The following is a 144179-nucleotide window of genomic DNA, read 5'->3' on the forward strand; positions in this document are numbered from 1 at the left end:
TTTACCTTCTAGGCTTTGGTAGAATCGCTTTTGGTCTGTTTCAAATAGATGGTTTGTATGAAACTGATTCACTCTGTCAGAATATCTCTTAATCTTTGCTGCTGTGGATGTCACTCTCTGTTTAAGTTCCTCAATCACTCGGTCTATTCCTTTTTCCTTCAGCCAATAACCTTGCTCTATTTCTCTTGTGATGAATTGCCTACCTTCTTTGATGTTATTCATCTTTGCTAAATCTTTACATGTTTCCTCAAGTTTTCTTTCTAGTCTCATTTTCCATGCCGGTATTTGGGTTCTCCTGCCACCGGTTTTCTGTCCTTTCTGTAATCTTTCTATTACCAGCCATGCTCCTGCATATATCAAGTCGTTTGTACCTCCAATATCAGTGGTGTCAATAAACCTGATTGCCTGATTGATCATTCCTGTTTCCTTCCTGATCTTATTATCTTATATCTTTCGGTATCTTCTTTAATTTTGGCATGTTTCGCTTTTGCTCCAGTCCCTCAATGATGTCTTTGATGCGATTGATTATCTCTCTCTGTTCCTCACTTGCTGTTGGTCTTTCGATTGGCGTCTCTATTATCTCCATAGTAATGTCGCTCTCCATTACTTCTTCAACTGCATCAATATGTTTATTTACATTGTTCTGAATTAGAGCATTTGTTGGTGTCGTTGTTACTCTCTGTCTCATCTCTTCTATCTCCAAGTCGGACATCAGTCCGTTTCTTTTGATGACTCTGACTTGATCTGCTATCCTTTGATCTGTTGTGCTGAACAATCCTCGATCATTCCATATCTGATGCATCTTTTTCATGTATCCTCTCTTCTCTGGTTGACTTTGGTAGTAGCATTCCATTGCATTGATGTTGTTTATTCGTGTCCATCCTCTCCTCTTCTCATTGTGATTAGTTGTCCCAGTAACAGGTTGATGACTGCTCCCTGCCTGGGGTGGCACAGGTGAGCTGCCGGGCAAGAGTTGACAGGCTGTTCCTGTCCGCTTGGCGCCGTAGGGGTTTCTTTCTGTTTGTGTATTCATCATGGGTATGAGTGGTGATTTGTATAGGGTTTTCTCCCATAGCCTTAATCATTTTCCAATGCTACAAGGCAGTAGGTTTTGTGTAAGGTTAACTCCATTAGCCTTTGGTTGAAACATCAACCTAACCCACAAAGCATCACACACTACTATGAGCTTCTATAAAAGCCTTCTCACAGTAGCGGGTCCAATTAAGCGTCGGGCACCAAGCCGATATTAGTGGATCTTTACCAAGGTCAATCCACTACTGGCGCCAACGTTATTATTATTATTATTATCATTATTATTATTATTATTGAACACAGTGCTCTCAAAACTTTTAAGTAGACATATTTGTGACTTTCTTCAATTCTGAGGGTCAGGCAAAGGCCACAAAGGTGCACAAGTAGTAAATTTATCAAAGTCAGACAGTAACTAATCATAGCTTGGAAGATATTAGTCTGAACATCGTAGTTTGCTCGCATGTTATGTACCTGTTCCAAGAGTTGTCCAAGCAACTCACACCTTACTGACCTGTTGGTGCAGAAAACACTAAGGTGCTTCAGGCTGTTCATACTTCGTTCCTCATGACAGCATCCATGTAGAGTTTACTAACCTTTAGTGAACAGACAAGTCAACTATACGTAGCACTAGTTACCCTTTACGTAATATCATCATCGAAAAACTGAAATGAGAAAAGAAGAATAAATGTTCAAGAATACTCATATACATAGACATCACTCGAACAACGCATAGAATATGCAAACAGATGTAGTTTTAGGATAGCCAGCAAAGCATGACATACATTGTAACAAAAGTATTACCAGAATTCCAATAATATTTAATTAAATGAGTTACATACTTGTGGGAAATTAATCAAAGCTCTAAATTATTGCCATATATCTCAGAAGAGGTAAGATTGTATTGGCATCGTTCAACAATGCCGCTCAACTCATGAAAAGACCAAACAATGGATCGTCACATATGATAACCTATGTTTGAGTGGACCCAAAAGTCAATCAACATGATTTTGGAGATCTCTATACAACATTTTATGTATAGGCCTATATTTTTCCTGTAATATAAATTTTTACATTTATTCTCGGTGTAGTTTTATGTAAAGTAATTGTTTTAACATTATATACTGTATATCTATTTGGGAAACCACAAGTTTTAAAATTTCTGAGCATAACAACATATATTCTTGTAAAAATATTTTCTCCAATAATGATATATCTGATCAATGATATACAGCCCAAATTGGGGCTGTATATCATTGATCTGATATATAAAGCAAATACGTATAAGCAAGTTTTCATTGTAAATTTTCTTTATTGCTGCATATAAAGTTTGCTTCGAAGTTGTCCTTTCTTTTGCAGAAAAGACAGTTTTACAAAAAAGCGAATAGGTTAAGTACAAAGACCGTTACGGCTATATGGCGAGCTCGCAATAGCGATGGATCAGTTTCGTTTTCCGTTTTCTGCGCGGTAGTAGCGTTCTCTGAGTAATAAATGACACTTAACGAATGTTTCTTATTTAAAACATTTTTCATAGCATTTTGTCTAATTGGTCACAGTATTGAGTTACATATTAACTTTTTCATGTTCTATTTTTGTCTACAGTCGTTTTTATCCCTCGCCGCTGTCTGATCTACATGTCAATAATCGCTCCTTCTGCCTACGTATACTCTGGATATATAACAATAACTAGCAGTGCTACCATGTGGAATGGATAAGATACATAATGTAAGTAATTGAACATTTATGGTTGATAGTTATGTCTATCTTTTTTTGAGAATTCAGGCTTGCCTTCAATGACGAACAAGTGAAATTGGGTATGTGCTACTCAAGTGAGACCGTACACATACCTGCCAACTCTCACGCTTTGGGCGTGAGACTCACGCAATCACCCCAAAGAAAAAATGGAAATGCGTGAGATTTTTGCCCCAATTACCACAATTTTATATATACTATCATTGATACATCAATTGCCCCAAAACCAAATCTCACGCATTGCCCCACTCTTGGGTTGGCAGGTCTGAGTCCGTACAAGTTGAGCAGGCAAGATTTTGTATGCCGATCACTTATTTGTATCTCATTTTATATTCAAATTAAACTTTAAAGCATAGGTTTTAATGAGCTGTATCTTTCATCCAGTCCAAACAGTCAATCTTTCATAAAAATTACCAAAAACAAAGTCGAGGTATGTTGAGCATGGTTTGAAGTCGAAACATGTTGAGGATAGATAATACAGATTGCGAAGAAAAGGCCTTTATGAACAAATTGAATAAGCTACAAGTACAAAATGGTAAAAGTATTAGTCACAGCCCAATGCGTAACTGAATGAACACTTACTCGCTGGTCACTGATGAACTCTATCAGCACTTCAATGACATTCTCATTGTGTTGGATCCTGCGACCAACACGTAGAGGCGACCTGGGTCGGCTTACTCTACCGGTCTGCATTCACTCTCCACAGGGGCAGTGTAAGTGTTGCCCGTTGACCAACACGCGGAGGCGACTAGGTCGGCTTACACCACCGGTCTACTACACCCACCTTACACGGGGAATCGCTCCCTGAGTGATATTATGCTCGTTCGACAAGGTCGACCTGAGGTCGACCGGGGTCGACAGTGTTTCTATACTCTACTCCCAAAGCACAGTCCGTAGACTGAGGCTTGGAGTAAATAAGTGCTCAGTGTGATTCTGTTATTGCGCAAGGTAACAGAAGAGTGTGGGTCCAAATGCAAAGCATGTATTGAACAACTTATTAGGCCGAAACACGGCCTTAAATATAACCAGATATGCAAATGAGGTGGCTAGGGCCAACCTCCTCTAGGGGCGTGACTATATAAAATAACACAAGAGAACACAACTCTAATGATAATAACCAAAAAGGAGATGGTACTGCATGTTTCCATCACACACGCCGCCCCTATAGACGACTACCGGCTATATCTAAAAATCACAAGAAAAGAAAAAAAAAAAAAAAGAAAAGATACAAGAAATATAGGAACACACCAACTAGCTACAACAAAACAAACAAAGAAAAGGGGGTATAATAATATGAGAGACCGCAATTACTAAATACCAAGGGAAATACTGGTAAATCATGTCGACCGTGTCATCTAGGAGGTCGACATGCGATTTGCCAGGTCCTCCAGGCGACGAGCCGCCCGTCGGAGGTTGGAGGCCTCCTCTCGCAAAGCGTCCACTGTGACCCGGGGTCGTACGTCCCCCAGCCGGCTCTGGATGCTGCCTATTGTCGTCAATCTTCTAGGAGCTGGGACCGGTCGTTCCAGCTTGGGCGGACTGTACCACTTCTTCTTCGGGGGAGAGGGGAGAGGTGCCTGGGGTCCTCTTCGCGTAGGTGGCTTGGTTTTAATCGGCCCGTAGGGTGTAGGCTTTTCAAAGGCCGGAGGATTATTTAATTGTACCTTTTTGCTCCAGGCCGGGTAGCTATCTCGGTCGACCTCGTATATAGTAATTCCCTTTCCACCGTGCGCCTTCCGTACTTCGGCATCCTTGATCCGAGACTGATGTTTTGCAATAGTATCTCGAGATGTGGAGTTCCTCCCACATTTGCAGAAGAAGCGTGTAAAATGTTGGGCGATGTGGATTCTGCGCCGTCGAGGGGTAGAGAGTAGTTGTTGGCACAATGGACAGTTAGTACCTTTCTCTCGACATAGTTTCGAGATCGTTTTAGCTGTCCCCGCCGCGATCCATTTGGTCGGTAGTGGGGAGTGTGGAACGTGATTATCTAAAGAATCCGTTTCTGAGTCGTCCAGGGTTTCACCCGGCGCTGGGTGGAGCTCCAGTGGCATGATCTTTACTTCGGGCAACAGGGGTAAAGCTCCGATGATCGGTGCAGCCTTCTTTACGGTTTCCTTAGTGACTTCCATGTTGAGAAAAGATATAGGTGTGTGCGCCTCGAGTTGGTAACAAGTAATGAGCGCGTTCTGTCTGGGACCCAAAATGGCCGCCTTCCGACCTTGAACTCCGAGGGCTTCTCCCGATTGGACGGTGCTAGTGTCGTAATCGGCCAAGTACGCGGGAGGCCTCCTGATTCGTTGGGGCCGTGGTGCATCCCCAGCCCCGGTATCACTAGCCTGGGCTCCCATATTTTCCGTGGCCCTTTCCTCCTCGGGTATCAACTCGCCGCCAGGGTCGGGGTCAATCATCGAGGTAGGATTGTGTTCCCCTGGGGGAACCAAGGGATCTCCCCTGGGAAATCGAAGTGCTTCTGACCTTCCTGGCGACTGAGGTAGTCGCAACTCCGTTAGTTGGCTAGGCAGGGGCAACTCTGGAATAACTACTTCTGGGTTATCGTTTCCTCGTGCGACTTGCCTTCTGGGTCGGCCCCTCATGTTGGGACGGCGAGCAGGCTCGACCTCAACCGGGGCTCGTCCTTGTTGCACCGGACTGGGGCGACAGAGTCGTAACCTTCCCTCTGCTTGGATAGATCGCTGTCCATACTTCTCTATCTCGTAAGTGTGGTTTTCGTGACTTCTTAACACGCGATAGGGCCCCAAGTACTTGGCCGCTAGCTTCGGGTTTTCCCCTCTTCTCCGCCGCTTGCTTAGCAACCACACGAGGTCACCCTCATTGAATAACGGAGGCTCTCTCGCGTCAGTTGACACAATTTCTTTTTGCCTATCTCGGAGGAGAGTATGGGCTTGTATCAATCGGTCGTGGACAGTCTGCACATACTCATATATGCTTGCGAATGATTCTAGTCTATTCCCATACAGCAACTGGTCGGGAAGACGTAGTTCCCGACCCAACATCAAATAGTTGGGTGTTTCTTTAGTGGCGGAGTGTGGTAACCCTCGCAGCGTCCGCATGATTTGTGGCAGTAGTTGGTCCCAATCTTCCTGTCCTCTGCCCAGCAAGAGAGCTCGTAGGGAGTCACCCAACACACGATTGTTTCTCTCAACCACCCCATTCCCTTCGGGGTGGTACGGGGTGGTCCGAGATTTATCGACTCCCCACAAGTCGCATAGCTCCTGGAATAATGAGGACTCGAATTGGCTCCCCTGGTCGGTATGGATAATCTCGGGTAGCCCGAAGTAACTAAATATCCTCTCGTCTAGGATCTGGGCTACCGTTGGGGCTGTAGCGTCGGGGATGGCTAAAGCATCTGACCACCTAGTGAAGTGATCAGTGAGCACCAACACCTAACTATTTCCTCGAGGGGTCGGAGGCAGGGGTCCCACCAAGTCTACGGCTAGGCGTTGCCACGGCCTCCCGGCGTACAGCCGTTGTCTATTCCCGGAGGTCCGCCCCTTTCCTGTTTTGGCCCTCTGGCAAACTTCGCAAGAGAGGACTGCTCTCCGGATATCTCCGGCCATACCCGGCCAATACCAGTCCAATTGGACGCGTTTCAAGGTCTTCTCCACACCGCAGTGTGTTTGCTCGTGGGCTTTCCACAGGATTTCCTGTCTCAATGTTTTCGGGCATACCACCACCACCTTTTCTCGCCCATTCTGGGTGAGATGGAGGGTCAACACGCCCGACTCGTCGAGCTGGAGCTGGTGAAACATCCGGGCCAATCGCTGCAGCTCGGGGCTGCCCACTCGTAGCACGGCCTCTTCCACTCCTCTCCGGTTCCTGACGGCCTGGTAAATGACCCCTAGGTCGGTAGCGGCTCTCTGTTGTAGTGCCCGTACTTCATCCAGCGGGGTTTGTACCACCGCCAGTTGTTCTGGAACCTTTTGGACTACACTTTCACCAGTTCCATCAAAAATGTTGGTTTCGCCAGTTACCTTGACGGCTTGTAACTGAGGATCCTGAGGCCTTCTGGGAGGGTGGTCCAACACTCTGGGTGTTCCTGCCCCGCCCGGCAGCCGTACTGGGACTGGACTGGTTAGCGTGGGAGTCGGGAGGCCGTGCCCTAAAACAGGTCTGTTGCCAGGTAGTCGAGGCCATTCATCCTCATCCAACTGGCGGGGGTTGGGACTGGATGTTCCGGTGCCTCTTGGCGGCTGTACCGGAACTTGGTCCACTGGCATAGCAGTTTCCCAATTCGTTCCTGGGGTTACTAGAGAGTCGCATACTTGCGACCTCGTTGGCCCTTGATCCCGCCTCTCAATAGCAGCACACTGCCGGCAGTCGACGCACTGTCGTCGACTCAATCCATCGGCGTTCCCATGTTTATCGCCTTTTCGATGGATAATTCGGTACTTGTGCTCGGCCAGACTCTCCAGCCACCGGGCCACCTGGCAAGAGGGTTCCTTCCTCCTGTGCAACCAAACCAAGGAGGCATGGTCGGTTCGGATGGTAAACTCTCTGCCATATAGGTAGGGCCGGAAATGCCGGACAGCCTGTACTACTGCCAGTAGTTCCCTTCTGGTTACGCAGTAATTGCGTTCGGCGGAGGAGAGGGTCTTGCTATAGTAGGCTATGGGTCGCTCCGTGCCCTGCTGGACCTGGGATAACACAGCCCCAGTCCCTACGTTACTAGCATCGGTATCTAGCACGTAGGGCAAGGAGGGGTCGGGATATGCCAGTACTGGAGCGTGTGTCAGCGACCATTTGAGCCTAAGAAAAGCTTCCTGTTCCTCTTCTCCCCATTTCCAGGGGACCCCTTCGCTGGTCAACAAGGTGAGAGGTTTGGCGATCGAGGCATAGTCCGGCACGTATCTGTGATAGTACCCAGTGGTACCCAAGTATGACCTTAGCTGCGTCACGTCTTGGGGTGCTGCCCATCCACTTATGGCCTGAATCTTCTCAGGGTCGGTAGCCACCCCCGTGTTGCTGACTATGTGGCCCAGGTACTTGACTTGGGTCTGGAACAAGCTGCATTTGGAGGGCTTTAACTTCAGCCCGGCCTGCCTCAATCGCTCCAACACCTCGGCAAGCCTAGTGACATGACTGGAGAAGTCGGCTGACATGACGATGATGTCATCGAGGTACAGCAGCAGGGTTTTCCAGTGTAGCCCTTGGAGGACACGTTCCATCAGCCGCTGGAAGGTAGCTGGGGCGGAGGTCAGTCCAAAGGGAAGCACCTTCCACCTCAACAACCCACTGCGTGTGGCGAACGCCGACCGCTCCTGGGCCTCGGCGGAGAGGGGTACCTGCCAGTATCCGCTCATCATGTCCAAGGTACTGAAGAACCTACTGCCAGACAAGGCGTCCAAGCTCTCATCAATCCGGGGGAGGGGGTAGGCGTCCTGGCGAGTGACACTATTAAGTTTCCTATAGTCTACACACAATCGCCACGCCCCGTCCTTCTTCCTCACCAAGACCACCGGAGAGCTCCAGGCCCCGTGAGCGGGCTCAATCATGCCTTGCTATTCCAGGGCCGAAACCTGTTGTTCGATTTCGGCTTCCTTCTCGTGTCCTACACGGTACGGGTGTTGACGGATGGGTTGTGCCTCTGGGAGGAGGGGGATCTCGTGTTGTACCAGGGTGGTACGTCCCATGTCTTCACTCCCTTGGCTGAATACATCCGCATAACGGGTCAAAAGGTCTTCCATTCTTCGGTGCTCGGTAGGGGACGAGCAATGTGGTGCCGCCTGTCGGAGCAGGTTTAGCATGTGGGGAGGTACGTTGGAGACAGGAGGGGGAGTTTCTTTGGAAACCTCGGCTTCTCCCTTCGCTGTCCAGGGGGCCCCTATTTCGTCCGGCCCGACCCCAGTGTATTGCCCCACGACCGTTCCTGCCGTCACGCTGACGGGATGGTCGGTGGGGTTCATACAACGGATGGCCACTCTCCCCTTCTCACCGGGTTGGTGTAGGCTGGCGGCCACCATATATCCGTTCTTCGTTCCCTCAATTAACCCGACTGGCTGATAGGAGGAGGGCGTGAGACGTCCGGCAACCAGGACCTCGGTTCGAGGGGGAAGCGTCGTGGCTCGCATTATCTGCACGCTGCTTGTCAGAGGTCGACCCTCTCGGTCAGTGCAAGTCAACTTCTGTCCATTTAACACCAACGTGGGTTGCTGAAAGTTCATCTCGCAGTGGTGGTCGACCAGGAAAGGCATGCCCAGGATGGCATCCTCCTTCAGGGCACACACCACGAGAGACACAGTAACCTGGACACTCCTGACTCTGACCGGGAGAGTGATGAGTCCGTGGAACTGCAGCCGGGTACCATCTGCCATTTGTCCATAGTCCTCCCGGACCTCCAATTTGCTTTTGACATCTTTAGGTAACCGCTCAAAGACATGTCGTCCCAACAAATTAGAGGTACATCCGGTGTCCACGAGGAATTGGACGGGCTGACCTCCGATGCGACCTGGCAAGAAATAGCTGCTATTATGCGGCTTCCATGACTCGTCTCCGTGGGTCCGTCTGGCTTTGCTAGTCCTCTGGGGGCCCTTCTTGGAAGGCCGAGACGGCTTTGGCCAGACGTATGTTTCGTCCTTGGCTTCTGAGAGTGGGAGACCTGTACACTCAGGTAAGGGTTGATACTGGTTATGCAAGGGGACCGGTGGCGAGCAGGGGGGGAGCCTGCGTCGCCTAGTCCGTCGTGGCTGTTGCCACTGTCCTTGCAAGGGTATATTTGATCCACAGTCAGTACTTCCCCCTACTGCTGTGGATGGTAACCGTTTCCCGGCCTCGTGACTTGAGGCTGTTGTCCTTGGGAGGCTTGGGGGCACCGGCGTTGGGTGTGCCCTGCCTGGCCGCAACCCCAACAATTTGGTCCCCTTTTGTCCACTCCCCGTTGTCCCAACAGCTTTCCTTCCCTCAGTCCATCTGCTAACCCCTTTATAGCCATCAGGACGTCGTTCAAGGTGGCTGATGGGGGGTCCGAATGGACGGGGGCGACCGTAGCGGGGGTAACTTCTTCCTCCTCCACCGTCATTATTAGGGGTCGGGCACCAGGTCGAGGAAGAGTGGGCTGGATTTGCAGGAACTCGTTCCCCGCCTGCACTGCTTCCTCCAAGCTCTGTGCCTTCATCGCTAACAAGTGGCGTTGGAGGGGCGTATTTCCCAGTGTCAGAGAAAACGCATCCATGGCCATACTGGACTGGTAGGATTCTGGGAGGTCAGCGTATGCTATTTTCACCAGACGTTCCATCTCTGTGGCATGTTCTTGGAGGCTCGTCTTGGGTTCCCTTTTTAGGTGGAGTCTACTCCTCGCCTCTCTCGGGGAGAGCCCGTACTTCATGCGTAAAGCCAAGAAGATGGAGGCAGGTGAGTCCCCTCGACTGCAACCTCTGGCTCCCTCCTTCAGGGTCTCCCGCAGGTGGAGGAGCGTGGCCTTCTCACTCCACTCATTTGCTTCCGCAACCTCTTCGAACTGGGAGATGAATAGCTCCACATCCTCACTCCCATCGAACTTCGGAGGCTTGAAGCTGGCTCCCCCTCTGGGTATCTGTAAGGCTCTAGTGATAGCCTCTGTCAGTTGACCAATCTGGTCGACCTGCTGTAACTCTGCCTCAGCCAGATCTCTGGTAGCATTCCGTCGGCTGTTTGGCATGGTTACTAGATTCGTCTTATAATTCCTAATTACCGCAGTCTTATCCCACTGCTGCCACCAGTGTGTTGGATCCTGCGACCAACACGTAGAGGCGACCTGGGTCGGCTTACTCTACCGGTCTGCATTCACTCTCCACAGGGGCAGTGTAAGTGTTGCCCGTTGACCAACACGCGGAGGCGACTAGGTCGGCTTACACCACCGGTCTACTACACCCACCTTACACGGGGAATCGCTCCCTGAGTGATATTATGCTCGTTCGACAAGGTCGACCTGAGGTCGACCGGGGTCGACAGTGTTTCTATACTCTACTCCCAAAGCACAGTCCGTAGACTGAGGCTTGGAGTAAATAAGTGCTCAGTGTGATTCTGTTATTGCGCAAGGTAACAGAAGAGTGTGGGTCCAAATGCAAAGCATGTATTGAACAACTTATTAGGCCGAAACACGGCCTTAAATATAACCAGATATGCAAATGAGGTGGCTAGGGCCAACCTCCTCTAGGGGCGTGACTATATAAAATAACACAAGAGAACACAACTCTAATGATAATAACCAAAAAGGAGATGGTACTGCATGTTTCCATCACATCATACTCCAACTATCACACTTACTCGATACTTACTCGATAGTACACTTGTAATTAGCTCCAGGGGGCTTGAGAAAGTGCCTCAGAAGTAAAAATTTGGTTAAATTTTTGGTTCACCTAGATTCCAGCATTAGGCTGAGTTATGTTTCAGTCTGAGATTTAAGTCTTAAGTCTTTAACGGTTTTGGGTAAGAAACTGTTATGAAAGAGGCGAGTCACGGCATATATCAATGATATACAGCCCCCCATGGGGGCTGTATATCATTGCATATATTGATGTTGATTCACCACGGGCAGCAGCAAGTGTGATTATGGCAGTATCCTTTCTGTCAGTAGTAAGCTCATCATAAGCAGAAGCTAGCAAATTATGCTTACTTTCATGTGATATAATCTTCATCAGTAAAGCTACTCTCGTATTTCTTCTTCTGGATTCAAGCGATTGTAAACCTAGCTTTTCACGGGTGATGCTGACACTATCTCTACCTTTAAGATTGGCTATGAATTGTGTTGTTCGGTTTTGAACCATTTCCAAGTTATGTACTGTCTGTCTGTCACTCAGATCCCATACTGTACAAGCATATTCCAGCACAGGACGACACAAAGCTGTATAAGCAAGTTGTTTAGACTGTAATGGTGCATCGTATAGGGTGTGTTTGATGCATTCAAGAACCTTGGAAGCTTTGTTGGTTTTCTCAGTAACATGTGCATCAAAGCGTAGGTTAGACTGTAAGGTGACACCAAGATATTTTACAGTATCAACACATGTAAGAGTCCTATCGCCCAGTAAATATTGTGGCTGTTGTTGCTCCAAGTTTCCAAATATTATCAGTTCATACTTGGCTGAGTTGAAGGGCATTTTCGATTTAGTTAACCAATCATAGACTGCATCAATATCAGCCCAAAAATTTCTTTGGTCTTCTGCAGAATTTACTTCTTAGTAAAGCAGTGTGTCATCCGCGTACAGACTGACACATCCTTCTCTGGGTAGAAAATTAGTGTTTGAGTCCTTGAGTATATCAGCGCTTATGCTGAAATCAGATAGTTATGCAGACTATCTTATCATCTTCATCAATCATAGTCACCACATTAAAATGCTATTTTTCATATACCTCTTTCCTGCTACTACAACTGTTACATCATTGTCCACTCTCATTTCAATGGCTTTTGGGTAGTCTGGTTTACTTATTTCTTCTTAATTATCACACTTTCCGATTATTCTTCACTACTTTCACTGACAAGATATGGTATTCTTTGGCCTAGGCCTGGCAGATCTGTAAAAGAATCTACTGTGACCCGTTACTACTCCCCAAAGAACCACACCACTTTGTGTGTATAAGGCATTATATATTTTCGCAAATATGTATATATCTACAATGTATGTATGCTCAACAGACAACTGCATGAAATGAGTCATTCCGTGATCTCCAACCTCTGGTTGATGAGCTCCTTTTGTATCATAGCATTGGCAGGCTCTGCTCCTTTGCCGGGGAGGCTGACTCGGTGGCAGGTCAATCCTTTTAGGGGCTGGCTTGGTACCAGATCAGTCTTTCATCTGCAGACTTGTTAGCTAGGTGTTTTTTCATCAGCTGGCTTGATAGTTCGTCAGTCTTCATCTCTGCTGGCTTGGTGGTCAGCCTGGCTGTCCTTATCAGCCAAAGGCCCACCAGCTGCACAGTCTGTACAGCTGGTTGTGGGCTGACCACAGCCAGCTGTACAGACTGGCCAGCTGTACTTCTGGCTGGGTTAAGGGCCGGCTTAGTCTCTCTTTGTCTCGGCATGGTCGGACTGAGTCTCTAGTAGCTCAGAGGGGACCGAGCCATCTTCTTGTCTTTGATGCTGCTTGGTCCTTTGGCCTGACTATAATGGTCATAGGGTAATAACATGACTTGCTTGAAAATGCCAAATTAGCCCTTTTTATTGACTTGTTTTTGAACATCACATTTCTGTATTTTAGTGAAGCTTTACCCGAGGACCTGTCATATGCTGTCACGAGGGCCTGTCATATGCTTCAGCACCAAGATGAAATGGCCGTTTTGGAGGTATTTAGGTTTTCACTATTAGTAGTGATATGTTAGTAGTGAAGCTTTCAAAGCAGCCATTACCATAATTTCACCAAAGTTGGTTGGCTAGCCAGTGATTTGGCAGCCTATAATGCGCTTACATGAGGAGGTTTTGCAGTATTCAGCAGTCTTGAGTTTGGTTTGAGTTTATAGCTTTAGACAGTTCATCTAATCGAATTAATTATATTATTATAAACTCACCTTAAATGCTACCAAATTACATATAACATCACACAAATTAAATTTGCCTGATTTCGATTATTTTAATGCTTCCATTAAAATCAATGGCACGCAAGAATAATAATAATAATAATGTTTGACTGGTGACAATGATAATTATATTAACAGGATCTGTTCATCTGTAGCCAACCCTTTTTTCTGTATGAATCAAACACCACATTATAAATCGAATATTGAAATGGAGATTATCTTATACCCAGATCATACTGGTTGTCATTATCTTAATTCCTCTATGGCTACACTCACAAATCAATGGTTCTATTGCTTACAAATTTTGCCAAGCTTTGATCAATATTCTATTGAGCGTACCATCTTGTTTTTTTTTAAATGCGACTTTTGCCCATAGGTGATCATATTGCCAGGATTACCGCTTTTTCACTACCAAAGCAGCTTTTGTCAAAACTGATGTGTGAAGCTGGATAATAAACGTTTAATTAATCCTCAGTTTTCGTACAATCTTGACTACCTTTACTAACGCTATTGTTTTATTATTTTACAGCTAGACATGACACATGCAAAAAAATGGTCTTGTAAGTGATTACTCATCAATTCTCTCAATTTATTATTGTTTACATTTCGTCTTATTTTTTACATTTCCTATACCATGTTTGCATGTTTTTTTATTTTCTCACTACACTGCCCTCCTTTGTGGCCCTCATTTCCCTCTTGCCTGTCCATTTTCCACTGCCTCCTCAGTCCTCACCTTGTTTCTTTTTTTCCTATACTCTTTTTCATCTCTCCTCGCCTTCCTCCATTATTCTTTTCATCTCTCTTTTTCTTCCTCCCTCCCTTTTCTCTTCTCTCCTTTCTGTTGTTGGTCTTCTCCCACTCTTTTTCTTCACTCTATCTTACCTTCTGCCTTCTCTATGTCCCCTACCTATCTCTTATATTTGACCTCTCATTCTCTGTTTTCTTCTTTCCTCCCAGTCTTCTTCCCTTTCTTTCCTTCCCTCTATCATTTACTTTCTTTCTGTTCCAAATTTTCTCGTGACTCCTTGTCCCTTTTTCCTCTTTGTCTCGCTTTTCTTTTCAAATCTTTTCCCATTTTTTCTCCTCTCATAGTTATTTTTCTATCGCTTAGATTATTTCTTCCATAGTTCTCTTTATCTTTTTTTACCTTTGCTTAGTATATGTTATAAATAACCTATTCTAAGCGGCTTTTTGTTTTATGTGATTACCATCAGTTATGCATATTTTGTGTCTTCGTTTTATTTTTTCTAACAAAACTGCTTCAACTCTCAATTTTTAATTCATTCTTTATGTCATCTGCTGTAGCTCTCACTGGTTTGGAGTTTGACCCAGATACAGATGAGCTGTTTGCTGTTGACGAGCAATTTGAGGCAAATCCGTGAGTTTCTCTTTTAATATACCTCGTTAATAATTGAGATTAAAAGCAATGCTGTTGTAATAAAATAATTCATGACAGTAGGTTTTATAAATTCAAAAACTATTGTTATGGTTTATGGCATTTCCAGATTTAGACTTGCCTTCCTTATTTTGCCTATTCTGTGATAATTCTAACACCTTCACTGTGCATTTTTAAAATCAAGCCACTTTTATATAATGCAGTCAACAACAACAAGTTTTTGCTTTAGTTGTGTTTAATATTTTCATTAAAAATAATGAACTTCAATCAATTAGAGATTTTCCTAATATTCAGAATGTTTGGAAATGTTGCAATAGTGATATATTAATTTGAACCACCATTACCATTTTTTCAATCCCATTGCTGCGGATTACTGGGCAATACATAGATAGGAAATTCAGCTTTGTATTGCAATGTTTTATTTGCAATCGGAATCAGTGCTGTCACAGACAAATCACTGGGAAAACTTAAACATTATTTTAGAAGTAAAACACTTTAGATCATAACAATGGAAAATACAGTGTAATTCCTATTTTCGCAATCTGAGTAGGCCTATGTAGCAATACCAGTTCCTATTGCTACATACTCAGTATAACTCACTGTCTCTCAGTATAACTCACTGTCCCTCTGTATAACTCACTGTCTCTCAGTATAACTCACTATCTCTCAGTATAACTCACTGTCTCTCAGTATAACTCAATGTCTCTCAGTATAACTCACTGTCTCTCAGTATAACTCACTGTCTCTCAGTATAACTCACTGTCTCTCAGTATAACTCACTGTCTCTCAGTATAACTCACTGTCTCTCAGTATAACTCACTGTCTCTCAGTATAACTCACTGTCTCTCAGTATAACTCACTGTCTCTCAGTACAACTCACTGTCTCTCTGTATAACTCATTGTCTCTCAGTATACCTCACTGTCTCTCAGTATAACTCACTGTCTCTCTGTACAACTCACTGTCTCTCAATATAACTCACTGTCTCTCAGTATAACTCACTATCTCTCAGTATAACTCAATGTCCCTCTGTATAACTCACTGTCCCTCTGTATAACTCACGGTCTTTCAGTATAACTCACTGTCCCTCGGTATAACTCACTGTCTCTCAGTATAACTCACTGTCCCTCAGTATAACTCACTGTCTCTCAGTATAACTCACTGTCTCTCAGTATAACTCAGTGTCTCTGTATAACTCATTGTCTTTCAGTATACCTCACTGTCTCTCATTATAACTCACTGTCTCTCTGTACAACTTACTGTCTCTCAATATAACTCACTGTCTCTCAGTATAACTCACTGTCTCTCAGTATAACTCACTGTCCCTCTGTACAACTCATGGTCTTTCAGTATAACTCACTGTCCCTCAGTATAACTCACTGTCTCTCAGTATAACTCACTGTCTCTCAGTATAACTCACTGTCTCTCAGTATAACTCACTGTCTCTCAGTATAACTCGGTGTCTCTGTATAACTCACTGTCTCTCAGTATAACTCACTGTCTCTTCGTATAACATATTTTGTTGAAAAACTACAAGAAAATTGAGTAGTTGAAATAATATATTTTATTTTCAGTGGTATGACTACACTCGGTAGGTACTGTAATATTTTCCATATGATGAGTTACGAACCTTTAATACATATATGTGTGCAGATCTTATGTGTGCAAACATAGGTGATATCACGTAATATCATGTCAGTTGTGTAGTTGTTACTTGTATGTGCAAACATAGGTGATATCACGTAATATCATGTCAGTTGTGTAGTATACAAAATATACAGAAGTACACATAATTCTTAAATGTATTACATAAGTTCATTTTTCAAAAACTTCATAGTTCTGAAGTCTGCAGTTCTTTCTATCCAGAAATGTAATATAATATTCTTAGAGCTCACAATTGGTTTGTTCTTACTCGAACTTGCTGGCATGCTTTTACTGCTACGTTCAGGTGTGTTGTATTTTTTCATGATGCTCTGTGTTTTTACTCCTTAGATATGTCAGCTCTTTGTTTTTTTATGAAGCTGTTATTACTACCGTAGTTGTACGCAGAATATTTTCCACTTTGTTAGTTTTTGTAGAGTTATTGTTCATGATGTCTCAAATTGTATTGTTGCTGTGTGACTAAAGGGTGTCTTTCTCTTGTAGATCTCCTTTAGCTTCTCTGAACAATGAAGTTCGGCCGGATCATTTTATCTCAGCATTTTCAGATGGATTAGTCAACCATGCCTCAACTGGTAATTAGCTTTCAGTCATGTTCTATTCTTGTTGAAATGCCTAATGTGCACATTTCATTATTAATCGATATTACCTTTTGTGTTTGTTTTTTGAGATCGTTTTAAAAGTTAGTTTTTATTATTACTTATTTTTTTAATTGTAACTTTCCATTGTAATTTTAAATCAAAATGGCCATTTTGATTTAAAATATACCGTTACTCTCATATTTTCGGTTTCCGTAAATCTGTAAAAGCTAAATGCTTTTCATGCCGACAGTTGTATTATCTGGAGTAGGAATTGCCTCCACATTTTCTCTCCGTTTGGTCAGACAAAGTATCAAACAAAGAAAGTTCGATATCTCATTTTTATGTTTGTACCAGTATCGGCTATCAAAACTTTCAATATAACGAGCATCTGCTGCAACAGCAATCTTTTATATACACACTTTTCTAAGTACCCATTATTTCTCTTCCTAATTTATTGGAACTGCACAAAACTCTTTTCTCAAGATAAGAAGTTTAAAAGTTAAAATAGTAAATGTTGTACATATACGTTCAATAAAAGAAAGTTTTCTGCATAGACTTTTTTATTACTCGGGCAGCGCCGGGCATTCAGCTAGTGATGTAATATTTGAGGAATAATAATAATGCTCAACATATGACATCCAAAATTTTTAAAAAATTGTTTTTTACTTATAAGATTGTTAAACCTAATAATATGAAATTAATCAATTATGTTTATTTAATTTATATTTAGTATAAGTTGAAGTAAGTTGCACTAAATATTTTTATTCCTCATTAAGCTCTACCATTAAGCTCAAGCTATGCCAGTCTCACTCCCATTCATTAAGTTATGAGCGATCTTTATTGCGGTAAGCTATAATCATATTTTACTATATGTGTCATGATCACAGAAACCATGGTTAAGTCGGGATTATAAGATTTAGAGTTATCTGCATTAACAGAAGGAGAAAATTCTCACAATTATTTTGCAAAAAATATTTTGATTCTAGCTTAATTACAACAGATTTTATGGTCAATAAACTGAATGCATGTTTACCATCAGTGCGAAAACCTAGTTCCGAGAAAACTGGTGTTAAAGTCTGAGAAACGAAATCCGATGCACAGTTTTGTTTGCATTTCAAAACGTCATAGCAACCAATATTAAGAGGTTGTGATATTTATCTAGATTTCTGTATTTGTATCAAAAAAATTATGCTGAATTTAAAAATTTAAACAGATTTTGGCTGGATGTCATAGAAATGGCTGTATATCTATAAGAAAATGTATTACCTAATTTTGCAGATATTAAAAACGGCTTGGCAGTGCCGCGATATTGAGTACAACCGTAGTATGATCAACAAAATGTTAAAAAATAATAATAGCAGTAACATATTGCACATCATTGGTCACTTTATACTTTGATCTTGCAAATTCGAATTATTTTTCTTATAATCAAATCTTATAAAATCGAATAATTATTCTTATAATTAAATATTGTAAAAATCTTATATGAATGGTTAAGAATATATCATGGTCATTCCCTTTACTTACACTGCTTTTGGCATCAGTTGGAATACCAAAGTACTCATTATAAGTGTCCAAAATGTCAGAATTATCCCTCAAATCGGCAAAAAAGAAATGATTACGTTTTTTCGGACGCCATTTATCAGTACTTCCTGTTTAGCATAGCAACGGTTTTAAGGGGTTTTTCCGAGGTTTTAAGACATTTATTATCTAAACTGACTTCAGATTCAGAAAGATCACTCTTTGATTAGTCCAGAAGCATGTGTTATCAAAATCCTTTCCAAAATTATAAATTCAGTTAGTGGAACTTTAAAGTCGAATAACTCAACTTCGTGATTTGCGACTTAACCATGGTTTCTGTGACCGCGACCCATATGTTTTCCACAAAGTATCACAGCAAGTATACTAAAAAACAAGAATAACTAACTAGAAAATAAATAAAAACTAATAAATATTCTAACTAATATAATGGTGTTAGAACTGAAAGCAACAAAATATGTAAAAAACAAGCTTGAGAATTGATATGAGTGTTTAAACAAAAAAGGGCCAAGCGTAAGGTCTGTGGAAATAGCTATGCATATTTATTACAACAGATTTCTAATTATGAAAACAAAAATATGATACAAAAGTGTTAAAATAGTTAAGGCTATATGGTGAATGGTATTATCAGTCAAAAGATAGTAAACATAGTTTGAGTTGTTTTGAAAATTGCAGAGGAAAAGTTCTTAAACGAGTCTGAAAGTTATCAAATGATTTTAGTAGGTTAATGTTGAGTTTGTTATGATTTAGAGTTGTTCTAGAGTCACAGATGAGAACCCATTTTAAATATTATTACTTTACAATCTTGTTGTAAAACCAATTTAGGTTTTTTATTTAGTTTTTGCTTTGTTTTATGGAATGCATTTGTTTTAATGCTATTTGTCATTGCTTAAAATGTTCATCATTGCTTTTTCGTTTTGGAAAATTAAAAATTATACCTTGTGTTCTTATGGTATTATTTTCTATAAAGTTTGATCATATAAACTTTTGATCTCAAGACTTAGCTATATTGTTATTTTTTAATTAGAAGCTTCTATATAATTTATATACATTAATCAATATTTATATATGCACTTTATCCGCATAATCTAGTAACAGGCTGAGTGCATATTCTGTCTTAAACAACCACTAATATCGCAACAGCATATGTTGAGTTTTAACCATTCTTACCTACACTAGTACAGTCATACCTACACTAGTACACTCGTACCTACACTAGTACATTCGTACCTACACTAGTACATTCATACTTACACTAGTACATTCATACCTACACTAGTACGATCGTACCTACACTAGTACATTCGTACCTACACTAGTACATTCGTATCTACACTAGTAAATTCGTACCTACACTAGTACGTTCGTACCTACACTAGTACGTTCGTACCTACACTAGTACATTCGTACCTACACTAGTACATGCGTACCTACACTAGTACGTTCGTACCTACACTAGCACATTTGTACCTACACTAGTACGTTTGTACCTACACTAGTACATTCGTACCTACACTAGTACATTCGTACCTACACTAGTACATTCGTACCTACATTAGTACAGTCGTACCTACACTAGTACATTTGTGCCTACACTAGGCATCAATCCAGTTTGAATTCCAAATGTCAGAAATTCAAACTTTTAGTCTTCATTCAGCTGCAACAGCTACTCATTTGTTAAGTTTGCCCTCTCGGCATAGAAATCAATCGATTAGCGACTCCAATGCTTTTTACAAAAGTGATTTTTATTTTACTTTAGCAGCTTGTGATTAATTGCTTGTTTTGTTATAGCCGGAGCTTATTCAGGACATACTATCTCAGGTCTTGTGAGTATACCATCCTGTGTAGTAGGTTTGATTGCACTTGACAGTTTCATAGGTTACTGCTATGTCTGTTGGCTAGGTTTGGACAAGATTAACTTCCTAACTTGTCGGCGTGTGACATTTTATTCCATATTACTGGAAGAATCCATGTGGATTTGTTAGTTTATTTAAACTTTTTACTTGGTAGTGTAATAATAAAATGGCTGTTGATGACATCACTTTAGGAATTTCCCTAAACACACCTTATTTCCTGTATAATAATAATAATGGTTCTATATGGAATATGGTTCTATTCCGCTAGTACATCAGTCCTCCCAACTTTTAAGGCTGGTTCACACTATATTGCCGCCGTATGTCGGTGTTAATCGCACATCATTTTGGTGATAATGTTTAATAGCAATGTTCACACTATTAGAAACTCATCTGCACTGGCATCAGCGAAATGTTCACGGCATTCTCAACAACGAAATACAGTCAAACATGGATAACTCGAACTTCACGGGACCGAGCAAAAGTGTTCGAATTATCAGAGCGTTCAAGTTATCAGAGCACTGTCACAAGTCCATGTATTTACTTATTTATTAGTAAATACATGTACATATGCAAACCATAATATAAATCAAAAGCACAAATGGCTTGTTTCAAATTAAATGCTTCTAATGTAAAGTTTAAAACGTTTTTATTAAAAGGTATAGAGATTTTTCTATCACTTGAGATTGGTTTGTTGTTTGAGGTGATGTTATTGCCAGGACGTTTTTAGATTGACATTGGCAAAACTTGATCGTTGCTGAAATGCTCAAAAGAAAAGACATCTTTTTCTTTTGAGCGTTTTACCCACGATCAATTTTGCCGATTTTTCTTGAAGTTTATGCAAAGATTACCTTACTTTACCTGGGATTCGTTAAGAGCAACACTCCGAGGCAGTTCAATTAAAAGTTTTACGAGGTTTTACGGTACATTGTATATCACTCACACTTTTTGAATGGATACTTATTGAATGTACACACATATTCTGTGTTTAGGTCAAACGATGAATAGTTTTTTAGCTAAGACAACGTATACGTTTAATTACAACAATTTTTAAGACGTTTTAAACATTCAACGTTCCGACGTTGATTCAACACGGAATCAACGTCGGAAAACTATTCGTCACGGGCTAGCCGGATCACGCACTCAAGGATTTTCGCCACGCACATACAAAACAACATGCTGTTTTTGTTTTGTATGTGCGTGGCGTAAATCCTTGCGCGCGTGACCCGGCAAGCCCGTGCTATTCATCGTATAGCAGTATAAATCAAATTTGACCAAACCTTTAGAAAAGTCGTTGACAAAAATATTTTGCCGATGGTGGTAATAACAACGCTTATGAATTACGAAAAGATGAGGTTTACCTCTATGGCTTTGAATAAAGTGATTTTCTAAAGCGATAACAACCGTTTCGGTAGCCGTTGGACAAAAAAACAGTTCGAATTAACAGTGTTGAGTTCGAGTTATCTATAGCAATTTATCATTATATGGGAATGGACCAAAGAAACCGTTCGAATTAACCATGTGTTCGAGCTATCCGTGGACGAGTTATCCATGTTTGACTGTACTAGTTTCACAGCAGCTGTTATAAAAGAGAATATGGATCGAGCAATCAACGATGGCTAATCAAATCACCATTGCTGAAATGGTACACATTGCACAGGCTGTTGTGGAAGCTTGGCGAACTATCGGAAACATTTGACTGCTTTAAACTTTCCCGAAGTGCCCTTGTTACCTCGATGCCTTCGGTTTATGGTGCGCATAATCAATGAAAGGACAACCCCGACACGCGACGATATTGTGTGAACTGACCTTTTTGCATATCAGTTGACATGAAGTTAACATTCTATTGGGTAATTTTTTTTTAGTTTTGAATATCGACAATAAAGCTTTTTATATATCCCAAATAATTGTTCAACGTAATCTCATTAGCTGTGTAATATGAATTGTTGCTCAGACACGTCGGTCTTAATGAAATTCAAGCTTTCAATTCAAAAATGAATCAATTCAAATATTCTCACATCCGCTTTACATTTTTTTGTCATTATTTATTAAACGATTTTGCTGAATGGTTTTATCTGACTGCAGCTGCAGGCGACTATTGGTTCGGAAGATGCAAACAACGCACATCCTATGGAGTCCTCCCAGTCAAGGGTAATTCTTTATATAACTTTGGGTTTCTCATGCTTTATGTTATATAACTCTATGGTTTATTATGCTTTATGTTATATAACTCTATGGTTTCTTATGCTTTTTGTTATATAACTCTATGGTTTATTATGATTTATGTTATATAACTCTATGGTTTCTTATGCTTTATGTTATATAACTCTATGGTTTATTATGCTTTATGTTATATAACTCTATGGTTTCTTATGCTTTTTGTTATATAACTTTATGGTTTCTTATGGGCTCTGAAAAGGGTTGCTTTAGTTGAAAGTCTGTAAGTTAAGTGCTGATTAGCTCATACCTAAAATTTCCTTTTGCTTCTGTACTTGTACTAATACTAGCATGATAGTTAGTTGGAGCACTTGAGCAGTTTTGCTTGAATGTCCTTTCTAAAGCTACCAATGACACTACTTGCGTGATTTGAACCACTGACTTTTGTATTATTAGCTTTGAATGTTGCATTATTCCTACTCAAAAATCTGTTTTTTATATATAGTATTCGTTCCTACAATGTAAATGATCCCTTCCAGGAACGTTTATGCTATAGGGAATTTACGTTATAAGAACAGTAAAATACATATAAATTGCCTAATCCATTCCAAGTTCTTTCCAAAATCATCCATTTGGCCATGCAGAAAAAAAAATTGACGTAACTTTTTTAATGTGTGGGCTGTACCATAACTGCAGTACTATTGGTTTGCATCAAGACCTTTTCTCTTTTTTCTTATCAACTTCACTGGTTTTTATAAACCATAATTGCGATAATTCTATAATAGGTTGTTGGGTAGCGCACATCTTCGACGTTGATTTAAACGACTTGCTTATTTTTTTCTAAACAGCAAAGTCTATTCTGCACCACTAGTAACAACTATTTTATACTTCTGCAATAAAGCAGCCCAACAAAATATTTTTATTATAAAAAGCGGTACTACCTGTTCGTGGTCTATTGCTATCCAAGAACCAAGGTTAGGATAAAGCCGTGGTCACACGGGCACCGAACCGAACTAAATGACGCAAAACGACGTCGTTTTCAGTTCTAAAAAGTTCGGCTGAGGACATTTCTGGCCGAAACGAACTATTTCGGTACTGCTCGAAATTTCGTGCCGAACCCTTGCTCTTATTGGCTGGTTAAAATTCTAGAATTCTAGCGAGCACGCGTCACATTTCTTCTTACGTGCGTGTGAGTAAAGTTAAAAAAGAATTGGGACGATACTTTTATTTCATTAAATAAACAACACGAAGCAATTTACGTCAAGGTTCACCCGGACTTGTGATTGGGTTGCATAAATGTAAGATGTTGCACTTAAGTTTTGCATGAATGTAAGGGAATGGTTGTGATTTTCTTTCGTGTAGAGTATAAGTAATGTGTCATATTCATCCTGATGAACTATCATTGACTGATTTATTTATGTAAAACCACAGTACTATGATAAAGACTGTTTTTGTTTGTTATGTACTCAGCATAGAAAAACATTCATATGTTAATAAAAAATATAATTATGTTGATGAGAAGGGTTAGCAAAATATTTGTATCGAGTGATTTATTTTGAGCAGCCGAACGATCTTCTGATAAATCTGCTGTTTAATTATAATTTATAATTGTTCCTCAAAGTTTTTTTGTTTACAATAGAAATATTTAACTCAAATACATAACAACTACTAATGAAACCGTGTCCTGTCTCTATACGTATGGTATCTAGGAAGCGAAGTTACTTCGGTAGCCGTGTGACATGTGCCACGAACCGAACCAGCCTCCGAACCGATCCTACGTTGGTTCGGTGCTCGTGTGACCACGCCTTAACAGAGAACTTTTGATGATACTCCAACACGTCACATTTAGATTGACAGACCGATGCTGTAACACCAGCACTAATCGATCGCCTTTGTATTTATGAATAATTGTGCAACTATTCTATTATCTGTTTTGTCGACATATTTGACGATCTATCACGACGAACTAAACTGTCACAAAAGTTGTATATATAATAGATATAACGCTACACGCACCTCGTTTTTTCTAATGCCCGTGCGGCGAGATGGATTAACATTCAAATTGAATTTGAGAACTTGCCCGACTTGACATTTTACTTTATATGAATTTTTTACGTAGTGCGAAGCAAAAACGTCCCCTAAATTTTTTACGCTATCTGGAATTTACGTTGGTATACATTGTAGGACTTTCTTCTGTATATAATTTGGATATCCTTATTGAGAATGCAGATTTCAATGAGACCGCAACATAAAGTCTAACACCTAATGACCAACTTCAACAAGAGAGGCTGACAACAACACAAATAAAATCATATTTATTATTTTACCTTGTTATTTGGCATTAGCAGAATTACAAAAAGAAAGAAACAAAATGATTTATAGGTCAAAGTTTATATAAAGCGGACACCTTACCGTCTCAGAAATTGTTGCCGATTCATGGTACAAATATGATGCAATTGGCTAATGATGGCCTCTGATTTTAACACCCGCTTTTTCTACACGTCACGCTATTAATTGTGGGCAAAGTTGGGCAGGAATCAGAAAATAGCATTTGTAGTATTTGTGTGCAATCAGTCTTAGAATGTTACTTATTATAGTTTACTTTTATTTTATTTCAAACAAAAGCATTGTTTGCAATAATTAATTGCAGAAACTTTGTGTTTTTAACGATAAAAGTTGTCCATAAAGATGGCAGACAACGATAGAATGTCATCACGAAAAAACGAAGAATTAATATAGGTGCTGCTATGATTCCTTATTCACATTTCTAAAGTTTAACGGTTCTTTCTGTATTTATAGATGACTTTATCATCGTAATGCAAAATTATTTAATAACAATTACATAAAAATATTATTCAAAGACTGCAGTTTATAATTCTATCTTTTGCTCATAGCACATTTATTTCATATACTGTCAGTCAATCCTGCAAAGCTCGAAGGCTGTGTTGATTATTTTGTTTTATGCTTGTAGCCAATTCAAGAGATATTACCAAGTTCAACTAATAAACCCCTGAGATTGAGTTCACAATCCCGTCCTTCTCCGGTAAGTGTTTAAAGATAAACTCACCCAAAATTTTAGTTGATTTTATCAGAATAAATCAGAATTTTTCCATCGCGTGAGATTGCTTTTGATGTTTGAGGTGGTATGACTGCCAGCGTGTTTCATGAATAAATTCGACAAAACTTTATCATGGTTAAAATGATCGCATCCAATTGAAAGTGCATTTATGATGTCGATAGTTGCACTTTCGTGAAGAGTCTGACGGAATAGATGCACGCAACGCTGCAACTTGAACGCAATAGTCGATGTCAATAACGAAAGAGACAGGCAGCTGTGACATTAATGACATCACTTTGGCATGTATTTTTCTTCTAAGTCTTCCAAGCACTTGTGCGTGATCTGAGCATTTTAGCCGCGATCAAGTTTTGTCAATTTTAATCTTGCAGCATCCTAGCAGTCAGATTACCTCATACATAAAACACAATCACAAATAATAGAAAAATACCGATACTATTGATCAAATTTACAAAAATTTAGTGTTAGTTCACTTTGAAACAGTTCTCTTTTGTTATCAGTCAAACTGTTGCCATAGGAATTTAAAAGCATTTAGACCACCAAAATCCAAACATAGAAAAGGAAATTTAAACAATTACCATACTTTCATCATGAATCACTTGGCATACAAATAAATGGCTCTAAGTTTTCAGGTTTTTTGCTCCTAGTTATTTCAGCTGTTCAAACTGTTATATCAAACTGTTGCCATAGGAATTTAAAAGCATTTAGAACACCAAAATCCAAACATAGAAAAGGAAATTTAAACAATTATCATACTTTCATCATGAATGGCTTGGCATACAAATAAATGGCTAAAAGTTTTCCAAGTTTTTTGCTTCTAGTTATGTCAGCTGAAACAGGATATTAGATAATATTGTGTTTAAATTTGTATACGCAACCTCAACAAGTTAGTGAAAGACATGAAAAAGATAGTGGATTTTCTCATTTTAGAGCTCACCTGCGGCTGCTCAGGGAAGATTGCTCACTCAAACAGCTGTTCAACATCCAGTCTCGGAGCAAAGACCAGATAATGTGCATCGGCAAGCTGCGGGTCAAAAGCAGCAGTTGCCACCACAAAAGACAACTCCAAAGGAGAGTCCTGCGGTTGCCCCACGAAGAACACATTCTACTAATAACAGCGCTACAGGGAGAGCGCTAGGAAGCAGCTTAAATTCCCAACGTCAACCACCCAAACCTGCTCCTCGGAAGACTAAGATGCATACGCGGCCAATGTCTCCACAGGTTGCAGCGATAAACGAGCCAACGACTCCTCAACATGGCCATGTAAGGATTTGGTCTTGAAGCTTTACTTGCAGCAACATTCACATTCCAGTTATTTGCTATCAAAAGGTTCACTATGTCTTACTCTGTTGTGTTGTAGGTGCAAAATATATGGAAATGAGTTGAAAAGCTCTTAAAAGCTCAAAAATGAACAGCTAATTGCAGCTATCACGAAAACGCCGTAGTTTGAAATCTCTTTATTTGGCTGATGTACTCCAACATTTTTGTTATTGCTTTGACACGTGATGTTATCACATGAAATTAAAGGCCAATAAAACACTCGATATAAAACGTCTCGTAGCACTAGTTTATGACAAATACTTCGGGTTGTACCGGAAAGCCCGTATCAAATATAACTGCTCGCTACTTTTCAGTATCGTTTCAGCCTGGTCTAATCGTCTAGTCGTAATCTGATCATGTGACCCATACTTGCTGCCAAACCGCGCATACCGTTTTTGCAGCTTTTTCGACTATCGCCGGTGACCAACAAGGGCCTCATGTTTATCAGAGGATGATATGTACTCCTTTGAGCTAAGGTTAAAAAATTAAATGAATTTTTACAGTAGGTTTTGAGATTTCAGTGCTCAAAGTGACAGCATTACGGGGATAACAAAACAGATGCGTAAGGACAATAGACATGGTTTTATTAAATGCATGAAGTATATTTGTGAAAATATTTTGACGAATGAGGTTGCATGAATGTGTAAACAGAAGCCATTAATTTTGACCTAATGCATTACTCTTACTATTTCAACTGATTGTTCTCGTTGTATTGTTGGTGTCTTCATTCTTTCCACTAATCCAAGTTTGTGTGTGCCTAATATTAGTTACTGTAAAACCTCTAATTGAACGCCACCTCTATTTGAAAGCCACCTCTATTTGACCGCCACTACGAGAGAAGAGTTGAAAAATATAGCGCCACCCTTTATTTGAACGCCCCTCCATTTGACCGCCACTTTGACTATCTTTGATCTTTATAAACCGATAATATCAAGTGGTCAGAAGAAAAGTGTCCACAAAATCGTTTACATTAATAACAATTAATTATGCCGTTGTCAAACTCCAAAGCTTTTCGCTTTTTGCATAAAACTTTGAAAGCAGCGCCATAGAAATAATTACTGTCTAAGGCTAATAGTAGTTCCTTGTTTAACGCGGTCTTGCTACTTCGAAGTACCTGTACATATATAAAAAACGGTTTAAATCTAAGATGGTAGTTAAAGAATATTATGGAAAGTATTGGACAGCTAAAAGATGTTTGTTCCATCGAAAGCAACAATCAGAACGCAGCAATCCGAGCAAACGATGGAAATATTTTTATTTTAAAAACATTAACTTTTGTTTCTGCGTGTAATATAAATATGGTTCGTTTATGTCAATTGTACATATATTGTATATATTGTATATTGTCAATTGTATATATGTATATCATTTGATTGCTTATCATTATATAACTTACAAGTATGCAGATGTATAGCATATTATTTAATAGCACCCTTGTGGCTATCTTAACACGGCTTACAATGAATCGATGCTCATAACTCCATTTCTATTGCACACAAAAAGCTAGTTTTTGCCGCAAACTGTAGAAAAAATATCAATGAGTGCAATGAGCTTTAATGCATCAGTGTTACATATGTAAAAATGTAAAATAAAAATGTCTTCAAATTTAGAATAAAATAAAATTTGAAAATGCTAACAAATTGCAAAGAAGACACAGGCTATAATATCATTGCAAGTTAATTGCAAGCAATAGATATTAACTGGTAGAGATATTTCTCTGTTTCTCGATGCATATTTATAAAGAAATCTTTGACAATTCGGAGGTGAGTTAGCAGATTTATTGAATTCAAAAGGTTTAGCATCGCTCCACCGGAAAAGAGGGCAAAATATAGGCAACATTCGCTTTGCCCGTAATAGGTCTAAATTTATCTTCTCAAATTACTGACGATAAATACCATTTAAAAAATACAGCCCCAGCCTCTATTTGAACGCCCTCTCCAATTGACTGCCACTTTAGAGGAACGGTTTAAAAATAGAGCGCCATGGCGTTCAATTAGAGGTTTTACGGTATATACCAAATTATGTTTAATAGACGAAAAATTTGCATCAGCAAAATATTGCAATGTGTTTTTTGTTTTATAGCGTGCGACGGCTACGCAAGTGTCTGCTGCAAGACTAGACTTCCCTTTAATGGACATTCCCGATCAGAATGTTGTTGGGGCTGGAAATAACCCGGGAGCTGAATGCCAACGTGAACAAGCTACTGATATGATAGATGTGAATGAAGAGGTTTGCTAGAACATTAACTGGCATTCGTATATAACATGTATATACATCTTCTCTGAAGCCACCATTTTGTCTCAGTGAATATATATGGCATCTCTGAACATTAGGAAGTTGCAGAGGAAGTAGATTTTTGCGCTCTTAGGTGCAAAGTCATGCATTTTTGCAAGTTCACATATCATTATTGTGTATGTGTATGCAGCATGTGTGTCCAAGCATGTGTGTCCAAGCATGTGTGTCCAAGCATGTGCGTCCAAGCATGTGCGTCCAAGCATGTGCGTCCAAGCATGTGCGTCCAAGCATGTGCGTCCAAGCATGTGCGCCCAAGCATGTGCGTCCAAGCATGTGTGTCCAAGAATGTGTGCCCAAGCACGTGTGTCCAAGCACGTGTGTCCAAGCACGTGTGTCTAAGCACGTGTGTCCAAGCACGTGTGTCCAAGCACGTGTGTCCAAGCACGTGTGTCCAAGCACGTGTGTCCAAGCACGTGTGTCCAAGCACGTGTGTCTAAGCACGTGTGTCCAAGCACGTGTGTCCAAGCACGTGTGTCCAAGCACGTGCGTCCAAGCACGTGCGTCCAAGCACGTGCGTCCAAGCACGTGCGTCCAAGCACGTGCGTCCAAGCACGTGCGTCCAAGCACGTGCGTCCAAGAACGTGCGCCCAAGAACGTGCGCCCAAGCATGTGTGTCCAAGCATGTGTGTCCAAGCATCTGTGTCCAAGCATGTGCGTCCAAGCATGTGCGTCCAAGCATGTGCGTCCAAGCATGTGCGTCCAAGCATGTGCGTCCAAGCATGTGCGTCCAAGCATGTGCGTCCAAGCATGTGCGTCCAAGCATGTGCGTCCAAGCATGTGCGTCCAAGCATGTGCGTCCAAGCATGTGCGTCCAAGCATGTGCGTCCAAGCATGTGCGTCCAAGCATGTGCGTCCAAGCATGTGCGTCCAAGCATGTGCGTCCAAGCATGTGCGTCCAAGCATGTGCGTCCAAGCATGTGCGTCCAAGCATGTGCGTCCAAGCATGTGCGTCCAAGCATGTGCGTCCAAGCATGTGCGTCCAAGCATGTGCGTCCGTGCATAAGCCGAATCATGTGTGTATGCCCAAACATGCATGTTTGGGCATACAATTTATGTGAGCCTGCTCATGTGTGTGATCTGTCTGCCTGGTCTCACATCTCTACTTATTTATGCCCATAACCTTGCTAGACATGTGAATTAAAAATAAAATTTGATTTTAGCTCCGTAGTACAATCTAACAGCGTTTGCCCTAGATTGGAAAGCTAAGTTATTCTCTCCCTTTTAGACCGCTATGGACAGGTCCAGGTTTTACCTACAAAACGCTAAGCTAAAGCTGCAGAAAAATGAGTACACCGACTCAGTGGAATTTTTCAAGAAAGCACTCAAGTATTTGTAAGTTAATTCAGCTTGTATGATAAGTTTGACTACTTCAGTTTTTGACAGTTGAATTCTGAGTTGTTTTAATAACATTCTAAATCTCTTTTCAAGAATTCTTCTTTTAATCTAGACTTCACTAGACTTCATCTGAACCATTTACACGATACAATAAGTTACCATTTTTTACGCTAATACTTATCATGCTTTACACTTTTGTTTACTATTTATACAAAGGCAAGCAGTTAAAGGCAATAATTTCAGTCCAGCTTGAAGGACTGAATTAACAATTTTATCTTGATGTTTTTGCGTAAGTGCAGCAAAACATTTTTTTTTCATTTATTCACAAATGTGAATATGCCTTGACCTCAGTTTTTATTAAAAAAATCTGTGTTAATAAAGGTTTGGCATCTCTATGAGAAAACAAACTTTAACCCCAAAAAGTTATCATTCAGTAAGAAAATTAGGTATTGCTGGTAGTAACATAAAATGTGTCTAAATCTGCTATTTGCTTATCATAATAGAATAACTAACTAAATTTTCTTTTTGATCTACCTACCTATCAGGTTAGGTAGTTAGGTAGTTAGGTAGTTAGTTAGGTTAGTTAGTTAGGTTAGTTAGTTAGTTAGGTTAGGTTAGTTAGTTAGGTTAGGTTAGTTAGTTAGGTTAGGTAGTTGAGTAGTTGGATCTATCTAACTACCTAAATGACTTTTTGATCATAAGCCGGCGTACTAACAACGTTAGCCCCATACTTCGATCTGGTTTTTGGACTAATTGGAGTAACCTCCCACTCCATTTTAAACATGATGATGGACGATGACATGTATTATATTCAGTTACTATTGAATATAATAATTGCATGAAGTTGTCATATTGTAATATAATAATTAGGAGTTATCAAGTAATCAGATGATGGTTGATTCTCTCACTTGTTTTTTCAAGAACATCCGACTGATCATTATTTGTTGTCCTTTGTAAGTATAGCTTAGCGCTGATTCTCAGGAGGCCAGCCTAATTAACAACTTCTAATTACCTGTTATTTTTTGTCATTCGCTTTTCTTTTCATTACAAGTATAGTTTGATTGGTCATACAAGGCATTCATCTCAGGTGACCTTTCTCACACTTTTTTCATGTTTATGTTGGTTTATATGACTATTGCAGAATAATTGCTCACGGAGAAAACCATGTGGACGTCGCCGAAGCGCGTGCAACAATTGGGCGGGTAAGTTGATACATGTACATATATGTATGTAGGTTAGTTTGTTAGGAAGTGATGCTGGGTTCTCAAGAAAGCTTGCCATTTCACAACTGATTAGGACTGATGGAACTTGAAATGGAAGGGACTTCGTACTAGCAGATACAGACAAGATGTTTATTATATACTACAGTGCACCCCCGGCTTACGATGTCTCTATTAGACAGGTTTTCACCTTACAATGTGGAACACAATGTTTTTTTTTCGCCGCCGTATAACATTTTTTCGTCGAACCATATAAAAAAATTCTCTTGAATTTCAAAGTTGAAATTCGTTTCTGAATATGACGGAATAATGGAGATGCTGCTATGCTTGTCGTCAGAATCCATCCCACAATTCCTGAAAGAGGTACGACCTTCTTTCTTCAGCTCTCGGTTCAGCATTTTTCTTCTTTCGTAAATACTTGATATTGTCTGAGTGAAACAAAAATTAGTGAAAAGTATGCGAAAGGAAAAATGTATTGTGCGTGTTAACGTTTAATATAATATTTACTATAAACTTAAAGTCATTGTACGCGTATATAACTACATGTGTAGCTTTAATTCGTTAGCCACGGGTCCTAAGATTGATAACGTTGAAGGAATGAGTAAGAACCATAATCATAAGCAGATCATAACTACTAAATATATTGAAGTTACTGTACGTAACTATAGTTACTAAGGTTAATGTCCTATTTTATAACAAATTGTTAATATGTACTGGATATACATATTAACAATTTGTATATACTGTACCATTGACAAGATAAGAGGTGTTTATACCAGAGGTGTTCATGTTAGATAATTACTATTGGTTTCTACACCCCTTTATACAACATTTTCACCATACGATACCAACACTGGAACGAATTAATGGCGCTGCATTAGATGTAAGATATTGATTATATAATATTAGATGTAGATAAGATGTTGATTATATAATATCAGATGTAAATAAGATATTGATTATACAATATTAGATGTAAATAAGATGTTGATTATATAATATTAGATGCAAATAAGATATTGATTATATAATATTAGATGTAAATAAGATATTGATTATATAATATTAGATGTAAATAAGATATTGATTATATAATATTAGATGTAAATAAGATATTGATTATATAATATTAGATGTAAATAAGATATTGATTATATAATATTAGATGCAAATAAGATATTGATTATATAATATTAGATGCAAATAAGATATTGATTATATAATATTAGATGTAAATAAGATATTGATTATATAATATTAGATGCAAATAAGATATTGATTATATAATATTAGATGTAAATAAGATGATTATATAATATTAGATGTAAATAAGATATTGATTATATAATATTAGATGCAAATAAGATATTGATTATATAATATTAGATGTAAATAAGATATTGATTATATAATATTAGATGCAAATAAGATATTGATTATATAATATTAGATGTAAATAAGATGATTATATAATATTAGATGTAAATAAGATATTGATTATATAATATCAGATGTAAATAAGATATTGATTATATAATATTAGATGCAAATAAGATATTGATTATATAATATTAGATGTAAATAAGATGATTATATAATATTAGATGTAAATAAGATATTGATTATATAATATTAGATGCAAATAAGATATTGATTATATAATATTAGATGTAAATAAGATATTGATTATATAATATTAGATGCAAATAAGATATTGATTATATAATATTAGATGTAAATAAGATGATTATATAATATTAGATGTAAATAAGATATTGATTATATAATATCAGATGTAAATAAGATATTGATTATATAATATTAGATGCAAATAAGATATTGATTATATAATATTAGATGTAAATAAGATATTGATTATATAATATTAGATGCAAATAAGATATTGATTATATAATATTAGATGTAAATAAGATATTGATTATATAATATTAGATGCAAATAAGGTATTGATTATATAATATCAGATGCAAATAAGATATTGATTATATAATATTAGATGTAAATAAGATGATTATATAATATTAGATGTAAATAAGATATTGATTATATAATATCAGATGTAAATAAGATATTGATTATATAATATTAGATGTAAATAATATAATTATTATATAATATCAGTTGTAAATAAGATATTGATTATATACACTTTCATATGTAAAAAACAAACTTGACTCTATGTTGATACACATAAGCCAAGCGTAACTTGTGTTGAAAGGTGTATGCCAAGCGTAACTTGTGTTGAAAGGTATATGCCAAGCGTAACTTGTGTTGAAAGGTGTATGCCAAGCAAGACTTTGACAAAGAAGCTTTAGAGGAGATGCTTAAGGCACTCAAGATATATGAAAGCCATGGCTACTCCGCCTCAAAGGGTGCTGAAGAACTCTGGAAACTGCATGATGCCATCGCGCAGGCCTATGGTAGCCTTTCTAAGGAAGAAGAGAGCGCTAAGCACTATGTGATTGCAATTCAGATTCTTACAGAGTCAGACCCTACCCCTCCTGAGGTAGGGAGTCAAGTTGCTCCTGTTCAAAACAGTCTTCAACTGCTTTTTGTTCATAGTTCACTTCTAATGCCTTGACAAGAATTGGTTGCATCATCGGTTGCTAATTAGCTCTAGTTTCCTCTCTGGCTTGTCTCTTAGTAATTTTACAGTACCTAATGCAGCTCACAGCTGTTGAGTTACCACCAAAGTTTATATGCCTTTCAAATTTTTTTTATCTCAGCTTCCATTTGATCTTAAGTATGACTAGTTTTACATTTGTATAAATATTTTATATTTTAATAAATGTTTATTATTTTAATGTTTTAGAGACTCCAACACATGAGGAACAACCTTGGAAATGCCTACAAAGAAGTTGGTCAACTCGATAAAGCCAGAACAGTGCTGGAGCTGGCGAAGGAAGAGATGTTGAAGATACACCCTGAACCTTCCGAGGAAATGGCCAAGGTATGGTCTTGTTGGTATGGTGTTCTCCTAGAATTTCACCTGGTCATAAAATAGGTCATATATGGCCGATAGTCAATTTTTAGAAACTTATTGTTTTGCCATTCAGGGATTATCCAATCTGCATCAGCATGTAAAAGCTTTAGGTTAAGCTGGGTCGTCAACATTGCAGGTTCATTCAAGTTTAGGAGATGTGTACTCAGAACTCAAGCTAAATGAACTGGCTATAAATGAGCTCAGTACCTGTATTCGCATCAAAGAAGCATTGGATCCAGGACTGGATGGTGAGATAGAACGAAGTGGCACCCATAGGCATCTAGCAAGACTTTTTGAGAATATCGGGGTAATATACACTACATTGTATAATGCTATCGAACATCTTTAGTTCACCTCCCTCAACTCTGCCCCTTACCTTGGTTTCTCTTAGAGCTTATCACTGACTTTATATATCTTTGAATCAAAGTTTTCAGCATTGTTTTATGCTAAAATGCTTCCTCAGTAAATCAGGTGCATTGACAAGCTTGAAAGTCCTTATAACCACCTAAATCTAATATCAGCCATTTCAGTAACAATGTCGCATGAATAGGCCTTTGTACAGTGTAGTCAAGATTTCAAAATAAATATTCTTTGCTAATTGGTTTGTTTTCCATGTTTATCAAAAATGAGAAATTCATAAAGCTAAGTTTAGTTGTAAAGCTTTTATTTGCTTTTTATTTATTTAGTAAGTATTCTAGGTACAGGTAGCTTTTTAAGATGCATTTTTATTTGATAACATATATTGGTCTCTGTCGGACAGAACATGGTGAAGGCTCGGGAGCATATATCAAAGGCAGACTTAGATTTGAACACTATTTTAAATGACAAGGCCAAGCGGAAAAGTCTGATGGAAGCTATTGCTGGTGGGTATTATATTTCTTAATTCAATTCGTTCTTAATTATGCCGCAGATCACCAGGTTGTAAGTTAGTTGTAAGGGATGTATTTAGTTAAGTGTGCTAAATTTATACCCTGGCGTCTATACTTCATATTATAGAACAGAAACCATGGCAATTCTAAAATACAGCAGGTCATATAGAGTTGAAAATACAGATTATAAAGAATACATCTGGTAATATATAGATTAGCATTTAAAATCTGGCTAAAATTATTATAAGGAGCAAACATGATTTATAAGATAGTTATCACTAAACATATTTAATAATGATATATTAAGTTAAAGATTATAAAGTCTATAGTATAGAGCACATCACTTTTAGGATACTAACTATAATGCATCAGTTATCCATGTTTGACTGTATATATATACATGTATGTTAACGAAGAAATAAGAGATAAAACTCGCCAAAAGTCTTCCAAGTTAATTTTTCACATCAATCTTTTTCTTACGATTATTCTATATGCTTTCCGGATGTAAACCAATAAATACGGCAATAGATTTATCAGCCTGATTTGAATATTTTGTAAAAGTCATTAAAGGTTTGTTAGTCTCACTTATCTTCATTCTGCTATTTATCATTGTGTTCGTCTAAAATACAGTCAAAAATCAAACTTGTTTGTTTTTTTAAAGTCTTTTGTCTAGATAAATTGTGATTTGTTGTTACTTGTTTATTCAGCAAAGGGTAAAGACTCATCCAATTCAGTTGGTAAATATATTGTCAAGCTAATGGCTGATGACATGAAGAAAGCCAACGATTATCAAAAAGAAGGAGATCATCGCAATGCGATTATTTATTATGAGAAGGTGAGAGTAACCAACACCTCTTATCTTGCGGACAATCATTTGCTTATGCACATGTTAGAGCGAGTTATGCCATGCAGAAACACTGTTTAAAGCGGAACCTTTACTTATAAAATTAATTCGTTTCATCAGCAGAAAGTTTCCTAATTAGAAACGCATTTTACCACATAAATACCCTAATGAATTCCAATTCTCATAAAACTTCGACAAAATATTTTTTTGTGAATCATAAATACACATATTAGTTACAATCGGTAAGAAATACATGCCATAATTATATCACTACATAATGAATTAAAAATATTGCATGCAAATAAGAAATAACAGAGAGAATATGCATAAAAAATACGAACGGTGTGTTTATTCATTTACATTTGGCATCTAAACGAGGCTTAGGAGAGACCTCAGGGAGCAGCAAGTCAGCAGTCAGAAGATGTTGGAATTGTATTTAAATGTTTTAAGAGCGTAAGCAGAAAAATCTTTTTACATCAGCGCAAACTAAAAAGCTATGTTATCATAAAAAACACAGAATTTGAATTGCTAGAAACTATAGTTGTCCTACTCTGTACATGATAAATGATAACTCCAAATTATACAACGGCCGGAGACAGGTTGACAGCTGAGGTAAAATGTGATTTATGAGAGTGAACACGTTTACCAAATTGAAAGCATACACAATAAATTCAAAATGAACCCAGTAAAACGTACTTGCTTTTATTACACGCTTAACCTTTTTTGCTTTTCAAACAAATGAAACAATTCAGTCAAAATACGAAAAAAACTTTGAATTTGGAAACATCTTTTGTAAGTTGAAACAATATTCCTATGAAAAAATGTTTCATAACTTAGAAATTGCGTAGGTAGGGTCTTTTGTCAGTCGGGTTACACCGTGTAAACATGACGTGACAAGTTGCAGTTTTTTTAGGGAAGCTGATACCCACTACATGGAATATTATGCTCAATTGCAATTATTAGCACTAGTACTCTGTACTAGTGCATGTGTAATAACTATGTATACAATTATTCCACAATGTAACAAGATGGTTGCAATTATTAATACTAGTACTCTGGTAGTCTTGTGTGCTTCGAGACATCATCATGTGTAATAACTATGTGAACAATTATTCCACTATGTAACAAGATGGCTGTTATTATTAATACTAGTACTCTGGTAGTCATGTGTGCTGTGAGAGATCATCACGTGTAATAACTATGTGAACAATTATTCCACTATGTAACAAGATGGCTGTTATTATTAATACTAGTACTCCGGTAGTCATGTGTGCTGTGAGAGATCATCACGTGTAATAACTATGTGAACATTTATTCTACTATGTAACAAGATGGCTGTTATTATTAATACTAGTACTCTGGTAGTCATGTGTGCTGTGAGCGATCATCATGTGTAATAACTATGTGAACAATTATTCCATGATGCTACAAGATGGTTTAATGGTGCAGATGGTAGCACGCTTGGCTGCAATGCCGAATATCGAGTTGAATCCCTTTGTGGGGCAATTTATTTTTGCTAAAATTCTTAGAGTGGCTCTCAATAGTTGGACACAGCTATTATTATAGTAACAATTGCAGCAGAGGCCTTCTGTAAGCAGAGCATTTACACCACTAAATATTTTATTCTTACCGCAAAATACAGTAGTTGGTTCTGTGACATTGATGTGTGATCTAGTGCCATTGTTTTGATTTTATGCCATACTTTTGTAATCTCCCATTTCACAGTCTTAGTTCAGATACACACTAAGGCATTATCTACATATAAATTTAAGTTTCTGTCTGTCTTTCATCCTTCTCTTCAGTTATAGTGATTAAAATCTAGGAGCGAGAAACTGCTTTTCATTGGCATTGAAACCAGAAACACTGGTTATGTAGACAGGTGCGCTATCTACTATGCTACGCATCCACCTGGCCACACCATGGAATAATTGTAGTCATGCTTATTACATCTGCCAATATTTTTATGGCACAAAAAATGTGCCCAGAAATGCTTCACACTGCAGTTAACATGCTTGAACTACTAAAAAACAAAAATATGTGCCCAGACTTTCCCAAAGGGCTATAAGCATATGTAGGATATATGCATACATACCTATATATAATGTAAACATATGTAAACATAAGCATATGTATATATAATGTAAACGTAATTAAACTTATAGCACACAAAGAAATGAACAAACTCTTGTATTTAAAAGTCAGCATGGCGTATTTGTCGAATGAAAATAAATTTTCCGTGCAACAACTTTGTTTTTGTTAATCGTGCAATGCGGGGCACTTTCTTAGTATTAAATAGTGGAGTGGAGTAACAGATGGTCAAAGGACTTCAGTAAAGTATTTCTTTCAGTTAAATTGTGTTTCACTCTGTTATCAATCTGCTTATCTTGTTCCTGTTCTTTCATCACTGTTTTATATTTGGTGCTGGACTGAACATGTGCTGTGTAGGGGCTTCAGAGTAAATTGATATGTTAACATTTACAGGTTATAAATTTTATAAATCAGCAGTCAGCTGAAGCAAGAGAAAGTGAACAGATATTACGAACTCTTGCCAAGTGCTACAACAATGTCGGCAATGCTTATAGAAAAGTTGATAAATTTGACAAGGCTCAGGTGGGTGTCAATTTAAAAAGTTTGTTACGCTTGAACATCTAGAGTTCCATATACTAAGCCTCTACAATAACCATGGTAACACTGACCTTTTTGACTAAACAAAATTTATTGTTTTTCGAAAGTTTCTTGTAGAAATTTTTTTAAGTTTCCGGTCGAAAGTTTCTAGTAGCAAATTGATTGTTAGTCGGATAATTTTTTTCAAAGTGCTGCGGAGGATTTGTATTAATCTATAGTTTCAGCATGTTTCAAGAGATTAACAATGTCTATTGGCATACCACTTTGTTGAAAATTCTCCTTGAACAGCTGTTGAAATTAAAATGCTTATTCAATGTGGCTGAATAACTGTTAAATAATTCCTAGTGCTGCACGGTAAAACGATACCATTCGATGTGACGATATATTTCAGTGGATGATTTTATATTTGATCAGTTTTCAAATCGATATGAATATCGAAGCCGATATTTTGATATCGGTGTATTTATTTTGCAAAGCTTGAGTTGTCCACTCTCCTTATTGTAAAGAGGGGACAATCCTGTTTTCAACCTTTCAATCTTTTCATATCGATCATATTAAAGCCTAACACTATATATCGATAGAAGACAACTCCAACATTCGATATTTTCCAATATTCGATATATTTAGAGACTATATAATCAAATGCACATGCAAAGATATCGTGCAGCACTAAAATAAATCCTTCCTAAAACTTCCAAACCTCTAAAACCCACATAACTCAAATTTTGTGTTGTTTTTTTATTACCTCAAGAATACTCAGTACAAGAATTTCAAATTTTTGATCAATTTTGAGCTAAATATAAAAATTAAAAATATAAAAATACATCATAGAAATTAAATATTACTTAAAAAATACTCAACAAGATGTAAATCAAAGAATACCTATAAACACTTCACATAACTTCTGCTGTCAAACCAGTGATAAAATATTAAAATTCTCTTATGCAGCTGAGTTCTAAAAGTTGAAATGAAAGTTGGTAGATAAATTAAATACAATACCCCACTAATAATGTAAGTTAAAAGTATATTTCTTTTTATGATACTTCAATAATACATATAATAAATTTTAATATCCACTTCAGTATAAGCATTAAAAAATTGAAGCAATTATATAGCAGTGTATAGAAATTAATGTGTGGAAATAAAATTTCAATAGTCAAAAGGTAATTTATAAAACTGCTAATTTTAACGTGCAACATTAAACATCTTAATGGCATTGAACGCTCAGGAAATAAATTGTTGATAGCGCAGAAGAAACCTAAAAACTTGTAAATAAATTAAAACCTTTAATGTTTTATTTTTTATAAGTATCCACCTCAGACACAGAAAGTAGACCATTGTCACAAAAATAAGTGTAAAATTTATTTGTAACATTTTTGAAAAGTGATGGCTCATACAATACATATGCCATCGATATCGGCCGGAAGATTACGAAAGATGCATTTGTGTGTCGAGGAAGCAAATTGCTAGCTTTTTGAAGCCTGTTTTATAAAAACTGCAAATGTCAATCTGTTCACTGACAGCTGAGAGCTGGCGTTATCTTTGATAAACTACTTTCGCAGGTATTATATAATTCAGCTATTATTCGCAGGTATTATATAATTCAGCTATTATTCACAGGTACTATGGTATCTACAGGTATTACAGGAATTATCACTATATTGCAGATAGCGCGAAGCATACCAATCTTTCAATTCTGTTCATTATTGTTTCAGGTGAATAAGGTTGGAAATCTTAAACTTTTTGGCAATATTTTTGTGTACTTCATCAGACAAAACATTCGTAAGCATAGCTAACTAATCAATTTATTGAGTCGTCAGTGTAACTGTTCAGATTAGGATCAAGTCAGCAGTTCAGCAGCTGGTCATTAAGTCAGCAGTTCATCAGCTGGTCATTAAGTCAGCAGTTCATCAGCTGGTCATTAAGTCAGCAGTTCATCAGCTGGTCATTAAGTCAGCAGTTCATCAGCTGGTCATTAAGTCAGCAGTTCATCAGCTGGTCATCAAGTCAGCAGTTCATCAGCTGGTCATTAAGTCAGCAGTTCATCAGCTGGTCATTAAGTCAGCAGTTCATCAGCTGGTCATTAAGTCAGCAGTTCATCAGCTGGTCATTAAGTCAGCAGTTCATCAGCTGGTCATTAAGTCAGCAGTTCATCAGCTGGTCATTAAGTCAGCAGTTCATCAGCTGGTCATTAAGTCAGCAGTTCATCAGCTGGTCATTAAGTCAGCAGTTCATCAGCTGGTCATCAAGTCAGCAGTTCATCAGCTGGTCATTAAGTCAGCAGTTCATCAGCTGGTCATTAAGTCAGCAGTTCATCAGCTGGTCATTAAGTCAGCAGTTCATCAGCTGGTCATTAAGTCAGCAGTTCATCAGCTGGTCATTAAGTCAGCAGTTCATCAGCTGGTCATTAAGTCAGCAGTTCATCAGCTGGTCATCAAGTCAGCAGTTCATCAGCTGGTCATTAAGTCAGCAGTTCATCAGCTGGTCATTAAGTCAGCAGTTCATCAGCTGGTCATTAAGTCAGCAGTTCATCAGCTGGTCATTAAGTCAGCAGTTCATCAGCTGGTCATTAAGTCAGCAGTTCATCAGCTGGTCATTAAGTCAGCAGTTCATCAGCTGGTCATTAAGTCAGCAGTTCATCAGCTGGTCATCAAGTCAGCAGTTCATCAGCTGGTCATTAAGTCAGCAGTTCATCAGCTGGTCATTAAGTCAGCAGTTCATCAGCTGGTCATCAAGTCAGCAGTTCATCAGCTGGTCATCAAGTCAGCAGTTCATCAGCTGGTCATTAAGTCAGCAGTTCAGCAGCTGGTCATTAAGTCAGCAGTTCATCAGCTGGTCATTAAGTCAGCAGTTCATCAGCTGGTCATCAAGTCAGCAGTTCATCAGCTGGTCATTAAGTCAGCAGTTCATCAGCTGGTCATTAAGTCAGCAGTTCATCAGCTGGTCATCAAGTCAGCAGTTCATCAGCTGGTCATCAAGTCAGCAGTTCATCAGCTGGTCATCAAGTCAGCAGTTCATCAGCTGGTCATTAAGTCAGCAGTTCAGCAGCTGGTCATTAAGTCAGCAGTTCATCAGCTGGTCATTAAGTCAGCAGTTCATCAGCTGGTCATCAAGTCAGCAGTTCATCAGCTGGTCATTAAGTCAGCAGTTCATCAGCTGGTCATTAAGTCAGCAGTTCATCAGCTGGTCATTAAGTCAGCAGTTCATCAGCTGGTCATTAAGTCAGCAGTTCATCAGCTGGTCATCAAATCAGCAGTTCATCAGCTGGTCATTAAGTCAGCAGTTCATCAGCTGGTCATTAAGTCAGCAGTTCATCAGCTGGTCATCAAGTCAGCAGTTCATCAGCTGGTCATCAAGTCAGCAGTTCATCAGCTGGTCATTAAGTCAGCAGTTCAGCAGCTGGTCATTAAGTCAGCAGTTCATCAGCTGGTCATTAAGTCAGCAGTTCATCAGCTGGTCATTAAGTCAGCAGTTCATCAGCTGGTCATTAAGTCAGCAGTTCATCAGCTGGTCATCAAGTCAGCAGTTCATCAGCTGGTCATCAAGTCAGCAGTTCATCAGCTGGTCATTAAGTCAGCAGTTCAGCAGCTGGTCATTAAGTCAGCAGTTCATCAGCTGGTCATTAAGTCAGCAGTTCATCAGCTGGTCATCAAGTCAGCAGTTCATCAGCTGGTCATTAAGTCAGCAGTTCATCAGCTGGTCATTAAGTCAGCAGTTCATCAGCTGGTCATTAAGTCAGCAGTTCATCAGCTGGTCATTAAGTCAGCAGTTCATCAGCTGGTCATCAAATCAGCAGTTCATCAGCTGGTCATTAAGTCAGCAGTTCATCAGCTGGTCATTAAGTCAGCAGTTCATCAGCTGGTCATCAAGTCAGCAGTTCATCAGCTGGTCATCAAGTCAGCAGTTCATCAGCTGGTCATTAAGTCAGCAGTTCAGCAGCTGGTCATTAAGTCAGCAGTTCATCAGCTGGTCATTAAGTCAGCAGTTCATCAGCTGGTCATTAAGTCAGCAGTTCATCAGCTGGTCATTAAGTCAGCAGTTCATCAGCTGGTCATCAAGTCAGCAGTTCATCAGCTGGTCATCAAGTCAGCAGTTCATCAGCTGGTCATTAAGTCAGCAGTTCAGCAGCTGGTCATTAAGTCAGCAGTTCATCAGCTGGTCATTAAGTCAGCAGTTCATCAGCTGGTCATCAAGTCAGCAGTTCATCAGCTGGTCATTAAGTCAGCAGTTCATCAGCTGGTCATTAAGTCAGCAGTTCATCAGCTGGTCATTAAGTCAGCAGTTCATCAGCTGGTCATTAAGTCAGCAGTTCATCAGCTGGTCATCAAATCAGCAGTTCATCAGCTGGTCATTAAGTCAGCAGTTCATCAGCTGGTCATCAAGTCAGCAGTTCATCAGCTGGTCATTAAGTCAGCAGTTCATCAGCTGGTCATTAAGTCAGCAGTTCAGCAGCTGGTCATTAAGTCAGCAGTTCATCAGCTGGTCATTAAGTCAGCAGTTCATCAGCTGGTCATCAAGTCAGCAGTTCATCAGCTGGTCATTAAGTCAGCAGTTCATCAGCTGGTCATTAAGTCAGCAGTTCATCAGCTGGTCATTAAGTCAGCAGTTCATCAGCTGGTCATTAAGTCAGCAGTTCATCAGCTGGTCATCAAATCAGCAGTTCATCAGCTGGTCATTAAGTCAGCAGTTCATCAGCTGGTCATTAAGTCAGCAGTTCATCAGCTGGTCATCAAGTCAGCAGTTCATCAGCTGGTCATCAAGTCAGCAGTTCATCAGCTGGTCATTAAGTCAGCAGTTCAGCAGCTGGTCATTAAGTCAGCAGTTCATCAGCTGGTCATTAAGTCAGCAGTTCATCAGCTGGTCATTAAGTCAGCAGTTCATCAGCTGGTCATTAAGTCAGCAGTTCATCAGCTGGTCATCAAGTCAGCAGTTCATCAGCTGGTCATCAAGTCAGCAGTTCATCAGCTGGTCATTAAGTCAGCAGTTCAGCAGCTGGTCATTAAGTCAGCAGTTCATCAGCTGGTCATTAAGTCAGCAGTTCATCAGCTGGTCATCAAATCAGCAGTTCATCAGCTGGTCATTAAGTCAGCAGTTCATCAGCTGGTCATTAAGTCAGCAGTTCATCAGCTGGTCATCAAGTCAGCAGTTCATCAGCTGGTCATCAAGTCAGCAGTTCATCAGCTGGTCATTAAGTCAGCAGTTCAGCAGCTGGTCATTAAGTCAGCAGTTCATCAGCTGGTCATTAAGTCAGCAGTTCATCAGCTGGTCATTAAGTCAGCAGTTCATCAGCTGGTCATTAAGTCAGCAGTTCATCAGCTGGTCATCAAGTCAGCAGTTCATCAGCTGGTCATCAAGTCAGCAGTTCATCAGCTGGTCATTAAGTCAGCAGTTCAGCAGCTGGTCATTAAGTCAGCAGTTCATCAGCTGGTCATTAAGTCAGCAGTTCATCAGCTGGTCATCAAGTCCCATTAAAGATAAACTTGCACAAGATTGTAATAGAATTTATCCGAAAAAAATCGGTATCTTTAAATCATTTGCAATTGTTTTTGATGTTTGAAGTGATCTGATTGCCAGGATGTTTCACAATTAAAATCGACAAAACTCGATTGCAGTCAAAATGCTTAGAAGAAAAATACATGTGAAATGATTTCATTAGTTGCTATCATTGTTATAGCTGATATCGGCTATTGCGTTCAAGTTGCAGCGTTAATCTCTATTCTGTCCATCTCTTTACAGCTATAGTCATCCTAATCGCACTTTGGCTTGATCTGAACGTTTCAACCCTGATCAAGTTTTGTCGGTTTAATCTTGAAACATCCTGGCAGTCAGCTCACCTCAAACTTTAAAAACAATCTCAAATGAGAGAAAAATTCCGACTCTTTTTGTAAGCCATTAGTATAGTTTTTAGAGCGGAGGCGTGAAGAAAAGCTGACCAAAAATATACACAGCCACCTGCTGCACTGTTCAAGAATCCTAAATTCTTATAGCTACATGTAGGAGGAGGTGATGATGTTTATATGGAAATAATGTAAACATACTGAAACCTCTTGGATTGTTCGTGCATCATTTCAAGCATAACGTTTTATTACATGAAATTCAACAGAAGCGTGGAATTATGTTAAATTTTTGTCAAAAATCACTTAGAATTTTTGGTGAATAAATATTACTGATGGAAATCAGATATAGCTGTAGCTTACCGAAAATGTTTCAGAAACGACTTAGAGACGCATTACAAATCAGGCGCCAATTATACCCAGGTCGTGTGTGCGAGGAGACCGCTTCTACCTTGTTTAACCTTGGACACCTTCTTATTGGCTTGAGACATCGAAAATCAATAGAGGAGGCTTTGAAGCTACACCAAGAGTGCTTGGAGATGTATAAAGAAATGTCGAAAGACACAGGTAGGCGGTAACCTTGGTGCAGGAAGAAGCAAATAGGCTCAACTTTAATATCATGAGAAAATTAGGTTTTATTGAAGCAATACAGGTGTTTAAAACACGGTTGTATATTGTAAAACTCTTAATTTATTTTTCCAAAGCAAGGATTTCAAAGCTCCAAAAGTCAGTTTGCGTTTCCTCTTTTCTAGGGTGGCTATTGTATTGCGCACAGAACAACACAAAGTGATTATTAAGGTGTTTCTCCATTTTTATTTTCATTCATGAGATTTAAATCAACAAATCTAATTGTTGTGAGTATGAACCATCGTCAAGTCAATCAGAATATTTTTTACAAATATGTTGGTTTACAATTACATATATAATTTTATACAATGTTGGTTATATCCAATATGACAACTTACAGCAACACCTTTATAAAGAGAGCACAATGTAAGCTTTGAATATCTAATTTTAACTTAAAGAATAGAGAAAGCATAATATTATTATGCTTTATTATTCATCTTGAGGTGTTGACTGATGTTCTAAAAAAAGAATCAAGGAAATTAACCAACCAGAAGCTGAGATATAGCCAGCCAAACACAGGTCAAAAAACATAAGTGTTTTGGTAATCATCAATATATGACGTATGAAATCGACTTGTGTGCCATTGGTCAATTAAGCCAACTAATGCGCTCTCCTACAACAATCACGGCGTTTTAATTGGTTTAATACCTGGAAGTATAGAACAATCAAATTAGGCCTAACAATCATCGCTCCTAGAATTCCGAACCAGTTCCTCAGATGTGTAGATTAGTTTTAGCATAAAATAATTACTCGCATCTATTATTTCGCAACATTTCGCTATCTTGCTAGTTCAGCTCAGTTTTTTTGTTCTTCTACTTAGCTTCCCTATTCAGACTCATCTTTAGCGTTGTTCAGATTTTTTTTAACTATAGCTAATAAATGGAATCAATTAAATCAATCATCAATCTCGGTTATCATTTGGAATTTTCTACAAATTATATTAGTTACATCATTTATTCTATACGCAGTTATATTATTATTTTGTATAATATGCATTATGATTATTATATAAATCATAAAAAATAATCATAGTTAAGATAATAGATCAATAGAAAAATCAAATCAAAAGTTATCGTTTTCTTTTCTTATAGCAAGAGCAGCACTGTCAAGTTAGTCTTTTTAAGATTATGGCTGTAGTGAACTTACAGTCTGTTAATAGTGACGATAATCATGAAAATCAACTGAATTCTGCAGTAGATACACAGTAGAAAAATGCTGCAGTAGATACACAGTAGAAAAATGATGAAGGAACAAAAAGTCCCATTCCTATTTCTTATTCTAAACAAACTGCAACTCGCGGATATTGCATATAGACTATACACGTGCCGTTCGTTGAACAGATGATCTTCGGAGCATATCCGTGGAGATTGAGTTAAAATTTGAAGCACAATAGTCAAAATCTGCTCTTCTGCTTTGAAAAATCATGGTGAGGGGTTGTGGGCAAATGCCTTTACCACACAATGTGTGGTTGATTTTTCTGAGAAACCAGAGCTAGTCGGTAAATTGTTTAGTATCGCGAGAAGCGTTTCACATCTCGTAGCCAAAACAATCATTATACATAACGGCGGTAAGGGTGCGCAACTCCGACACATGACCATTAAGTCGATTTTATACGTCACAGTTTTCGGGATTTTCGAAGGGTTTTCCTCTGATTCTTTATTAGGTAGACCTGTGTTTGGCTGGCTATATCTCAGCTTCTAGTGGGTCAATCTCCTTGATTCTTTTTTTAGAACATCAGTCAACACCTCAAGATAACTAATAAAGCATAATAATATTATGCTTTCTCTATTCTTTAATGGCAGCATACACAGTACAGGTAACAGACTGCTAATGTAATCACTGAGAATTTGTTATTCACATGCGTCAAAGTACTTATATGGCATCTAAACATATTAGTAGAGCAGGAACATAAACATATCTTTCAGCTTTTTCCTTCAGAAGGTGGGCTACTCAAACAAAGATGTTTCATAGTCAGAAATTTATGCTGAATTCAATTATGTTTCTACACATGTGTTCGCACATTTCTGAGCTAGAGAGCACAACTCCAAGTTTGCTTGGAAAACCTTATATATCAGACAAAGAAAACTATTTTATAATCTCGAAAATTCATAAATGCTTTTATTTGAGATTAGGTGAGTCAACTCTCAGCATTTCTTAACCCATACCAAGAATGCAGCAAGACTGCTTGTTTCACTGTCTTGATCATATAGATATATCTAATCCGCCATTTAGCAACCAAAGATAATTAATTATATATAAAAACTCGACTATTTTGAAAATCAATTGCTAATAAAACAATGCAGCTACTAAAATAGCCTCGCTCCCCGTACAGAACTCTGGTGGCCGACTGCAGGGCTGATAAAGACCAAATTGCCAGAGCCATATATCTGGTTTAGTTTTTCTTATAGCTATGAAACGAGTAACACAGTCAATAGGAATTTTATTATGTGAACTCTCTGGGAGTTTCCAATTCTGCTTCAACCAATCAAATGCGTTTGAGCCCAATGTTTTTGATTAATCTATCTGACTGGCTAGTTACCCTTACCCAACTACCCATTTTTTCAGGCACTTTTGTTTTCAAAAATTTTCAGTAAGTTTTAGGTCAAGAAACAATTTTTTTTGAAATAGTTTAAAAATATCCCAAGTCAATGCTTTTATTTTGTACAAACTTACAAAGAACCTCTTCACTCCAAGCTTCAAAGAATACAAAAGCGCATTGATCACACAACTTTTACAACCCTATTCATAATTTCCTGCGGTGCTTGATGGAAACATGTCCAAAATAATAAAGCTACTATGATGACAAGGTTTCAGTGCCCACTTTGATGGACCTAGCTAACATGAGAGGCCACAAACCATGTGTAACGCTATTTTTTTGTTTTTCAAGCCAATAACTACCTGCATTTTAGGGACGAGTTAGACATTATTTCTCTAAACCATTTTGTCTTATATTTATTGATTGGAAGGATTTAGTAAAGCTAACTAGAGATGCCCCAATTCTAATTTCACCAGCCGATTCAGATACCAATCCGATATACTGATTCGGAAGGATTTAGTAAAGCTAACCATTTTGTATATCATTAGAAAGGAAACTTTGTGCTGAATAAGATGCAATCTTTTAGTCTGAAGATATACCAAGTACTTCTCAAGTTACGAAATATTACACATGGCCTTGTCAACTTTTGAAATGTTTCCGACTTTGAAGAGTTAACAATATCAGGCCAATTAATTTACATTAAACCTGCTCTGCGAGAGATTTTCTGCAAGGTCGCTTTTATAAGTATCAGCCAGACTTGTGTCTGCTGGTAATCTTGCTAGTTTTATATTATTTTGTATAATGTTCAAGTAAACCAAAGTTTTGATAATCCTTATTATAACAAGAGTCATGTCCATCTGTCATCATGGTGAGAGGTTGAGTTGAAACATTGCTATGAATGGGATTCGAACTCACAGTCCTCAGCTTGGTAGAATGACGCTCTAACTGTCTAACACTTGCACCAATTGACCATCTTCTAATGTTTCCGAATAATTTTGCACTTGTTGTTCTCATGGCATATAGACTGCATATGTACTAGCATTTGTAATAGTAGTTTCTTGACTGATAAAGGAATAAAAGTAAATGATGGAGTTAGTATAAATATTTGTTCGTCTTTGCTGATCCTTTTCAGTCTTGGCAGTTTTAATCCTCTGCGTTCATCAGACCCATTTTCAACAAATGTGTGGTGTGGAAAAAACAGAAAATAGCTGAAAAATACAGAGCAAAAATAAGCAGGCTTCTACAGCTATGTTATTTTAGTCTTTCTTTGTTTAGCTTACGAGTTAGAGATCATGTGACATCGTTTTAGTTCTGCAAATTATTTTATTACTGAGTTCCCGTAAAGCACTTATCGCTCCTTCAATGTAGGAAAACCACCATTTTGTATAATGGTTGAGACATGGTTCAATTATAATCTCTATCACTTGTCACAGAGGAGCACAAGACTTGGATCGTCAGCGTGTACAGAGGCATGGCTGAGGCTTACGCAAAATTGAAGGAGACCAAGAAATCTGTTGATATGTATGAACGCGCCAAAGAATTGCTGACGGAGGCCGATGATGCAGATGAGCTGCGAGCTATCTGTAACAATGTTGGCAACTCGTACCAAGCTGCTTCCGTAAGCTTGCCCAAAATCCTTGGAGGGGTCTAATAGCTATATCGGTTTCCTATCAGTAAATTTGATTCCCTATAATTTTTAAAGAACATTTGCGATCATCTAGCCTCTCACTTGAATTACGTCAAGTAAAATGCTATGCTTGAAATGACGTATAAATAATCCAAGGGGTTTAAAGATGTTTGCATTTTTTAAGGAAGGGTCATAACCCTACCCCTACATTTTGTTATAAGAATCTAGGATTCCTGAGTGTAGCTGGTGTAGCTGTATATAATTTTGATCAGCCTTATTCCTAACTTCTTCACTGGGGAAAACTGTGTCTAGTGGCACACCTATAGGCATGCCACTAGACGCATGGACATCAAGCTAAAAAAGGAAAAAGATAGTAGGTTATGCATCTGCAAAAAAATATTTAGTTGAATATTGATTTTATTAGTTACTACAGAATCAGGATTTTTTGCGCCTCATAGTTAATACATCAGCAAAATTTTAGACTGCTCTAATTACATTAATTAAACATTAATTACAGTTCCGTATCAATATTCATGGAAACTTTGCTCACAAATGTTTCATTCAACTTTTTATTGAAATTGTGCTAGTTTTGCAAGCATTGAATTTGCTTTCTTTTGATAAACCTTTATGAAATTTCGCCATTTCTTATAGCTGTTCTTTTCTTCAGTATGTTCACAATCCAACAAAAATTAGAAATGTGGTTGCCTCAAAAACCATGTTTATAAAAACAAACTACCAATCAGCTGGCTTCATGATGTTCAACAGTCTTCAGTTTCCCTAAACTGTTGTAATAGTAGAGATGAGTGTGATAATAGAGGCGATGGCTTAATTTGCTCTTGTATCCAAGTTATCACTTACATGTGTCCATCACCAGTCTTTAGGAGACTTCAAAGCTTCTTATTTTGAGAGTTGGGTTCTCATGCCAATAAGGCCAAGGTTAAACAAGGTGAAAGTAGACTCCACACACACTCGACCTGGGTATAAACTTAGCTTTACAGCGCATCCTCTGGGTACGATTTTAATCTTTTTCAATGTTGGCATCGTATGAGAGAGAACATCTGTGTTATTTTGACGTACGTAATAAGCGCACTCACTGCCAACATTGAACTCTGGCGAAAATTTCGTTGAATCCATATGGTGATATAAGATTTGTTAAAAAATTATGTACTACTTTAAAAAGGTGAACAAATCATATAACTGGGTAATCGTATCCCGTGAGTGCACTGTACAGTAGACGCTCCTATAACATAAATTCCAGATAATTAAAAAAATTTATGTAAAGTTTTTACTTCCTACTACATAAAAACATCCATACAATGTAAAGTGCCAAGTCGGGCAAGTTCATTTTATTTTGCTGCACCTGCAAAAGAAAAACCGACATGCATATATTGTTCATAAATACAACAGCGACCGATTGGTGCAAGTATTACAGCGTTGATCCACCAATCCAAATTTCACAAGTCGGAATATCGTCGAAAGTTTTTTTTATCCCAACCTCGACCCCTGGATGCAGATAAACGGCGGACAGGTTGTAACACGTTTTTGTAAAACATTTTGTTGTTTTGGGCGTATAAAATATTTGTTATTAGTTTTACTTTGCAGAGTGCACTTTGCTGTTTAGAAAAAAATCTCCCCTTCAACCTATTGTAGAATTACCTCAATATTATCACAATCATGGTCTATAAAAAAGTGAAATCAATCATAAAAAGGAGAAATGTTGTCGATGCAAACTGATAATGCTGTAGTTACGGTACAGCATATAAATTAAAAGAGTTGGGTCAATTTCTTTTTTGCATGCCCATCGGAGAGAGTTTGGAGAGGTCTTAGAACAGATTAGGCAATTTACATGTATTTTCCTGTTTTTATAATGTAAAATCCCTATAACGTAAACGTTCCTGGAATGGATTATTTACGTTGTAGAAGCGTGTACTGTATTTGGAATGCTTCCCGAAGTCGATTATGCAACATTCCTTTTTCTAGCTGTATTTTCTCCATATTCATCTGTTTATTCTCTAGAAGTATGTTGACAAGATTTAAACATTTTAAATAAAAGAACTCACCCACCAAATTAGATTTTTGGGTACCCAAAAGTAAGCACTGATTTTCAAGTGTCAGCTAGCCTTGTTCCAATATTCGCTTTAGTTCTAATTTTGTCATTTTTTCTTCAGATGGTTCTAAGGCACAGGGTGTAGATAAGATATAGGGATGTTTGTCATCACATCAGAGTAGTGAGATAAACAAACATAAACATTTACATCATATCTTCTGTTACCAGGATTTTCCGGAAGCTGAAAAAAACTTTTTAGAAGCAATCAGGATATCTGAAAAGTTAGCGGCGAGCCATAACAGCCCTACACTACAAGTAGGTGGAGAAATTTATAAATTCTATATAAAATGCTTGTCTCTACATGCTTCAACCAATCACAATCTTTTCTGCAGAAATTCTCCTTTGTTAGAAGCATAAGCACAATATTTCAGTGATACATTCACGTAGGCACTGATAATGGTTAAGCAGAGCTAGCGCTAGATTTGACCTTGAATGACCAGTTCTGCTTATTATTTGACATTGAATGACCAGTTCGGCCCATTGTTTGACCATGAATGACCAGTTCTGCCCATTATTTGACCTTGAATGACCAGTTCTGCCTGAATCCACGACTCTTTTACATTTTTGCAAGGCTAAGAACTCCTTGAAAAGTTGATACTATTTTAAATGATCAAATGAGATGCAAGGGTAGGCAACCCTCTATCTACCTCGACAAACAATTTACCTTTATTTAATGGGATAACTGAGAAACTCGGTTATCAATTTTTCAGGATCTTACGGTTGGTAACTTTGTAAATCTTCTTTGGAGTTGCACAGGTTACAGAGAATACTTGCAATTCTAACTATTGATTAGCATACGCTGCGTAAACTCTTAAGCGTTGGCTTATTTATAGAGTTGAAGATTATGGTTATTCTGTACAGAGTCACTAAATACCCTACATGATGAAATTAATCGCGGAGTTAAATTCCGCGAGAATTGGCTTTTCATGCATATTCGCGGACTAAATTATTCGCGGATGAACACATTTGCAAATAAATTAATCCGTGAAAGCAGCTAGCAATAGAGTAAAACCTTCACGTGCGTATACCACGTGTTTATGTTTCTATTTAGCTAAGAAATTTATGTCGATCATGCTAAGCTATAAATCTTTGACTGAATCTAGAGGTTTTCTTGAATATTCATCGATTTGGAAGCCTTTGGTGAACCAACAACTCGTGGTAAGTTATGAGTTTTTTCAATGTAAAGAACTGCAGGATAGATTTTTGCGATGATGAAGCCGTGCCGAATTCCGAATAACAACCTTGAATAGTTTAGTAAATAAGTGATGCATTGGTAATGGGCTTAACTCAAAGCCCCGGCGATGATTTTAAGAGTTTGGAACTCAGCTATGTTTACTAAATCTGTCTAGCTACTAGTTTTTAATTTGAGGTAGTAGTTATTCTCCCTTGTGTTAAAGATTAAACCAATTATTCGCAGATTTCAATAATTCGCGGAATCGACAGTACCCGAATTCACGAATTATTAAATCCATCGAATAATTTCATCATGTACAGTAGAATAGCTGTTATGTCAGTAGTTTTAGTTTTCAATGAGCTAGACTATTAAAGTTATACTCTCTATCCTCTGCCTGTATATTTTAGAATCATCTAGCAGCGAGCCACAATAACCTTGGTGTCATGTATCAGACGTGGGAGAAGTATCCCAAGTCTGTTGAGCACTTGAAGGAGAGCATACGACTCCGCGGACTGGTAAGGATAAATATTTTTCAGTCAAGCGAGTAAGATTATCGCATAAGTTTTTCATTTCTTTTTTGAAAGGAAATGCTTGTGTTCTTGGGTAGTGAGTCTCTTAACATGAACGGAACATTTTGCGAGTTACTTTTTCGATGGTTAATAATTTTTTGTTATGAACGGCAGCGTATAACAAACAGCCAACTGTTAAATTTCGCATAAGAAGCAGTCTAGCACTTGATAGAAATGCGTCAGACTGTATCACAAATCTTCCGATCCAGCCAAGTTTTCTGCCATGCGTCACCATTCATCTTTAATGCTAGCCACATAAACTCTCCAAGGAACACATTTAACAGATCATTTGTTAATGTTATATTACTAATTATTTGTAGCTGAGGGATAGTGATAAGCAGGCCGCATTCGATCTTCCATCCGGTTATCACAACCTTGCAAATACATATATGTTAATGGATTACATTCTTGAAGCAAAAGGTAAGTTTATGACTGTACAACTGTAGAAGTTGGTAGGTGTTTGCGCAGCTAGTCTGCAATGATAACAACATCGTTATTAAAGTGAGACAAGATGTATTGAGTGTTACAAAGGAATTGAAGAAACTACTGGCTGCAATCTCATTTATAACTCGGCAAATGAAATAGAGTAAAACGAGTCAAAACGATGTGCCTAATTTAATTAGCCTTATTGATTATGTTACTTCCATTTAATTCATCCCAAAAATTAATAACAAATTGGAGTTTTGTTGTGTTAACAACATTTGCATTAAGAAATATTTTAGCATTTTAACCGATACAAAAATACTGATGCTTTTTAATAAAATCTACTAAAACTTTGTGTCAGTTCGTCTTTATTGAAGCATTTATGACAATGCATTGTTTGTGTAAACGTTTACAGGAAATAAAAGTGTTTATGCTCGTGTAACCCGCGGGTTAGTCACACCTTTGGGTACGCTGCCACCAAAACTGCGAGCTGCTCTATTTTTTATGAAGATTGTTTTTGTGTTGATGGATAGCGAATGAGTAAATAGTATTTCAAACTATTTAAGTGTTCAAGTTTTAAACATTTAATGAGAAATCAACCCCTTAAAGATGTGGTTGCGTCAAATTTAAGTTGATCTTAAAAGAAAGCATTTTTTTTCTCTATCAGTTGATATGTTGTTTGTTGTGTTACGCGATCGCATTGCCAAGATATTTGAAGATTAAAACCGAAAAAATCTGATCGCCGTAAAAACGCTCAGGCCACCAAAACGTGCCCAGACTTGCCCAAAATGATGTCACGCGTTAGGCAACCTGTCTCTATCTCTCGTATTCACATTTGCTATTTGCGATAAAAGTCTAGTCTTACGCGGCTCTATTGGCATATATCTTATTTTGTATTTGCTCATGTTGGCTAGAATAAAATTTTAAATCCTGCTGCAGATGCATTATTATGAATGTTTCAAAGGTCTCAAATAACGAAAATTGAAAATTTGTTCTACTCACTTTCTCCAAATGTTGTGTAAACATTTGGGTACCGACTACCAATTCTACCGGTCTACGGTTCTGTCAAGTCACTTATGTAGAACGCGGTCTTTGTATCAGCACAGTTCTGCAGCTACCCATACTAATGATATACAGCCTCCCATAAGCCCCGCCCACATTATGTCTGTCGCCTATCCTTGGAGCGGGGCTGTATATCATTGCCTACACCGTCTACATACTAGTTTCTTACTAGTAGTATTCTTACCGAATACTACCTAAGTGAAATAAGCAAGCCACGTCTTTGAAAAGAATATAGACAGGGATAGAGTTTTAAGGATGAGAAGTCTGCTGCAAACTGGATTTGAACTCACATTCTCCAGTTTTGCGGACATCCATATACCATATCCAATTCACTACAATATTCTGCAAATCATGTTTTGCATTATCTTCAACAATATTATTTTATTATATAATTTTTACAAGCAAAAGTATTTTCATCTCGGCATAAAGCTTTTATTAAGAATATTCATCAAGTCGTGGCCACTCACATAGTATTAGCTGATACAATAAGACAAATTCATCTACTGCAACAAACTCAAACAAAACATCATGGCTTATGCAGCACGCATTCAAGTCTCTCTTTCCCCTTTATGACAGTTTCCACACTGACAAAGCTTCTTCGGCTGGTGGGACGACATAAACATTCTGTAATCAGTAAAACAAATGCAATAAATATGTCATTCATAGATATGCCATTCTAAAGCGTATCTATTGACAGCTTCCAAATTGGGAGTTAAATAGATTGCGAGTGTAATTTTAAAAACGAATAAACATTTAATAAAGGCACAAGTACGCCAAGCCAAAGATTCGAAGCTTTGGTTCTGGAAATTAAAGATTTGCAATGATCAATCGATTTTACCCACTTCCTACGAGTGAAAATAATTTGTAATCATGACTCTAATTTACCAAAGAAAATTCGAAAAAAATATTATAGCTAGGTAAAACGGCAGATAAGCTATGAAACGATGATTGGAGATAGCAAAGAATTATCATTTTATTAATTAGTATATGTATTTATGACTATAAAAATATTACATTTACTTAAGTATAGAAGACTCTAAGTTAATTTACCTCCATTCTGTCTTCCTCTGCAGCAAAACGCTGCTTACGCCTGTCAGCTTTGACCATAGGCTGTCTACTCCAATCTTTTACTAAAAGGTTCTCAGATAACTCTGAGTAGCAGTCGCTCGAACTTGAAGCCATTTTAAAACTATGTATAACTTAGTAATTGTTGAAACGCGTTGAATCAGTAACAATGAGAATGAATTCTCTAATTATGAGAATCTTCAAGATCACAGACAACGCGTTTTACGAGTGATAACATTTATTACAGCCTATATAAAAATTTCGCGCGCATGATTGGCTAACGAAGCGACCTCATATTTATTGCTCGTGGTTTCGTTTCAGATACCTTGCTTGTGACGTCACGAAATAGGCACCCGCTGGAACGTGAGCTTTTTAAAAGAGGGCCTCATTCAAACGCATATATCTCAGGACAGGGTTGGTCTACAAAGACAAAAATGGCATCAAATTGTAGCTGATGTTTTAGCCTTTTATGGGTCTTAATTTCATTAAATTGAATTTTTTGACGCAACCACATCTTTAAAACGTTTATTTGTCCTCATAGAAATCGACAAGCAAACCATCAAACAAATTAAAAAACATATTTCACCTTGACAAGTAAAAACAGCTAGAGTACAAAAGTGCTTCTCATCTATTAGGTAGGTCTATATATGTACACTCTGTGATATGAACTAGGTAGGTCTATATATGTACACTCTGTGATATGAACTAGGTAGATCTATATATGTACACTCTGTGATATGAACTAGGTAGGTCTATATATGTACACTCTGTGATATGAACTAGGTAGGTCTATATATGTACACTCTGTGATATGAACTACGTAGATCTATATATCTACACTCTGTGATATGAACTAGGTAGGCCTATATATGTACACTCTGTGATATGAACTAGGTAGGTCTATATATGTACACTCTGTGATATGAACTAGGTAGGTCTATATATGTACACTGTGTGGTATGAACTAGGTAGGTCTATATATGTACACTCCGTGATATGAACTAGGTAGGTCTATATATGTACACTCTGTGATATGAACTAGGTAGGTCTATATATGTACACTCTGTGATATGAACTAGGTAGGTCTATACATGTACACTCTGTGATATGAACTAGGTAGGTCTATATATGTACACTCTGTGATATGAACTAGGTAGGTCTATATATGTACACTCTGTGATATGAACTAGGTAGGTCTATATATGTACACTCTGTGATATGAACTAGGTAGGTCTATATATGCACACTCTTTGATATGAACTAGGTAGGTCTCCACATGTACACTCTGTAATATGAACTATATCGGTCTTGCTAGCAGTAATAATCACTCAGCTGTTACTTCCACCCATTCTATGCAGATGTTAAATTGTTTTCTCCATGAAAACTAACATATCAATTGTGTTACAGGTAAACCTAAATGTCAATGAGCATCTTAGCCCATTTTTGCTCACACATTTTGGCCTCAAGTCAATTTAATCCTTAAACTTTAGAGAGCAATGCGGCATTCAAATAGATTTCGCGGTAATGTCCGTTACTGTAAAACCTCTTAGGTTTTACGGTGATTAGGGTACCTGTCTACCGTAAAACCTAAGAGGTCTTAGGCTAGGTTTTTTTGCTGACTTTCTACAAAAGGGTAGTTAAGTTTGGTAACTTTTGAGTACAGCCTTTGCTAGATAGCAGTGGAACATTCAATCTTAGATCAATCCTGTAATCGAGTATACTTTGAATGTTCCATGTTCTTCTATCTAAAAATGTCTTACTCTATGAAAAATGAAATAGTTGTGCAGCTGTTTTTAACTTGTTTATCTGAACATTTTACTCATTGTTGTGCTAACCCATCCTGTATACCTTGTGGGACCTAGTTCAAATTCTCAACAATCCTGACAGCGAACATTAAACAGCAGTCACTCCACATATTGGCTAAGAGAAGACGATTTCAACTACTGATGATTACATTTTTCATACAAATAGTCCAAGACACTGTGTGACTGAAGAGTTGTAACTTTTTAACCTTGACCATTTTTTTAGCTTTTTCTAATTGCAGAATTTTATGAAAAGGAGCTGGAGATCAGACGTAGTCAAGGTTCTGATACTACCGGTGTGCGGGTGTCTCTATCCCGCATTTATGACAAACTCGGAGATGTAGACAAAGCTGAGGCACTTTTAGACGATTTATGACCATCAGCGTACTTCAATATGTGTTTTTGGGAATTAGAATAGTTTTTGATTTTATGACAAATTGTTTACATAGGTAATTAACTCGGTGCGAACTTTAGCTAAAACTTCTAATACAGTTTCATGTCACTGTGAAAAATTCTTTCTAACAGCGCATTTTTGGGCATAGCTCTACTATGTATTAGAATTGCACGAATCACTGTTCTGCCCATAATCGTACAGTTTTTTCTATTATTTTTCTATTTTAATTAATATTTATGAGTCTACATTTGTTTGTTAAATTTTTTCAAATAAAATATTGACAGAATAGGGTGCAAAAAGATTTCAGAATGCTTATTTCTGCTGTTTTTTATGCTTTACTGACTACAAGAACGGACACCATTACTCAGCTTGCATTGTTTACTAGATACCAACTTCACAGCAAGATTTATGAAAGCCGTATTATTGTTGATAATCTTGTTTGCTTTGTCTGCCCAGATGCAGATTAAATGAGAAGGGGCATTTTTGTTTGTCTCCTTCAACTATTAGTGTATTAGCCTAGAAAAAATAGTTTGAACATCTGATAAGTGCGAGATTGTTATCTTGGATCCAACGCTTTGATTTGTTCTATATTCTGCAAATACCAAGTATTTTGATAGGTGATACTTATATCAAGTGGCCGGACTATGGTCAGGAGAAAGTGTGAAATAAAAATTAACCTACACAGAAGATGTGCAAACTGGTAGAAAGTGATCAATACTAAATGAATTGAACATTGAAATTATCACGAAAGTACTAAGCTTTCCTCTGCCATCCACTTAAAAACCTGTTTATGCACTCAAATAAAAATGTTTCTAGTGTAAAACACCAAACATTAAAACAACCCTTGACACTCTTTAGTCGTGAGATACAAACTAGTGGTGATGTTAATCTTTGCTCGCCATTGTGATAAACTGCCATTCATTAATGATATACAGCCTCCCTGGGGGCTGTATATCATTGCTTTCATATGCCTTTGGTAACGCTCACTATTTTTGGCGTCTTGCCAACAAATAGCTGAAACGCCTCTATATTGGTGGCCGTTACGCATAACGTTACTACGCTATTGCTAACGTCTGCTACAGGCGCCATTATCACAACCAGAAGTGGGTGTTTGAGCAGCTTATCTTTTAAGCTAATGGTTGAAATTTTAGGCTGTATGGTCATCAAAGGTTTGTTCCATTATATAATCTTTATTTAAATATCAGTATGGGGCTGATGAGAAGGTTGATAATATCCAGCTGATCTGCTGATCTATCTATCAAAGGATCAACTGTTCCATCGAGCAGAGCAGCGTTTAGAACTACCTAAACAAATGCGGTTCTTGGAAAAGCTAAGTAAAACAAGCATGGTTTAATTATGTATTTGTAGTTTATTTTCTGGGGTAACATAAATCTTGTGGTACTTGATTAGGGTTATATGGAACTTTTATAAACCAATCCATGCTTTACCGTTGTTTGCCTGCTTTTGCCGTTATGAGTGGTTTGGGAGAAATTATGTCATGCATAACTAATCCGAATCCGTACACAATATCAGTGTTGATTTTGCTTTGTTATCTTATTTTATTATGAGTTTGTGCACTTTAGCATAGCTTGTAGAAACTAATTTGATTATTACTGGTTCAGGTACAAATGAAGGTGTTATGCTATTGTAAGCAGTGCTGATATTTGCCATTAAAAGTTAGTCATTTTTCTAAAATTCAAATGATTAAAATACATAACTAACAGAATTTAAAATAATAATAATGAAAAAAGGTCAAAATAGCTCATGCATACACCCTTACTCTAATGGTCGTCCTTGTTCATTCACTCAGTCCCATACAGCTTGAGTCTTAACACTTAAAAGTGATTGAAGGCAGTTCATAGGCAGAAAGTGGCCAGGAAAGAGATTGCATAGGCATGAGAGATAGAAGATCCTTAGCAGGCAAAGGGAACAGCACCTACGCCGGCCCTCAGGAAAGACGCCGAATCATTGGAACTACATGCATTCTCTTTTATAGATGTCTAGCATGTTTGGAAGGCTAGCCTTTGGGAGTAGGTTGAGTGTTGAGTGAGGTTCATTGCTTTATGTCATGTGTGCAAAGATGTTTTATTTGCATAAGTCTTCACAGCTGGTGTATTTGATGAAGACATGTAGGGTGGAGCTCGTGACTTACTCCTGGCATCTAAGTTGTGACTGACGGAGAATGGCAGATCAGTCTACATATATGGCGCCTTACAGTGCCTCGCGTTGCGTGTTCACAACTCGAGTTGCACAACTCGAGTTGTGAACACGCAACGCGATTTTGTAATAGTGAGGTGCAATATATATATTGGTATTACGGTAGAATAACCGTAGATCCTGTTATATTAACAATGGTACATCAATAGGCACCCGTTAGCTAATAGAAATTAAACTATGTATGTATTTACTGTAAAACTAGAGCTAGTGGCAAATTATAGTGTGCTAAGTTCGGAACTCAAGTTGTATAACTCGAGTTATATTTACAAACTCGAGTTTGTAAATATAACTCGAGTTCATCAAAAACCCAAGCCGAGTTCTTTCAACAACAACTCGAGTTCAACAACTCGGCTTGAGAACATCTCATCATTTCATTTTCTCTAGTTATATTTGTATATGGAATTTTTTTGGTGCATCATTAAACGTCGTTGACATAATTTCTGTTTGTTTATTTTCGGTGTTCATTCAGTTTCTTGTCAGGTTCTAGAGAGAACTTTTTTAATTTGAAAAAGAAGTGGCCCGGCTTCCACATAGATTGTTTTTTAATTTGCTTTTTATATTCTACAATTGTTTTTGTCTCGTTATATTTATAGAATTAAATATGCGCAAATATCGCCAATATATATAATTTAAATGTGTATATATATATTTAAATAATTATTAAATTTCTGTAAATGAGACACCCAAATTACTCACTTTGCTTTTTTACAAATCCGTGTTAGTTTTGCGTAACACAACTCGAGTTCATCAAAAACCCAGGTCGAGTTGTACAACTCGGCAACTCGAGTTGTACAAGTCGAGTTGCGAACACGCAACGCAAGGCATTGTAAGGCGCCATACTACGTATCATCATTTGATTCGTCTTGATGTTTCTTTGGCTGTTTTCTGGTGATGATTAATAGATTTAATTGCTTATGCATCCCTTTGACGGTTTTTCCAGCTGATCTTGACTCGATTTCTATGATTGATTCCATCAATTTTGAAGTTTCTAATTTGCTTTTGACGTTTTTTATTTATTGGATTTTTTATTTCTTTGGGTGTCTTGCTGCTCGTATGTATTGTATATTTATCTTGTGGTCTGATTGCATTCCATGTTGGTATGTTGTTTTTGTGACATTTCCATGCAACAATGCATTAGCCTTTCTTATACACATAGTATAATGCTACTAATATCCTCTGTGCTAGCCATGCAACAGATAATGCGATATGTGCTATGGTCAACTTGGCGAAGCGCCCACACTCTGCATGCACTACTTGTCTACTTTTGATATAAAGTCTACTACAACGCAGCTGTAATATTATGAAATAGACAATTTTGGCAATATCCAGTCATTTGCCCCTGCCAAAAACATGCTCCGCTTATGGTTATGGATAAGCATAGTGTTTTATTTATTGTTTAGACAAGTTTCCAATGTCACAAAATATTCAAGAAAAATAATGATTAATTTGTTTTTGGGACTTTACCAATTTCTTCATTTTTATTAATTTGTAATGCTATTGTGTATTCTGTACTCAGTAAGTTTGCAAGTAGGTTGTTTAGGTGCTAAAACTTCCAGCTTTTTCTATCCTGTACATATTCCTAAATTGTAGTTGTTTATTTATAACCAAAAGGAATATTTTATCTTTCTTATGTTGTCACTCATTTGGGAACCTGTTTACTAACACTTTTAATAAGCAGTATGTTTTAGTGAGATATGCCTGAATACATATGTAACAGCTTTGCTGAGTACAAGTCTTTTTCGGTTTGCTGAGAATTTTGTTCAAACCCTTTACAATAACTAACCTGTCATTTTATTGGTTTTACACATTATTAAATTTGTCCCTATATCACATCAAAAGGCCCTAACCAATTATTTAATAAATTTTGAAGCTCTGCTGCAATGATTTTACCACGTTCTGCTGCTGCTCACTACTGTTTTTGCTTGACGTTTTTGCTTTTACATGAACATTTACATGCCAAGCATGGGTTTTTCATACAAGGATGATAAGATAATTGCTTTTTAGTGCAACTAGTTGACTACGCATTAATTGAATAGTGACCTTGATATGAAACAAATCTACTTTAACAAGTTTTGTTTTAAATGATACATCAGGAATCTTGCAAAGATCTATTATTGGTGTAGCTACATTTCATGACATGAACTCATGACATTCATTGACAGCTAAAAGTGGTGAGCCCATTCGAAGCATGGAAACACAACAGGTGAAGAGTTGTAGTAATGATAGTATTATCTCCTGATGATTCGGAAGCTTAGCACACAAATAGCAAAACTTGAGGTAAGTAAATCTAAATCGAAAAATACAACAGCAATAACATCTCATCAAAAAGTTGTGTTTTTTTCATGTAGAATTTGTGGTCAAACGCTATATTACAACTCTGCCATGTTGTTATATAGTCATATTATCTTTCTAATGGGTGAATTTTGACTTTTATTAGTTTACTTAATGTTTGCTTAGCAGTGATTGACTATGTTATAAATTAATTCATAGTTCTAAAGCTAGTGAGAAAAATAGCACAAAAAGCAATGTAAGTTCAATCAATACATCAAAACTACAAGCTATGTAAACCACTGATGGATATAAAAGTATGACCGTATTAGTTCTCAGGCTTAGTGTGGTCAAGTTTTCAAAATTTAGTACAAGGGATTGGCATGATTTCATGTAGTGCTGTATAATACCAATGACCACTAAATTTCACAAGTGTCGGACAAAATCTACTATCAGGTCTATGTAAGTGAGCATAGACACGCTGGGTTATACACCCTTTCGTGACATATTGCCTATGTCCATGACGCTCTTGCCAGTCTGTGTAGCAATTAACTGGAAAAGGAGACTTGATATAGCATAAGATATTAATTGGTCAGTTAAGTATTTTGCTACCTTTTCGAGCACTCGTGTTGCCAAAATACCTGAGTACTAGTGACTTACACTATAGTCAGTCATTTAGCAGGTTGTGGTGACTTGAAAACATCATGAACTTCGGCGAGCCTTGTTAATGCAATTCAATAATTGCATTAACAAGGCTCGCCGAAATTCATGAAAAATCTGAAATGGCAAAAAACTTAGGTTGCACATATTAGTCTCTAAATAATGAATAAGGAATATATTTACAAATAAAAGTTTAAAAAATGTGCTGTCTAAAAAAACTATGCCAACTTTTTGATCGCGCAACCCTTTTTTCTACACCAACCTCCACACTTGTATTACCTAGGCAACTACGTCATCCACATTACTATGTCAGCCATACCACTTCACCACCTCACAACTGTCTCACCCTCATGACATCTTCGCCATTGCAACTATATCCCTCCACAACTACGCCCCCACCTCACTATACCACCATCACAACAATGGTAACTCAGTCTAATGACAATAACTTTGTCACTCAACACTTTGTAGCTTGGTCGCGATATTCAAGCTTAAGCTTTAATCGTATAACTAAAGTTGCGGGCTCAGTGTCAGAAACCATGGAAAATGAGATATATAACATGACTTCAAATGAGTAGTCCTAAGCACGCGAATTTTCAGAGCTTTTTATTGTTTGTTGTATGCTAGTGTTATAATAGAACTATATGAAACATACTTTTTGTAAAGTTAACCGCTTTGGGTTAACTTAGCTGCATTAAAATTGATGTATTGCCATAAAATCTAGCTGATATTATGGCTATCTTTAAATTAATGTAGTTTGAGCGTATTTTGAACTGCTTGCGCAGGTAAACTGGCTACAAATTGCACAGCTCTGTTTGAAGGTACCTCTGTCATCTTCCTTATGGAATATGCCCAAATTTTACCATTCGTATTCAGCATACTTTTGCAAGATGTCTGCATCTCTCGGACTGCTGTAATTATGTATGTCAACACATAGCAGTTGGGCTATCTACATTAAACTTGTGAAAGTAGGTGCTGCAAACACGAAGAGAACTATATTAGCTAATTTAGTTAATAAAATGTAATACATAAATTTAGTAAAATATAGAATATTACTGCTGGAACATCTGTGAGTGAAAAAATAAAGACGGATCTAGTGACACAAAGGATATAAGACAAGTGATAACAAAGAAAGCTAAAACAGTTGCATTAAATAATCTGTGGAAACAATAGTTTTATGCTTATAGAACAGATTGTCTTATATATTAATCGAGAATATTGTAAGATAGGAAAAACCACAACACATAAAATGGACAGCTTTTTTTCCAAATTATAAAAGTACGACATGTCATACTTCGACATATAGGTGCCCCAACATTTATTATAGAATTTAACAACTAGATAGGTATTTGTTGCGTTGTTAGCGTAGGTGCTAAATTACAGCAAATAAATACACGTTTTTTCCTGTAATATCTTGTTTCATGTGGTTTTGTCATTGTATGCTAACGGATAAATTTGTATTTAGTTATTTCATATAGAAAAGAATGCCTTGAGATTTGAATACGAGGGACATGCGCGCTCTGTCCCGGAATGCATTAAGCTCGTATGTCGAGATCTGACTGTATAAAAGTAGTGTTTGGCTTGCATAAGAATTTTTGTGCAGCACCAGTGGACACAAGTTTAAAAAGTTTATCAAAGTAGTAGTCAAAAGAAAACCATTGCTTAGCTACTGAATTGACGAACATTTATCATTGAACACCTTATCTCTAAAAGCTCTTAGTAGCGAATAACGAAAGAAAAACTATGCTTGACATCAAACTTACTTATCCTTGCCGTAAGTTTTATGGCAGCAATGAAGCTAAAAAGTTGCACAGATCTACTTGTAAGTTGATAAAGTTTTCCTAAAACTCAATCGCTTAACAAATTATGCAACATGTTTAGAAAGGTGCAACATTTTGAAATTTCAATTGATAAAAGAACACGTGAGTTAGAATTCGAGAAAGCAAAAAAAAAAGCTTTAGTCATTACTGATAGACAAAAACATTTTTTCCTAGTTACTGTTTAAATGTGAACAAGTACAACTAAAAAGAATGAAAGAAACAAATGAAAGTTTGTTGTTTTCATTAAGGTAGTCAAATTGGCTTGTACAGCCATCAGGCCCAATGTCATCTCCTATTTACATGTATCTATTATGCATCTATTATGCATATATTATGAAGCTTTGGCACAGTTTGTAATGACAATTATGGCAATATGATTTGTATCAAATCGTGCTAAGATATAAGCGCAAAATTCATTTTACTTGGCAAAATTACTGAAACGAGGTCCATCCTTCTGTACACAGTCGCAAAGTCTTTCCATACATCTTCATGAGTGCCAATTGAGCTCACTGCAAAACCAATATATGTCTTCTTCATATATAATTATATTTTCTACAAAAGTCATTGTCTTTAATAGCTGAAATGCCACTTCAGAGCATGACTACCCATCTAATATATTTGATCGCATCTAAGAACTTCCAAAGAGTAAGGTAGGGTAAAATCAAATATTTGCTTGAGCATTATGTTGTAATGTTAAAAAATGCCTGTCATGCCAACCATGAATAAGGTTCCAAGGTTAACTGGCAGTATTTATGCATACTATTATGATCATGGTATTTCACTTAACAGCAAGGATTTTGAAATTAGCATAAAAACTAGCTTTGGAGTCAAAAACAATAGCGATGCGAGCTCCAAGCTATAACATAAAATAGTCATTTTTTCAGCAAAGCACATACATACTTATAAATTATGGTGTCAGAGCCTTTGATTAGCAGATGAGAACATAGGACCAAAGCCAAAGTGTTTGCCATAATTCTCAAGTATTTTTCCAGATCTAATCGTCATGCTATGCTTTTAGGTTACCCAACTTGGCATATAATTATTATGCAAAGTCAAAGCAGATTTAACATATAATGTACTGAAATGGTTTTCCTTGCATTTATACATCCCACATTGTAGAATTATTACATAGAATTATAGTAGAATTATTAGGCTTGCGCCCTTTTGGGGGGCACTAGCAAGAATTTTCTTCTTCACACAGGAAATTTAAAAATTTGTCTGTAAAAATTCATTATTATCTGAAGACATTTGTTAAAAACCTATCAATACATTCTCTGCTTTCATAAATGAAGATTTTGAATAGTCGAATTTTAGATAACCTAGGTAAATAGATGAGTGTTTTAGTATAGTTATACAGTGCCGCAGTTTTATACAGTTTTCAGTAGACATTTCGCAAAAAATTGACTTGAAAATGTTGATATATTCCGGGATTCAGTCAAAATTACACAAAACTATTATTGAAACCTTAATTTGTAATGGTATTTGCTACGGCTGGATTAGTAAAATTTTGTACTGTCAGTTAACCTTCAACAGCAGTTTCCTAGCAATGAACAATGTAATGCTAATGACAAGGGTCATACTGGTGTTTCAGCTCACTGCAGCTGTTTCATCGTGGGTTGTGAGCTAACAGCCAATTTTCATATATTCACTGATAATTGGTTTGCAGCTATTTTTTTGCTGAATTCATTATTACAAGTTATTTTTTTAGGAAACTTATGTCTTGAGAACTACAGGTTTGTGACCAGAGTTCAATATGGCAGTGAAATGATAAAATTGACTTTTAGCTACACACTTATTAAGCAAAACAAACAAGCAATACTACGGATTTATATAACACACTGATGTTTAATTCATCGGTAGGAAATCAAGCATTTCTGTATTTGTTTTATAAAAAATATAGTGATGAAACACATACACACTAGGATCTGATACTTTTTCCAATCATGACATCTCATGCCTCTTGATGGCGGTCCATAGTACAAAGAATTTGATCTTTGCAAACCCTGATTGAATATCTTTCATGCGGTGTCAGATGAGGAAAGCTTTCAGCTGCCGTAAGAATTGCTGAAAGTGTTGTACGATGCAGCTTATCATTCATATACAGGAATTATAGGAACTGCATGAATTTGTGTTTCTAATTTCACCAGAGCTTGTTCAACAATATGTCTAACTTATTCTGAAAGCTAAAGGAAGTAACAGAGAAGCAAATCTGTTGATTACAAATCTACAAATCTGGAAATCTGTCATACAAATTTGTGTAAATAAGTTGTGACATTATTTGAACTGTGCAGGTTGTTTGAATGATAAAAAACTAGGCTGAGTTTAGAAGTTATACATGAAGCAGCAACATGACTTAATAGTATAGAGTTATTGAGATACAACTTATGTATACACACACACACACACACAGATGAATGTATATATACATATGTGTATATATACATACATATTTGTATATATACACACATGTGTATATATACACATACACACGTGTATATATATACATACATTTGTGTATATATACATACATATGTTTATATATACATACACAGTGTATATATACATACATATGTCTGTATATATACATACAAGTGTGTATATACCCAACTAACAACGACATTCCTGGGATGTTCGGTAACGTTACGCTGAAATAACGTTCCAAAAAAAACATTGTCATAACGTTCTACAAACGTTATTTGATGATCATTGTAGAATTATGTTCCAACAATGTCGCAGGAACGTTGCATAGAATGTTGTGCAATAATATTATCATAACGTTCAGCAGAATGTTACAGGAATATACTTTGGAAACGTTATCATAACGTCGTTAGCGAACATTATTAATGAATGTCCCAGGAATGTCCCAGCAACGTTACTCTGGAATGTTCGAGTGAAAACATTCATATAACATTGGCTTGAAATGTAACTGGAATATTATGGGGTGACATCATATTTACATTCAAATAATTGTCCCAACAATGTTTCAGGAATGTTACTTTTGAATGTTCGAGAGTTGATGTTCATATAACATTGGCTTGTAATGTAGTTAGAACATTATGGTGTTACATCAATTTTACTTTCAAATGAATGTCCTAGCAATGTTACAGAAATGTTACTTTTGAATGTTCGAGGGTTAACATTCATATAACATTGGCTTGCAATGTAACTAGAATATTATGGTGTGACATCATAATTAACTTCAAACGAATGTCTTAGAAATGTCCCAGGAACGTTACTCTGGAATGTTCAAGTGAAAACATTCACATGACGTTGGCTGGCAATGTAGCTAGAATATTATGGTGTGACATCATAATTAACTTCAAACGAATGTCTTAGAAACGTCCCAGGAACGTTACTCTGGAATGTTCAAGTGAAAACATTCACATGACGTTGGCTGGCAATGTAGCTAGAATATTATGGTGTGACGTCATATTTACCTTCAAATGAATGTCTTAGGAACGTCCCAGGAACGTTACTCTGGAATGTTCAAGTGAAAACATTCATATAACATTGGCTTGAAATGTAGCTGGAATATTATGGGGTGACATCATATTTACATTCAAATAATTGTCCCAACAATGTTTCAGGAATGTTACTTTTGAATGTTCGAGAGTTAATGTTTATATAACATTGGCTTGTAATGTAGTTAGAACATTATGGTGTTACATCAATTTTACTTTCAAATGAATGTCCTAGCAATGTTACAAAAATGTTACTTTTGAATGTTCAAGTGAAAACATTCATATAACATTGGCTAGCAATGTAGCTAGAATATTATGGTGTGACATCATATTTAACTTTAAATGATTTTCATAGGAATGTCCCAGGATATATTTGATATTTTATTCATGAATAGAAGTTAGTTTATTCATGAATATAATATAATTGTAAAAGCAGCATATCTACTCTATACTGCATTTGCAATTGCTAATACAATGGGCAACTCCTGTCATTCACCAGGATATCCAACTAACAACGACATTCCTGGGATGTGCCGTAACGTTACGCTGGAATAACGTTCCAAAAAATATTGTCATAACGTTCTACAAACGTTATTTGATGATCATTGTGGAATTATGTTCCAACAATGTCGCAGGAACGTTGCATAGAATGTTGTGCAATAATATTATCATAACGTTCAGCAGAATGTTACAGGAATATACTTTGGAAACGTTATCATAACGTCGTTAGTGAACATTATTAATGAATGTCCCAGGAATGTCCCAGCAACGTTACTCTGGAATGTTCGAGTGAAAACATTCATATGACATTGGCTTGAAATGTAACTGGAATATTATGGGGTGACATCATATTTACATTCAAATAATTGTCCCAACAATGTTTCAAGAATGTTACTTTTGAATGTTCGAGAGTTAATGTTCATATAACATTGGCTTGTAATTTAGTTAGAATATTATGGTGTTACATCATATTTAACTTCAAATGAATGTCTTAGGAATGTCCCAGGAACGTTACTTTGGAATTTTCAATTGAAAACATTCACATAACGTTGGCTGGCATTGTAACTAGAATATTATGGTGTGACGGCATATTTAACTTCAAATGAATGTCTTAGGAACGTCCCAGGAACGTTACTCTGGAATGTTCGAGTGAAAACATTCATATAACATTGGCTAGCAATGTAGCTAGAATATTATGATGTGACATCATCATTAACTTCAAATGAATGTCCCAGAAATGTCACAGGAACGTTACTCTGGAATGTTCGAGTGTTAACATTCATATAACATTGGCTTGCTATGTAGTTGGAATATTATGGTGTGACATATTTACATTCAAATGAATGTCCCAGGAATATTCCCAAAATATTACCTTTGAATGTTCCAGCGTAAACATTTATATAACATTGCCTTGCAATGTAGTTAGAACATTATGGTGTTATATTGTTTTTACTTTCAAATAAATGTCCCAGCAATGTTACAAAAACATTACTTTGGGATGTTGGAGTGTAAACATGCGTATAACATTGGCTTGATATGTTGCTATAACATTATGGTGTAACATATGTACATAGTTGTATAACTGGTTCTATTAGAGCTTTTGTTGGTAGTTTAATAAATAGGCAAACAACAAACCATTAAAAAAAAGATTAATTTTAGTTTTACCCATTTTGCCATCCTCCTATGCAAATATTGTTTTGACTAAAACCAATTGATAGCAATCATTTGTCTTTTTCATCATAACAGATGTCTGCAATCATTTTACTTTTCTCATTTTTGTATGGGAATTATTAATAGCTCTATCGATATTCATTATTTTGAGAAATCGAGCACAATGGTACAGAGAGTTTTAGACATTAGCCAAATGTGATTAATTATGAGTTGCAATCAGGAACATTATGGTCAGGCAAGTGTATCCTGACCATGACGGTTTCCACCGCTAGTGGTCGCTTCTAGATCCCAAATTTTCAACTGGGAGATATGCATTAATATTTAAAAAGAAACATATTTAAACAAATTATGAGCTTGCATCTAAAAGCAACAATGCTGTTGACATATTTGCTCGGAGCACGCCACACAATATTTATATTTTGCATACAAAATTACATAGAAGTTACCTTCTCATTTTGCAGCAAGATACAGTAACTTCAAGTGATGTTTTAATAATTTGGGAGTTGTACCACTACGCTTTAACAGAAGGACAACTTTTAGTTTCACATTAACTCGTTTTTATTAAATTGCTATAATAGTTAATGCTTGCAGTTTTTTGAAACTAACATAGTTAAACTGCAGTAGTCAATAAAATGGAAAGTAAGATTATTGACTTGCTAAAATTCACGAAAAGAAAGACACTGTATTCACTTTGCATACAGTTTGTAGATGCTATTAACTGAAGATCCTAAATACTAGGTATGTAAAATAATACTACAAAGTTTATAGCAAGAATGACAGACTATCGCTGTATGCGTTTTGACCATAAACTCATTAGTAATGTAGTTAAAACCTCATTAGTAACCTGTTAAAAATTTGAGATAAATGCAAATATAGTTGAAAAGAGCAAATTTCAAAAATAATACCAACTGGTACTGGTACTAACTTCAGAGAGCGCTGAAAAAGTAAAACATTAGCTAATTTGATAACAGACCAACGCAAAGAAGTTTGAATGCAAACAAAGAGTTTCTAAAGAGGAAAGTGTAGCAGTAATATAAATGTAACGAGGTTATAAAGCTGCAGCACTTACTAGTTCACAGTAGTTGCATCTGTTTAGACTGTTCTACATTTACATTTGGTAAATAGGCTTAAAGCATTCAGCTACAATTGTAGTTCTTAGAAGTAATGATGATGCAAAAAACAGTCTTTATATAAATAAAATATAAATATATTATTGACAAACGACATTTTATTAACAAGTACTTTGATTCTATGTGTGTAACATCAACTGATATGTTTTAGGGGAAGTAATAATACTACGGCAAGGTTTTAAAAATTGTAGCATTAAGTACTGAAATTCCAAAAACGATAATTCAATTGGCTTGCCAGATATTTGTTTTTTTATCATTAAAAGCTTTTACAAATTATATAGACGAAATACAAGTAAGTTTAATATGTGTATTAGTACATTTTAAACAAATTTTTCATGTTTACATTTTGTTTTGTAAGTTAAATGTTTTCAACCAATTAATTAAAAATGTATTTTGTTGAAATTATTTCAAAAGACTTGAGTCTGCTGTTGTGAGCCTGTGCAATATTTTTAAACATTTTTGGTTTGAGTTTTGATTTATTATACCAAAACAACATTGTTTGAATACTTTCAAATTACTATTCAATACTCGATTTATTCATACATTTTATTTGCATAACATAGTACCGAAAGTATATACCTTTCATTCCGCTAAATAATTTAGTTCTGTCATAATGTTAGAATAATAATAAATGATGATTTTACCAAATATGGCAGTTTTCATCAATTTAGAAGTTATACTAAAGACCTGGTAAGGAGTTGTTATACTGTGGTGTATTTTATCAGGATGTTTCATAGCTTCTGTTGTTGTCAGGTTTCAACTCTTTTGCAGAATCACATGGTACTAAGCATAAGTTTTAGGGTGCAGTAAGAGAAGTTACCGGAGGTTGTATCAGATAATTGCTAGTAATTCTAGAGAAATGCTATGAGGCATGATTAACACCTCATAGATGCAACCTTCCAAGGAGGGAAAACTCTAACTGGAAAAAACTGGGTAATCTGTTATTGAAATAGATTACAGCTGAGTACATGCTTGAACTGAATCAGTGTTTTTGCATTACATAGAAAAATACATGTGCATGTACAGAGCTCCAAGTCAAGTCATGTTTATGAAAATCTTTCACAAGTTCACATTAAATTAGTTTAAAAAAATTCATTTTTATCGTGTTGCAGTTCAGATCCCAATAGGACCCTGAAGGATAAGCTAGATTAATTTGGCTTTAGAATTGTTAAAATACATCATATATAGATTTGATACTAAGCAAAATGGCTATAGTACAATGCAACCACAAATGGTTTTTCTATTGTCTGTTTGGGTAATAGGGTTTGTGCATTTAAGGTATATCATAATCCATTTACCATAAAGATAATGTTCAAGTAAAATGTTTAGACTAGCAGTTAGTATCGCTACGGCTCAGTAGTCCACATCAGACAGCTCTTAGCTTTAGGAATCAGGGTTGTATATTAGAAGACACAACATCATTGTTCAGGCTTGTCGACACATTTGGTTTTTGCTTGCCTACTTGCTATCATTTTCCATGTGATTTTATTTGCGTGTTTTATGCAAAATTTTGTGTCAACACTATGTACATAACCATAATCTGCAAATGGAGCGTTTATTTTCTGTTTTTTTTTGCATTTCTGGCTAGTTGATGTTCTAAACCAGTCAATCACAGATGTCACTAAAATAATAGACATGGGCTTACATGTGATTCTTGATAGACTACAAAAGTAAGCTGAGCCTAATGAATAAACAACAGTATATATATATATCTATATATATATATATATATATATATATATATATATATATATATATAGATATACTGTTATACAGCTTATCTAACTCTGCATAACAGCGTATTTAATACTGGAGTATGAAATTCATTTTAGACATTTTATCTGAAGAGTGTGATACTGAGTGTACCACATGAAACTATTAGTAATAAAATGTTTAACTTATAGAGTGAAGTTCCACTTATAAATATTTTATAATTTAGCTCTGATTTATCATTGAGCACTCTGTAACGAACTGTGCAGCGTCCACTTTGTCTATATATATATATATATATATATATATATATATATATATATATTCAGAGTCGCTAATCATGGTAGCCCAGGAGCAAGTGCTCCCAACAAGGCAACTCCAAACGAAAATCTATCACACTAGAGACGATCCTAGATGCAGACTGTGCAAAGATGCACCTGAGACCATCCAACACATCATCAGTGGATGCAAGCAGCTAGCAGGGAACGCATACACTGAGCGGCATAAGCATGTCGCAGGTGTTGTGTATAGAAGTCTATGTGATGAGTATGGCCTTAATAAACCATAACACTGGTGGGAAGCTCCTAGTAAGGTCAATGAAAATGACCTGGCTAAGATCCTCTGGGACTTCTACATCCAAACTGACAAGCATGTCCTGGCAAACCAACCAGATATAGGGGTGGTAGACAAGGAAAACAAGAGGGCTGCTATAATAGATATACATGTAGCAGTACCCAATGACTACAATATAGCCAGCAAGGAAAAAGAAAAGGTAGAGAAATATCTCCCTTTCTGGAGAAGAAATTGAAAAATGCTGGAATGTAAGAACAACTGTAATCCCAGTAGTCATTGGGGCACTGGGCGCAATAACACCAGCGCATAAAATGTGGCTTGCCCAAATACCAACAGCAATCAACTCAGGTGAGTTGCAGAAAAGTGCGCTATTGGGAACAGCTAAGATCTTGAGGCGAGTGCTCAATCTCCCAGGTCTCTGGTAGGAGACCCGAGTTAGAGCAGAATTTACCACCCATACGGGTATCCGGGGTGAGGAAACAATTTTTTATATATATATATTGTGGAGGACTAGACAAATGTATTAACTATGCACTTATCCTTAGATATCAATGTTCTGTATTACAACCTTATGTGTGCTTTTCTATTATACCCTATTATGTAACACTGCATATCTAGGCCTGCCTCACAGGCCTGCCGCAACGTAATTAGGTGTTATGTAATCATTATGTAAGTGGGCGCTGCTGTGCAACATGTATTCATGATTATATATAATAAATAGGTTAAATTCACTCACACCGACTGATCACGTTTATGCCTGCCTGGGTGGCTTAGTCAGGACCATTCTACCAAAACTGATCTAGCTTCAAGTAAGGACTGCTTGGGAGATACCTAAGGAAGGCTAAGGGTTGGCTACGCTACAACAGGACCTGATCAGAAATGCGATAGCATTAGAGATCAGGCCCTACAGTAAGCTAGCCCGGAACCTAGACTAGCCAAGATAGGGTCTCAGAGAGCAGGCTGTGTTAGCGTTCCAAGTGAGCCTGAGATTGGGGCAACCAGCCGTTGCCTGATCAGACCACTAGGTGTGTCAGGCAGGCCGACGAGGGGAAGGCCCAGAGTTCAGGCTGCACCGGCTTGTTAGGATAGTAAGGCTGGCTCAGCTACCGGGCCAAGCCATTACAATATATATATATATATATATATATATATATATATATATATATATATATATATATATATATAAATCTGTGTCTAAGTGTAGTCCTGTTATAGCAATGATAATAATTACCATCTAGCTTCAGGGCTCATAGCCTCACTAGCTGAATGCCTGGCATTGCAGGGGTAATAAAACAACTTATAAACAGTTGCAGATAATGTACTGTAATTGTAATGTAGTAGGTAATGTAGTGTTTATAAGCAGTTCTATTACCCTTGCAACGCAGGGCATTCACCTAGTAATAAATGAAGCGTTGTGCATGTCTTGACAATGTTCTAATGAACTGGAATGTTTTGCAGAGATAAATTAATCATATTAGCAATGAGCATATTAGTCTTTTTAGCAATGAACAAGATGAATGTTTGAAATATGTGACATATTATCTGAAAACCTACCTCAAAGAAGAATAATGGCTAATTTTGTGAATACTTTTTACAGAAGCAGCGGACTATTTTAACCTTAGCTCAAGTGTTGTTTTTGTTGGCCCAAATTTATTTTGGCTTAGTTTAACTTTAACTTAAGTGACCTCATAACACCTTTCAGAGGTACATGTATATGGTTTCATTTGATACCATGCCTTCAAAGTTTGCTCCATAATCGAATTAAGGGCAAGTCAGTTAATGTCAACTCATGCATACCTCAGATGTTTAGATTTGTCACTCTGTAGCTTTTAAATGAAGTAGACGTATTGAAAGTGATTGTTAAGTATCCCTACCATAACTTTGCTAGTAGATGAACTAGGAAGCCTCATACTAAGTCATACACTGTGAAAAAAAGAAAAGCGATGAGACATGATCAAAGTCAACTAGCATTTGCAATGATTGGTGAAACATGTTTATTCATATAGAAGAGCAATAAAGGTGAAAAATTCAAACAGCAAGCAATAAGCGCTGTAAAATAGTCAGCTTGTCTGAGGTTGGGTGAACAAAATCCTCCATAACATGACAAAAGCAATCACAAAGATTCTGTTATAAATTCTGCTGATGTTCCAAGCTTTAGCTGCGGGTAACAACATCTGTAAGGGCAAAAGCTTACAAAGATGTTTGATGTCAAAGATAGTCATTGACTCCGCCCAATGCACTCGTGCAACTGCATCAAACTTTGAAAATATAAATTCTAACTGTTTACATGTTTCAAAAAACAAATAAGTCTGATAAATCTAAAATTTTACTGTGCAATCATCAGTGGAGTTGTAGGAAGTTGCAGCTATGTGATTGCAGCCAATTTCATGTGCAACTAAAATTGATAGTTAGTAGTTGCTGCAGTGTAAACACACCGTAAGACATTTCCACTGTAAGCCTATTGAGTGATGTCATAGCGAAGAGGCAAACTGGTAAACATGACTAAAATAGTAAACTTTTGATTGATTACTGTTCATGCAGTCATAGAGCTTACTCCATGAATAATACCTACTTTGGGACAGCCATAGCATTGCTCAATGAGCGAATGATGGAGATGCGATGCACATGAGACTGGTGGGTTTAAATATACCATAGTCATCTATTTTGGCAGCACAACTAAATGTCTGGCCAGGTGTTTAGTTGTTAAAAGTTGACTTGCAACAAAATTCACATTACCGTTATTTGATATGAAAATATTCACTATGTCTTACTCTGTTGTGTTGTAGGTGCAAAATATGTGGAAATGTGATTACAAGCTCTTAAAAGCTCAAAAACGAACATAAAATCGCAGCCCCACGAGACCGCCGTAGTTTGGATTCCCTTTCCAAAACGGCTCAAACGTGATGTAGTTGTGAGAGATGGATTCTGTTTACACTTTCATGCAATCTTATTCGTCAAAATGTTTTCGCAAATATACTTCACGCATTCAATCAAACTATGTCTATTGTTCTTACGCGTCAGTTTTATCGTCATTGTAATGCTGTCACTTTTAGCACTGATATCTTATAACTTATCGCAAAAGTTCATTAAATATTTTAACCTTACCCCGAATGAGTACATATCATTGTCTGATAATCATGACGAGCCTGTTGGTCACCTTTGATGATCGAAAAGCGCTGCAAAATTTATTTGCGAAGTGTTGGGTCACATTATCACATTATGACTTGCCAATTAGACCAGGCCGAAGCAAAACTGTAAAGTAGTGAGCATCTATATTTGATATGCGGTCTTTGGTAAAACCCAAAGTGTTTGTCATAAACTAATACTACGATAAGTTTTATATTGAGCTTTGTATTGGCCTTTCAATTCGCGTGAGAACATCACGTGACAAGACGATAACCAAACTTCGTGGTTACGTCATCGAAATAAAGAGATTCTAAGCTATGGCGGCTTTTCGTTTTTGAGCTTTTAAGAGCTTGTAATCCCTTTTCACTTATTTTGCACCTACAACATAACAGAGTAAGACATGGTGAATCTTTTAATACCAAATAACTGTAATGTGAATTTTATTGCAAGCCAACCTTTGACACAGCTGCAACTATAATGGAAGACAGCTTCAAAACAGTGCCATTATATGTTGTAGCCACATAAGTATCAAAATGATTAATGAAAATTTGTGTGTATTTCTATTTTCAGAATGGCTGTAACATATATGCAACATTCCAAAACATTATGGTTAGGATGATGGCCCATGCGCCGCACGGTGAGATGGCACAGATAGTCAACGCATAGATAGTCAACGGACTGAGCTCGTGTTAGCAGTCAGACATCCTCAGCCTGTGTAACAGTCCTTGACAGTGAGACCGTCTAGTGTAGTGCTATTTGAAGGATGTGATTAATTCACTCATCTCTTAGAGCTCAACTAGAGAAGAGTTCAACATGCTAGAGAATTAACAGACAATAGCTGCGTTTCCATGACGCTCATAATTTGCAAACTGAGCCAATCCACAAGTGATCTGCGTCATGGAAACGGCATAAATCCGCAAGCTAAGCGAGTTTTGCGATCTACAAAACATTATCGAATCCATTGTTCTTGCCAATTATGGAAACGGCACTAGTGTTATTAATGTGCATTAGAATATCGATGACAATCACATTAAAAACATTTTCACGATTCAGTCGTTTTTATTTCCATTTCAGCAGTCTCAATGCGCCAACCTTCCGAATCATTGCTGCTAACCTTAGCTGGGACAAGACTGCTTAGCTATTTATTGAGTCATTAATTAGGCTAGTACTTGACCTATGAGGTCAAGCCTGGTGTTAAATCCATATCAGCAAGTGTTTATCGAAACGCTCGATTGCAGAGTACAGTGTGTACATAGCAAAATGCTTAATTATTCATATTCTCCGATTTTAACGCGCAGTCACTCGTACTATATCCTCATTGAAGTTGAGAGCACTTTTGCAGGATTTTATTACATTCAATTTACTCTTGTCTACATTTCAAGTAAACTTAGGTACAATACACCAACATTTTACTCAATCGAGGCCTGCATTTGTTTCACCTATGTTGTCATTTAAGTTCCTTCTATTTTATTGTTTGCATGCAAAACTTTAGCACAGAATAGAAAACCATTTTAATATTTAACAAGGCTCTTTAAAACACAAACAAAATTATTATTAATGAAGTATCCTTATTCAGCTTTAGTCTTGCTTCATGCAATGAAAACAACTTCTCTATAAGATATCACTGTTTTTCTGCAACAATGCTTTATTCAGTTGCAGAATTTTTAAAAAACTTTAGATAGGTTATTTTAAAATCTAAGCAAAAATCTTTAGCTGTTTTATGGTTATAAAATACATGCAAATTTTCCAAATGTATAAAAGGAAACCTTATTGCAAATATCGTTCACAATAAACGAGCTGCTCTGTTTAAAGATCGGTCTATTGTTAGGGCAATGTTAAAAGGACTATAACTATGTTTCCATGGTGCGCAGTACTGCGATGCAGCCCCCTCCGAAGTCGAAGGGATTGACACGTTACCATGCTGCGCAGTGGTTTTCAGCAACTTAGCCAGAGAACAGACATTGTATAAATCGAATCGCCTGATGGAGAAATTGAATCGATCATGGATACCGAACATCAGAAAAGGTCTTTTTATGCCTCTGTCATCATTATACTTTTATTTACAATACACAATCACAATGTTTTACAAAACTTAACACAATTTTTACAAAGTAATATATTTTTAATAAGAATTTTTTAAGCAATATATTATTTAAACGTTATTTAGGACGTGCCTTCTGTTTTTCGAAAAGTGTTGGCATCGACAACAAAGTCTGGGAAAGTAATCACCTCATCCTTGTGGGCGCAGACCATAATTAAATATAGGTGAAAGAAAATCAGATTAGAAAAAAACAAGATTAGCAGGATAGCTTTTGTACTATTTCATGGCCCTCGAAGAATCCGTTTTCATGGCATGGGAGATATGTGCAGCCACTGCGCAGTTGCTGTTTCCTTGTTGCAAATTTGCACAGACTTCGCACTGATCAGTGCGCAGTGGTTTCAGTGCGAAGACGCCGTTTCCATGATTCGGAAAGGGCGCAACTCCGAAGCACTGCGCATCATGGGAAAATAGTGTATGTCAAAAACCCTCCTAAGAAGGTTGAACTGGCTAATTTTGAGCACCTAATATTACCGCTGCAATATTTGGGTAGCCCTTTTGCTAGATTAATTAAACGCTCATGCTCTAATATTGTTCGATTCATTTTGGTTCAGTAAATGTTTGTTCCAGCTGTCTCAAGCCATTTTTAGTCCTAATAGTCAAAATAGTCCTATAAAACCACGGGTACGGGTACGCTGTAAGCCTCATAAGGACACAACAGAGAGCATTTAAATCCAAATTGCTGATTACAGCTGATGTCTGATCAGAACTTTATAGGATAAAAATAAACTAACTTGAATTGCATAAAATTTGCAAAGTTCTCACAATTGTATTCACATAGTTAAACAGCTGCAAAATGGCTGAAGACTGTTTTGCCATAGATATGTTGGAGATTATATTCATGACCAGGGGAGTGTCCTACTACATGACTGACCCTGACACTATATTGAACTCATAAGTGATGTTACCACTTATACCCCATACAGAGTGAAGTAGCAGGGATAGCTCAATATGTATGTGTGCCTGTGTGTGTTGGTCTGCGTACTGCTACTCATGTTTAATTCTCAGCTTGACCTTTGGTGTATTTTAAATGCCAATGCGCTGGCTGAAGCTCACTACCCTTTCTTGAAGGTGACATTTACGAGCCTATTTAAGACCTATTAGCTATAGGAGACTGGGCAATACAAAGCCGTGATGTCCTACATAAATAGCCGCATGCTTTGTGACAGAAGGGCAATGCTTTGTTCACTTGCAGCTGGTCAGGCAAGTGAGTCATCATTGTTTACACTGAAAGAATCAAGAGACATTTTTGTTGCTACATGTAATTCGATATAACTACTAAAGCACACAAGATATTTGTTTCAAATTTTAGATACAACGCTTATACACTATGTATCTCCTACCCTGCAAATTTATAAACATAAAGTTGAATATTTCATATAAAAAGTGCGAGTAAAAGTGTATATTGATGCACATGTATTCCAAAAGATATTGCAAAATTATCAATGTTGCCATATGCTATGGGCTAACATGTCAGATAGCTAGGTGTACAAACTGATTTCAAATGCATACACACTGGTACATCGTACGCTGATTGCAGTCTGCCATGAATATAAATGTTGGGTCTTGGGTGTTATGCAAACAGCATCGGCAAACTCGTAGAAAACAAGCGACAAATGGTAAACTTTTCTAGACATACTGTGAAAGGCTACACATGACTAAAGACGACCAGTCGGCTGAGCCTTGATCTGAGATTCCCTTGTTAGCTGCTACCTTTGTAGCCTCCTGATGAATTATAATCCTGAAATATCTGGAGGTGATATTTTAACTAACGTTGCGCTGTGCAGTGGAACGAGCATGGAAATCCCTGATGCAAATTGCTTTGTAAAACCGATGAAAGAGTTTTAGTGACCACCAGCTTGTGTATGTCTGCAGTGATTCCTTGTAAGTCGACACCCTGCCGTATGCTCAGTTCTGAGCCTAGACATATCTTTGTGATGACAGGATGAGGTGGAAACATACCACCTCTATCTTTTACACTGATTAGTATCGCATCATCCCCTGATGCGTAAACTTGGACAGGAGGCTATAAAGCTGGTGCAGTCATTGCAGTTGAGTTTTAAGCTCTGTACCTCATAACCTGCTAAATAAATATCATATGCTAATATTATTATAAAAAGCATATGTATCAACCATAAAACAAATTTAACTACATATCGCTGATCTGCTGCAGTATTATTTCAAGCCACTCTGCTTTCTGTATATCTGCTTTATACACTAACAATAAGTGAAAGTAGCTAATACCAAAATACATTTATATACCCAAATTATGCACCACAATATGAGCAGCCATGCAGTTTAGCATATGCAGCAAGGCTGCAATGTGTGCCAGATATTTTGTTTTGTAGAAAACCTGGATATATTGGTCATATTTACCTACCGATGCACTCCACTATGTTCGAGCCAGACCTTGACAGTTCGATTTCCAGCTGTTCGCTTGATTCCAAATCATCATGGAAGTCATCGTCACCTTCTACATGACTCTTTCTTGGTTTAGATGAGAGAAGTAGGGGCAGGAGCCATCTGTGTCATTAAAATCAAGTTTTAATTGCATAACACAATTGCAAAGAATGCTATTTTTAATAAATTTCGGTAGGTCTCAGGATCTTTTCATCAGTGACATCGGAATACTGTGCCAAAATTTATCCAAAGTTTCCACACCAGCCATTGTACCTACCACTTAGATTTAATAGCAATTAATTTTAAAAATATTATTAAATTCACATAAAAGCTTTGCATCCATAAAGCTGGTTGCCGTATGACATTAAATAATACTCAGCATTTAGGTGGCTGAATGGCATGTAGTAGAGTCGCAAGTGGTGATAAGTGAGCATGCTAGTCACAGTAAATGTAATAAACATGGGCTAGTTAAATTGAATCAAAAAGCACTAGAAACAGTATTGCTGTTTTTCTAGCAAAAAAGCCATTTTAAAGCTGATCCAAAAAATAGGTGCGAGCTTAGCAACAAGGGTAGTTACCATTTTTAGAACACATTCTCCTATTCTGTAATATATTTGATTGTTAATGTGTTTGCTTGCAGATTTCGATGCCATCTACCAAGTCCAGCATACTAATAAGTTAAGACGAAGAATCATAGTGCTATACTTTTAAAATTATAAAATAAAATAAATTTGTCTACCTTTGGGTTGTTATGTATAGAGTTCCATTATAACATGTTTTATAGAGAAAACAAATAAAGCAATTGAGGATTTCAGGCCTATCCCAACAATAATAAGTCTGACAAAGATACTAATGCTCAGCAAACCAAGCCAATCAATGATTAACCAGATTTTTGAGAATACAATAGAAACACTCATGAAGAGATCTGCCATCTTACAATATTCAGTTATGAGATAAACAGTTTTACAAGCAACTTGTGTGGAGTATAGTATGGAAGTTAGTGATGTACTTGCGGTTATTATACAATGTATATAGTTAAAATCAATACACTCAGATTTTCAACAGTTTTGCTGGAAACAATTTGCTGTTAGAAAATTGCTGGCAGCAAAATCACAAACTACTATCTACAACCACCACAAACATGCTGCTTCAGTAATGAACTTGTCAATTGAATAGTTGACTGATGACATAGAAATTGTAATGACCCTCTGTTTAAAGGATTATTAACTATAAGTGCTGGATTGGTGGTTCAAGTAGTTGGTTTATGATTTGCGAATTTATAAAGGACTGTATTTTAGGTGTAGATTTAATGTCAAGAATTAGACTGGTTTGTTTTAGTTAAAAAACTTTAAAACAGAATATATTTATTAAAAATTCAAACTTTCAATTGCAAAAACATAAAATATATGAAGGCTAATCAAGTCAATGGCCGATGCTCATTGCGCAAGTCTAAAAATATAAAGAGTGATACAAGAGCAGAATGATACGTAGAGCGTGAGTAAAATATGGAGTTCGAATTGTTTCTGATCTACACAGGCTTATATATGTTTGCCTAATCGGTCAGGCAATCGTCACATCCATAGATCACAGACGATTGGGCGCTGCAAAGCTTCCTAGGCAGTAAGCGAGTAAGTACAAGGAAGCAGATAACATTTATGCTAAGCAGTAAAATAGCAGGTGCTAGGAAGTTGGAATAATAAATCTGCGTGTCAGGCTAGCAAGTAGCCTGGGCATGGCTCTCGTAGGGATTGGGAGAGAGAGCCTGGGACACATCGCAACACGCGGGGAAGACAACTCTAAAAGCCGACTTCTGAAGTCGCTAATATCACAATCATTATTTCCGAAGGAGTATCATGTGACGGTCTTATTTATGATCTACGTGAGTATTACGTATTATTTTTAATCTGAATTGGCAGCAAACAAACGCTGGTTAGTAAGTATGAAATGTTGGTTGCATAATAAATCAATAACGACAGTTATATTATTTCATATGTTCAATTCATTATGTTTTGATTTAATTATAATAAAAAATTGAATCAATTGAATAAAAAAAATTCACAATAACAATACAAACATAGCAAACGAATAGCAATAGAACAACAAAAATGAATTGCACGCTGCTAGTAAAGAAAAGTATATCTAGTAAAAAGTAATCTCAGTTTTATTTTACTCACGAGTATTATTATTCGCGACAGTTATTATGAACAACTCGGACCTACCACTGCAAAATGGTGCCATCTGAAAGCAAATACTCTTTCCGAAGCCAGTAGGAAGAACTATAAATTGGTCAAGACCTGCGATAATATGTTGTAAAGCTTGAAACTGTTTTGGTCTCAGTGCGACTATGCCTAGCTTTGATAGTAATTTTTGAATGGCTCCATTTTTATCAGTATAGGAATTGAAACTGCTAACGTGAAAACGCAAGAGAATAGTAGCCTATGGTTCCTATCGTTTTATTATCAAACGAGGTATTTCGTAACCACCCAGCCTATCAAAAAAATAGCGCTTTTTACTAGATCAAGTCACGTTACCGTGACAATAGGCTTTTAAACGCGCCACATCTAATACATCGTGAGATACGAATCTAACGACACGCTTCCATTAGTATCAGTCTGAGCGTCATATGTAACATATGTCACTCGTTTTGCAGAAGTTATCTTACCTTTTTTTCGCTATGTGTCCCAGGCTCTCTCTCCATATCCACCACGAGAGCCATGCCCAGGCTAGCTAGCAAGAGTCCAGAAAGCTGTTTCCTAATCACATCAGAAATGGTTAAATAAAAGGGGATGAGTGGTTATGTAAGATGCGTATAATACTCTTAAGACAGGATGCATAAATACTAATATAGAAGTTGAATAACATGAGTTCCTTTGTTTCACAATGACATGTATTCATGGGGTGTGTAACTAAAGATTACAAATGCTGGTCGCTTCACAAAATGGCACCACAATGCACGATTATATTAGCTCAAAATTCAAAGGCAGACACTACCACTGAAGCTGCAATAAATTAGAACTGGAAACAATTGCCAAAAATGAACTAAAGTCAGATATATGCTTCTACTGAGAATACCCTCTAGAAAAGAAAAAAAAACATCAGTTTCTTTTAAGCCCCTACAACAAACTAATAAGCATTAAACCTGACACCACTGCCCTACTAGAGCAGATACACGATGTGACCAACCAACAATATTCGTTATAATAGCTTTTGCATAACATAAGTTTCCTCCTAAAAGCAGAAAGCTAAATCTAACAGACTAAAGCTGCGGTCACAGCAGCCGATTTTGGGTCAATTCTCTGACCAATTTTTCTACTGACCGAGAATCGTATCGTGTGAACAGCGCAAACAAGCCTGATACCGATATAGTCCAAAGAGAAAATTTTTTTTCAAAGCCGATATTCTATTTGAGTAGCCAATGACATCTTTTTTACCGTGAGTCATAGTGTCATTAAAGCCTGGTTTTCATATGACAGCACAATGATCGTGCGCAGCCCAGTGATCGTGCACAATGCATTTCATGGGCCGCGATGCGGTGTTTCCATATCGCGCGTAGGTACCACGCTTGCATTGGACAGAGTGGATAATTTCCTTACTTTTTCGTAGGAGAGACGGATTTCTTCGGAAAACAGCCCTCCGTTTGAATTATGGGATGGGTTGACAAGGTCTAGCGGTGTATTGTGGGATACATAATCGTGAGCACCCATCGCAAGGACCCATTCTGTTGGATCCTTGCGATTAGCGTACGCACGTCGCGCTATCGTCGTGTGTTGAAGTTTCCATATCACAGCTGGCCTACGCACGCAGGACGTCGCGGCCTTGTGCTGTCATATGGAAACCAGGCTTTAATATGAACACCATATTTGTCTTCACACCTGTGTATGCTATTGTCATAGCTTCACTCATGAGTAACAGCAACCCGGAAAACTGCTGTTATTATAATAGTTGAAGCACATTATGTTAGCAAAAGATCGTCCTCCTTATGGTTATCCATTATTAGCGATGAGCAGTGCAAAATAATCAGGCAGCTTGCTAAAAAAGTTCACTAAAAACATTGTAGGAAACAGTCAGCAAAATTCAAGGAGTGACTCACTAAAATATATCAGCTAAAGTTATCTGACCCTGCAAATAAAAAACGGACAAAATCACCCACTCTCAGATCAAACTTGGCCTCTGCACAATGGCTGATCTGAACGCAGCTTAATACTAAAGCCTGGTTCACATATCGATTGCGAAACTCTGGCGGTAACTTGCGCAGCAAAACGCTTGCGGCACTAGGCTCGGTGGCATATGTTCACATATAAGCTACATCGCTAAACATAATCGAGGAATCACATAAAATGTTCGCTCGCCATGCCGTTTCTATAATGGTGACCTTCACCTGTACGAGGATTACATGAAGGTTTTGCCTGCGGCCTTTTGCGACATTTGAACAGCCCGAAACTATTGCGAGGCCGTCTGCAACTATCGGCGGTCCTTGGCTGTACCCGGCGCATAGGTTCCCATTTCACCGCTAATAGCATGCGGTGCTGTCGCCAGTACTTTGCGACGTGTTTGGGAACAGGCGAGTGACCAGAGCACACATACACACACACAAACAAACTGCTTATGAATCATTCAATAAACTAGTGGACAACCAAAGCGACACAAATGATTGTCCATACTGGTTAGGTTATTAAACTATTGAGGCACTCTGCTTGCGCAAACTCTAGTGCGTTCTATACAAGAGGTCAGAGGCTTTTCTGCTCCTTCCAACCTCGGACAAACAGCACAAATAAGCCTAATTGCCAAAGAAATAAGTATAACATCATAATTCATGTAGTAATTGGACAAGCACTGATCATTTTTAGTACCAAAGATGGCTGTGATTCTTTGTAAAGTGCTTAACCTCATCCTATTCTGATATTCGATATTCTAGAGCACTTGCACTATTTAATTGAAAAAATAAAATAAAAATCATGACTAGGCTGAATTATTAATAACAGTGACTATATACATGTAGACACGTGTGTATACAAAGGTTACTGCTGCAGCAGAAGCTACTTTGAAAAACTATTGAAAAAGTTTTTATGGACGATACCAGTACAAATGTATAGCAATGAAGCGCACCACGGTACTTGTAGATTTAGCGATTGCTTTATAAGAAACCGAAAATAGGAGTGTAGCAGGACATCTGAAATTGAAACGTCACATTAAAAGATAGGTAATGGATTTTAAAATGATTTTATAAAAATGAAAGAAATGGTAATATTAGTTAATAGTAAAAATTACATATACATTTAGTTAGTAACCTACAATCGCAATACGGATACTGAAAAAAAGATGGCCGAAAATCACAATCTTGTGGTTAGTTATGCGTGTTTGCAAACTTGCGATTACAATCTTCGCAAGTTTAAAGCCTCTGCGAAGCGAATTTTTTATTACTAAAACTATCCGTATACAACTGGACCGACCGACAAACGCTCACATTTATATATAGATTGAATGTCATCCGCTGCTAACAGTATTGCATTGTAACATATTGCCACAATTTATTTTACCATTGCTTTAACTTATTGAATAATTATATTAATTACACTAACTATCATGGTTGTTTTACTTTAATTTTGGTCAGCTGCCAATGACATCTTCGATAACAGAACGACTTTGGAGAGACCTCTGCAAAAATCTATGTAATATTGTATAGCCCTTCGGACCTCTATAGAACCTCTCAGCTATGTATGCATGTATGGACCACGTGATGTAATGGAAGGTGCACCAGTAATAGATTCGCTTACTTGAAACACAGCCTTTTAGTAATGTTGCAAAGGTGACACGCTAAAGCCGTGGTCACGCGATGACCGAACTGACTTAGGTTTGGAGGTTAGTTTACTTTGGGTCGGCTAAGCCACATGTCACATGGCATCCGAAGTCAGTTCGCCTCCTAGATACCATACGCATGGAGACAGGACACTGTTTCATTGGTAGTTTTTATGTATTTAAACTAAATATTTCTATTGTAAACAAAAAACTTTGAGGAACAATTATTAATTATTATTACACAGCAGACTTATCAGAAGATCGTTCAGCTGCTCAGAATAAATCACTCGATAGAAAAATTTTGCCAAACCTTCCATCAACAAAATTATACTTTTTGTTAATATATGAATGTTTTTCTATGCTGAGTACATAACAAACAAAAACAGTCTTCATCATAGTACTGTGGTTTTACATAAATAAAACAGGCAACGATTATTCATCAGGATGAGTATGACACATTACTTATATTCTATAGGAAATAAAACCACAACCATTCTTTAACATTTATGCAAAACTCAAGCACAACATCTTACATTCATGCAACACAATCACAAGTCCGGGAGAGCCTTGTCATAAATTGTTAGATGTTGTTTATTTAACCAAATAAAAAGATCGTCCCTTTTCTATTTACCTTTGCTCACACGCACGTAAATAGAAATGTGACGAGTGCTCGGTAGAATTTTAACCAGCCAATAAACGCAAGGGTTCGACCACAAAATTTCGAGCAGGATCGAAATGGTTCGTTTCAGCCAGAAATGTCTTCGGCTGAACAGTTTACAACTGACAGCGACGTTGTTTTGTGTCGTTTAGTTCGTTTCGGCTCTCACGTGACCACTGACCACCCTTAAAGAGTATTGATGAGTAAGAAATTTGTAAGCTGCGAGTCTAAGATACACCGGTAACTGCTCAGTTGAGCGATAATCCCATTGAAATACAATTCTTGGATAATACTGTGATAGTGTGGCATGATGCGGATCGATCACCCATAGACTCCCCTTCAATCTATTGCATGTGCGTTTCTATTAATAAGACAAAACTGTCACCATAGACCTATAAGCTGGGCTGACTAATACTTTTTAACGAATGCCATAGCTGTTTAGTGGTTAAAAGTTACCGGAGAAGTAGAATTGTCTGCTCCAAGGAGAGATAGCTTTATTGTTGCAACAGTATGTGTAGACGTGAACAGAGCCGTATAGCACACATGTGAGCTCTACGACTCTGAGAGTGAATTTTAAAAAGCTGAAGTTTTTGTTGTTGATGAAAAGCAGCTTAGCCTCCAAAGCTTTAGTTTTAGTCTTAAAGGTTGACTTGCGACAAAATTCACATTACAGTTATTTGGTATCAAAAGATTCACCATGTCTTACATTGTTGTGTTGTAGTTGCCAAATATGTGGAAATGTGATTACAAGCTCTTGAAAGCTCAAAAACGAAAAGCCGCCGTAAATGGGAATCTGTTTATTTCTCTGACGTAGTTCTGACAGTTTGGTTATTGTCTTGTTACGTGATGTTCTCATGTGAATTGAAAGGCCAATAAAAAGCTCCATATAAAACTTATCGTAGCACTAGTTTATGACAAACACTTCGGGTTTTACCGAAGACCCCATATCAAATATAGATGCGCGCTACTTTCAATTTTGTTTTGGCTTGATCTAATCGTCAAGTTGTAATCTGATCATGTGACCCAATACTTCGCAAATAATTTTTGCAGCAATTTTCGAATATCACATGTGACCAACAGGCTCGTCATGATTATCAGACAATGATATGTACGCCTTCGAACTAAGGATAGAAAGTTTAACGACTTTTTACGGTAAGTTATAATATATCAGAGCTAAAAGTGATTGCATTACAATGACGATAAAATAGACGCGTAAGAACAATAGACCTGGTTTTATTGAATGTGTGAAATATATTTGTGAAAATATTTCGACGAATGAGGTTGCATGAAAGTGTAAACAGAAACCATCCTGTAACAACTACGTCCCATTTGAGCCGCTTTGGAAAGAGAATTCCAACTACGGCGGTCTCATGTGGCTGCGATTAACTGTTGGTTTTTTAGCTTTTAAAAGCTTTTAATCACATTCCCATATAATTTGCACCTACAACACAACAGAATAAGACATGGTGAATATTTTGATATCAAATAACTGTAATGTGAATTTTGTTGCAAGTCAACCTTTAACAATAGGTCATATATAACAATCTTATTTTTTGTTCATGAAATGACGAGAACACCTATTGTAGGTTTTCGTAAACAGTGTTAAATAATACAGTGTGATATTCACTGTTCTTTTGAAACCTTTGGCTCAGTTTTTGTTGTTGCTTGTCACAGTAGATATTACAAATAATTAACAAAACAATGAAGTGTTCAGTTATTGTTATTAGCTTGCTTATATGACATTGTCAATTTACTAAACAAATCTTCCTTTTGCAATTACAAAATAGTTTGCGCCCATCTGGGGCATTGGTCAGTAATGACACAAGAAACAACCATCGTAACCGAGCCTGTCAACTTGCAGAAAATTCTCACATAGATGATTTATACAGCTTAAAGGCAATTACGCGGCTATATCAAACAGTCAGTTCACATACCCGTTGAAATGATTGTTGTATTGTCAGATTTGCTCTTTACAAAATAAGAAAAAGGGGGATGCACCTTCAAAAAAATTTCCAAACCTTTATGCAATCTTGTTGTTGAATTTAACTCGAAGAGAGATTATCTCATTTATATCAAATTGTAAAAATCACAATTAGATAAATTACAGAAATTAAAAATTACAGTTACTACATGGTCATGTCATAATAATTAGTCTACATGTATTTGCTAGAATAGACCATGGATCCGCATAAAGTTACTTCCACTTGGCAATGCTTAAATAATTTTGGCAAAGATAAATTTTCTTAGAATTGTGTAACATATTAGCAGACAAATCACTGAAAATTATGTTTTTTGCAAGGAATGTTAGAAGTGAAAAGGTTGCTTTGCTTGTTGTCTGATGGATTATTTTTGGACTCAACAAAGTTTCATGCTGTAAATAAAAAATGATTATTGAGTCTTGACTGACAACTTGCAACTTCGTTTTTCTTTTCAGTCAGTACAATAAATAGTTTTGTAACATAAACATGATGTACTGCTCACAAAAAAATCACCTCAAAATCTCTTTCTCATAAAAGAGTCTTCAACTTATTCACTACGTAATTCATTTTAGGTTGAACATAATTAATTTGTATCAACAAAAGCCATTCAAACAGCTGCTCACAAAATGGGTCAGGCCAAACAAGGCAAGTCTTCGTCAGATGCGATGAAATTCGTATGCTCTCTACGAGCGCGTTTCAGAGCTTTTGTGCTTATAGATTTTGGGAATCATCCGCAGTTAACGTTTCACATGAAATGAATACAAATGCTATATATATAATACTTAAAAGAATCCTTTACTGTCAGTTTCACATGAGCACACACTACAATAGTCTCCATACTAAGCATTTGAACCAAGAAAATTTGAATCCATTCACTTGTAGCTACAAAAAGAGAACCAAACCACATAATATAAGAAAGCCCCAGTGAGGGGCTTCCGTCTGATTTAAATTGTCTGTAAGCCCCACAGAGGGGCTTATAGTAGTGCACGAGTTAAATCGGTCACCACAAGGCAAATATGGTATTCATTATTCGATATCAAGTTGATTTCAACCCTTCGGGCACCATTTTCGCAGGTCTGCGAGTGTGCAGTGGCTTTGTGTAAGGCAGTTTTGTAACTGATCAACAATTTGAGGTTTCTTACCAAATAGCGTCAAATCACGTCCATTAGTAGTGAATAAATCACTCGGCGATATTTATTCAGAACTCTTTTAGCAGTTTTAACACAACATCATGAGTATAGGCAGCGGTAATCACATCGGTAGTTTCAGAAAAAATCACCAACTTGTCGGAATCTCCAACAGGTATTCGGCGTTAAGTATGACTCGCTTGCTCTTCCATAACCGTGGTTTTACGACGTTTTGTCAGTTTACGTCTATTAAATTTTTACAGAGAGATTAAACGCTTTTTTGTATTACTGTATATTGAACCAAAATATCAACCGAGATTGTTTGTGGGCATATACATAGAATTTAGTTATAACCTTTTGGAATTTATGAAGTTCGATGCGTGGGAAAGCTAAAAATCCGCATCGTACTCCTTCGAAAGATTTCGAAGGTATGCATTTACATCGTATTATGCCTGAACATATCGGACAAGGCAAAACTAGGAGGAGGAAATGTCGGCCATACTGATTTATTTTTCCGGTTGTTGTAGTTTAATTAATGATTTAACGATGCTTAACTCATCTGCAATACTTGCAATAAAATTCACAATATAGTAATAAATGATATGGACGCTCTTTGCGATCGTTATTGCAGGTGAGTAAAGTTTTTTGCATTGGTACAAATTCAAGTTTTTCTCCGTAAATAAAACCGAGTGTTAAAGACTGTGTTTATAAATAATTGCACTCCATGGTGGTAAACTGCAGTGGATTATCGTTCTTGGATGCGTTTGACGTTGGAAAACAGCTTGAAAAGCATTTGCGAGTCATAAAATGGATATAATTTGTCTTTAAAATGTCACGCTTCTGTAAACAGGAATTCATTAAAAAGAGTAGGCCTATGGCACTAAAAGGGTTACATATTGCTTTCGTTCTTTAACTGTACCTCTGTGCTTTAAGAGAAGTACAACTTTTAATATTATTTTTTTCACGTATCACAGCGATGTTATCGAATGTCTTAATAACTGATAAAAACACTTTTGCTGGTTGAGCGAGCTTTTGCTAATAGAATTGAAATGGCTTTGAAGCCATATATGCGTAGAAAAATGTGTAAAGCATGTTACTGAGTAGTAGCATTATCTTTTGATTTCATTACCTACTTCAGAGGCATTGTTGATAATAAATCTCATTGCGAGTGACTGTGTGTTGTGTACAAACGGAGTAATGGTGAATCATTAATAGTTTTTGACTGCCATAAAATAGAGAAGACAACTCTGATGTGACAAACTCTGATACAAGTTTGAACGCCATTTCCTAAACTTAATTTGAAGAAATCTTCCTTTGCCATTATTTTTGTCTCCAAAATTTCATAAAGATGAAGATCTATACGCATATATCAAATGAGTAAAGACATGTTTGTTAGTCACTGAGCTACTAAACTTGTTATTCAGTTGGAAAATGTTGAGCAATATTAGTAGTGCAGTTGGAAAATGTTGAGCAATATTAGTAGTGACCAACCAGCAGTTTTTAGTGGCCAGATTTAGGGTTTGCAACTACAAGGTTATCGGTTCAATCTCAGTCCAAGTCCATAACCATTAGATTCTTACTATATAGATAGTTTATCGATTTGTTGTTTGCAAGATCTCTAATGTAGTTTGTTTGCGATTTTTTAGAATGAATCTCACAAGATCTGGCCATTATCCTTGCAACTAATCGTCTAATCGCTATCTAGTCAATCACCACTACTATGGTCAATTTGCCAACCATACACCGGTTCGGCTCAACAGTAAATTCTCCATAACCAATTGAATCGGTATCAATAACTGTGGGACAGGTGAGATCTAGACATATTTCTTGCATTTTTCCATCACTATTGCAAATTTTCCATGTCTGTGTTTTTATTATACATGTTGTAGGCTTACTAATATGTTATCAATATGCTTTAATTCAGCTACATGGAAAGTTTGTTTATTTGTGCCCTAAGCCCTTAACGTCGTGACAACCATATCAAATTCGATAAACATACCATATAATATTCAGTACATAAGACCAGTCCTTCTACTGCAATGTCGCCTCGCGCACTGACCAGTGTGTATTTATGCTACACCTACAAGCTTCCAGCTCGCGCGCTGGAAGATGTTACCATAGAGCATTTGTGTTTGAATCCCAACAGTGACTTCGTTTCTTTCATGAATTTAAATAGTATTGCTGCGGTGTCTGCACAAAAATACGACGGTAATGTAATTCATGGCATGATTTCTAGTAAAATTCAACTTCAAAAAACCGTTGCAAATCAAAATTAGATGATATCACATATAGGAATTTATTTATAAAATAGTGAAATACCAGTAATCCTACTCAATGTGAGCTGATTGGAACACCAGGTCCCCATTATTCACCATTCGAAATGTCATCACTAGGATTCTCTTCTGGAATTACGGGATATGTTTTGAATTTGATGTTGGTTTTTGTAGTATCTGCCTACAAGGCCACACTTCAGTAATCCATTTGACACATCCACTATTGGGCATTCACACCTTTTTCTTGTACATGAATCACGATTTCTGACAGAAATCTGTCTTGCGGCATTGCTACTCTGTTGAATACCTATTATCCGAGGTAGCGGTTTTGTTCTTGTATTGAGGTGAACCAGTACGTTGGTTAAGTGCTTGTTTTTTGTTCTCTGTGATCTTCACTATAACATGCTACTCTCAGGCTTTTGTTAATTGTAGTATTCCCGACGGCGCCAAAAAAGGCGTCCTTACTGATGGTGTTTTGAATGCCATTTCTTCAGCTACGCATTGCCCGCCTCTGATCCCGATTGAACTATTAGCGAATAAAAGATTTGGGCCATGGAAGAGGTCACGGTATGTACATGTCAAAACCAGGATTTTCGAACCAAACTTCAGATCTCGACTTGTACTCTTGAATTTACGATAGATCTATAGTTACTCTCCCTTTAACTGTGATTTTTGTTATTGAAAGTTGGAAAAATTAGTTTCAAATTTAGAAATGCTGTAGTACAAAACGTAGATTTTTTTGGCAGATTGGAAGCACATTTCAACACTAACTACCTAGCACATCAGAATTTTAAGCTGAGAAAATATGGAAATCTAAGAGTTGTGTGCACGTGTACATAATTAAGAAAGCAACTCTTGAAAGTTTGCATTGTGTTAGATTATGTATAACTTGTGATAAGCATGTTAGGTTGAGAATCGTGCTGCCTTTTACCAAAATGTCAACTTAGAGCTAGTAGTGCGATGTAATTTCTTTTTCTCTTTTTATGACATGATTTTCAGCTATTTGATTGTGATATAAGATAGGTATGATTGAAGAATTTGACAATATGTAAGAGGCAACAATAGCCGATTGACTATGTATTTTTAAAAGAGTGTACGCGCTAATTCAAACAAGCTTATAAAGGAAATTGAAAAGGCAGGCTGCTCGCATACTTCTAGATCAACTAAAACTTACAAAATCTTATCGTTTAATTTTTCATTAAATATCTGCACGGCGTTTGTTAAAGCTTTGGAACAATCTGCAATAGCATTAGCAGTGCTTCTCATTTACCTGCGTATATAGCTGTTTGCACATATAGCGTCTCATCAGAAAGGTTTACTCCAAGTGAATAACTCGACTAATGCGGAGTTGTTAGCTTACAGTTTGTTATTATTTTTCAATGGATATGTCCAAGTTCGTGTTTTTTGCTACATGAGATTTACTAATTAATTTACCGCATTGCTATTCTACAACAACTCTTTTTTAAATTTCAAATTATTAAAATGATAATTCAGCATAAGAAAAATGCGACTAGGACATTAGTTGCTTCTGAAGAAACTTACTATTAGCGCAACCCTAAATATGATATGCTTGTGCATTTTTCATAATATGCCAATATGAAGTTGCAGCCTTATAGGAAGCTCAGTTATGAAGCCATTAAATAAAAAGCTGATTAGGATGATTTTGAAAATATGGTGGTTGTGCACTCTTGTATCCACCTGTGCCTATTATGAGGAATCGCGATTCCAAAAACTTGAATGAGTGGACAATATTACCTTATTATAGAGTGCCCACAAATAGTGAAAAGAAAAGTATTGCTGGTACTATTTCATGTATCTAGCAAGTGACACTGTGATGTGGCAGATCAACCTCGATGTTCATAATTACTTTGTTAACAGGTTGTTGCCATATTTAGATTATACTCATATTTGCTTTGTTTGTATTCTGTACTTTTTAGCAGTTCTCATCTGCTAATATAAATGCTTCTTCACATTTCAGGCCTTAAAGGATTGTACTGTAATCTGAATTGTTGGATGAAAGAACAGCCTTCGTCACCACAATCCAAGGACGGACGAGCTGGAAAAACTTCAGTCTAATGTGGTAAAGCATTTGGTGGACTGTAGCATTATTCACAAATATGATCATAGCTTTGCTTGTTTGTCTCTGTGTATCATTGATATATAATTTATTCTGGTGTAAAGGTTGTGGTATTTTTCTGCCATGTTTTGATGATGACAATATATATAGAGTTTAGTCATTTTATAGCTATATTTTTATTGTTTCATATTATTTTTTGTTATTATATCATGCAACTGTTTGTACCAAAATATACAGCTTCGGAACCATGCCCTAACTATTGAGATGCTCACAAAGATTATTTTAAGAATAATCTAGTAAAAGTCTTCGTATATATCTAAGGTGCAACATTTGTTGAATGTCCGTCAGCCTTGAGAAGAGATGTTGTGTGAAGGTTAAGCATGGCACATTATAGAAAAATTAGGTTGCTTCGGAGATGTAATGTTGGTGGAATGTTGTATAGCTTAAGGAAAGAATATTGTCGATGGTTATGCTCGGTACATTATAGTAACATTGTACGCAATTCATTAGAGGAACATTCTGTGAAACATCAAAATGTTAGAAATTGTCTACACAGTTACACCCCACTAATGTTCTGCACGAAAACGTTCCTGGGATGTTAGCTAATATCTTTGAGGCAACATCATGAAAGGCATGCTTGTGGAATGTTCTGTAACATTCTCCCCATGTCACAGGAATTTTGCACCAGATCATCTGCTGAATGTTCCATAATGGTGAAATGCCATACTGTTCCGAATATATTAGAAGACAATATTATGTGAATGTTTATACCCAGACATTTCAAAGTAGCAATCCTGTAACATTGCTGGGACATTCGATAACAATGTTTTGTAACAACGTTATAATAACGTTAGCAATCTTTTCCTCTAACGTTCTAGCTAGAATGGTACAAAAACGCATGATTCATTTTTTGGAAGTTGTCCCCCTTTCATAACAAAAAATTATTTAAAATGAAGCAAATTAAAAATGTTATAGATTTTTCATTACAGATATAAAAACAAACAAAATAATGAAAAAGAATAATGATAAATTTGAATGATTTATGTAAATGAAATGAAAAGTCACTACAAATTTCAATTTTCGCACTTCATTAGACATATCGCAAAAATGACTAGGGTACATTAGGCTCTGGCTATCAGTTAAACGGGTCAAAGTAAGACGCGACAGTATGAACATATCGCAACTGACCAGGTCGCCACATGTTGTGTCAGATGGATGGTGATAGTCTATCTACCGATTGATTAGCGCTACGTGTCGTCTGACAAGCCGACGCGTATGTAAATCATTTCGTTAGTAGAGCGAAGCCAATGCCCATTAACTTGTATGCCCTTATAATTATATTTCGTTTTAGCTCAACGAGATTACCGCAGCAAGGAAAGCGATGCGCAGTAGCTAGGAATGTTGTATAATAAAGATGGAAAATCCCTACGCATCAATGTCCCACCAATGTTCTATGCGTAACCTTCCTGCGATGTTAGCTAATAGCCTTGAGACAATATTATGGAAGAAATGTTCGTGGAATATTACGCAATGTTCTCCCAATATTGTGGGAATGTTATGCGGGATCATTTGCTAACATTCCAGCAACGTAATTCCCACAACGTTGCTGGGACGTTGTGGGAAATACATCCCAGCAACGTATTTCCCACAACGTTGTAGGGACATTATGGGAAATACGTTCCAGCAAAGTAATTCCCACAACATTGATGGAACGTTTTAAGAGTTACGTTCCAGCAATGTTTTTCCCACAACGTTGCTGGAACGTTGAAAATGTGTCTACAAATAATCTTGTGACAACGTTACGATGTAACGTTTCTGGGACTTTTCGGAACATCCCTGGAACGTTCTTGGAACGTAAAATTGTTAGTTGGGTACATACATATGTGTATATATACATACAAGTATATATATATACATAAATGTATGTGTATATATACACATACATATGCATATATATACATAAGTGTATATATACATACATGTATATATATATATATACATGTATATATACTACTGAATTCTCTGGTGATAAAAGTCTGCACAGAAAATATATTTTTATTTAACATATAACAACAGTTACCATTCTAACTTTCAAACTTCAGAACATGAAAAAAATGTTTTGTGCAGTTTAAATAAATTAAGAGAAGAATCAAACAGCTGTATAGATTTAAATTCTGTCAAACAACTGTAATTTTAAATTTCATATCACGAAGAAAATGTTTTATGGTCAAATAAATTAAGAAACAAAATAAAACAAATATAAGTGTTTGAATGTACATGTAAATGTGAAATATTTAGCAAGCAACAGCTAAATTAAGTCTGTTTTGCTAGGATTCCAATAAAAACTGATTTGGAAATGATAAAATCAATATGAACTGAAAAAAAAAATTCTGAATACGTTGAATTAATAATAACAATTCATGCATAAAAGTGTGTTTGTGTATAAAAAAAGGTTTAGCTTACTGTTCCAGCAGAAGCTATCCATCAAAACTTTGAATATGACAATACTGGTACCTCTCGACACTGGTACAAATGTAAAAGTGGGATATCGAACTGTCTTTGTCTGACCGAACAGAGAGAGAATGTAGAGGCTATTCCTACTCGAAATAATACAAATGTTCACGTGAAAAGTATTGACCTTGACTGCGATGTAGCAATCGAACTGTACTAAAAATTGAAAATAGAAGTTCACGAGAATGCGAAAAAGCATCACATTTCATAGAATTAATAGAATTTCAATTTATACGTCATTTAGCGCATGCAATCGAGAAAAGGGTGTATAGAGTATATAGTAAAAGTTATTAATAGTAAGAGCTTTTGTAGTGATAGAGAATTGGATTGCAATCCTCGTGAGTTTGAGTTCAACAGAATGCGAAACTTTAATATCCAAAATTTTAATAGCATTAGCTGGACAGACCAACAGATATCCAAACAGTATGTAATATATACATAAATTGAAATGTATATATACATTTAAACATGGATAACTCGCCCACGGATAGCTCGAACACGTGGTTAACTCGAACGGTTTTTTGGTCCGTTCCCACGTAATGATAAATTGCTATAGATAATTCGAACTCAACACTATTAACTCGAACTGTTTTTTCCCAGCGGCTACCGAAACAGTTGTTATCGCTTTAGAAAATCACTTTATTCCAAGCCATAGAGGTAAACCTCAACTTTTCGTAATTCATAAGCGTCGTTATTACCACCATCGACAAAATATTTTTGTCAACAACTTTTCTAAAGGTTTGGTGAAATTTGATTTATACCAAACATCCGCTTAGCGATCGCCCTTCGGAAGCAAGGTAAAGTGAGGCAATCTTTGCATAAACTTCAAGAAAGATTGGCAAAATTGATTGTGGGTAAAACGCTCAAAAGAAAAAGATGTCTTTTCTTTTGAGCATTTCAACAACGATCGGCAAAATTGATCGTGGGTAAAACGCTCAAAAGAAAAGGATGTATTTTCTTTTGAGCATTTCAACAATGATCAAGTTTTGCCAATGTCGATCTAAAAAACGTCCTGGCAATAACATCACCTCAAACAACAAACCAATCTCAAATGATAGAAAAATCTCTATACTTTATGATAAAAACATTTTAAACTTTACATTAGAAGCATTTAATTTGAAACAAGCCATTTGTGTTTTTGATAATAAATAATAAATAAATACATGGACTTGTGACAGTGCTCTGATAACTTGAACACTCTGATAGTTCGAACACTTTCGCTCGGTCCCATGAAGTTCGAGTTATCCATGTTTGACTGTATTTCAATTTATGTATTTAAATTGAAATATATATACATGTACATATGTGTACATATTTCAAATAGATATATCTATATTTACGTGTATGACAAACTTTGAGAAATATGTATGTTTAAATATATATGTATATATGTATATATATATGTATATATGTATGTATATATATACATATATATATATATATATGTATATATATATATATGTATATATATGTATATATGTATATATATATATGTATATATGTATATATATGTATATATGTATATATATGTATATATGTATATATATATATACATGAAACCTCTTCATGGTGCTTACCACCGACAAATATCTGAGGTTGGCGATCTTCACCAGACATATATGTGGCTGAACAAAGGAAACCTAACGGCCAGTACAGAGTCGCTAATCATGGCAGCCCAGGAGCAAGTGCTCCCAACAAGGCAACTCCAAACAAAAATCTATCACACCAGAGACGATTTGAGATGCAGACTGTGCAAAGATGCACCTGAGACCATCCAACACATCGTCAGTGGATGCAAGCAGCTACCAGGAAATGCATACACTGAGCGTCATAATCATGTCACAGGTGTTGTGTATAGACGTCTATGTGATGAGTATGGCCTTAATAAACCACAAAACTGTTTGGAAGCTCCTGGTAAGGTCAATATGAAAATGACCGCGCTAAGATCCTCTGGAACCTCTACATCCGGACTGACAAGCATGTCCTAGCAAACCAACCAGATATAGCGGTGGTGGACAAGGAGAACAAGAGGGCTACTATAATAGATATAGCAGTACCCAATGACTTCAAATCTACAATATAGCCAGCAAAGAAAAGGAAAAGGTAGAGAAATATCTCCCTCTTGGAAAAGAGATTGAAAAATGCTTGGATGTAAGAACAACTGTAATCCCAGTAGTCATTGGGGCACTGGGCGCAATAACACAGGCGCATAAAATGTGGCTTGAACAAATACCAACAACAATCAACTCAGGTGAGTTGCAGAAAAGTGTGCTATTGGGAACAGCTAAGATCTTGAGGCGTGTGCTCAAACTCCCAGGTCTCTGGTAGGAGACCCGAGTTAGAGCAGAAATTACCACCCATACGGGTTAACCGGGGTGAAGAAACAATATATATATATATATATATATATATATATATATATATATATATATATCTCTTCATAGTTGACAGCTTGAATAAACAGTTTATAATCCTGTAGCAAATGCAAGGAGCATATAACTGACTGTGTTTGAAAACAAGGTTATAAAATAGTTTGTCAATTGATCAAACATGTCCTTTGCTGAACATTGTTGCCAAAAATCTGCTCATGCAGGTAAAAATTATACAGTCTAGATTCATTCCACAGTTAATATCATTTTTGTTGCACAACAAGTTCAGAAGAAGTATAGAGTGCAACACAATGAGATCTAAATTCTTGTAAAACGCAGCAAATCGTGACACTCTAAAAAGGTTATGACTCCAGTTTTGCTGCCTTGACCACTGATACAAGGCTTCAGTAACTGCTAAAAAAATTTCAACAGTCAGATGCCAAAAAAATTAATCCAAATATATGGTAGGAACAAACTGCAAGATAGTTTGAAGGCAAAGCAGTAAAGATTTCCAATGTTCTGTGGACTGCTTTGGCCATAACAGAAAGTGTTTGAAATTAAAAGCCAAGCAAAGCCCAAGGCTAACATAAGCACTGACAAACATCATAATACAGATATAAACTTACACAAAGATCCAGGCCCAGGTGGCATAGATCTAGCCTGATCAATCATATGCATAATAGCAATTGAAGCTGTCTGTTCAGACAATACCGACTCTACCTAAATAATAAACACCTTGTTTTAGTACATTGCTGATTCAACTTCCTTTGAAGAAACAATAAAGAACTTACATATCTCAGTAGCCTGCAGTTTGTCATGTGTGTAAGTGCTTGAATCTATTATCACCTTTTAACTTTTACTGTTTATCTAGTTACATGTAGCCCCAGCACCAAATAGCCATTCAGTTGCATTATCCTTGCCCATCGACTCTTACAATTTTATGGGTAGTTTGAATGGGGCAGAGACATGTGAATTAGTGAGCACCTTATTACTATCCTTACTACCTAAAAGCATCCGAAACAACACCATACTTTACATAGACGACAGCCTAGCCATATGAAAAAACCCAACCTGCAACCTAAAAAACACAGAAAAAAAACAATTTGCAACATTTTCAATGAAGACAGCTTAAACATCACAATAGAAGCAAACGTAAAATGCATCAACTTCTTAGATGTAACTATAAACCTAAATACCAGCTCATACAAACCTTACACAAAACCTAATAATAAAATACAATCTACTATATAAACGACAATCGTTGTCTGTCTATCTGTCTATCTATCTGTCTATCTGTCTGTCCGCCTAATATAGTACCGTACTTTTCGGACTATTAGCCGCTACCAGGTATCTAGGGCACATTAACGAGAATCTCCGGTTAGTGCACCTCTATTCGCCGTTTGCCGTTTTTACAAAAAAATGATTGTTATGCTTCTGCACAGAAGCAATTAAATAGAGTATTAAATTAGAGAAATGGTTTATTGCACACTCCAGAGACAACTGATTTGATAACAGAAAACCCAAGTATTTATATGTTTGGTCATAGAAAAGCTTTGTAAAAAGCTACAAGCATTATTAATAGCTATAATGAGACAGTACTATATAATATTAGCTTGTATAAAGCTTTAGCTAAAAAGCATAATGTTTGTTGGCAAAGTACCAATAATACTTGACACTTGCATGACACCTCCTCACTAAGCTAAAGGTTCTTTCTGGTTCTCTTAGACCTTCGGGGTTTGTCTCTGCTATACTCATCTCCATCAGGTAGACGAGGGTTGCGTGGTCTTCTTCTAGACGGAGGTTGCTCTGTTACAGTTGTAGGGGCTGGTAGTTGCAGTTTTGTCTCCTCTGTTATATCAGGTTTATCTCCAGGGTCTTGATCTTCTTCTGTTGAGTATCTTGGTCTGAGTTGTTCAACATGTCTTCTCCAAGTAGGTCCCTTTGGTACCACTTTGACATTGAGACTACGAGTTCCATATATCTTAGTAACAATGGCTGGAACCCATCTAGGTTGTCTGTTGCGTCTAGGTCCATGATACAAGGCATAGCATGGTGCTCCAAGATTGTAGCTGTGTTTCTTGCTAACTGTCTTTTCTGCCGATCGGTTGACTTCTCTGGATTGGTGAAACTGTGCTATGTGTGCGGGTGATGGCAATAGGGTGTCAATCTTGCATCTCATCTGTCTTCCATTCAGCAGCTGACTGGGAGAGTATCCTGTAGGAAGTGGTGTCCTTCTATAGTGCATCAGGAACTGTTGTAGTGCAGATTTAGGTGAGAGTGACGATTTCTTCATGGCTTGTTTGAAGGATTGTACTAGTCTTTCAGCTGCGCCATTTGTAGCTGGATGGTAGGGTGCTCCAGTGAGGTGAACAATGCTTCTCTCTTGACACCACTGCTGAAACTCTCCTGAGGTGAAGCTGGTAGCATTGTCAGTGACTATGGTGTGAGGGTATCCAAAGTGTGCGAATATCTCCTCTAAGATGTCTGTGGTAGCTCTGGTAGAAGTAGATGACGTCCTGTGTATGCATGGATACTTTGAGTAGGCATCTATCATCACTAGCCATTGGCTGCCCATGAAGTTCACTGCATGATCTAAGTGAAGACGACTCCATGGCTTCTCAGGTAGCATCCAGGGATGTATAGGATACTTCTGTGGAAGCTTCTGGTGTTCAGCACAGGCAGTGCACTGTCGGCTTGTCTCCTCTATATCAGAGTCAATGCGAGGCCAATAGACAGCAGTTCGAGCTAGCTTCTTCATTCTTTCCATTCCAAAGTGTCCAAGGTGAAGGATCTTTAATACTTCCTGTTGTAACTTGACAGGAATGACTACTCTGTTGCCATATAGAAGACAACCTTCAGTGATAGAAAGTGAATCTGAGATCTTGTGGAAGAGTGACAGCTGAGTCTCCTTCATCTCTTTGTTACCAGGCCATCCTTCTGCTGTGTAGCGCATTACTGTGGCTAGTGTTGGGTCTTTCTTTGTCTCCTTTGCTAGAACATTGTAGTCTGTAGAGTTGAGCTGTTGTCCAATAGTGTGAATAGTGCATACTGTATCAACATCATCCTCATCTTCTCTTGCATCAAACTCTTTATCAGGTCCAACTGGCAGTCTTGAGAGGACATCTGCATTTTGATGATGCTGGGTAGATCTGTATTCTATGGTGTAGTCATACTGATTTAGTACCAGTGCCCATCTTGCTAGTCTGTTGGCTGCTAGAGCTGGAACTCCTTTGGTAGGTCCTAGAAGTGTGAGAAGAGGTCTGTGGTCAGTTACCAAGATAAACCGTCGACCATACAGGTACTGGTGATACTTCTTTAGAGCAAATATGATTGAGAGAGCTTCTTTTTGTATTTGTCCATATTTCCTCTGTGTGCTGGTCAGTGTTTTTGAAACATTGGCTATTGGTCTCTCACTTCCATCAGGATAACGATGAAATAGTACAGCTCCCAGTCCAGTTTCTGAAGCATCACATGAGATTCCAATGTCAAGATCTGGGTTGAAGTGTGCTAAGACACTATCAGTTGATAGCATATCTTTCAGTTTGTTGAAGCTCTTTTCTTGTTCAGTGCCCCACTTCCAGGTCTCTCCTTTGCGTGTCAGTTTGTGCAATGGTCCTGTGAGTTGTGACAGATTGGGTATGAACTTGCTGTAGAATTGTGTAGCTCCTAAGAAAGATCTTAGCTGAGTTAATTCTGTTGGGACTGGCATCTGTTGTACTGCATCTGCCTTCTTTCCTTTAGTGATTCCTTTGAAGTGAGTTTGTGTCCCAGATACTTTACTGTAGGTTGAGCAAAACAGCACTTGTCTTTTCTACATCTGAGCCCTCTTTCTTCTAATCTTTGAAGAAGTTGACGTAAGTTTTGTAGATGGCTCTCTGCATTGGCTCCACTCACTAGTATATCATCTAGGTATACTGCTACTCCTGGGAGGTCTTGTGTCAGTTGCTCCATGATTTCTTGAAAATACCCTGGTGCTGAGCTTATGCCAAAGGGCAACCTCTTCTGTAGTAGTACTCCTCGGTGTGTTGATAGTGCTAGTCGTCGTTGACTTTCTGGTGCCAACAATATTTGATTGTAGGCATCTGCTAAATCAATCTTTGTGTAGCAATAGCCTCCACCTAGTTTTCTGATTAGATCTTCTGGTAGTGGGATAGGTTTCCTATGTGTTTCTAGCTGATTATTGATAGTCTTGGAGTAGTCTCCACATACTCTGATCTTCCCTGCAGCTTGACCTGTTGTAGATTTGCGTACAGGTACAACTGGTGTTCCATACTGGTTGAATTGAGTTGGTTCCCATATGCCTTTAGCTACACCTGCTTCGTATGCTTGGTTGAGCTCTTCTGTCAAGGCAATAGGAACTGGTCTGGGTCGGCAGAAGACTGGCTTTGTTGAAGGTTAAGTTTATCTCTAGTTCAAAGTTCTTGAGACATCCTAGCTCGTCTTTGAATATTTCTGGAAATTCTTTGCACATCTCCTTACACTTGATTTGTAACCTCCCATCTGGCTGGTTCTCTGTGATTGTTGATACAAGGTTCTGTTGTAGCTTGTCATCAATAGAGATGCCTAGTTGCTGTATAGCAGTTCTTCCTAGTAGGTTGAGATCTTGTACAGCACTAATCACAAATGGTAGTCTGACTTCTTTCTGTGCATCCAATTGGGCAGTTAGCTCACATCTGCCAAGCGTCTCTATGAGATGTCCTGAGGCTGATTTGTAGTTAACTGTAGTAGGTTTTAGGTTTGGCTTTCCTAGCTTCTCCCATATTGATTTACAGATGAAGTTGTCACATGCTCCAGTGTCCAGTTCAAGTGTGAAGTTGTCTCCCTCCAGTTTGATGTTTTCAGCAAGTTTCACCATCTTGGTTGATGTGCATTCTATCATCTTTACTGGTTTTTCTGCTGCAGATGATTTCTTTTTCTTGCATGCTCTTTCTATGTGACCTTGTTTAGAACAAAAGTTGCAGTTGGCTGCTTTGAATCTGCAGTCATCCGCTGTATGGTTAGTTCGGTCACATCTGTAGCATAGCTTTCCTTCCTTCTGCTTGTCAGGTGTAGAGTTGTTTTTCTGGATTGGTTTGTATCTTGATTTCTGTTGAGCAACCTTGTTGACTTTAGACGAGTTTCCATAAACTGTCTCTTTGGCAACTTTAGCTGCTTCTTCTGTTTCCTGTGCTACCTGTATAGCTTTGTTGAAGTTGAGTTCATTGTCCTTGACCTTGAAGAGAGATTTGAGAACTGCTTCATTGTTTACAGAGCAGATAAATCTTGTTCTGAGAGCCTCATCTAATGGATCTGTAATGTCTATGAAGGCACATGTAGTTGCATCCTGATGAATTCTGGCAGCTAACTCTTGAATAGTTTCTCCAGGTTTCCTCTGCATGTCACTCCAATACTTGTAACGCTCTCTAACAATGAAGCGCTTAGGGTCATACTGGTCTTTGAGAAATTCCAGTATTTCATCCATGTTGAGGTCGTTGATCTGCTTGGGTGTTGAAAGCTGAGCTGCCATATTACTAAGCTGCTTGTAGAGTGTAGGCTGTTGGTTGGTGAGAAAAGTGCCAGCAATCTTGTCTTGATGAATAGAATTTGCTGCAATGAATGTGTTGAATCTGTCTATGTAATCTGTTAGTAGCTCTGCTGTTGGGTCAAAACCTGGGAAGGCTGGGACAGCGGTTGCAGCTGTTTCTTGTTTCCGTTGTAGGTTTTGTAGTAGTAGCTCCATCAGTTTCTTATTCTCCTCCATTCTTTCATCTTGCTGACGTCTGTATTCCTCCATTCTTTCATCTTGCTGACGTCTGTATTCCTCTTGTTGCTGCTTGAACTCCTCATGCTGCTGTTGTCTATGCTCTTCTTGCTGCTTTCTCTGCTCCTCTTGCTGCTGTCTCTGGTCCTCCTGCTGCTTCTGCATTAGCTTGATCAGATCTGCTACTTCTGCCATTGTAGTGGTGCAATTTTGAACAGTTACTCTTGTAATAAACTAGAACTCTTTGTATCGATTTTATCAATGATAAAATCTGAACAAAACTCTTTGTAACTGTTCAAAAGAGAAATCCTTGTTGCCAATTAGCTTCTGTTATGCTTCTGCACAGAAGCAATTAAATAGAGTATTAAATTAGAGAAATGGTTTATTGCACACTCCAGAGACAACTGATTTGATAACAGAAAACCCAAGTATTTATATGTTTGGTCATAGAAAAGCTTTGCAAAAAGCTTTTCTCACAGAGTTCTCCTACTGTGTGTGTGATTTTTGACAACTTCAAATAATACATTAAACTCAAAAAAGGACTTGTCATTAACTGCCAGCTAGCGAACAAACCTGAGTGAGGCACATTCTAGATTGTACCAACAAGAAGCAACTAGGTCAAGGCACACAACTAGCAAATGTACCTGAGTACAAAAGGTTTGTCGATTGAAACACCTTGATAAGTCAAATCAAAATATCTATCAAAAGACATTTCATAATTTCAAGATTTCATATGCAGAGCTGGTTGGGAGTAGAGTTTCCAATGTAAATAGCTTTGTGTTAAAAAGACTAGGAACCTCAATTTTAGAAATTAATGAAAAACCCACATTCATTACGTATCGGAGAAAATCTTGTAACATCAACTGAGTTATGAACATTTGTTTATAAATTAACTCCAGGTCATATTAAAGCAGATGAACATCTCTATATAACTGCTGCTATAAATGCAATAAACAGGAAATATAAAAAGCTGAGCACGAAAGAAACTGATCCTGAAATGCTACTAGCATAGTTGTACTATCAATTTTACAGTTTTTTGAATGAATAGAACTAAAGTTTTAAGCTTGGCTAACGACAAAATATTTAGCAATTTTCAATATGAATAAACTCCCAATTTTTAAAAGTGACCTTTTAGGATCTGAAGTCTGCTACTCATAGGTATTAATACTACACTAAGTATACAGTAATGTTTAGTTTGTCAATTTAAAATGATTCTAAAACCGGCAACAACATCTGAACAATGGTAAAGCAGAGACATGTTCACAGTATTTGTTTATAGTTTTATAACTTCTCACGCATTCAAAATGAGCTTGAATAATGAGACAAACCCTTTCTCTATGATTGTCAGGCTGAATATTGTCATGTTGAGAAAAAGCATTCCCCGTAGCCCTGTCAGGCTCATTGCGTGTACTTAAGTTTTGGCTCTCAGGATTTGCTACATCAGTTTGAGTGCTCGATTCCTGAAAAAAGCCAAAATTTAATCTTTCTCAACATTTTCTCAACACAAGTAGGAAAAGAAAAAGTTAAAAAACCAGAACAAGCAAAAATAAAACATTTTCAAAACATATATATATATATATATATATATATATGTATAGAATAATTTAAAATAATTTAAAAGAAGATAAAAATTTTGACTATTATATTTACACTGACGCTGACGCAACGTCATGACGGTATGTCATGACGTTGCGTCAGCGGCGTCCAGCTACAGCTATTCTAATAATAGCTATAGTTGGAGGGACACACATACTTTCACATTTATATACATGTATATAGATGAACAATTGCTCAGCTACCTATTCTCTGTTTTGTTGACACATCTGACGATCTATCACGAACTAGAATTTTTTGGAAGTTATATATAATATATAATTACAACTGGGTTTCTACTATATTATAAAACAATACAGTAAATTAATACTAAAATTAAAGAGCTCTACAAGAAATAGGAGCAAATAGTAATGCATAGTTATGTAAAGCAGTTGCACTTCACTTTCAGCTAATGGCAGTTTCATGACTTCTTCTGTCAATCTTCAGGCTGCTACTCCTAGTAGCAGCCTGAAAATTGAAAAAAAAGTCATGAAACTGCCAGTAGCTGAAAGTGAAGTGCAACTGTTTTACATAACTACTACTATATTATATATATATATATATATATATATATATATATATATATATATATATATATATATATATATACTAATATATCTAGTGGAAATCTTCTGACTAAAAAGTGCTCAATGCCATAAAGGCAGTGCATATAGCAAGCAAGTGCCAAGCTAATAGCAAGTGGTAGGCAACTCTCATCACTTCTCATCATTTATAAGCTGATTTTAACACCCAGGGAACGCCGGGAGGCACAGCTAGTATATACTTAGGTGATTGATGCAGGTGTTACAGCGTAGGTCTACCAATCTGAATGTCACGAGTTAGAGTATTGTCGAAAGTTACTATTTATCTTGACCGTGACCACTGGGTACAGATAGACGATAAACAGGTCGGACCATTTTTTCTGGTAAAAATATTTTGTTGTTGCTTTATCGTAGACGTATAAAATATTTGTTATTAGTTTTGCTTTGCAAAATAGACTTTGCTGCTCAGAGAAAACAAGCAAATATTTTTAAATTAACAATGAAGATGTGCGCTCTCCATCAATTTATTGTAAAATTATTGCAATCATGGTCTATAAAACCAGTGAAATTGATCAGCAAAAAACAAGTTGTTGATGCAAACCAATAATACTGCAAATACGGTACAGCCTACAAATAAAAAACTAAGGAAAAATTAAGTTTTTCCTGTTTGTATGGCCAAAGGGGTGAACTTGGAAAGATCTTGGAATGGATCAGACAATTTGCATGTAATTTATTGTTCCTCCAACATAAAATCCCTATAATATAAACATTCGTAGAACAGATTATTTATGCTGTATGAGCACCTACTGCATATCTCAAAGTTTGTTGTCGTCTGTCCTCATTTGGTGTCTGTCCAGCTATAGCAATTACAATCTAGCAATGAAAAATCTCTATCACAGAAGAATTGATCTTACAACCTCCTGTTCACAAGGCGAAAAGCTAACGCATTAAGGCCGGTTCACACTATATCGCAGGTTGTCAGCGTTTCCCTTTTGGCGTTCATCGTCAATTATGTGAACCGTGAATTGATGGCATCTACGAAACATCGCGGACATGAAAGTCGGACGTGTCAGGAAAGTTTGCAGCTGTCAAACCTTCCTGATATTTCGCCGAACATCGACGACGACCTTCCAAATGTGAACCATTTCGGCGATGGTAATTCGCGGTCGCGGGGGTAGTTATTTATTCATACCCGTTTATGATAGTTGCTGCAAGACTAGTTTTCAATTCTACCACGCGAAAACAAAAAGATTACTTCACGAAAATTTAAAACGATAAATAATAACACCATGAGTATATCCTGATGCTAACGTGGATGGGCATGTGATATTGTGAACATTCTATCATTGACGATCACCGAAGTATTGTGGCATCAATGACGAAATATGACGATATTGTGTGAACTTGCCTTTAAGCTACACAGTATGCAACAGATTCATTGGGTGATATAAGTCATTGTGTGAGTTAAAATGTACGGAGCGGCTGTCACTGTCAGCTTGCTCTCACAGTTTTAATTAATAAGTCAAGTAATACGTTATTATTATGTATTATTAATATGTTATTATTTCACCTTGCCTTTTTTAAACATAGTTTGAGTTTTGTGTTTGAAGTTTTAACATTATTCATTTTCATACACCGTTATTATTTCTTATTCAGTTTCTAATCTTTATTATTAATATTAGTAATTCGTAATTACTTTTACAACAAACATTCGTAACATTACTGTAAGATTATCTGTTAGATTATCTGTAAGATTTACTGTAAGATTTATCGTATAACATTATAAGTATCAGTTATTCCTCACTATTTTATATTTACACACGCATTCGTAAATCTAGATATATATTTTGAGAAATATATATCTAGATTTACATTCTCCTAGGTATTACATTTTTTACGGTTTTTAATAATCTGTTTATTACATGTTTTCTTAAAAGTTACACATTGTCTAATGCCTCCAAAGAAAAGAACCTGCAGTGAGTCATCACAAGAAAGAGAAGAAAGACTTAGAAAAGACAGACTGAGAAAAGCGGCTGCTAAAGCCTTGGAAACTGAGCAGCAAAGAAATGAACGCTTAGCAAAGGCTAGAGAAAAGAGAGCATCACAGACTGGAGAACAACGCGCACGAAGACAAGCGTATGATCGGGAAAGGATTGCAACTGTAAGATCGTTGGAGACTTACGAACAACGTGCACAAAGACAAGCGTGTGATCGAAAGAGAATTGCAACTGTAAGATCTTTGGAGACTGACAAACAACATGCACAAAGACAAGCGTGTAATCGAGGGCGGATTGAAACTGTAAGATCTTTAGAGACTGACAGACAACGGGCTCAAAGACAAGCATGGGATCGAGAGAGGATTGCTGCAAGAAGATGCACATCTTGGAGAGAAAAGTTTAATGCAGCATTTTTGTATGACTGCTCCTTTAATTATGAGAGTGATTCTTTTTGTTTAATAGGAAATATGAATAAAATTTGTCACCATTGTCAAGCGCTCAAGTGGAAGGACGAAGCTCCAGGCATGTGTTGCGTTAATGGAAAAGTCAAAATACCAGTCATTACTGCACCCCCTGAACCATTGCAAAGATTAATGATTAGAGATAATGCATATTCTCGCCACTTTCTATCTAACATTCGCAAATATAACAATTGTTTCTAGATGACATCTTTTGAAGCTTCAAGAGAAATTTGCGAGCAAGGTTTTATGCCCACTTTCAAAGTGCAAGGACAGATTTATCATTTGCACGGATCGCTTTTGCCAGCTGAAAACGAAAACAGCAATTTTTTGCAAATTTTCTTCATGGGCAATTCTGATGACAAAGTAAATCAAAGATGCGAAAATATCTCAGGTGTCAGGCGTAGCATCGTCCATGATTCGCAAGATTTTGTTCACCGCTACAATAACTACGTTTAGGAATTTAAAACATCCATGGAAAATCTAACAGATGACAGTTTGAAAATTGTAACTCGTGCAGATAGGCGGCCAGCTGGAAAACATGAACGAAGATATAATCCACCCGAATTAGATGAACCAGCGATTGTTATTGTAGGACAGGACTTTGATAAGAGAGATATCGTGTTGCACAAGCGACAATCAGGACATACAAGCGTTTCTGAAATGCATATATCCTACGATGCGCTACAGTACCCAATCATATACTGGCAAGGACAAGACGGATATTATCTTACAATTAGGCAGGTGGACCCAAACACAGGCAGGCAATGAAGCACAAAGATAGACAGTATCTGCCATGGTTTTTTATGCTTTTAGGATAATGATACGAAACACAGGATCAAACCACTTACTCAGATGCAGACACCTGCTCCATCAATTTCTGACAGACATGTACGCAAAAATTGAAAGTGAAAGATTGGCTTATATTAGACATAACCAAAGAAGACTTAGAGCTGACAGTTACATTCACCTAAGAGACGCTATGCTAAACGATGATGCACAGAACATCGGCCAATTAGCCATTCTTCCTTCTTCCTTTACTGGAAGCCCTCGATAAATGCATGAGTATGTCCAAGATGCTATGACCTATGTCATAGGCATGGAAGGCATGGAAGGCCAGATCTATTTATAACATTAACATGCAATCCAAAATGGACGGTTATCAAAGACGCTCTCCTAGATGGACAAGCAGTTCATGACAGACATGACATTGTAGCTAGAGTGTTTGGGCTAAAAGTGAAACTACTGCTCAACTTGCTAACCAAGGGAAAAATCTTTGGATATGCTCAATGTTTCCTTTAATCAATTGAATGGCAAAAATGAGGTCTGCCTCATTGTCATCTTCTTCTATGGCTGGTAAAAAAATACGCTCATTTCAGGTCGACTCAATAATATCTGCAGAAATTCCAGATAACGAGGAGGACCCAACTCTGTACAGCATCGTTACCAAACAAATGATACATGGACCATGTGGCAACCTCAATCGCCTTTTTCCCTGTATGAAAGACGGAAAATGCACCAAACAATACCCGCGAGCACTAATTCATGACACTCTGACTGCTGATGATGGGTATCCACAGTATAGAAGACAAATGCCAGGGATGGAAGGACATTTTGCAATAATTCAACGTGGTGGTACAGAAATAGAAATTGACAACAGATGGATTGTGCCATACTGCCCTCTTCTATCGAAGATTTTCAACACCCATCTCAATGTGGAATATTGTCATTCAATTAAATCCATAAAATACATTTGCAAATACATTCACAAAGGTAGTGATCAAGCAGCTTTTGTTATAGAAAATAACAGGGATGAAGTTACTACTTTTTAAACTGGTAGATATATTTCCAGCAATGAGGCTGTTTGGAGGATTTTGGGTTTGCCAGTTCATCAGAGACATCCTGCAGTAACACACCTTAGTGTACATCTGGAAAATGGACAGCGAGTATACTTCAATGAGGAGAACATCGAACAATGTGCACAGGAACCACCAAGGACTACTTCAACAGAATTTTTTAAAGCATGCCAAAACGATGAGTTTGCTCAAACTCTACTATATCATCAAATGCCTACTTACTACACATGGAAAGCACAAAAAAGTGGCAATCTAGAAAACAAGGAAAAATTGTTGAAAACTGGCCTCACATACGTGCATCAGATGCGCTGAGAAGAGTATATACCGTTCATCCAACAAACATAGAATGTTTTCACTTGCACATTTTACTACACAAAGTTACAGGACCTACTTCGTTTCCTCAGCTTTGAACTGTCAATGAAATCGTTTGCTCAACATTTAAGGAGGCATGTCTTAAACGAGGATTACTAGAAGATGACAGACAGTGGCACAACACTCTTCAGGAAGCTTCAGTTTCAGATTCACCTTCTTGGTTGCGTAATCTGTTTGCTGTTATTCTTATTAGCTGCAATCCTTCTGACCCTAAACAATTATGGCTAGATCATAAAGAAAGCATGAGTGATGATGTACGCAGACAATTGAATCAACTTCAACCGCAGATCTCTTTAGATTTCACAGCCGAAATTTTCAACAAAGCTTTGATTTTGTTAGAAGACAAAGTCATTAACATTTCTGGTAAGGGACTAGAGCTACTCGGATTCACATCGCCATGCAAAGATTTAGACTTGCTTCCACAGACAAATTGCTACGAGAAACCAACTATGACATGGCAAACTTAGATAGATTTGTTAGCAGCACCGAACCAAACCTTATATTTGATCAGAATTTAGTTTATGGAAAAATTTTAAAAGCTGTGGATGATGAGCGTGAAGCGATCTTTTTCTTGGACGCTCCCGGTGGAACTGGTAAAACTTTCTTGCTCAATCTTTTGCTTGCTAAAATCAGATCTAACCGACAAGTCGCACTGGCAGTCGCATCTTCAGGTATAGCCGCTACATTGCTGGAAGGTAGAAGAACGTCTCATTCCATGTTTAAACTCCCATTAGATATAGGACGCCTGGAGACTCCTGTTTGCAACATCCGTAAAGGTACTGGATTGGCTCAATTGTTACAGACCACAAAATTAATTGTTTGGGATGAATGCACAATGGCACATAAAGCAACATTGGAAGCTCTGGATCGCACGCTTAAGGACCTTTATAACAGTGACAAACTTATGGGTGGTGTATGTGTACTTCTTGCTGGCGATTTTTGTCAAATCCTACCGGTCATACCTAGAGGAACTCCAGCTGATAAACTCAAAGCTTGCTTAAAGGATTCGTATACATGGCACTGTGTGGAAGTTTGTAAACTAATGACAAATATGAGAGTGCATATAGGAGGGGACGACACTTTGGGGGAGTTTGCTGCACAACCTTTAAATATCGGTGAGGGAAAGCTACCAGTTAACAATGTGCTAATCTCTCTACCTGATAATGCGGATTTATTGTAGACACAGAAGACAATTTACTACACAAAGTGTACCCAAATATTCACGAAACTATCTTCATTACCAATGGCTCAAAGAAAAGGTAATTCTGGCACCTAAAAATGACACTGTTGACCACATCAATCAACTACTTCTTGAAAAAATTCCTGGGACTACGACTTCATCAGCATAGACTGTGTTCTTGAAGAGAATGACTTTGTCAATTATCCTACAGAATTCTTGAACTCTTTACAGCCTGCCAGCATACCTCCTCATAATCTTCAACTATGCGTTGGTGCCCCAGTTATGCTTCTTCGAAATTTGGATTTACCTAAACTTTGTAATGGAACAAGATTGATCATCGGAAATCTATCCCCAAATCTTACTTGTGCTACTGTGCTTACCGGAGCTGCGATGGGTGAAAAAGTTTTTATCCCTAGAATACCACTGATTCCGACAAATGTGCCGTTTCAATTTAAACGTATTCAGTTTCCTGTTAGACTGTCATTTGCTTCGACTATCAACAAATCCCAAGGTCAAACACTAAAAACTGTCGGCATTCACCTCCTCACACCATGCTTTTCTCATGGACATTTGTATGTTGCGCTATCCCGAGTAGGCAGTAAAAATGGTCTATACATTCTCTCGCCATTTGGTCAGACAAAGAACCTTGTTTACCCTCAAGCGCTTCAGTGATACACTAGCAGTATGCTTGGCAAATTTTCAAGGATATCTTCCTCAGCAACAGCAACTTTTCATTGTTATTATTCATGATATTTTGGTTTTTTATTTTGTATATCATATTTCTATCAATTCATATTTTTTGCAATCATTGTGGTAGAACAGACTACATTTAACAATTGCTTGCTAACTATTTCACGTTTAAACACCTTTACTGATGTCTTATTTTTACTTTAAATTGTTTAGATTAGCACAAACTGCCTTGCTCATGAAATGTTTTGAATTTATATTTCCATGGTCATGTAATAAACTTCAACAATAAAATTCTTGAGATATTAAACATTGTATACATGTTCGGTGGTCTATATGCCTACTGGGGAACCCACCACCTTACAAAAATGGGTAATGCGTCATTTGTTTACCTCTTGGGTGATGTGGAAATGACATGTCCACAAATATTACAAAACTTTTATTTCATTCATGGTTTTCACGTTAGTTTCTTGAATTTAAACACCTTTTCCAATCATTTCTATTTAAATAATGGTGTTAAAGAAATATTTAAAGATTTAAGGTGTTCTCTTTGTTTGTATGAATATTTTAAATTTTTTTTAATGTTTTTTAACTCTTTGTTTTAACATATTTTAACTCTAATTTTATCACCTATCTGTTTGCGAACGCATTTTTATTATAACGGATAGAAAAACAAATAAAACAAAGTCCTAATTGTGAAGGGAAAAAGTAATAATGAAGGGAAAATTTTAATACAACAATAGAACACTATGAGCAAGATTGACTCAGAAGCATGTTAGATAAAAAGTCAAAAATGCAAAAAGTGATTTCTAATCACTGAGACAACATCTAGGTAGCATCTATGTCCTGCATATGAAGATTCATAAAGCTACCATAAAACGTATACATTTTTGGTGGTTTATATGCCTACTGGGGAACCCGCCACCTTAAAAAATGGGTAATGCGCTATTTGTCTACCTCCTGGGTGGTGTGGAAATGACTTATGTCCAAAGATATTAAAAAGATTTCGTTTCTCGAGCAACGCCGGGTAGTACAGCTAGTTTAGTATACTTAATGGTTAAGATCTGAAATAAAATGTAACATTATAATGTATCATGTGCAATATAACGGTCTCATTAAAATTTTTTTTAACGTAATTTAGAGAGCCTGAATGATGCTGTTTTCGTAATGAAGTGGATCTTTGTTAGCAGGCTAAAAGAAGTTGTCTGACCACTGACCTTCTGCTTAACGGATCACAACTCCAACTTTGCTACTGGTTCTAAAGGGACAATATTACCATCTTACACACAAGAATTGCTAAACTGAGAGAAATCGGTCATAGTGTTTCTTTCTGACATTGTGAAAATATTTTTGGTAAACAGCTTTTTGGTGCTTTAGTATAAATTGCACACTAATTGCCAAATTTAAACTCAGGCGAAAATTTGGTTGAATTCTTATAGTGAAATAAGATTCGTATGGTGAGGTGAAGAAATCATCATGTTCCAATTCGTAAGGTGAAAAAAATCGTATATCAGGGTAATCGTATCCTGAGGGTGCACTGTATAGGATAAAAAAGATTTTTGGATATATGTATCCCGTGTACAAAATGACAAAAAAACAACAGGCAATGAAAATTTATCTAAAGCTAAAATAGTCAGTCAAATTGTAGAAGGTTAACAGTAATGAAAATGTTTTGCTGTGCTCTATATGATTGTTTAAAATGAGTAGCCTATATTCTCAACTAACATGCTCTGCAAGTCATTTTCACATTATTGTTTTAGGAGCTGTCTGTCAAGAAATAATTTGTCATGCCAACTTGGTTTGTTAGTAATTATTGTTGTTAATTCTTAAAAAATACTAATAACAATAATAATGAAAATAAGCAATTAACCCAATACGAAAAAGGTTTAGTGCCTTAGTTCTAACCTTTTTCTCGGGTGTAGTTGCAAGTTCTCTACCAGTTGTTTCATTCAGAAATCTACTTTGCGGTTCTGCTTGTTCCCCTGCATGGTTTTGCTCCTGAAAATGCAATGAGCAAAAAGAAAGCGGTACTTGAATTTTTTAGATCGAATTCAAACTAAGTGCAAAGCATAGATAAATTACCTACTCCAACAAATATGAAAGTCTGTTTCTCAAACAGCGGATGGCATAATGCACTTTGTCAAGGTAGAAGCCTGGCTACACACCATCGCAATGCATTGCCGCTGCGCAGGGTTGATATTTGCTGTGACTACACAAACCGATGCTGCTAAACAATGTGTCGTGTTGAAAAATAGATTGTCCAATACAAATTGACCTCAGTCGTGTGAAGACTGATGTTCTTGCTGAATTTTTCAGTGCCACTAGTGAAGTATCATCAGAACATATATTGTAAAATGGCTCATCAACGATTAGCGACAATACTAGCATTTGTGCAGCTATTTGTATTGCTATATTTTTCTCAAAGAAAATACACTACACGTCAACGACCAACTGCAAAAATGCTTTAATTCATGACATAAATGGAGCCAACAACAATAATGATTTTAAAATACTTATTTACTAAAAAGGATTATCTGTAATGTTCGATAAACAAATCAAATTTTTTTATGACTTCTGTATATACATCAGTAGTGAGAATATATTTATCCATACATAATTAACTGCTTTTGTGAAGCCCTGTTATCATTGTTATTTGAAAGTCAATCTTGGATACATTTATCTATCATGTGCTGGAAGTTAATAAAACTGACTTGAGGTGGTAAAATAAAATATTTCATAGAATCATAGATTCATGGTTCTATCTTTATGGACATGAAATATCCTGAGATGTATTTTTGCCAAATGTACATGTTTTTGACAAAGTTCATACTAATCGTTGATAGTGGCAATTTTATTCACAAATTAACAAAACAAGCCAGTGATAAATAATGAAAAGCGACTGTGTCGAGGTTTGGATTTGAACTAAAGTTTACTGACTTGTTAAAAGCTTGTTCAAACCCCTCCCTTTTATAATCTATTACATACCACATTCTAGTGGACTTTAATTTACATCAACCACATCTCTCTTTGTATCTGTGAGTCAAAGATAGCAAACTGCTACGATAGACGTAAATGAAAAACTGTGGCTCTCATTTTGTTGAACCAAAATGTTAAATTAGCTTTACCTTAAAGGTTGACTTGCAACAAAATTCACATTACCGTTATTTGGTATCAAAAGATTCACCATGTTTTACCCTGTTGTGTGATAGGTGCGAAAAATTTGGAATTGTGATGAAAAACGAACAGTTAATCGCCGCCATCACGAAACTGCGGTAGACCAGAATTTCTTTCCAAAACGGCTCAAATGGGACGTACTTGAACAAGATGGCTTCTGTTTAAACTTTCATGCAACCTCATTCGTCGAAATATTTTCACAAATATACTTCACGCATTCAATAAAACCATGTCTATTGTTCTTACGCGTCTATTTCATCATCATTGTAATGCTGTCATTTTGAGCACCGATATCTCAAAACCTACTGTAAAAACTCGTTCAATTCTTTAATCTTAGCTCGAAGGAGTGCATATCAGTTTCTGATAAACATGATGAGCCTGTTGGTCAACGGTGATAGTCGAAAAATGCTGCAGAAATTATTCGCGCTGTTTGGCAGAAAATATGGGTCACATGATCAGATTACGACTAGACGATTAGACCAAGTCGAAACAAAACTGTAAACTAGCGAGCATCTGTATTTGGTGAGGGCTTTTCGGTAAAACCCGAAGTGTTTGTCAAACTAAAGCTACAAAAAGTTTTATATTGAGCTTTTTATTGGCTTTTCAATTCACGTGAGAACATCACGTGTCAAAACAATAACCAAATGGATTGACTACGTCAGAGAAATAAAATGATTCTGATCTACGACGGTTTTGAGATGGTGACGATTAACTGTTCGTTTTTGAGCTTTTAAGAGCTTGTAATCGCATATCCACATAATTTGCACCTACAAAACAGCAGAGTAAGACATGGTGAATCTTTTGATACCAAATAACTGTAATGTGAATTTTGTTGCAAGTTGACCTTTAAAATCAGCTTAAAATAATCCAAAAAATTAACTTATATGATGCAAAGTATGGCTATACGCAATCGAAAATAAAAACGTACCTTTGGGAGTGGAACACTATCTTTAGGTACACTGCTTGGCTGGTAAGCTTCAACATCATCATTTGCTCCTTGAGGGGTTGTCATCAGATCTGCTGGTGTGCTGGCACTTCTTATCTAAAATTGTTTTTTGTTTTTATAATAGAATTTTGTTGCAAGTCAAACAAGTTAACAGCGGATTAATTACAGGGGATAAAACAGTTACCAGTAAATATACATAGTTTACTGCCATGGGGAGCAAATAACCCTGCTTGAGCCATAGATGAAAAAACTATTTTTTGTCACAAAAATGATTTAAACCTTTTCGACAGAAAACAGTTGGTTACCACATAAGGTAGACTCTATAAAATGTACTGAAACTAATTTACAGACAATGCAATGCTACTGCAGACAATGCTGTATTTTTGGTACAGAAACCGAAGTCAATAGTTCTGACATGTGTTCATGCTAACCTATGATCATGAATCCAGTTACAAAACAAATTATTGGACAAACTCCCGATAGATACTCAATTATTAGCATTATTTTAAAAGGTATTTTCACGAATAATTACCAATATATTACCTAACCTCAAAGTTTAACAAAGGTAGGAGCATTCAAACTTTATTGTAATAAATGAAATATTAAAATGTAAACTAGTATCGATTTTTGAAATGATTTTTTGACTATATACAAGATCATGTTATATTTCATTTTGCACCATACATAATCTATTTAAGCAGCATGTTGCAATGCTTGCTTCAAGGTATCCCCCACTGAGTGCCAACTTTATATAGCATTGAAAAAACAGCACCTATAAACTAATAATTGATTATACAGTTTTAAAATCATTCAAGTATTGCTTCATTAAAATTTTATTGTAATAAATGAAATATTAAATTGCCTTAGGAACAGCGAATAATTACAAGTTTTTCCAAAACATTGGATTAGCAGTTTAATTCAAGGCTGTGAGTCAAATAAAGCAAGGAAGATATCTAACCATTATCACAAGTAGAACATACTAAGTAAAAGCGTTGATAATCTTCAGCGATGTAATGTAATGCAATCAAAATTTGTATGGAATTTAGGAGATGAAACAGATTTAATCTTCAAACTTAGTGTCTTTTATATATAAACAAACAAGTCAACAACTTCTTATTGATTTTACTACTTGCTGAGCATGAGGCTAGCCTAGAAATTCAGCAAAAGCACCAAAAATTGTTCATTTTTTGTGATTGAATGGTTGAACATCTGATCAGTTTGTGTGGCACAAATACGAACTTAAAATTTTTTGGTGTTTGCCGGTAACAGCGCTTCAGCTATAAATTGCTTTCTCCTAAGAAGAAACACTGTTTGTGGTCTTTTCTATAACAGACAAGAGGGGTACTTGGCATATCAACCAATTGCAACATGAAATAATAAACAGGGAAGTTATTAACAAACCAAAAAGTCATCAATTTCCATACAGAATTCGCAGTTACACATATTACAACAAAATAAAGAAAATAATATTACTACATATTTGTAAAATATTAAACAAAAATGGCATATATCATTCCTTTGAAAGGTGTTGAGTTTAGAAGCACTAACTTCATTGTGACTCAGAGATAAAGGCTGAGTATCCCTAGAACGACTTACGTTTGGTGAATTAGAATCTATGGCCCTCACATTAACACAAGCCTGTTCTTCCAGTAGGTTTTGCACATCTAGCTAAAATTACATTTCATTATATTGGCAAATCGCTGGAAGGGTGATACTAAAGCCCCATGCTTGAACAAAGATGTAGGTTATGATAGGCAGTCACCAAATAAAGAATACCCCAAGACATTAATCAACATGAAAATGATAGCCATCATTAAATCGTTGATAAAATTGGTACTGCAATTGAGATAAGCAAAGGTTTTGGTAATAAAAATTTGAATCTCATAAATATGGAACTAGATTTTCGGTCAAAGTGAAACTATGGTGAGTTTCAATTTTTTTTAGATCTTTCAAAGATGGCATCAAATTTTTGTAAGATCTGTTTGTTTTGTTTTAGAATTACGATGAACACTAATTTTGGCAACTTGTGGCATGTGATCTTAACCAAAACAACCACTTTTTTGACAATTCAAGCATAATACTATTATTGGGTTTCCATGCTTTGAATGGATTCGGAACTTCTTCCTCTCTGAATCATAGAAATGGTGAAATCCAAACATATTCAAAGCCATTCGTTAAATGGCTTCGCTAAATTTGTTCAAAGGGGTTCGCAGTGAGACTACTATTTGACATCACAGAAACGCTCACTGCTGATCGATTTTGATCAATGATAAGTAGTGAAGCTCTTCCCAGTGGGGGTAAAACATTCAGTGCATTTCATCACAGGTTTATTCTAATTACTATTGCCAACTATGGGTTGCTCATATGACGATGACGAGATAATTGCATTGTTAGAGTTGATAATCAAAACAAATTCATTCAGAGAGATAGAAGGAAAATATCAATCAAATATTAAGATTTTCGAAATGCTGGAGCAGTGTATTACAGAAAGAACCAATGCTGAAGGCTGTCATAGGCAGGATAAGGAATTGAATGCAGCGGAAGGTGAGGTGGAAGGCGCCAAAAACAAAAAACCTTTAGCTGAAAACTGACAGTTCACAACCAGGTTAGAAGGAGTTTATTTCAACTTGTTTGTAAAGTACAGTAGAAATGATGAATGATTGGGGCTTGGTCAATCAATACGACTGAGACTAGACTCAGACTGACAAGGTGATAGGTCTAGCCACTCTAGTGTAGAATATTCTCGTTTAATAGAGCTGTGTTTTAAATCTTTTCTTAAATGCTTTCATCAAGTCACAAGTCATTTTAAATATCAAGTTATTACAGGTTTAACTGAAGTTGAAATTAATTAAATTTGAAAATAGGGGGTGAAAATCTTTTTTCAAAGTTTTTTTAATAACAACATTGCAGGTTAAGTGTTTTCAAGTTTTATCGAATGTCAGACACCATTATGTTATGGCAGTCGAGTTTTACAAGACTGAAGTAAATAACATCATGACTTTGTCATGGCCCAGCCGTTGCTGTTTTGTTAGCCTATTTGATGACTCCATCATTTGTTATTGTCGATTTCATTATTGTTTCCCATTTGTTTGCGTTTAGTGTTATTAGTAACATTTGCCAATAATCTGGTATGTGAACAGCAGAATGGTGCTAAATTAACAATTTGTATATTAAATATTGATTAATGTGTTGTTTCTATTTTCTAGGTGCTCCTGGAGGTTTTTCTGAAAGATGTCAGATGTGATGGGCCATAGGCCAATAGAAAATACCTTCAATGACAATGTTGATGCTATGGATCAGCATAGTATAGCAAATCATTTGTATATCTTATAACACAACCCTTGCTATCTAAATTGCAGGTTAGCTTTTTGTGCCATATTTCAGTTAATTTGGTTTATGCATGTTGACAGGATCTAATGTAAGTGAAGCACTGATGCCGCTGTCATCATGCAGTGATTGACAGCGGCTCCGGCCACTCTCTCTGTATCTTACCATGCTCTGTCCACTAATCCAACTTCTTACTATGTTCCATTCACTAGTCACATATCACCTGATGCTACTCCCATGCATAATGAAACTGAGGGGAGTTTGGAGGAAGTTATTATGTCCCCCATGATTTTTAACTCATATTTTTTCTATAATGATTACTTCAACTGTATTTCTTACATATCCAATCACTTCGCCATGTTTTACTATATTATTCTTTTATAATTTAATATATAATAAAGATAATATAGATAATATATAAACGTACATACAACATATAATAAAATCCTTGACTGCAACATCAGGGTTTAGTTGCTCCAGTTCAGCTGGTTTATTTTGCAAATGATTTAGTTGATGCTGTGGAATGTTCTCCTTTTTTATTTCTTAAAGATTGCGAAGCATGCAACAAATGGTTATGACTTTGGGCACCATCTCCACATTGACATCTAGCTTTTTTCAGGATATGCTGTCTAGACTTCAATCATCCAAAAGCTATTTCAATGCACATGCGAGCTTTGCTGTGGTGAACATTAAATGATGCCTGCTGTGGTGTAAGATTCCTGCCAACATATCCTTTCATAATTTGTGGGGAGATAAGGTAAGCAGGATCTCCAAGTATGGGTAAAGGAATGGTCCTGTCAGCAATAATTTGCCTCATGGGCATTCTTTGTTGCAAAACCATACTAAGTGGCAATTGTCAGAATACAGCTGCATCCTGAGAACTGCCTGGGGTATATCAATAGATATCCCTAAACAAATATTGAACATCTACGACATCTTCCTGCAAAGAAAATCAGCCATTCCATCTGCCGGTGGAGTTATCTTTAAGTGACTGTCATCTATAGCACCTGACATGAGTTTTTCACAATAAAAGTGACCAAGCCATCAAATACCAGCGGCCAATGCTTTTCAGATCATAATTTATACAGTTCTGTTTTAGAATATAAAATCAAATTGCCTATAGATTAAGGATATTTGTAGTTGGCTTGTCTGAGGTTGACCCAATTTGCAGCTGCTTTATTGTTGTACCATTTTATGAAACGATGTTTCTTGGCAGCCATTGAGTTGCTAAAAGAAAACAGGTATCAGTAAACGCTTGTCTTGCTGACTCTAAAGACCCTTGCCACTTTGCTATACTTTGCACAGGAAGCTAGTTTATAGATGACAATACAGACCCTAGAAAAAACAGTAATCATGGTATGCAATGTTGCGGGTCTTGACAAAACATTATTTAGAGAAATATCTAGATATTATAACTTTAATATGAATGTGCTATCATATCACAACTCTAATAATAATATTACAATTCCATTACATTTTTTAACGATATGGGATCTTTAAAAGTAATGCTATCTGGTGACATCTTTCTTTAATATACAGCTTATCTCCTCGATTAGACTGCGACGTTTTCATATACTCAATCCACACATTAGGGCTTGTTTTAGTTAGGACTGTATTGAACAACCTATAATATTAGCAATTAAATTATTATGACAAGCTATCATTAATTATACTATTGAGTAGCAATGTCAAGGTGAATCATTAAATAACTGAACTTACCTATTGTACATATTACCACAGCCCTGGTGCCAGCCTCTTCCTAAACTTGACTCTTTTAGCATCAAAGTTTTTTTTACTAAAAGCGACTGCTGTTCATGCGACCATTGAAGTAATAACTGTTTAGCAAGTAGTAAATTCTATTGCTGTTTAGTAATATAGACGGCAGCAATAAGGAAAATGAAAAAATACTGTTCAGGCGTCATGACTGAGTTAGTGAAACAAAGCATAAATTGAAAAGCAACCGTAACCCAAAAAATGGATCTACTTTAATGAGGTTTGTTTTGAGGAGTACACCGCTAGTTTGGGAAAAGGTCGATAAAGTGCAACTCAGAATCGTTGGAACGGTAAGGCGCGAATTCATCGACAGAGGTTAACTCCCAATCTATTCAAAGCATGAAAACCCAGTAAATATTGACAGGTGAGCATTTTGGCACTGTTGCCGGCACTCCTGAATTGTTGTTCATGTACAGCAAAGTATAGCTGAGTCAAAGCTTCTACCTTTTGCAGTGCCTAGCGCATGTGGTAAAATAAGTTTTTGCAAGCTTATATAATTCACGCATCAACTTGCAAAAGAGGTCATGGCAAATCTAAAGATTGTAACAAATATTACAAACTTGTCCTCCATTTAATGTTGCAAGTAGTATTTGCATCAAAAACATGTTTCGCATAGCAAATTATAGTAATATGCTATTTTTAGACTCACTGAGTGCTGACGTCTGTCATAAAGTGAATAGAGAACTTAATCAATGGAAAAATTCAAACAGCATGAAACAAACTAATAGAAGATCAAAGATATATTTTATTTGAACTATTTAAATGATGGATGCATTGATAAAAGTCATGCCTTAAACATACTATTGATAAAAGGTCCAAGATAGTACTGATTCTATTCTTTTCCGAAACTTGGTCAAATAGAAAACGCTATAAAGAACAATTGAGTGAATTGAGCTACTAGCTTCAACTTACTTGTTTTAATCTAACAAAGCATCCCATGTAATGGCAATAAGCCTTCCTTGATTTTACTTGCAGGAGTGCACATACATACTGCTTTAATATAATTTGGATAACATAATAATAAAAGTTATCTTACTTTAGTTGAGATGCCTGATGCTATCATCATCTGATATTAAGCTGGTTTAAATAGAAAATTTTCACAAGGATAATGCAGGTCGTCGTCAACTTAGGACAGCTTTAGGTTTTGACCAACAGGCCGTGGTGGCCTGGACGAAAGTTGAACATTAAATACAATATTACTTATACCACATTTGAATATATTAAATTTACTGTGAGTTATTATACATAGTGTATAATAGCCCTATTATAATAACCCTATACATACGCAAATATATAATATGCAGAATAGTGTAGATCATATATAAATATATACAATGATATAGGTTATAATAAATATTATATATATCCCTAATGTTAAGTATATTGCTAGTATTAATATCTATACACATGTATGTATGGACTATATATATACAGTTTATATATGCAGTATATCTCTACAGTATATCTCAACAGTATATATAATTATAATATATATTTATATTCATAAATATATATAATATATATTTATTATAAATATAAAATATTTATATATATACATATGTATGTATATATGTATAGAAATATATATAGTTGATTATTAATCACGCTTTCATATTTTTCGTATTGAAATAGATTTTTTATCAGGTTAAGAGAAGTTATCTTACCACTGAAAAGAAAATCTCGCAACTCTAACTTTGCTACAGGTTTTAAAGGGAAAACAATCAAAATACAGTCAAACATGGATAACTCGAACTTCACGGGACCGAGCAAAAGTGTTCGAATTATCAGAGCGTTCAAGTTATCAGAGCACTGTCACAAGTCCATGTATGTATTTACTTATTTATTAGTAGATACATGTACATATACAAACTATAATATAAATCATAAGCACAAATGGCTTGTTTCAAATTAAATGCTTCTAATGTAAAGTTTAAAACGTTTTTATCAAAAAGTATAGAGATTTTTCTATCACTTGAGATTGGTTCGTTGTTTGAGGTGATGTTATTGCCAGGATGTTTTTTAGATTGACATTGGCAAAACTTGATCATTGTTTAAATGCTCAAAAGAAAAGACATCTTTTTCTTTTGAGCGTTTTACCCACGATCAACTTTGCCGATTTTTCTTGAAGTTTATGCAGAGATTACCTTACTTTACCTGGGATTCGTTAGGAGCAACACACCGACGCAGTTCAATTAAAAGTTTTACGAGGTTTTACAGTACATTGTATATCACTCACGCTTTTTGAATAGATACTTATTGAATGTACACACGTATTCTGTGTTTAAGTCAAACGATGAATAGTTTTTTTTAGCTAAGACAACGTATACGTTTAATTACAACAATTTTTAAGACGTTTTAAACATTCAACATTCCGACGTTGATTCAACACGGAATCAACGTCGGAAAACTATTCGTCATGGGCTAGCCGGGTCACGCATTCAAGGATTTTCGCCACGCACATACGAAACAAAAACAACATGCTATTTTTGTTTTGTATGTGCGTGGCGAAAATCCTTGCGCGCGTGACCCGGTTAGCCCGTGCTATTCATCGTATAGCAGTATAAATCAAATTTCACCAAACCTTTAGAAAAGTCGTTGTCAAAAATATTTTGCCGATGGTAGTAATAACGAGGCTTACGAATTACGAAAAGATGAGGTTTACCTCTATGGCTTTGAATAAAGTGATTTTCTAAAGCGATAACAACCGTTTCGGTAGCTGTTGGGCAAAAAAACAGTTCGAATTAACAGTGTTGAGTTCGAGTTATCTATAGCAATTTATCATTACGTGGGAACGGACCAAAGAAACCGTTCGAATTAACCATGTGTTCGAGCTATCCGTGGGTGAGTTATCCATGTTTGACTGTATTACCGTTTTACACAAGAGAATTGCTGAGCTGAGAAATCGGTCATCGAGTCTCTTTCAGGCGTTGTGAAAATATTTTAAGCGAATAGCATTTCGGTGTCTTTATTAATTTGATATACGTAGCCTAATACGCCAACCGACTGAAATTTGAACTCGGGCGAAAGTTTTGCTGAATTCGTAAAGTGAAATAAAATTTGGATGGTGAGGTAAAAAAATTGTCATGTTCCACTTCGTAAGGTGAAAAACCATATAACAGGGTAATCGTATCCTGAGGGCGCACTGTACATATATATATATATATATCTAGATATTTATACTCTACAACAATAATGAACCATGGGGTAAGAGATCAACTGCAAACTTGTAAGACATAACAATGGGCTCTTATGACAGAGCAGAAAGCTGCCAACTTGTCGGAATCTTCATGCTACACCTTATCACTGAGAAGCTTGGCGAAAACTTTGGCTTATATCGGGACGATGGTCTAGGACTACTAAAAGATACTGCACGAAACATCGAGCGCACTAAAAAAGAACTATGTGAAATCTTCCGTAAACACAGCTTACGTATCACCATCGAAGCAAATAAGAAAGTAGTAAACTTCTTAGACGTAACTTTGGACCTTAACAACAACAGCTTCAAACCGTATAGTAAACCTAACAACACAACCACATATGTACACAAAGACTCAAATCATCCACTATCAATGATAAGAAACATACCTGAATCCATCAACAAAAGACTCACCAACATTTCGTCAAACAAGCAACTCTTCGAGGAAACAAAAGCCCCTTTTCAAAATGCACTTTCTAATAGTAAATACAACTTCTCTTTAAAATACCAGAGCAACAACCCCAACAAAGAAACCAATCAACACAGAAACAGGAAACGCCAAACAATATGGTACAATCCTCCATACAACAAAGCTGTTAACACCAAGATCGGTAAACAAATTTTCAAGATCCTGGAGAGTGAATTTCCATCAGAACACAAATTACACAAAATCTTCAACAAAAACTCCGTAGAACTAAGTTATAGCTGTACTTCAAACATCAACCACATATTTAGCGGCACAATAAACAAGCACTAACGCAACCACCCAACATTGACAGGAATTGCAACTGCAAAAATCGGGCAAATTGCCCTCTAAATGGAGAATGCCTTTCAAACTGCATAGTGTATCAGGCAACCATAGAGTTTGGAGAACGCGATTCGCCAGAGACACAAACATATGTAGGCCTCACTGAAACAACTTTTAAAACAAGACTAGCCAACCACAAAACATCTTTTAAATATCCTACCAAAAGGCTACAAACAGAATTGATTGAATACATATCGAACTTAAAAGACAAGAAAACTCGCTATAATATAACCTGGAAGATCATAAAAAGAGCGCGGTCATACAAGACATCAACAAAATCCTGCCAGTTACATGTATGTCTATGAGAAAAATACTTCAGCATATTCGAACCGAAGTTAGCTAGCCTTAAAACTAAAAGTGAGCTGATATCTACATGCCGAAATGCTAGAAAACACCTAACTAGCTCAATAACATAATTTGACAGTATTGAGCCCTCAGCTTTGTAAAGTAATTTTATAGCTTGCACATGATACAATTTAATCATTCTAACTGAAGATTGTAACACGATTGCATGTTTTTAATAAACTTCATATATATATATATATATATATATATAGAACTATATTTCCCAACTAGGAGGCTTCTATCAATATATAATCCATGTTAGGAGGCTCTGAAAAATTAGGAGGCGTCCAGGGAGCCTCCTAATTCTAGCAGTGTTTATAGTGCTTAACAACCCTATAGAAGTATTTTAAACATGATTCCCATAATTGCCTTATATATCTATATTCATATATATGGAAAAGAGGAGACAACTCCAACAAAAATGTGTAATTTTCTATCAATAAATTACAAACTCTAGGAGGCTCTTATATATGGAACTAGGAGGCATATATCAATTTTAAAATATTCTTACTTTTAAGTGTTTTGGTATCGTTTCAGTTAATAGCACAATCTATTTAAAAACATATTGCAATAAGCTTATGACTAATCATCAGCCAATACAAGGAATTAGCAGCTATGTCGGATACAGTCAGTTTTGCTAATATTCATGATAGCTTTATTAGATTTAAAATAAAGTTGTATGTTAACAAACTACAATACATTACAATTTATTTGCTGACCCTCTATATGGTTTTCAAGACTGCCATTTAAGCACTCCCTTTTTTTGCACGGTTTCTCATTGATCTGCTCTTTTTTGTGAAAATTCACATAATTGCACATTATGGTTTCCACTGATGTTTAAGCATGGCTGTAGTAAAAGTTTAAATAAGTGTATAATCAGTACAATTCATATTTTTGCTGCCGTTGCATCCAGCCACAAAATAATTCTTTTTTTGAAACTTTTCATCCGAATGCAATACCTGAGAGATGGTTTTTTAGTCGAAGAATTGATTTTTTAAATTTATTGAAATAAAGTGGCAAAAGTATAACCACAGTATATAACAGCTAGCGAGATGTGGCTGTTATAATGTTGCTGTGGCTGTTAGGACTATTAGTTCTTCACCCATGTAGTCTACTAGAGCTTGGTAGCAGCGGAATAACTACATGTAAGGGAGCACGTCACATTTGGTATTGTTGTTCATGTTATTTTAGTCAATTTACAGTTTATTTACTTGAAACATACAGTTGTAGAAAAACAGTATAAATTTTATTTAATAAAGAAATAGGACTAGCGTGAAAAAAGTATGTTTCAATTATTATAATTTTTAAGGAATGTAGCATAGAACACGTTTGATATATATTTTTTACACCTGTTTATGTCATCCAACTGCTGATATTGTTCTGCATAGAAAAGTCAAGAAAGTTCAGCATTATAGTACCATAAAGGAGAATATCAAAACTTTTTGTAAAATCCTAATTTTGGACTTTATTATTGTTACACGAATGTTCGGTTTTGTAACATCAACACAGACACGCCAGCTGACAATCAATAGTTATTTTAGTGAATCAGTTAATTCTCTAACATTAATCTATTTTCAGTTATTAATGTAATAATTTTTGATGTTTTTTTTATAATGATAAGTAAAGTTATTAATGTGGTTCTACCAACAGTCAAAACTGTTGTTAGAATATCATGATCATTATGTAATTGTATTATTGTTATCATGAATAGTGAGAGTTTGCGTATTTCAGTTATGATTTTGTAAGTAATAGTAGTACATGCATAGGCATAAGCAAGTAAGTGGTGTATATGCAGCCTTTGAATTTTAAAACTTTTAGTATTTAGTTTGAATCTTGTGTAGTAATTGTGTAGTAATTAAGAGCTTAGCTGTTTTATAGAGCTTCAGTAGTAGGAGGCAGACATTCAAGTTTGCCAAAAAACCTAACCAGTGAACTAAAATGTGTATTTTGCATTCATTTTGGTTTGTATATCTGTTAATGCTATTTGAATTATCTATTCATTTTTTTAGAAACTTGGGAAGCATTAATGCCAGTATATTCATCAGATGGCAGAGAGTATTAGACAAAGTTGGATGTTCTTTTCTAGAAAAGGTATGTTGCTAATTACACGTTGGTTTGCATAAAAAATATGTCAAAATAATCAAGGTTTCACCTACCGAATTTTATAATATTTTTTAACATGTACATAAGTATAGATTACAAACTATAAAACATTATATCAGTAAGGTTGTATTTTGAAATGTAGTAATGTTTGACGTTTTGGCAAAGTTACTATGATAAGCAAAACTTTAAATTCACCAACACAAAATATACTGTACAAAGTTTTACTGTAACTAGCAAATGTATACCTGACGTAAGAATGTAACAGCATGCCCAAAATTAGTTTTTCTTTGTATAGTTGCAAATAATCAATGACGCTTCATAATCAAATTAATCAATTAGTTATAGATAACTGCTGGATGAGAAGCATTGATGGCCCACACCAAAGACTGATTTGCAGACATAAAATTAAAGGTATGCAATATTGCAATAAGTTGCTGTCAACTAGCACATTATACATGCGAGCCAAAAATTAGTGTGATAATTTGATATAGCCATAGCTTCAGTAAGAAAAGTTGTCAATTTTTACACGCATTGTATTAGTCTAAGATTAGATTAGTCTAAGATAACCAAGCAGTTTCAAACTTTTTATTGAGAATTTCCAAAATAAAAATGAACATTTTTGTGTAAGTTTTGTTAAGTATCACGCAAGTCAGAAAACATATAATTACTTACATGTATGTTGATGACACTATAGCCAATTCAAATTCAAATTTTTTGTGATTACACAGATAATTAAAGTAGCAGCAGTGACTCTGATGATAGTGAAAATAATAGTTTTTTAAGTGTAAGGGACATTGTAGAGCATCGTTTTAGCTTCGTAGCGATTGTAGCTTCACATAGCTTTAGCAATGCACAAAGTGAAGGTACATTGATTTTTGCATAGCACTATATGTTAACATTTTAGCAAAATTAAATATATTACAAAAAGTTTCTAGATAAACTTTGAAGTTGAAACAAAATTGTATACATGCTTCATGTACATATCATGAAGCTAAATTGGCAATTTTCGGTGAAATGGCTGGCGGTAGGCCAGTAGCTTAGTTTGTACATGGGTGGCAGTAAAAGGGTAAAGCTATAACAGAATTAGAGATACAAGTGTATGTATTTCCTTTTGAATGATTTAGTGAACTTTGATGATTCAAGACAATGAGTTTGGCAAATGATATATATGTATAAGATGCTGCTGAAGTTGCGCAATGACTTGCATTTAATAGTTTGTTAGAAATTCAACTCATGGCTTTTAATTATTACCTCAAAATGTTGAAAACACCCGATAGGAAGGGCCAGAACACTACTAAAACTCATAGTTACTCAAACCTGAAATACAGTAGGTTTTATACAAATTGCTATACAATAACAAAACTGCAAAACTATTGGTTAAAATATAAATAGCAATATATATTATTATTTTTGGCCTTCGGTATCGGGCAGCATGTATGCAGTTTGTTTGCTGATGTTAACAAAAGTTTTACTAATAAGCTACATAATTTGCTCAATTATTTGTGTCAACTTTAAAATTGAAAACAAATGTAGTGTTAGCACTTTTAGAATATACTACAAACAACTCAGAGGAACTTTTTGTGGCATCTGACTTGAATTTAAAAGTTCTCTGAAAATGCAACTTGTATTTGCCCATTTTAATACTTTAAAATGTCAAAGGGAGCTCATAATGAAAGCAACTTTAATATAATTTCAAGATGCTCAAAGCGGTACGGATGTTATGTTGACAAACATTAAACGGTCACTCTGTACTATGGCTAGTAAGTATTTACATGTATTTAGATTTTGCATTGATGCTTTCAATTAGGTAGTGTAGGAAATCTATTTACATTAGCTAAATTACAAGCATGTGCAATACCCAGCTTTGTTTCCTATCCATCCCAAACATTTTGCCAATGCTTATAATAATTCATTGCTCTTTTCAAATCTGATTTCTGAACCAAAGGTAGTTTTAGCAGTATAAGAAAATATACTTCTCTTCCTATGGGTCTACTCACTTTTCTGTAGCAGCAAAGGCCATTGTTTTTAAAAGGTCTGAAAGAATTGTATTACTTATTTTGACTTCCATTGGTGCTCGTAGCAAATATAATTTCAGTACAATTTGCATCAATAAAGTTATTATTACTTGTTTGTAAAGTATTTGGAGCAAAACAATATTTTATGTGCACAGCAAACATTTTTGCTGCAAGCTTACCAAAACAAAATAAAACGTTTATTTTTATGTTACATTTTAATTAAACATCATGTTCTATTCAGTTATTGCTGTCAGTACTATGCAGTTATTGCTGTCAATGTTCTTTGTGCATTCTTGGCACACTTTTATGTTAAACTTCCAATGCATTAAACACTTTAGAAATAAAGTGTCCAAACAAGGATGCATAACATGAGATTTGTCACTGGCTTGTTTTGACCTATAGCTAGCACTCTTTAGCCAAAGGTGTCTAGCTTTACTAAAAAAATTTGGTAGTGAAATTGTACATAAATTCATTGCCTGCATACACGTCAATCATGATGCCTATGCTCTTATTATGTGTGTTCTACTATTGCCTGCTTAGCTAATTCACTTTCTACTTCTCAATAGCCTCAGCCTCCGAATGAAAGCTATTGTTGTTATTCCTATTCTTTGTAACTTTATAATGAAGGATGTTGTGGTTGGGCAGCTCATTTGCTTTTCACTCTATTAGAAGTATTGCAGCACAAGTATAACTGCAGTAATAAAATCTTCACAGAATTGCATAATGTGGTCTTATTCTCCAAGGTCTTCTCACTAGCAGAAATGACCTATGTACTTATGCTATTGTGGTTTGTGCTTAAAGTGACTCATTTTCCTAATGTGGCATGGCTTGCTATCTTCTTGCATGCTAGTCAATTGATTAAATAGATTGTAAGAAACAAGCCAACCTCTCACTCCTACACAACCTAAAGACTTATCACATAAGTTCAACCTTCTAGCGAGATTGTAGCCGCTAAACATTTTGCTTTTTTCACGCGTCTAGCCATTTAGGGTTTTGCAGCAGCAGAAGAACAGACTAATCATGTCACAATTGGTATATTTGTTTGTCACAATTGTTTTATATTACTTTTGCCAATTTTGTCATTGAATTAATTGTACCATATTGTGGTGAAAAGGCATCATGAAAAGGTATTTTACTTCGCCTCAATACCAATGCAAAAGGTTAGACCTGTAGTGGCCATTTTTGACCTGTAGGGCGAGCCACTTTAAATACTATATCAAAGCAACTTACTCATGTCATCAAATTGTGACGGCAAACAACAATGCATAGGTTTTCGCAGCTAATTTGGATTTGGATTTTACTGCCTTAATTGCAAGATCGTAATATTGTCAAGTTAAAAAGATCAAGAAACCCCAACTTTATAATGCTAAAAGAATGAAATTATTACTAATTTTCATAAAATGATAACTTTGTAATTATACACGAGGGTAGCTTTGTGAGTGAGATTAACCGACACACATTAAAATAGTTGTGGTAACATATAGCACAGTAGCCAGCAATTGATGAATATCTGTGACTCTGTCGATGCTCCTAACTTTTGTAACTTTTTAAAAAGCATTAAAATAATTATGGATGCTTTTTATTCTGGTTAGTAGTGTTAGCTGATTGATAGCACCAAACAGACAGAATTATTAGTAGCCTATACTTTACTGCCCTGAGCAAGCAAAACGCTGTATCTTGATATTTGTAAATTGTTCAGCACAAGCACAAACGCGTTTTGGTCGAGCCTGGCATCAGTATTAGCAGTATTTTAGTTTCTTTTTTTATTTATTATGGTGAGATATCCAACAATCTTTACCAAATTTTTTTTCGCGAAACTTTAAAATCAAAGGAGTTATTTCACTTAGGGCATTTTGTTTGCTTAAATCGACAATTTACTAAGCTGGCACTAGGCAATCAAAACGCCCTATCTCTGCAGATAGGGCCTTTTGATTGCATAATTGAACTGGTTTCTCATTGTTAGTTTGCCACAAGACCATTTGCCATGACTGGATTATCAAAGGATTACAAGTTTAAATTCTGATATTAACCCGCAATTAGTCAACAAAATGATATATGTTGCAATTCCTATTACTCATCCAGTCAACACATGGATTAAAGCCCCGTAATAGCCATATTTAGCTCAAAAGTTAAGAGATGATCAAAGATCTAGGTATCCTTCAAACCTGATGTCATGAAATGAAAGGAGTAAGTAAAATAGTAGTTTAAAAAAGATCAAAAGCTTTTATTGAAAATAATTTAGAGCAAACAACTGAGTGCAATAATGTCAGTATTTTAAAAAAGCAAAACCTTCCAATGGACATGTAATTAAAACAAATTTTTCATCAATTCTCTTAGTCGGATCTTTAAATCGAGACTTTTGTCACTTAGATATCGTCCTGTCATAATAAATATATTATGATAAAAAATATAGCAATAAGATGAGCACTTAGAAGTGCACTAGCTTGTATGAGCTGCCTTAAAACAACCAAATATATATGCTTCAGTTTCGCTTCCCTTTGTTTATATACTCTTTGATTACATAATGCTGCTCATAATGTCCAACTTTGTGTATGTTCAGGCCAATCAAAACGCTGTATCTGCAGATAGAGAGCTTTGATTGCCACTTTATGTGTGGTAAATGTAGATAGGGCATTTTGCACATTGTGAAAAGTGCTATTTCTGGTGGTCTCAGATATATGAAATTTTGAGACATGTTAGATCTCAACCTAAATTACATATAAGCACAAAAAAGTGAATTTTGAAAAACTTGTCAGATAGGGCGTTTTGCTTGCTTAGGGCAGTATAAAGTTATGATAATGTATTATTTTCATTGTAATTAACAAGTTGATGCATTTTAGTCGTGATTTGATACGGATTTAAACTAGAGGCTGAGTCATAAGTAAGTGACTGGAGTAAATGAAATCCTTTAAATTGCTGAAGCTTTAAAATCTATGTTTCAATTTTGTAGAAGAATATCGCAAGAGATAAAATATTACTGCTTCATAGAATTTTAGTAATGGGAGGTAGGGACACGGATTTGCTGAAAAACCTAAAAACATCAGGCATCTTTTGCATCAATTTTTAATCTGCATAACATCTGTTTGGGCTATTAAAATTGTTTTGCTTATTTTGGTAGAAACCTGGTCACCGCATCCAAGCACTATATCCACCAGATGGAAAATGGTACGAAGCACAGCTGGACGCTTTCTTGAAGGGGGTATGTTGCTGATTAACGGTTAATTTCCACAAGAGCGTGCCACATTAATAAAAGTTTTATTTCAAAAAACTTATAAGAAATAATATTACTATAAAATCTATGTTTGAATGACATGGCACTGCATTTTTTAACCCTTCCCATTATAGTGGCAAAAATTGTCGATTGTGCTTCATAATATATGTTCAATCTTTATTAGCTTCAACTCTATCTAAAACCTTTTTGTTATAGATTTTATTTTTCCAACACGTTAAAAAATAGTACTATTCAAAAAACTTAATGCATTCCTACTTCATGCATTGCTAATGCTATGTGAAGCTACGATCCCTTCGAATCTCAAAAAACAATGCTCTACCATGTTCCTTATTCTTACAAAAACTATTACTTTGACCACCATTGGAGCCACTATTGGAGCTGCTACTTTAATTATATGTGTAATCACTAAAATCTTAATCCGTCAGTCATCAACAATCATCAATAATGTTATCAACATAAGTAATTATCTGTTTTCTATTCTGGATGTACTTGCGAAAGCTATAATAGCACTAAATATTTCGAAAATCAGAAAGAACAAATGTTTCTTTTTATGTTGAAAAGTCCTAAACAAAAATTTAAAATTGCTTCATGAGTTTAGGGTAATTTTACGGGGAAACTTTTGGACAACACTGTCAATACCATAAAAAGTCTTAAAGACTGTTAGTTATGTTGTCAACGAATAATAAAATTAAGTTACTACGCAATTGCCAGGAAATTCGCAACATGCACATATGCCGGTCGTCCATTGATTTCGCCTAAATGCGCATGCAGCGGTGAAAGGATTAATAAAATATTATGTAATCTCTAATTGAATCCCCATTCATTTAAACGCCCCTCTACTGGACCTGTACTATAATAGATGACGGTTAAAGATAGAACGCCACCGTTCAAGTAAACGTTACTTCTTTTGAAAAAAACACATAAAAACTATATAACACACAAACTAAGCTGTGATCCAGTGTTAACATATACACTGGGCGTTGAGCTTGCAAAATGCCATCCTTAACTGCTTATTCTAATGCTGTAGCATGTGCAAAAAATTTTAGCCTCAAATAGTAGTACAGATTTCATCATATTTGCTAAACCGTTTTTTCATATATGCCGAACTATCAAGGCCGCTTAAACAATAAAATTATTATCAGCCTGATAGAGTTATTAATTATTTCCACGGTGCTGCTTTCAAAGCTTTAACGAAAACACTGTAAAACTTAGAAGTTAGAAAACTCGCTTCAATATGCATTGACAAAAGTATTAATTGCTATTGTTGTAACTGAGTCATTGTTAGTAAAAATTTGTCAACATTTTTCTATCCATCCTGTCCAAAATCGGATCCAAAGATCAAAGAATGTTGAAGTCGCAGTCAGCTGGAAGTGGTTGTCAATTAAAGGGTGACACTCTAGTTTTCAACACTTCTAGAGTAGCACTCAAATGAACATGGCCTTCAAATTAAGATTCTACCTTATGTCAATTTAGCTGTATTTCAGAATGTTATAATATTGGAGTTTTGGGTCAAGGTTAAAATAGCAAGCATAACTTTGCAAATATCGACACAAAAAGATTTTAGTTTTAAATAAGGCTCTGTTTTCATATATTTGCAAATCACTAATGCATGAATTTAAAAAAAGAACCCAAGGGTATATTTCTCTTTGTGCAGTAGCATCTAATCAAAAATGCATTGATTTTAAATAAGTGCAGAGTGACATACATGGATTATCAACACCGAAGAGTGATTTTCAGACATCAGATTAAATGTGGGTGATGCTATGAAAAGTGGCTTTAAACTAACACAATGTACTAGGGAAACAAGCGTGATTATTTTGCTGTAGCTCAAATGCAGTAGAAAAAATAAAGGTGTCTAACTTTTCAAGCATTTCAGTCAAATTTGTTGCCTACATAAATGCTGACACTAGTGTTTGTGTTCTGCTGCTGTCAGGTTACAAAACATAGCTCTCCTAGTCAGAGGCATTTAGGTATCTAGAGCAATCTAGGCATTAGTGGTTTCAAGAAAGACCTGAACAATGCGTGTTTAACCACAGTGGTTGACCCCATAGGTCAAGTATTAGCCTAATTAATGACTCAATAAATAGCTACCCAGTCAGGTCACACTAAGCTTAGCAGCAATCGTTCTGAACACTGGCCATTGAGACTGCTCAATGAATGTTAATCCTGATCATTTCTCTAATAGTTTGAAGCAAATAGAAATCCAAACTGCTCTATCGCATGCACACAAGTGGCACACCATTTAGTTTCATAATTAGCTACTAAAGTAGTATATAGAAGTGGTCATCAAAGTACCTTCTACAGTATATGTGTGTTTTGAATAACAATACATTGGTTAAGTATTATATTACTAAATGAGAAATGACACTAACGAGCATTAATGTCCTTATTGTTCACTTGTATCTGAGAAACCGTCAATTCTGTTTTGACTTGCCGCACATAAACCAGCTTATTTAACTTTTGAATGGAGCTGAGCAATGATATGTGATTCATCAAAGCCATAGCTTATCAGATTTTTATAAATGATAATTCACATTATTTACTATTTCAGTCAGCAGAAAACGGTAAAGTGCAGAGGAAAAAGCAGAATTTGACAAGCACTGGACTGAAAAATCAGGCAAACTGCCAACAAGATCAGTGTTGGATGCTATACACTCAACGCTGCTTAACAGAAGTGTTATAGTGATTCGGGCTCGAGCCAACAACTTGCTAAAGAAGGCTGCGAGAAAAAATGCCTGCTGAATTTTTATGTTGTTGAACCTTCTTATTATCATTGCGTTGTATTTGTCAATAAATGTGCTCTTTTTGAAGACTAAAAGAGACCAACTCCGCAGTAATGCACTTGAATAGTTATTTTGTATCAAGCAGTCTTAGCTATTATTTTATGTACAGAAAATGTGCATAAAACAATGACTATGATAGATAATACAATACCGACAATAGATATTATCTGTTGTACTGCACTGTACACTATGATGTATTATTCAAGCAACAAGCTCTAAGATAAATTATAATAATTCTTTTAAAGAAAAACCAAATATAAGAAAATATGCCGCAGCAGCCAGTCTACTGACAACTTTCTGTCAAACCGACAAGCCCAAAAAATTACTTAGAACGCTGTGCTTGACTAAAAACAATCAGAAATTCACTACACAATGAGAAATATATCTTTTTGGGTCATTTTCCAAATTTAAGTGAATGTGTCTGAGTAGAATGTTCTATCAATTTCTTGACAGTTCAGGGCATTATTATTACTGGTAAAATGTGAATAATAGCACTCAGTATTACTATCGATCAATAAAACCACCCAAAGTCAAGAGATCTAAAGTTAGAAAAAATTTGGTACTGTGCTGGGTCCAGCCCGACTGATCAGTGCTAACAATAAATTGCAGTAAGAAAGAAGTTTTGAAAAGCGAAAATGCCCTCAAGATAGAATGTTATTGTGTTTTTATTGGCTCTCTATGTGACATTAAGTTTTTCCATGGGTTCTACATAGGCACAATGGGCTTGTTTGGAATCTACCTAATTTATGGTGCTGTGGTATTGCGCAGGTTTTGCAACCTGACACTCCATTCCCGAGTGGGAAAATGTTTTCACTTAACGTTCTAAGAGTGGCTTAAGATGAATAGGAAGACATTGCTGTTATTGTATGTTAGATTGAATAACTAAGTATGTTGTGCGAGTAATTCATATTATTACTGTAGATAATATGCACAGCAAGCAAAGATGTGTGTGTTTCATTTTAGCAATCACAGTAACTGAGTTGCGTCCATGCATTGTTACCAACTAATTTTTTTAAGTTTTTGTATGCAGTGCAGCAGCGATATGTGACTGAATAAGAAACTATAACATAGACCATATTTATAAATATTGAGTTACATTATTGGTTTATTTTAGTGAGCAGAAAGTTAGCAATGATATGTAAGTTATACAAACCTCTTAAATGATATATAAATAGCAGCAGCCTCCTAATTAATATATAATTCATTGCAGCCTCCTAACTGATATATAAATAGTAGCTACCAACTATATGAAATTCAAATTACAGTAAACTCTAATGTGATCTATAAGTCATAGCAGCATCCTAAATTGTATGTAACTGAGAGCAACCTCTGCAATGATATGTAAGTTATAGCAACCTCCTAAATGATGTAAAAATAGCAGCAGCCTCCTAATTTATATATAATTCATTGCAGCCTACTAAATGATATATAAATATTAGCTATCAACTATGGGAAATACAAATTATAGCAAGGTCTTAGGTGATCTATAAGTGATAGCAACATCCTAAATTATATGTAACCCATAGCAGCCTCTGCAATGATATGTAAGTTATAGAAACCTCTTAAATGATATATAAATAGCAGCAGCCTCCAAATTAATATATAATTCATTGCAGCCTCCTAACTGATATATAAATAGTAGCTACCAACTATATGAAATTCAAATTATAGTAAACTATTATGTGATCTATAAGTCATAGCAGCATCCTAAATTCTATGTAACTAATAGCAACCTCTGCAATGATATGTAAGTTATAGCAACCTCCTAAATGATTTAAAAATAGCAGCAGCCTCCTAATTTATATATAATTCATTGCAGCCTACTAAATGATATATAAATACTAGCTATCAACTATGGGAAATTCAAATTATAGCAAGGTCTTAGGTGATCTATAAGTGATAGCAACATCCTAAATTATAGGTAACTTATAGCAGCCTCTGCAATGATATGTAAGTTATAGCAACCTCCTAAATGATATATAAATATCAGCAGCCTGCTAATTAATATATAATTCATGGCAGCCTTCTAACTGATATATAGATAATAGCTATCAACTATGGAAAATTCAAATTATAGCAAAGTCTTAGGTGATCTATAAGTGATTGCAACATCCTAAATTATATGTAACTCATAGCAGCCTCTGCAATGATATGTAAGTTATAGCAACCTCCTAATTGATATATGGATAGCAGCAGCCTCCTAATTAATATATAATTCATAGCAGCCTCCTAACTGATATATAAGTAGTACTGTAGCTACCAACTATATGAAATTCAAATTATAGCAGACTCTTAGTTGATCTATAAGTGATAGCAACATCCCAAATTATGTGTAACACATGGCACCTCTGCAATGATATGTGATTTATAGCAACCTCTTAAATGATATATAAATAGCACCAGCTTTCTAAGTAATATATAATTCATTGCAGCCTCCTAACTGATATATAAATAGTAGCTACCAACTATATGAAATTCAAATTATAGTAAACTCTTATGTGATCTATAAGTCATAGCAATATCCTAAATTCTATGTAACTCATAGCAACCTCTGCAATGATATGTAAGTTATAGCAACCTCCTAAATGATATATAAATAGCAGCAGCCTCCTAATTAATATATAATTCATAGTAGTCTTCTAACTGATATATAAATAATAGCTATCAACTATGGAAAATTCAAATTATAGCAAGGTCTTAGGTGATCTATAAGTGATAGCATCATCCTAAATTATATGTAACTCATAGCAGCCTCTGCAATGATATGTAAGTTATAGCAACCTCCTAAATGATATATAAATATCAGCAGCCTCCTAATTAATATATATTCGATAGCAGCCTCCTAACTGATATATAAATAATAGCTATCAACTATGGAAAATTCAAATTATAGCAAGGTCTTAGGTGATCTATAAGTGATAGCATCATCCTAAATTATATGTAACTCATAGCAGCTTCTGCAATGATATGTAAGTTATAGCAACCTCCTAAATGATATATAAATATCAGCAGCCTCCTAATTAATATATAATCCATAGCAGCCTCCTAACTGATATATAAATAATAGCTATGCACTATGGAAAATTCAAATTATAGCAAGGTCTTAGGTGATCTATGAGTGACAGCATCATCCTAAATTATATCTAACTCATAGCAGCCTCTGCAATGATATGTCAGTTATAGCAACCTCCTAAATGATATATAAATATCAGCAGCCTCCTAATTAATATATAATCGATAGCAGCCTCCTAACTGATATATAAATAATAGCTATCAACTATGGAAAATTCAAATTATAGCAAGGTCTTAGGTGATCTATAAGTGATTGCAACATCCTAAATTATATGTAACTCATAGCAGCCTCTGCAATGATATGTAAGTTATAGCAAACTCCAAAACAATTTATAAATAGCAGCAGCCTCCTAAATAATATATAACTTATATCAGCCTTCTCACTGATATATAGATAATTGCTACCAACTATGTGAAATTCAAATTATAGCATTTTCTCAAGTGATCTATAAGTTATAGCAACATACTTTATTATATGTAAATCAGAGCAGCCGCTCAAACAAACAAGTTATAGCAAACTCCTAAATGATATAGATTACGGCATCTTACTAAAGGGTAGGTAAGCTGTGCCATGCTATGTAATGTTTCCATTGTGACTATTACATAAGTTACAATGGTAAAATTCTAATTTATGTGTAAGTTGTAGCAATCTGTTAACTGGTAATCATTATTTTTGCTTACTCATTGAGGTATGAATTATTTTACCTTCAAATTGATATGTAATTTACAACAACCATCTAGACATTCTCCAAGTTTTGACAGTTTTTCTAGAATGCATATATACAAAGTATGATAAGGCGATGAATATATATTGTATGATACCATATTCTCATAAAATTTTCATAAAAATATATAATAATTAGGGGGTGAATAAATATATATATATATCTACAATGTAGATAAATTAGACCATATAGGAGGCTTACCCATATATATTTGCGTTAACTCCTAATCCCTTATATTCCGAAACCTCCTAACTGGTATATATTTATTCAACTCCTAACTCTGAAATATGGGTATATATATATATATATATATATATACAGTGAAACATGGATAACTCGCTCTCAGATATAGCGAACACATGGTTAACTCGAATGGATTTGCTTGGTCCGTTCCCGCGCAATAATAAATGGCTCTATATAACTCGAACACAACACTGTTATAACGAACTGTTTTTTGCCCAACGGCTACCAAAACGGTTGCTATCGCTTTAGAAAATCACTTTATTCCTAGCCATAGAGGTAAACCTCAACTTTTCGTAATTCATAAGCGTCGTTATTACCTCCATCGGCAAAATATTTTTGTCAACGACTTTTCTAAAGGTTTGATGAAATTTGATTTATCCTGCTATACAATGAATAGCACGGGCTAGCCGAGTCACGTGCGCAAGGATTTTCGCCACGCACATACAAAACAAAAACAGCATGTTGTTTTTGTTTTGTATTTGCGCGGCGAAAATCTTTGAGTGCGTGACCCGGCTATATATGTATATACATACATATATATATATATATATATATATATATATATCTACTATATAAACGGCAATCGTTGTCTGTCTGTCTGATTGATTGATTGTCCGCCTTATAGAGTACCATACTTTTCCGACTATTAGCCGCTACTAGGTATCTAGGGCGCGTTAACGGGATTCTCCGGTTAGTACACGCCTATACACGCACTATACATAACCTACCTATTCATCGGTTTTACACAAAATCACGTCACCTTCGGTTAGCGCGTGCCTCTTTACGGCGCCCAACGACACTGGCGCGTTTGAGCTGAGTTTGAGCCTGAGTTCGGCTGCCTATACAGCTATACAAATGTACTAATCATTAAATAAAATAAATTAATGTGTAGTAATTTACATGCTATTAATATTTACTGCCAACGTGTACCGAGAAGGTCACGCGAACGTTGGTTTCTTGCGGTCACTGGAAAACGCAGTTCTCTCCTACTAAATTTCCACATAAAAAAGGTAAGTATTTCTTAATCAATGTTGTGTTGTATATGAATTGCCACACTTCCACTACATAACCCTTTCACTTGCGTCCGTGTACAAATTTAACTATCGGCCTACTGCCAGCCATTTTGCCGATATTGCTTAATATGTATACATTATTTTTTCAATTTCAATCTCGATCTAGAACGTTTGTTTTGGTTATGTACTTCATTTTGCTAACATGTTAACAAGCACTGTTATACAAAAAATTCGTTGTGTCTATAATTTGTGCATTTTAATTATCTGTGTAATCACAAAAATTTGATATGCTATAATTTCATCAACATAAGTAGTTATTTGTTTTTCAACTCGGACGCATTTAATGAACTCGCACAAAAAAACCTTCGTTTTAAAGTTGGAAATTCTCAAACGGAGATTTAAAGTTAAATTTTAGGCTAATTTTATAGAGAAATCTTTGGACAACACTGTCACTACTGTAAAAGTCTTAAAGATCGTTGGTTATGTTATCAACGAATAATAAAATTCAGTTGCTAGCAATTGCTGGGAAAGTCGCAAATATTGCGTCTACTGCGGTCGACCATAGAAAACGCATAAATGAGTCTACTTCGGTGAAAGGGTTAAAAACATTGGATTTGCCACTGTTTGTGATTGTAAACATGTTCATTTCCTTCCGCAGCTGAGTTACTTTTACTTATTTTCCAGCTACGAGTACTACAGCTACTACATAACTTGCACGGGTGCTGCTACTGTGTTTTACCTAATAAATTTCTACATCGAAAAAGGTTAGTATTGTTGTATGTTATTGCTATTTACTA

The 144179-nt window shown here is 36.4% G+C and overlaps 2 protein-coding genes and 2 long non-coding RNA genes across 6 annotated transcripts; 3 read left to right on the forward strand and 1 right to left on the reverse strand.

Moving 5' to 3' along the window:
* The first annotated feature begins 2545 nt into the window (after window positions 1–2545).
* On the forward strand, window positions 2546–58564 carry LOC137401674 (tetratricopeptide repeat protein 28-like). 2 transcript variants are annotated; one of them, XM_068088134.1, is made up of 24 exons: window positions 2547–2754; window positions 12972–13056; window positions 13817–13847; window positions 14593–14665; window positions 16827–16915; window positions 20252–20286; window positions 22399–22464; window positions 25442–25513; window positions 26477–26809; window positions 28949–29095; window positions 30387–30493; window positions 31638–31698; window positions 34016–34243; window positions 34550–34687; window positions 34857–35027; window positions 35481–35583; window positions 36297–36424; window positions 38915–39043; window positions 45270–45459; window positions 49489–49673; window positions 51958–52044; window positions 53371–53478; window positions 53853–53952; window positions 58127–58564. In XM_068088134.1, the coding sequence occupies exons 2-24, from the start codon at window positions 13021–13023 to the stop codon at window positions 58258–58260; spliced, it is 2751 nt and encodes a 916-aa protein (XP_067944235.1). In that variant the 5' UTR covers window positions 2547–2754; window positions 12972–13020; the 3' UTR covers window positions 58261–58564. The 2 variants fall into 2 exon arrangements, with proteins under 2 accessions (XP_067944236.1, XP_067944235.1); XM_068088135.1 differs by lacking the exons at window positions 45270–45459; window positions 49489–49673 and having other exon boundaries at window positions 2546–2754.
* Window positions 58565–80271: 21707 nt separating this feature from the next.
* LOC137401971 (uncharacterized) lies at window positions 80272–91156 on the reverse strand. Its single transcript, XR_010979408.1, has 4 exons — window positions 90988–91156; window positions 84075–84165; window positions 81393–81535; window positions 80272–81095 (listed from the first exon to the last, which is right to left on the reverse strand). It is a non-coding gene; the product is annotated as an uncharacterized lncRNA (long non-coding RNA).
* Window positions 91157–91328: 172 nt separating this feature from the next.
* On the forward strand, window positions 91329–95566 carry LOC137401573 (uncharacterized). Of its 2 annotated transcripts, XR_010979356.1 has the most exons (4): window positions 91329–91603; window positions 92619–92779; window positions 93678–93812; window positions 95224–95566. It is a non-coding gene; the product is annotated as an uncharacterized lncRNA (long non-coding RNA). The 2 variants fall into 2 exon arrangements; XR_010979355.1 differs by lacking the exon at window positions 95224–95566 and having other exon boundaries at window positions 91330–91603; window positions 93678–95216.
* A 16285-nt stretch (window positions 95567–111851) lies between these two features.
* Window positions 111852–114612, forward strand: LOC137402355 (ATP-dependent DNA helicase PIF1-like). Its single transcript, XM_068088855.1, has 3 exons — window positions 111852–112029; window positions 113186–113875; window positions 114152–114612. Exons 1-3 carry the CDS (start codon window positions 111852–111854, stop codon window positions 114610–114612), a joined length of 1329 nt encoding a protein of 442 aa, XP_067944956.1.
* The last annotated feature ends 29567 nt before the right edge of the window (window positions 114613–144179 follow it).

The sequence above is a fragment of the Watersipora subatra genome, chromosome 8 (genome assembly GCF_963576615.1).
Source record: "Watersipora subatra chromosome 8, tzWatSuba1.1, whole genome shotgun sequence".
Lineage (NCBI taxonomy): Eukaryota > Metazoa > Bryozoa > Gymnolaemata > Cheilostomatida > Watersiporidae > Watersipora > Watersipora subatra.

Coding starts and splice junctions, on each gene's coding strand:
- LOC137401674 (XM_068088134.1), top strand. CDS start 13,021: ATGCTTCAGCACCAAGATGAAATGGCCGTTTTGGAG. Junction 25,514..26,476: donor CACAATCCCGTCCTTCTCCG/GTAAGTGTTTAA, acceptor TTCTCATTTTAG/AGCTCACCTGCGGCTGCTCA. Junction 30,494..31,637: donor AAGAAAGCACTCAAGTATTT/GTAAGTTAATTC, acceptor TGACTATTGCAG/AATAATTGCTCACGGAGAAA.
- LOC137402355 (XM_068088855.1), top strand. CDS start 111,852: ATGAGGTCTGCCTCATTGTCATCTTCTTCTATGGCTGGTAAAAAAATA. Junction 112,030..113,185: donor CCTCAATCGCCTTTTTCCCT/GTATGAAAGACG, acceptor TTGCTTCCACAG/ACAAATTGCTACGAGAAACC. Junction 113,876..114,151: donor TGCACAACCTTTAAATATCG/GTGAGGGAAAGC, acceptor ATTATCCTACAG/AATTCTTGAACTCTTTACAG.